Source organism: Cryptomeria japonica, chromosome 5 (genome assembly GCF_030272615.1).
Source record: "Cryptomeria japonica chromosome 5, Sugi_1.0, whole genome shotgun sequence".
Taxonomy (NCBI): Eukaryota; Viridiplantae; Streptophyta; class Pinopsida; order Cupressales; family Cupressaceae; genus Cryptomeria; species Cryptomeria japonica.
The window spans coordinates 124,707,300-124,851,478 of NC_081409.1; the positions used below are offsets into that span (position 1 = coordinate 124,707,300).

General features: G+C 38.8%; 2 protein-coding genes across 2 annotated transcripts; one reads left to right on the plus strand and one right to left on the minus strand.

Moving 5' to 3' along the window:
• The first annotated feature begins 6,784 nt into the window (after positions 1-6,784).
• On the plus strand, positions 6,785-16,707 carry LOC131875745 (uncharacterized mitochondrial protein AtMg00860-like). The gene is made up of 2 exons (XM_059220388.1): positions 6,785-6,903; positions 16,317-16,707. Exons 1-2 carry the CDS (start codon positions 6,785-6,787, stop codon positions 16,705-16,707), a joined length of 510 nt encoding a protein of 169 aa, XP_059076371.1.
• Positions 16,708-26,954: 10,247 nt separating this feature from the next.
• Positions 26,955-94,089, minus strand: LOC131068390 (N-glycosylase/DNA lyase OGG1). The gene is made up of 3 exons (XM_058003571.2): positions 92,677-94,089; positions 27,565-27,775; positions 26,955-27,438 (listed from the first exon to the last, which is right to left on the minus strand). The coding sequence occupies exons 1-3, from the start codon at positions 93,552-93,554 to the stop codon at positions 27,199-27,201; spliced, it is 1,329 nt and encodes a 442-aa protein (XP_057859554.2). The 5' UTR covers positions 93,555-94,089; the 3' UTR covers positions 26,955-27,198.
• Between the last annotated feature and the right edge of the window lie 50,090 nt (positions 94,090-144,179).

Here is a 144,179-nt window from a genome sequence, read left to right on the forward strand (position 1 = left end):
ACATGTGCATTGAATGCATGGCGGCGTTTTTGGAGTAACCGCCAATTCCCAAAAATGATTACTTGCCTTGAAATATCGGCTAGTTGACGTCACCCGAGATATGGTTCAATCTTCATCATACTTAGCAATAAATACACCATCATGTCTTTTAGTCCATGGGACCCACCTGATTTGAACACGCATGAACAATTTGAACTGACTTCATGAGGGTTCAGGTAGTTCAAAGCGTATACTGTGCCAAGAAAATTCTCTTTGAAAAGATTAACTCTGTTAAGTGTCGCTGGTCTTTTGAACTTCATTGAACATGTTGAACACCACTGAACTGTTTGAACTAGGTTCAAAGGGTTCATAGCCTGGAGAAAGAGGATATAACACATCATACGCGACCATGAAAAAGAACTGCTGCAAAACACTATGAGTGAACGTTAGCATGCAAACTTTTTTTTAGACAACTTAGAACCTCCGATACCCAAATGAACATTATCAACTCTTTTCAAAATGGTTCAAGGGATTCATGAGGTTCAAACCGACCATTGAAACTTGACGCTACAGATTAAGAGACAATTTACCAGCAAATTAAGGATTGAACCAAGGAATTTCTAGAAAGATAAGGACTCAAATAAAATTTTGGTAAGGCGACTTACTCTTGCTATGAGGGATGAATGATAGGATAACATTGGCTCTGACTGGGGATTGTATTTTGTGAAAAATGCAAAGAACTCTAAATCTCTGGTTTCACACAACAAAAATAGAAAGGGGACAAAGAGGACACACACCAAACAGACACAAAACAAACAACTAATCTACTATGTACAGGAACTCTTAACCACGGATTTCAAAGTTTATAGAGCTTGAGGTCCTGCCCATTATAGGTATAGGGCATAATCGTTCCATCAGAATAATTCAATCTGAACGCACTCGGTCCCACTACTTCATGGATCTTGAACGGACCTTTCCACAATGAGTCAAATTTTCCATGGGCACCTTTTGGTTCTTTTCTCTTGTCCCACAACAGTACTTCATCTCCTTTAAGGAAACCTCTTGGTCGGGCTCTCATATCAAAGATTTTCTTCACCCTGTTCTGATGCTCAGTAATTCTATCCACTAACATCTCTCTTTCCTCTTCGAACTTCATCAAATACATAACTCTCTTCTCCAGAGCATTTTGGAAAAAGGAGTCCTCAATTACGGTTTGAAGTCTCGCCGCTACCAATTCCAGAGGTAAAGAAACCTTCGCGCCAATCCCATATACCACTTCATAAGGTGCCATTCCAATTGATCTTTTAGGAGTAATTCTATCTACCCATAAGGCTTCATATACCTTTTTATGCCAGTTTTGGGCATTATCATCAACCAACTTCTTCATGATGGCTATCGGGTTCTTGTTGCTTGATTCCGCTAGCCCATTACATTGTGGGAAGTAATCAGAGGAATGTGAAAGAGAAATTTGATGTTCATAACAGAACATAGTCAATTCTTCAGAAGAGAAATATGATGCATTATCTGTGACAATCTTTTGAGGGACCCCAAAATGGACTAAAATGCAATCTTTGAGAAAATCACACACTACCTCTGAGTTCTCCTTCTTAGTGGGGACAACCTCCACCCACTTAGTAAAATAGTCCGTTGTTGTCAGAATATACATATGACCAGCACTGGAATGAGGATTTATTGGACCAATGAAATCAATACCCCATTGTTTGAAGGGTTCATCCACTACCATAGGCCTTAAAGGTAGAGCAGCTAAATGCGGTTTTCCAGAAAAGAGTTGACATTTTTCACATCCCTTAACATAAGTATATGCATCACAAAACATACCAGGCCAATAAAAGAAATTTCTTAAAATCTTAAAAGCGGTTACTAAGGATGAGAAATGTCCACCGCAGGCTTAACCATGATAAACTTCTAGAAGCTTTTGTTGTTGGGGCTTATCTACACACCTCAAATAGGTACCATCCAAGCCTTTTTGTACAAAATGTCTTGCCAAATAACATACTTAGCTGCTTTCAATTTGAGATTCCTTTGTTCTTTAGTTGACAAATGACTCGGGCAACTGCCATAGGTCAAATAATAAGCTATATCAGAAAACCATGTATCTTGCAACCCAATGAACAGAGTCAATGGTGGCTCTTTTTCTGTCTCTGTCTTATTTTCTGCTATTAATTTGCATAAGCCTTGTCCTTTAACTGTCTTTGTAGGACAAATATCTAGGTCATATTCCTGAATTTTGGTTACCCATGTTGCTCTTTTATTGAGTCCGACTTCTTGCTGAGTCAAGATACTTTTCACTGCAAAATCTGGAACAAACACCACAGAGTGAGAATGCAGAATGTAATACCTGAATTGTTTAATTGCTTTAACCACGACAAAGGCTTGTTTTTCTGAGAGTGAATACTTAAGCTCATGTTTTTTAAGAGGGACACTCATGAATGCTATAGGCGCTTCAGTCCCAGATTCATCTACCTGTAATAACATTCCCGACATTGTATGTTCTGAGGCATAACAGTATATGACAAAATTCTTTTTAAAATCTGGGTTGATGAGGGTTGGCGCATAGGCAACTGAACTCTTGATCTTTTCAAATGCTTCTTTGGCTTCATCGGTCCATTTAAAAGGAAACTTCTCACTCAACAAGCTGATGAGGTGCTTAGTAGTTTCTACAAATTCAGGTACAAACCTTCTCAAGAAATTTACCTGATCAAAAAATGACCTTACTCCAGTCCGGTTTGAAGGCAAGCTGAGGTGTTGGATTGCATTGACTCTTTCTGGATCAATCTTGACACCTTCTTTCGAAATGATATGCCCCAATAATTTTCCCTCAGTTACATAGAAAACTGGCTTCTTTGGATTCAAGGAGATACCATATTCTCAACAACATTGTAGAACTGCCCTCAGATCTTTGAGATGATTCTTCCTATCTTTAGAAAACACAGTCAAGTCATCTAGGTAAACAACGATAATTTTGTCGCGAAAATGCCTAAAAGAAGAATCCATAGCCCTTTGAAAAGTTGCTCCAGCATTAATCAAACCAAATGGCATATGATTATATGCAAACGTTCCCCATGAAGTGATGAATGATGTCTTGTGTTGTTCATTCTCTGCAACACTAATTTGATTGTAACCAGAGAAACCGTCTAACATTGACATCATTTCCGATCCAGCTACTGTCTACAAAATATGATCCATATTGGGTAAAGCATAGTTATCCTTAAGACTTGCCTGGTTCAGATTGCAAAAATCTACACAAATCCGAATTTCCCCATTTTTCTTCCTCATGGGCACTATGTTGGTCACGCAAGTGGAGTGATGAATAGGATATATAATCCTAGCTTTTAGCATTTTATCTACCTCCTTGAAAATCGCCTCTGCCATCATGGGATTGAAATTTCTCAGTTTTTGTCTAAAAGGAGAAACACCAGGCTTCAACAGAATTTGATGTTGAAACTGTCCATTCCTAAATTCCTTCAAATCATCATAAGACCAAGCGAACACGTCAATGTATTCTTTCAATAACTCAGTGAGCCTTCGTTTCTCTTCACAAGAACAACATTTGCCAATGGTTACCAATCTAGGGTTAGATTCCTCTCCCAGATTGATCTTTTCACAACCCACCTTACTGTCATTATCAAGAACTTTCTTTCCAGTGAACACATCATTACGGGTGAAAAACCTCTCTAGAGTCACCAAACCTTTCGGGATTTTGTTCCCTTTCAGCTGAATGAAATTCTTATCAGAATCAATACCAGGGCCTGGACAAAATTCTTTGCAACTATCTTCAGAACCTTCAAAATATGATTGGGCAAATGAACGGGTGCACTCTAGAAAATCTTTAATCTGAGCATCTGTATCAAATACTTGCCAATGATTCACGTTGTCAGGGACACTAGGCCTGTAAATCATTTCAATCCTATAAGAATCATTCTTAAAATCTAGGTGTGGTAACAAGAGAGAAGCTGAAACGGCCAATGAATCCACCCTAGTGTTTTTCTCTCTTGGTATAGCTTCAATTGAGAAAGCATCAAAAAACTCTACCTCGACCCAAACTTTGTTTCTATAATGTTTTAGTCTATCATTCTTAACCGAATAAGCATTTCTTACATGTTTAACAATCAGCTCCGCATCACCTTTTACCTTAAGCAATTTTATACCCTTATATTTAGCTTCATTCAATCCTAAAAGTAATGCCTCATATTCCACAGTGTTATTGGTATTCTTGAAATCTAACTTGAAAGAAAAAGGAAAAATGTTACCATTAGGGGAAATCAAAACTACCCCTACTCCTGAGCCAGAGTTGGCGCAACTTCCATCAAATTCCATTTGCCATAGTCCGCCTTGTTCATCGACTCCTTCTTCCAATTTTTTTTTATCAGGTGCAAGAATGAGATAATTTCCAAATTCACATTCTTGGAACAAAATCTGGGCTTTGGGATTATCAGAGGGAAAGACTGTATATTTATTTTTCGACTCAGGTTCAAGTTTGATCTTCTGTTTTCCTAGTGGGATGATAGCTTTTGACCAGTCCATCTTAATTTCACCTCCAAGCTCTTTACAGAAAGTCCTACTTAAGAGCATCCCATAACTTGCAGGAATGCCAGCAACCAAAATGGTCAGTTTTACCCTTTTATCAGGACATGCTGCTAGCACGGCCTGAGCATCCTTTAGCTGTCCAATGAGAGGGACCTGCTTCCCATCCATCGAGTAACATCTCCCAAATGTCTTAGTAAGTGTTAAACCTAAAGATCTAGCAACAGATGATGGCATTATGTTATCTGATGGGACCACACACATGATATGGTGACAAATGTACAATATGCAGTGTGTTTTTTAGTTTTTCAGTATGGTGCGAATGTTGAAAATGATTGTATTGGAGAGCAGATGACTGTAGAGGTCCTCTGATTGCGATGATCCTCTTACTATCGTACTTTGTTGGAAGATGATCGTTCAATGAATACGTTCATTGGCAGTGGTGATCATGTGCAGCAAGATCTAAACAACAAGATCCAAATAGTAGTATGCAACATGATATGATTCACTTTTCAGTGTTCCTGGTTGTGTGAATAAGTGGAAATGTCACATTGTGGTGGGAAATAATAACCAATGTTCCATTCCCATTTCGTGCCAAAATGACTAAAGTCAAGGGTAGCTTCCAGTGGCACTGGTGGTTGTCTATGTTGTTTGAGATCGAGTGACAACGATCAATAATAGTGACTACAATTAATAACATTGTGTTCTTATTCAATGTGTTTTTCCAATTTGTGATATGTATGTTGATTTCTAAATAATTTCCCTGATGTGCAAGCATAGTAGCGAACAAAATCATTAGAGTAAGTCAGTTCAGAGATCCTGGAAGGGTTTGTGGGAGGATCCAGAAAACCACACGAGATGGACAGTTGATGGGTTCTTGTTCACGTCAAGGTTTGAGGTAAGCCTGTTTAAAACCATGGAAGGAGAGAGACTTTCTTTTGTATCAAGGTCATGAGCCACAAGAATGGGCATGCCATAGGAGTGAGCATATTGCAGAGGAGTGTGTGAAATGTTTTTTCTACCATGTTCACACTAAGGGGGGAATGTTAGGAAATATGAGTTAGTGCTCCATTGTGATGAGCCTTCCTTAGGCATCTCAAAGTTTGTGGAGGTTGACCCACTATTCAGGGTTTCGTAGGTCAACAGGGTGGTTTGAGACCCAACTCGGGGTTGTGGGTTTCAGTTTGGAGCTTTACAGGCCTTTCAGTTTGGTATCTGGGAGTTGTATTTGTGATTAGAATTTAAATTATAATGTTGGCCTTATGTGAATAGTAACTGAAAAACATAAAGATGAATAGTGAAAAGTGACCCCCTACCTAGTAACTCAAGTTGTTTTTAAAAGGGGGCCAAATTGTCAAAGAGAAAATAGACCCTCAAGCTTATTTTATGTTTTTTAAAGGCCAATAGTAACTCCCAAATAGATCTAACTTCTTGGGAGAGCTTAAAAAATAACTTTATCATCTCTTGTGCTCATTATTATGACTTCAAAATTGAGAACATCAATGGGCTTGAGGGTTTGAACAGCTTGTGGCTTCCAAAAATGCAAACTTCTGGAAGAATTCAAAGATTTGGACGAAAACCCACCTCTCCCAGTGTCAGGTTTTAGCAGTTTCTAGCTTAAGGGTGAAGTTGGCAGCCTTCTTTTGAGTTTAGAGTGCAAATTTATTAGTTGGAAGGCTAATTTTCTTCAGTTATTAGCAAGGCAGACCTACTAGAGGTCAATTCCATCCATTTCCAGCTTATTCTCAGCTAGCCGCTCCATTTTGGGAAGAATGGCATCAAACCCTAGGGTGTAATTAGGCTTTCTAGCAATTATTGAAGCTGATTTCTACATTCCATCAATTGGGAATTTATATTAGACTTATGGGATCGTATTAATGGTCTATACATCACTCTTTTAAGCAAAAGAAAGTTTCATTGATTGCCCACTTTATGTGGTATGCATTATAATAGTTTATATCAGTCATAAAACATCAAAACCTAATCAGAACAAGAAAAACCAGTTAAACCCCCTTCCAACATACATTGGCCAAAGACTTATCAATAAACAAACATTGCACATAACCTCCTAATTTGGATCAGATTGGGGAAAAATTGGATTGGGGATCTTTCAGTGATATCAAATCCATGATCCTACCAGCCTGAGGGTCATGTGGCTACTTACATGCATTGTAGACAGTTTGGGTCTTATAGATACTACACTCGCAGAAGAGGACCTCGTCATTCCGGCATTAATTTTGATGTCCTAGCTGGTGCAAACATGGGTGAGCATCAAGAGGGTAGTAGGAGCCCTAATCACAGACAAAATCGTCCAGACTCCGATGAGTTACTTAGGACTCTTGCAGAGTCTCAACCTGGGATTGTGCAGGCACTTGACAGGTTATAGGATACATTGGACATATTGGACTTAGGGCCCCATAGGGACAGGCATGACAGATCGGTATCTGCAGCTGGCAGTCGTGGCAGTAGTAGAGCCCCATCATCATTTGACAGTACACGTGATTCATGTAGAGACGAGAGGGCTCACACTCAGACTATAGATAGACCCCTGGAGCCTTAGTTCCCTCCTAGAGATGAGCCACTTCCAGATGACCAACAGGAGGGCGTTGCATTTTAGGATGTGGTGATGGTAGCCAGTGATAGGTGGACCTGCCTACCTGCTCATGTGAGAGAGGCATTCCCACTTCCTCAATATTGTTCATAGCACAGAGACAACATGAGGGATGACAGACGCCCCTGTCAGCAAGGTAATGGTGACCTACAGAGTGCTACCAACAAGCTCTCCTTGTCTACTTTTGATGGCAATGGGACAATGAGTGCACGATCTTAGGTGCACAAGTTGGATATATACTTTTCACTCAAGGCTATGCTCGAGGACGAGGCCATATAGTTCGCAGTGTTGTATTTATAGGGTGTGGCCTACGATTGGTGGCACCATGGTTTGGTCACCCAAAACCATGGACTTATACTCTCCTATACTAAGTTTACCAAGCGGTTGATTGCTAGATTTGACCACAAGGATGTAGATTTATATTACAAGGATCTAGCACTATTGAGACAAACAGGCCACATTGAAACTTACATCAACGAGTTTCAAGTTAGACATGTGGTAATGTTATTTGTGGAGGGATTAGATGACAAACTACTCGGACTAGTCAAGGCCCTTAAGCCTAGTACCCTTCAGGAAGCTATATAGATTACTTTGGACCTAGACACCACACCACCACCCACTTCTTATCACTTGAATAGGAAGTTTCCCAGAGGCTCTAAGCTTAATCAACGGTCTTCTACTCAGAACAGGGGTACACCACCTCCTAGGATGGATCAGGAGACGTGAAATGAGTTGAGAAGGAAGAAGCTTTGCCTCTCATGTAAAGAACCTTGTGAGCCTAGTCACAGATGCATTGGGAAAGGCAAAGCACATCTCATAGAGGTCTACTCAGATGTAGAGGATGAGCACGCACAAGACACAACATCTGAAGGCAGCTATTGTGAGGATGAGCAAGAGGTTCCACAGGCAGAGCTTGGAGGGGATGAGACTTTGGTTACATCCAAGGTCACTATTGCCACACTTTTAGGAGTCCCTAGGATCCATCCCTTTCGGCTAAAGGGAGTGGTTAAGGGACAACATGTGATTTGCCTGGTAGACAGTGGTGCCACGCATAACTTTTTTGACAAGGGCTTAGTTGTTAAGCGTGGGCTATAGGCAAAGGATTTTCCTGGTTTTAGTGTGCTCATTGCAGATGGATTTTATATGCGTTTCACTAGGAGGGTCCCACGGCTCAGTATTCAGATGGGTGATTACACTTTAACCAATGACTTCTACGTTGTGGGTCTTGGCAAGTGTGACACAGTGCTTGGTATCTAGTGGCTTCACTCCCTTGGCATATACGTTCAAGATTTTAGGTGGATGGAATTGGAGTTCGTAGCAGATGGTAGGAAGGTTGTGTTGAAGGCCCTCTCTGATGGTGGACCTATTGTAGTTTCAGCACACCATATAGAGTCTATTTTCAGGCATGGGGATGTTGCTTAGGCGACACAATGTTTCATCTTGTCCAAGTCACCTTCTTTAGATGATAGACCAACATTGCATGGAAATATTCTAATGATATTGGACAGACACAACATAGTGTTTGGAGACCTTCCTGCGGGTAGACCTCCTGATTGTGGGTTTCAGCATGTGATAGAGCTAGAGGGCACCAAACCCGTGATTACAATTCCTTACCGTCATCTGAAGGCATTTAAGGATGAGATAGAGAAGACCATCTAGGAGTTATTGGACATGGGATTCATTAGGCCTAGTTCTAGCCCATTCGCCTCTTCTGTGGTGTTGGTGAAGAAGAAGGATGACACCATGCGCATGTGCATTGACTACCGAGCACTCAACAAGAAAACAATTAAGAATAGGTATCTAATTTTGTGCATTGATGAGTTACTTGGTGAGCTCCATGTTGGCATATGTGCAGAGTTGGATGACATGATAATATTGTATGTTGTCATTGATGTCAATACGCTGAAGTATGAACCAGTATATTGAAGTAAGCAAATTGGCAAGAGAATCGGTATGATGGTATGAAGTGAACCAGTATAATGGTATAAACCGGTTTATGTGAAAAGGTGAACCGGTATGTTGGAATGTGAACCGGTACATGCAAAGTTTTGTATCGAGGTTTCATTTGATATGACTATTGGTTGGTAGTCTCAGCTTCAGGGTTTCCGGTTGATGCATTCCAAGTCTGTGTGATTCAACTGACGACATCTTGTGATGAGTTAGCATTGAAATGAAGATCAGATTGTGGTGCCACGTCAGCCTTGTGCGGGTGAAGAATTTCCTTGAGGATCTTGCATGAAGAATATTGATTCTATCTACCTCGGGAATGTGTGAAGTCTCAGTAAATGGTGGAGAGCACGTGATGGGTTATCAACTTCCAGAAGCGGTGAAGAATGAATGATGTAGAACGTCTTGAGATTTGTTCAAGATTGTTTTACCCTATGCAATGTGATTGAACGGTCAAGATTGGACTGACTATATTGTTAACCTAGATGCTTAGGGTTTTAGGTTTTTGCCACCAACCTAATTGTTGTCTATAAGGTCGATGATGATTCTCATTTGAGATGGTTGGCAAATGTTGTGTGTGTATCCAAGTGAAGAGATACTTGATTCTTGCCAGACCGGTGCAGTGAGTAGAGATCTGTAGAGTGTGATTGCAGATGTAAATGAACTAAAGTGGATCTGCCTTGGCATTGAGTGTTGTTATCAGATCAGTGTATTACCTGTTGACTTATAACCATTTCAGCAATTGGAAAATCCCTTTACCGGGTAGCTTTAACAGGATTTTTGTAAATCCTTTAACAGGGTGACTCAAAATCATTGAGTTCTTCAAGTCCTCTGACAAGGTAACCTTTAACAGGGTTTTAACCTCTAACCGGGTATTTAGCCATCCCTTAACCAGGTGATCCCTAGCAGGATCAGTTCCTAGCAAACTTGTTGTAAAGTCCTTAACCAGACTAGGCTCCTAACAGAGTGGACTTCAGAAGAGTTCAAGAACAACTTGTGGGTATTCATCCTCATCGTGGTTTTTCCCAGTTGGGTTTCCACGTGAAAAATCAGTGTGTTATGTGCGATGCTTTTTCATGTGATGTTTTAGTGTTTTTTGTTAAGCGGTAAAGCATGTTGATCCAGTGGTCTTTATATTTCTGATGTATTACTTGTTTAAGCATATGGGTGAAGTGGAAATGAGATATTAGGTTTTGTGATGATCTAGATGTTACCAGTTTATGTCTTTCACAATATCACTGTGTTTTACCGGTAGTGCCCTGATTTAGATTGGTGATGATGTTTACCAGTTAGTGCAGTCTTTGCAGTTTAAGTTGTTAAAGAAGTTTTTGTCTATACTGATTCACTCCCCCCCCCCCAACACTGGAACTATGTTGAGAATACTTATATTGTCCCTACCGGTACTCTCACCGATGATCAAAGAAGAGAAATTCAGGAGAATGGGCAAGTCATGGAAGCTCTTATCAGCAGTCTATCTGATGTTGAGTTTATAGATGTTTAGGATAAAGGCAATCCCAAAGATGTATGGGATACTCTGGAGTCTATCTATGGCGGTGATGAGCATGTGAAGCAAGCTAAGGAAGAAAGCCTTAAAGGAAAGTTTGAAGACATGCGAATGGTTGAAGGAGAGACCATTCAACAATATGGGATAAGGATTAAAACTATTGTTGGAGACATCAAGAGTGCAGGAGGTACAATGGATGATTCCACCATTGTTAGCAAAGTTTTGAGATCCTTATTACCGGTCTATGCAATAAGGGTTGCCAATATTCAGGAGTTAAGATCTATTGACAAGACAAAGGTATCCCTTGATTCCATCATTTCTAAGTTGACCACATATGAGCTAAACAGTTATGATGGTAGTGTTCAGAAGACTGATTCAATCTTTAGAGCATCTACTGCACTATCTAGAAAGGGAAAAGAAACTAGTACCATTTGTGAACCTAGACAAAGCAGAGATATGGATGATGAGGAGATCCTGATGGAATTTGAAGCTCTTCTGGCCAAGAGACTTCCTAAGGGAACTGGAAAATACAGAGGTAAGCTCCCTTTGAAATTCTTTTCTTGCAATAGGATAGGACACATTGTTGTCAACTGTCCTAATAGTGATAATAAGGACAAACCGGAGAAGTTCAAAAAGTTCAAAGGAGGAAATAGGAGAAACTGTCTTGTTGCAGTTGATGAAAGTGTCACTGATGATGAATCAGAAGATGAAGAAAGCGAAGACATAGTGTTTGTAGCTGTTAAGGAAGATGTGTCAAACAAGAAGGCTCTTGTCTCCTGCTTTGATAATTCTAATGAGTGGATTATTGACAATGGTTGTTCTCACTACATGACTGGTGACCGGAGAAAGTTTCTGTCTCTGGAAGAGTATGATGGAGGTGTAGTCCGATTTGGTAATGATGCACCATGTATGGTAAAAGGCAAAGGGTCCATCTCTCTAAATGGAAAAAGCAATGCTGATAATGTGTACTGGGTAGAAGGTCTCAGGCATAACCTTTTGAGTGTTGCTCAGTTGAATGATAAAGGACTCACTCTGGAATTCAAAGATGGAGTGTGCAAAATAAAAGGAAAGAGTGGTGAACTGATGGCCACCGGTATGTAGACCAAAGGTAACTTATTTCAGTTAAATACAATTATCAGTCAATGTCTAATGGCTAAGTTTGATGACAGTTGGATATGGCATAGGAGACTCTGCCATGTAAATTTTGATAATATTGTGAAGGCTAGTAAAATCAAGGCAGTTAGAGGAATGCCTGTGTTGAACAAACCGGAGAATCCTTTGTGCAGAAAATGTCAACTAGAGAAAATGTCTTCCTCAACCTTCAAAGGTAAATCTTTCACATCAGATAATTTACTTGATCTTGTGCATACTGATTTGTGTGGTCCTATGAAAACTAGGAGTGTTCAGGGAGATAGGTACTTTATGATTCTTACCGATGATTGCTCAAGATGATGTGGGTCATGTTCTTGAAAGACAAGTCTGAAGCTTTTGCAAAGTTCAAAGCCTTCAGAGCACTAGTTGAAAAGGAAAGCGGTAAGAGGATCAATAAGTACTGTGAAGAGAAGGGCATCAAGAGGCAACTGTCTGCCCCTCAAACTCCACAGCAGAATGGCCTAGCAGAAAGGAACAACCGGACTGTAGTTGAAGCAGCCAAAATGATGCTTATTCAAAGGAAGGTTGCTCACACTTTTTGGAGAGAAGCAGTGAGCACTGCAGTCTACACTATGAACCGGATACTTATCAAGAAAGGTAAGGATAAAACTCCTTATGAGTATTGGACTAGTAAGACTCCTGTAGTAAGCTACTTTAGAGTGTTTGGTAGCAAGTGTTATATTAAGAGAAGTGAACACCAAAGCAAGTTTGATGCAAAATGTGATGAGGGAATATTCCTAGGGTATTCCACCAAGAGCAAAGCTCTTAAGTGTTTTAACAATAGGTCTCAGAGAATTGTTGAAAGTATCAATGTTAGAGTTGATGAAACCTCTAAGAAACCTGAGGAAACCAACAGTGAGCGAGCGGCAGGTGAACCGGATGTAACCTTATGAGAACCGGTTGCAAAATAACCAAGTACAAGTAACAATGCTCCTACACCTGTAGATGCTAATGAAGATTAGGGTGAAGAAGAAAAGCAAGAGGAATTAGTTAAGATCATTCCTAGGTATGTAAAGTTGAATCATGATCCAAAGCAAATCATAGGGGATAAGGATGCAGGAATACTAACAAGAAGAAAGGTCAGAGAGAATTGTTGTATGATTTATGAGTTTGAGCCCAAAACATTTAAAGAGGCACACAAAGATGAAGACTGGATTAAGGCTATGGAAGAGGAACTTGACCAAATAGAAAAGAATGGTACATGGCCTTTGGTACCCAGACTTGAGCACAAAAATGTTATTAGCACCAAATGGGTTTTTAGAAACAAGCTGAATGAAGATGGCATAGTGGTAAGAAACAAAGCAAGATTGGTATGTAAAGGATATGCTCAAGAAGAAGGAGAAGACTATGGAGAAACCTTTGCTCCAGTAGCTAGATTGGAAGGGGTTTGAATGCTACTTGCATATACCATCTTCAAGGGATTCAAAGTGTATCAGATGGATGTGAAATCTGCATTCCTGAATGGAATACTTGAAGAGGAAGTGTATATAGAGCAACCAGATAGGTTTGCCCTATCAGAAGACAGTGATATGGTATGTAGGCTACATAAAGCCTTGTATGGATTGAAACAGGCATCTAGAGCATGGTATGAACGTTTACATTCCCATCTTGTGAAGATTGGATTTGAAAGAACAAGTGAAGATAGCAATATCTATCTGAAGATAGAAGGAGATCAGATTCTGATCTGTGAAGTATTTGTTGATGACATAATTTTTCGTGGAGATGACAAGATGAGCCATGCATTTGCAGATGAAATGAAGAAGAAATTTGAGATGTCACTGATTGGAAAGATTAAGTTCTTCATTGGACTACGGATTCAACAAATGAAAGATGGTATCTTTATCACTCAGTCCAAGTATGTCAAAGAGGTGTTGAAGACCTTTGGCATGGAAGACAGCAAACCGGTTGGTACATTGATGGTGACCAGTTGTAAATTGTCAAAAGAAGATGACTCAGCGTTGGTGAATGAGAAGGAATATAGGTCAATGATTGGTAAGTTGCACTATGTAGTACACAACAGACCAGACATAGCACATGCAGTGGCCATTGCTGCACGTTTTTAGAAAAGTCCAAGACAATCCCACTTGGTAGCAGTCAAGCGGATTCTTAGATATCTGAAGGGAACTATAGATTATGGATTGTGGTATCCATATAGTAATGATTTCAATCTCAAAGTGTTTACTGATGCCGATTGGGCTGGTAATGTGGACAACCAGAAAAGCACAACCGGTGATGCATTATTTCTTGGTGGTAGACTAGTCTCATGGATGAGTAAGAAGCAGAGTTGTATCTCTCAGTCTACAACAGAAGCAGAATATGTTGCAGCATTTATGAACTATACTCAGACAATTTGGATGAAGAATGTATTAAGTGGTTTCAAAGTCCTTGTATATGAACCGGTGAGTATATTTTGTGATAACACAAGTGCAATTAATTTTTCCAAGAATCCGGTATTGCATACTAGAACCAAGCACTTTGAGCTCAAGTATCATTTCTTGAGGGAGAAAGTACAGAACAAAGAGGTTGTATTGGAACATGTTTCCAGTAAGGAGTAGTTAGCAGACATATTCACCAAGCCTCTACTGAAGGCTACATTTACCTATCTAAGAGGTGAATTAGGGGTGATGCCCCTTCAAGAGGTGAACTAAAGGTATGTGTTCCACATCAGTCAGGTATTACATTGTCAAATCTTTCCAGGATTGATGTGTTGAAAGATGCTACTCCTCAAAGGGAGCAGCATAGTAGATCGTGGATGTTTTTGCCTCCACTTTGGCATTGTTGTCAAAGGGGGAGAAGATGTGAAGTAGAGAAGATATCTGCAGACAAATAATATGGAAGAGATTGGGGAGAAGATGTGAAGATGTAGAGATATCTTTGTATATTGCCATCAATGCCAAAGGGGGAGATTGTTGGCATATGTGCAGAGTTGGATGACATGATAATATTGTATGTTGTCATTGATGTCAATATGCTGAAGTATGAACCGGTATATTGAAGTAAGCAAACTGACAAGAGAACCGGTATGATGGTATGAAGTGAACCGGTATAATGGTATGAACCGGTATATGTGAAAAGGTGAACCAATATGTTGGAATGTGAACCGGTATATGAAAAGTTTTGTATCAGGGTTTCATTTGATATGACTACCGGTTGGTAGTCTCAGCTTCAGGGTTTCTGGTTGATGCATTCCAAGTCTGTGTGATTCGACCGACGACATCCTGTGATGAGTTAGCATTGAAATGAAGATCAGATCGTGTTGCCACGTCAGCCTTGTGCGCGTGAAGAATTTCCTTGAGGATCTTGCATGAAGAAGATTGATTCTATCTACCTCAGGAATGTGCGAAGTCTCAGTAAACGGTGGAGAGCGCGTGATGGGTTATCAGCTTCCAGAAGCGATGAAGAACAAACGATGCAGAACGTCTTGAGATTTGTTCAAGATTGTTTTACCGTATGCAATGTGATTGAATGGTTAGGATTGGACCGACTGTATTGTTAACCTAGATGCTTAGGGTTTTAGGTTTCTGCCACCAACCTAATTGTTGTCGATAAGGTCGATGATGATTCTCATTTGAGATGATTGGCAAATGTTGTGTGTGTATCCAAGTGAAGAGATACTTGATTCTTGTCAGACAGGTGCAGTGAATAGAGATCTGTAGAGTGTGATTGCAGATGTAAAGGAACTGAAGTGGATCTGCCTCGACATTGAGTGTTTTTATCATATCAGTGTATTACCTGTTGACTTCTAACCATTTCAGTAGTTGGAAAATCCCTTTACTGGGTAGCTTTAACAAGCTTTTTGTAAATCCTTTAACAGGGTGACTCAAAATCATTAAGTTCTTTAACTCCTCTGACAAGGTAACCTTTAACAGAGTTTTAACCTCTAACCGGGTATTTAGTCATCCCTTAACCGGGTGATCCCTAGTAGGATTGGTTCCTAGCAGAACCTGTTGTAAAGTCCTTAACCAGACTAGGCTCCTAACAGAGTGAACTTCAAAAGAGTTCAAGAACAACTTGTGGGTATTCATCCCCACCGTGGTTTTTCCTAGTTGAGTTTCCACGTGAAAAATCAGTGTGTTATGTGTGATGCTTTTTCATGTGATGTTTTAGTGTTTTTTGTTAAGTGGTAAAGCATGCTGATCCAGTGGTCTTTATATTTTTGATGTATTACTTGTTTAAGCATATGGGTGAAGTGGAAATGAGATATTAGGTTTTGTGATGATCTAGATGTTACCGGTTTATGTCTTTCACAGTCTCACTGTGTTTTACCGGTAGTGCCCTGATTTAGATTGGTGATGTTGTTTACCAGTTAGTGCAGTCTTTGCAGTTTAAGTTGTTAAAGAAGTTTTTGTCTATACTGATTCACCCCCCCCCCCTCTCAGTATCTATTGAGTAGTTACTGTTCATCATTATTCATCACTCCATGGGGTAGTGTATTTTTTGAAGATTGATCTTCGATCAGGATACCATCATATCTGTATTCGTGGGGAGGACATCCATAAGACCGTATTCAGATGCCACTACAGACATTATGTTTTAGTAATGTCATTTGGTCTCACTAACGCACTTGCTACGTTTCAGTCATGCACTGAATTATGTATTCAATAAGCAATTTTGTAAGTATGTGCCTGTATCCTTTGATGACATCCTGATATACAGTAGAACCTGGGAGGAGCACATGAGACATTTGGATGAGGTTCTTGGTATTATGGAGGCTCAGTCTTTGTTTGCCAAGTTGTCCAAATGTGAATTTGGACTTACAGAGATATTATACTTGGGTCACGTGATTGGTGCAAATGGAGTGAAGGTTCACCAAGAAAAAATACAGGCAATGCTAGATTGGCCGCCATCTAGGAATGTTTCAGAGTTGCGGGGTTTCCTAGGATTATGTGCTTATTACCGGAGGTTTGTGAAGGGGTATTCACAGCTAGCAGCCCCTTTGACAAATCTTACAGGGATGTTGGACAGATGAGGCTCATAGTGTATTTGACAGGCTTAAGCAGGTTATGAACACGTCTTGTCCTAGCTCTTCCAGATTTCTCTCAGCCCTTTTTTCTAGAGAGTGATGCTTCAAGAGGTGGTATAGGGGTGGTACTTATGCAAAACCGCCATCCCATTGCATACGAGAGCAGGAAATTGAGGGGCAATGAGAGATTGTACTCCACCTATGATAAGGAAATGCTTGACATCATGCATGCTTTGGCAAAGTTTCAGCAGTATTTAGTGGGTGGGAAGTTTGTGGTGAGAACCGACCACAACAATTTGAAATACTTCCTGGAACAGAGAGAACTCAATGAGCCCCAACAGAAATGGGTCAGCAAGATTCAGGCATATGATTTCGACATTGAGTTTGTCAAAAGGAAGAAAAATGTTGTGGTTGATGCACTTTCCAGGAGACCTTCAGTTGATGCCCTTTCTTCCATAAGTGAGATGTTAGCTAATTGCAAGTCTCAACTTTCAATTGAGTATTCCAAAAATCAGTTCTCATGTGAGATTATAGATGGACAAGGCCAGGATGAAGGGTATGCGGTGATTGATGATGTGATATACTACAAGAATAGAATCTACTTAGTTCATGGATCGAAGCTGAAGGAAAAGATTTTGCATGCCATTCAGGATACTCCACTAGCAGGACATCCTAGGTACTTCAAGACATACAGGCAAGTTTGCAAGAGATTCTCATGGAAGGGTCTCAAGGATGATGTCCTACGCTATGTTCATGAGTGTGTGACTTGTCAGTAGAACAAGTCAGAGCATGCATTCCCAATTGGACTTTTGCAACCTTTGCCTATTCCAAAACAGAAGTGGGAAGGTATATCGATGGATTTCATTACGAGTCTTCCAAGACTTCAGGGGAAGGACTGCATATATGTAGTTGTGGATAGACTAACAAAATGTGCACACTTATTTCCTATTGCAACGAACTTCACAACCTCACAGGTGGCAGAGTTATTCTTTCGTGAGGTTTTTCGTCTTCATGGACTCCCCATGACCATTGTCAGTGATCAAGATAGTCGATTTATGAGCATATTCTGGCAGGAACTATTCCAACTTCCAGGGACCAAGTTGACCCCTAGTACCTGTTACCACCCTCAAACCAATGGGCAGACAAAGATTGTCAACAAGTGGGTTGAGAGATATTTACGTAACTATGTTTCAAGCCAACAGAGAGCATGGGTGCGTTGGTTATTCTTATATGAGTATTGTTATAATACTATGCATCATATGTCTATTGGTGTGACTCCCTTCCGAGCTTTATACAGTTATGATGCTTTGTCATTTGTGGATATGGCGTTGGGTGATAGCAGAGCGCCTAGAGCTCGAGAGTGGCTTCAAGACAATCAGGATATCCTTAAGCCACTTAAGGATAACATTCCGCATGCTCAAAATCCACAAAAGCTTTATGCTGACCTACACAAGATTGAGAGGACCTTTGAGGTTGGTGATATGGTTTTCTTGCGCTTACAACCCTACAGGCAAAGTACACTCAAGAAGAGTGGGGATGAAAAGCTCAAGCCTAGATTCTATGGTCCTTATAGAGTTCTCTAAAGGGTTGGAGAGGTTGCTTATGAACTTGAGTTACCTTCAAAGAGAAAGATAAATAATGCTTTGGGGCAGCACGTTACCTCATCACCAATTTTGTTGATATTGATTCCTACTGAGATTCTTGAGATGAGAGAGAGAAGGCTGAGGAACAGAGTCTTCAGGGAGTATTTGGTGCGATGGAAGGACTTACCATCAAAGGATGCCACGTGGGAAGGTGAGAGGATACTCAACATCCAACATTGCAATTGCTTGAGGGCAAGCAATCTCAGGAAGGGAGGACTGTAATGTCCCTTCCTTAGGCATCTCAGAGTTTGTGGAGGTTGACCTACTATTTAGGGTCACGTAGGTCAATAGGGTAGTTTGGGAACCAACTCGAGGTTGTGGGTTTCAGTTTGGAGCTTCACAAGCCTTTCAATTTGGTATTTTAGAGTTATATTTGTGATTAAAATTGAAATTCTAATGTTGGCCTTATGTGAATAGTAAAAAATGAATAGTAACTGAAAAACATAAAGATGAATAGTGAAAAGTGACCCCCTACCTAGTAACTCAAGTTGTTTATAAAGGGGGGTCAAATTGTCAATGAGAAAATAGACCCTCAAGCTTATTTTATATTTTTTTAAAGCCAATAGTAACTCCCAAATAGATCGAACTTCTTGGGAGAGATTTAAAAACAACTTTCTCATATCTTGTGCTCATTCTTATGACTTCAAAATTGAGAACAGCGGCAAGCTTAAGGGTTTGAGCAGCTTGTGGCTTTCATAAACGCAAACTTCTAGAAGAATTCAGAGATTTGGGCGAAAACCCAGATCTCCTAGTGTCAGGTTTTAGCAGTTTCTAGCTCCAGGGTGAAAATGTGAGCCTTCTTTTTTGTTTAGAGTGCAGATTTATCAGTTGGAAGGGAGATTTTCTTTAATTATTAGCAGGGCAAACCTATTGGAGGTCAATTCCATCCATTTCCAACTTGTTCTCAGCTAGCCGCTCCATTTTGGGAAGAATGGCATCAAACCCTAAGGTGTAATTAGGGTTTCTAGCAATTATTGGAACTGATTTCTATATTCCATCAGCTAGGAATTTATATCAGACTTATGGGATCATATTAATGGTATGTACATCACTCTTTTAAGCAAAAGAAAGTTTCCTTGATTGCCTACTTTATGTGTTATGCATTATACTAGTTTATATCAGCAATTTCTTTCATATTGCATTCAAGAATCTTTCATAAAACATCAAAACCCAATCAGAACAAGAAAAACCAGTTAAACCCCCTTCCAACATACGCTCGCCAAAGACTTATCAACAATGGCGAGCTTATCAACAAACAAACATTGCACATAACCTCCTAATTCGGGTCAAATTGCGGAAAAATTGGATTGGGGATCTTTCATCCATGTATGTGGGTAAATAATAATTATGTATAATTATGTGAGTAATTATTATCATATAAATGCAAGTATTTAGTAATATTATTGTTATATTAATAATAATATATATTATGGTTTCGAGTTGTTTTAACAACTCGTAATTTAAGTTGTGTATTGTTTTTTATATTAAAAGTAGCAAAATTTGGGTGTTGGCCCTTACAAACAACAGCCCAAAGGGCGTAAAGTCAAACATATTACCAGTAGCATCACATTGACAGCACGTTAATCGCAACTACGAAAATGAAAACAAGCCAAAATGACACTTCCACAGCAAACAAACAAAGTTGATAGGCAAAATAAAACCTATCAAGCCAGCGCCCCAAGCCCAACACAAGGAGGAGTAGAGGCACCAAGCCCTGATAAGGAGTTTGGGGAAGGGTAGAAGACTTCCCATTCCACATGCAACGAACCACAGTTCAAGCGATACTATCATTAGGACAACCAAGAGTAAGATCGTTCGGAAAGGCCTCTTCAATGTTACGATCAATGCGGTAGTAGCGTATTGTAGATCAGCAATAGGTTGCAACAAACTAACAATAGTTTGCTACAGATGAACAACCGTAGGGGCGGCATCAGCAAGACAAGGTAGTGGAGCAGGAGCAACATCTTCAATAGTATGGGGCACCTCATCCCGAGAGGAGGCATCATCCTCCTGAGAGGAGTCAACAAAATCAATTTCACCACCATTAACTGTCAAGTGATCTTTAGTAGCATCCTTCCACCAAGTGGTAGAACCTTTGCGATGAGAGAGAGAGAATAGTTTGAAGCTAAGTAGCATGTTGAGAAGCATCGCCAACATCGAAAGGGGATACCCTCATAATCCAACAGTTGAGTCCATGGCCTATCCCTAACCATAAGAACCACATCGCTTGGGAGGGGCAACGAAATGTTAATATCAATTAACAGTCAGGCGAAAGTAAAATGACCCATGGAAGTTGTGGCATCGTCAACCATCAAAAACTTGCCAATAGAGTTACGAATAGCCTCATAACAAGAAGGCTCCCAGAAATGGATGGGCAGATTAGGGAGGCGGACCCAAACCAAATGAACATTAAGGGGTTCAGTAAGGGAGTTGAAAGAAGGTGTGTAGGGCTTAATAGAGAGAGTGATTTCCCCAAGCCCACAACTTACCCAGAATCAAATCACAATCAAAAGTGGACGTAAAGGAAGCAATGAAAAAGCATTTAGCACAAGGAAAAGGCTCAATGATGTAAGCAACAAGAGGCTTCCAAAAATTGCTCACCCAACGATGAAGGTCTGGAAGAGAAGACCAAAACCCATTAAATCGGAAGACCAAAGCGTAGTGTTGGAAGAAATTCACATTTTCCACAAACTCTTGATCATAGACAACTATAGGGGAGGTCTTGGCACAGGGGAGGGGATGAATTCCTTTGGAAGGGTGAGCAACAGATCTAGCCACATGAGCAAACCTTCGCCCACCAGCAAGAGGTTTGGGGGGAGCAACATCCGCAACAGCGAAACTAGTCCCCTTACCCCTAGCAGCAACGGAATCCCCAAAACTGTTGCCCACAACCAAGGAAGAATCAGCATTTCCATTTCGGCACGGACACAACTAGGGCATTGAAATCACCACCAATCCCTACAACAAACACAGTTCCACCACCATCGTAGAAAACAACATCCACAACAGTGGGAACCAAGGGAGCAGAAGCAATTGCATGGGAAGCACTACCAGCTTCAACGCGAGGGGGAAGGGGAGGGAAAGCAGAAGGTGAGAGCATCGCAGGGGAGCCAGAGGAGAGATGCAAAGGGCCATCGCCATCCCTAGCATAGGAAACAAGCCCATTCAAATTCTGCGAGGTGGGATATCCGTTGGGGAGTGGGAGAGACATTGGGGAGATTTGAGTTGTGTATTGTTACATAAGAATCACAACTAAATAAGGATTTGTGAAGATAATCTCTCCTTGAATATATATATAGATATATATATATATATAGATATATATATATATATATATATATATATATATATATATATATATATATATATATATATATATATATATATATATATATAAAAAAGATGTATTGATTAAAAATAGTGAAGTATGTATCATTTTGTTTGTGATTTGCAGTTCTATATCTCTCCTCAAAAATTTACTTTCATATAGCGTGCAGTGCTGAATGCATGTTGGTGAAGATAAGGGGATACCTCTCCGCCATTTGGCCTCAAATCCTAATTATGTAGAAGTCTTCTGGAAGTTGAACACCTCCATCCTTTACAATCATTTCCAACACATCCTCCATTTCGCCCAAGAAATGCTTTTGACAAGTATATTGAAGAGCATCTTCACTATCTCTAACGGCTCTATGATTGTATTGAAGGTGCTTGAAAACCCAATTTCATAAATTTCTTTGTTGTTAATATCTTCTTTTGTAGTGCCACCCATGCAAAGAACCTTGCCTTAGGTAGGCATTTTTTGTTCCAACAAAAATGTGTTGGAAGATTGGTCTTTTCTACCTCCTATTCCAATGCTCTATATCCTTCTCTGACATTATACTACCCATTTTTTGACAAGTTCCAATGGATTAAATCATCCCCATCCAAAATCCATACTTGTTTGTCCTTCAATATGATTTTTAATCGTTGCACCTCCTCCATAATATCTAAATCCCCAATGCCTTTCAATGTCCATTTTGAAAAAGGGGAGTTCTCATTCTTGATAATATAATCTACCACTTTTGTTCCCCAAAGATTTGAAAGCTTTCTTTTTGTCTGTGAGAAGTGGGCATTTGATGTTATCACCAGTATCCTACCCCATGAATCATCCTGGAAAAGAGCAAATCTTTCATTCCTAATATCCCATAAGGATCCAAATTTGCGATCTAGTAGGAGCCTTACGGGTAGTGAACATTCTTGCTCTCTCTATATTGTCTAAGTATTTGTGTCTATATCTTTGCCCACTTTGCTCAAGGCTCTATACATCCTCCAAACCAAGTTAGCCTCCAATGCTTTATTTTGAGAGTCTAGTTCCTCAACCCCACCTATCCATCGCATTTATCCTTCCAAATCTTCTCCCATTCTAGTAGAGGAATTTTCTTTTGCTGAAAGGTACCTTGCCAAAAAAAATCCTCATTTTTGTATCAACTTCTAAGCCACCCCATTCAGCATAGCCAAACAAGAAATCTAGTAGATGGGTAGAGCTGAAATTACTGCTTTTAACATAATGATTCTTCCAACCCATTGCAACCATTTCCCTTTCCATGAGGCCATCTTTGCAGAGCGCAGAGCATTTTGTAAGCAATGGATCCCACAACCTAGTAGATCTTAGGCATGTGGTAATAGGAAGACCCAAATGTGTGGTGTAAAGGCCCCAATTTGAAACCTCATATTCTCAATATTTCTGCCTACTTCCCCAGGTTGGCTCCTAAGAAAACAATCTATGATTTTCTTACATTAATCATTTGTCTTGAAGTAGCAAAATAATCATACAAATATCCTTTAAGACCTGGGCTCCCAAAAAGCATTGTATCATTAACAAATTGTTAGTGGGATTATTGAGATACCTTCTAGCAACCTCATTTGCATGGCTGCATTGAAGGTTCCTTCTACAGCATCTGCCATGCTTATAAATAGAAAAGGGGAGACTAGATGCCCTTGCCTCAATCCTCTTAAAACCTCAAAAAGCCCTACACACTCCCATTGAAAATCATTAAGAATCTTAGGCTCACAAGTATCTTTTATCAAATCCAAAAGCTTTCGTGGATTTAAAAAGGAATCTTGAATCCACTCTGTCATACATCTTTTTTATGTCCAACTTGACTAGCATTGCACTCGAACCATTTGAAATTACGAAATGTATAGCTTCTTGTGCAATGATTACTCCATCTGCAATACATCTCCCAGGGCCAAAACCACTTTGTTCTTCAACAATTATTCAGGCAGAATTTGAAAAATAAATTGAATGAATGATTCAATAATCGGATGATTACATTGAACGATATACACACGTATATAGAGAGGTTACAAAACGATGTTCTATAATTAGAACATAACTTTGTAGTAAAAGATTAAAGAGTTAAACGCTAAATTAAGCGTGAAAGCCAAATTAAGCTTGAAAGCTAAATAAAGCTTAAAAGCTAATTAACTAAAAAGAAAAAGCTAAATGCTAAATAAAGCTTAAAAGCTAAATGAGTCGACAACTAAAAATAGAAGATGACCATTATAGAAGATATTAATATTATTTTAACACCCTCCCTACTGGTCATCGTACTCAATACCCTACAGAAAACATTGCAGGTGTTATGATCACAAATGCAAAGAACACTATGCTGCTACGGAGACCCTCCTAGGATCTGCAAAATGTAAATGACCAAGAGTACCAAAAGCCATCCAAGTGAATGTAGCCTTCACACGCGAATTAGAGATTTGGCACACACGAATTACTGAAGCCTGAAACAATGATTTTGAGGAAAAAATCAGCAAACCCTTTTGCAGAATAGTACCAACTCCAAAACTGACTGCAAGATACCACAGTTGCAGATGTTTGCCCTGGCAGGTGCGACCCAAACTGACTGCAACAAAGCTCGATTTTTTAGGAGAAAAATCGATCAAAACCATAGAACTTCCGGAATCACAAATCCCACGCGAACTTCGCATATTACAGATGATTTTTGAGGAAAAAATCGTAAAACCCAGCAAACAATTTTTGAAGAAAAAATCGTAAAAACCAGCAAACAATTTTTGAAGAAAAAATCGTGAAAACCTAGAAATCCTATGCAAGCTTTGCAGATGACAGATAATAATTTTTAAGGAAAAAATTCTAAACCTTGAAATAGGAACTCTCGAAAAGAGAATTTACGATTTTGAGGAGAAAATCGAAAAACCAAGAAATCTGAGGTTACAAATCATAGTTTTTGTGGAAAAAAATGGTAAAGCCCAGATAACTAAAATCTTACGCAAATATTGCGGATTACAGATGAGATAATTTTTAAGGGAAAATTATAAACCCTGCAAACAATTTTTGAGGAAAAAATTGTGAAAACCCTCCCATGATTTTTTGTGGAAAAAATCAAAAAACCGACAAACAATTTTTCAGGAAAAATTGTGAAAACCCTGGGACCTGTAAGACGAGGTCTGACCTAAATCAATCTGATCAAGGCAACGATATTCAAATGTCGTGAACGTGCACTGCTTCCAGGTGTTGCGGCAGTTGTTGAACTTTTGTCTGTGTTCCAATATGATACTGGTCAAAGATGCCATCACGGAAATCGAGGTTGATCGAGATCAATTGAGTGAAAGCAAGAGACAGAAAAATCTAATTTTTTTTAAAGTATCATAATAGAAGCTGCTGAAAAAACTGAAACCCTGGAAGACAATTTAGGCACAAATTCTGAGGCGTGAATTTCAAGGTTTGGAAGAAACCCAAAAATTAAAATTTTCTGCAAACTTAAAACTTGAAATTTTTCCTAAAAATAATAAAAAAATAATAATAATTTGCAGAAAATAAAAAAAATACCTTTGATTTTTTTTGTACAAAAAGTAGAAAAATATTGACGATTTTTTTTTTCAAAAAAACACAAAAAAAATAGGGGTAGAAACCCTAGGTCAGATGTACAACATAAACAACACCCATGAGACACCAAAATTCTCGACGTCCACAAAATTAGCAGCAATCGCTAACTGTTTTTAAATTCCAAAGCAAATATGTTGGCACAAAATTTGAGGCAAGGAAACAAGGCACACAAAAAAATATGAGACCAACCCATAAAAGCTCTCAAAAAACCCAACAAGAATCTGAAAACAGAAAGCAGATCCGACGACTCAAAAATTGAGGCATGGAAAACGATGACCCAGTTGGGGTCTCAAAAAACCCACCAAGAATCTGAAACCAAAATAAAATTTCGACTTGAACTGAAAAGTCAAAACTTTAGTCAAAAATTGCAAAAACCCTAGGAAAATTTTCAATCTGCAAAAAAAAATCTGCCCAAGAAAAGAAAAAGAATCTACTTTAAAAAAAAAAAAAAAAACAGTTTTAAAAAAATGTGTTCAATAAAAGCTTCAAAAAATTTTAATAACAAAATTTTTTGAAATTTTTAATTTCCATGCTCTAATACCATGAAAAATAAATTGAATGAATGATTCAATAATTGGATAATTACATTGAACGATATACACACGTATATATAGAGGTTACAAGACGATGTTCTATAATTAGAACATAACATTACAGTAAAAAATTAAAGAGCTAAACACTAAATTAAGCATGAAAGCTTAAAAAAAAAAAAACATGAACTGTTGCCCAACACAAAGAAATTCGTCCACGAACCGGAAACCCTTGAAACCCTCAAAAAGTCTTAAAAAAAGCAAAATCGTTTTTTTATTAAAAAACAATTAGAAAAAATTTGGAAAATATTCCAAAAAGGTCATGAATTTTTATTAAAAAATCCGCCAAACTTTAAAGAATCTCATTGACCTGCTCTGATACCATGAAAAATGAATTGAATGAATGATTCAATAATCGGATGATTACATTGAACAATATACACACGTATATATAGAGGTTACAAGACGATGTTCTATGATTAGAACATAACGTTGAAGTAAAAGATTAAAGAGCTAAACGCTAAATTAAGTGTGAAAGCTAAATTAAGCGTGAAAGCCAAATTAAGCTTAAAAGCTAATTAACTAAAAAGAAAAAGCTAAATGTTAAATAAAGCTTAAAAGCTAATTAACTAAAAAGCTAAATGAATCGACAACTAAAAATAGAAGATGACCATTATAGAAGATATTAATATTATTTTAACAGAATTGTCTTCAAACGGTTTGCAATTGCTTTGGCCAAGTTCTTGTAAACTGTGTTGCAAAGTGAAATTGGTTAAAAATACTCAAGGAGTAGACATGTTCTTTTTAGGAATGAGGGCAATGTATGTGTTGTTAGGTCTTTCAAAACCTTGCCTTTCTTGCGTGACTCCTCAATTGCCTCCCAAACATCATGCCGAACAATTGGCCACCATTAATGAAAATAATCCAGACCAGGGGCCTTGCCCAAGTGTAGCTGCAGGACTGCTGTTTTGACTTCTTTATGAATAGTTGTTTCAGATAATTATTTTGACTCTCTAAAACTAGCTTCGGGATATTCTTTGTGAAGCAGTCCACGGCTATCACTAAGGATCCTTCTATATTACTAAGCCAACCTTGAAAGAATCTGACCGCTTCTTTACATGACTCAATTAGAGGAAATATTCTTTAATATATATCTGACAACTATCACTTTAAAAGAATGAAAAATATCAAGGAGCAATCATTTTTCAATTGTACATATTAGTTAGTTGAATACCGACTTTCAATTTCAGCAACTTTCTTGGGGGAAAGGAAATATGCGCTAATTACTCTCCTAAGGTGTCAACAACAATTAGAAAAGCTTTAGCCATGATACAATAACAAGATATTGTGCCTGTGCCAGAATGGATAAGAAAACCAATAGATTACATCAACATGATCTGAATGGATGCACTTTGTTCTTGGCCCCTCACTAATCTCTGTCTTTGACTGAACCTTTTTTGTGTTTGGTCTTTACTTTTGGCTCCTTGACAGTACGCAGATGTTGAGGTAGGATAGCTTGCTGAGAAGATAGCTCCGAAATGAAAAGTACAGTTTGAGCCCACCCTGCATACTTACCAAACTTTGTCACAAATGCTTCAGAGACCTTCTGGGACAGCTTTGGAGTCAAGTGTTCACCTGATAGTTCAGGAGTGATATATTGCATGGCAATCTGGTGCAGTAGAGTGCAGGAAGTAAACATGCATCAATGTCTTTGGACTCGGTACTGTTATCTTTCTCAGCCAAAACATGCTAGACCTGTTACAAAATGAACTTTCTTACATAAATTAACACTCACCTGCCACACGTGTGTATCAACAGGAATGGCATGATGCTGATCTAGAGAAAAAAGAGCAATACAAGATGCTACTTTTGGGCCTACTCCTGGCAAGGTACAGAGAGCCTCCATAGACTCTTCAAGAGGTAAATTCCGCAGAGACAGGAGCCACTCATTGCCTCCAGTATTTTTGGAGTTGAGAGCTTTCACTGTTTCAACTATATACTTAGCCCTGTGTCATACCATCAGCAAGTTATTTCCAAGTGATGAGAGACAAGCTCTGATCATGCAAAAAGCTCACAGATCCATGAACACATTTATAGAAATGCAGCCAGTAGATGATGAAGCCAGACTTCAATAGATAAATTATTTAAAGGAATGTATGACAAAACTTGGCTATCAGTTACAAAGTTGAGATTGAGATATTTAGTTCTCGTTTTAGAATGTTCCATTGTACATAATTGGGAAGAATAAAGACATTAATACAAAGATATCAAGTAAGAAAAACAAATTATTATCACTGTCCACATTAACCAGAATAGGTCAATGGGTCTCAAAAGTATATTAAAGTTATAACAGTTATGACAATCGTACATGAACTTCAGTAGCCAAAAATAGAGAATATAAATCTAAAACTAAAAGGCAAAAGCAAAAAGTATGAGTGGGGCAACATGCAAACAGGTAACCCCAGACAAATCAGTATATGGCACATTGGCACCATATGCAAAATCCACAAAATGAGAAACAATTCTGTGACAGAAAGGTTCCTTGTCAAAACTGCTATCCCTGCCAAAAGAAGGGAGCTGAAGGAGAACATGACTCTAACCTGCATCAAAATTAGGAGCAGAAGGACGGAACAAGAATATGGAGAACCAAATATTTTAAATGTTGGGATTTTTAGATAAAAAATTAAGAAAAGCTTGCTGATTGTATTTTTCCCCCATGTTAAGAGTCCAATGACTATATGGTTTATGGCTTTAGGAGGCCACAAGGCGTTATGGCATCCAGGTTGACTAGGGCATATGGTTCTTCTGATTACTTTTTTTGCTACAAGTGTTTTTTAAACAAGTGACAAGCAACAGATGAAAATATGCATTGCACAGAACATGTTAACTTTATTGTATAGATGTCATGAGATTGGTCTGTAGATATTGTTAATTGTAATGTTTTATGTTCTTACTCCTGGCCTAAAGAGCCACAATGAAACTCCTCTAATGAAATAATCAACTTACACTATGCATACTTGTTGTAATGACAACAGTTCAATTATAGCAAATGTATGTCTTCATTGTAAGATACCTGAGTGTTCCAGTTGTATTCATGTCTCAGATGTCTTCATATTTTTTCCACGGCATCTTCTCTATTTGCTGAATTGTTAATTCCAACAGGCTGTCATGTCAATAAAAAAGTGCTATATACCCATAACAATGCTCAATTGTAATCATTTCTCCCATCCAAAATGTTTGCGATGCCTCTTAAGAATCTTGGTGCATACAAAATGAAAATATTAATCAATACAACTTCTGAATGCATTTTCTGGCACTATTTTGCCCATCATTCTCATGATATTCTTCAAAATGTGCAACATGCATTCTTATGCTTGCATATTCATTGCAATAGAAATGAACTTTAGCTCCATATCCAAGTGTCTCTGATGGGAAATAAGTTGAAAGCTACTATTTTCACTTTCTAATATTTTGAATCGGCTATATGGTGTCTGTTTGAATTGTGTTTGCTACAACGATAGCTTGACATTCTCACTTTGTCTTTATAGTAGGGTTTGCATTAGTGATTCTCCTGGAGGCTGTGGAGGCCTATTTTTCTCAGGGCCATAGTTACTTGACTGTATCTCGTAGAGTCTTGGTACTCTTATGTGAGATTTACTATAGTGATTTGTGCAAGTTCTCTTAAGTTGCTTTTAATTCTAAGGTTCTAAAGATCAGTGTTACTAACTTTTGATCTGTCTGGAGTACAATGTCAAATATTATTACCATGGAATCCACTAAGAATGCAGTCAATTGACTCTATTGTTGGTGGACCCTTTGTACAAACTGATCCTGATTTTATTTTTGGTAACTTGAGAAATTATGGCAGCTACAGATCATGGAATTCAATTTTAAAAAAATTTAAGTTCCCTCTACATAATTTCCTTTGTCCTTTTTCAATACACTTACCCATCCCTTATAGCATCAAGAAGCCTTCTGCTTGGATTCAAGGTGTTTCCTAGAGATTTCAGTCTTTACATGAATGCCTCTAGTGGTGAAACTAAAACTGAAATCAGCATCTTGCCATTCTAAACAACAAATATCAGACTGTCACTTACAACTGTCAACCATATTTAGCTTTCTGCTTGAAACAGCTTAGAACATTTCAAAGGTGCTAGAAGCCCTACAAAATTGCTCTTAGGAGCTCATAATAATCTATTGAATGAACTTAAGCAAATGAACGTCAACTCATCCAGAGACATAGCAAGTCTACTGACCCCATTATTATGGATTATGGGGTCAGAACATTATGAACATGGGAAATCCTCCACATTGATGACTAGAGCTGAACACTTCTTGTATTTATGGCTTTCCCTTGCATAGTTTCTAAAAAAATTGCGATGCTGAATTTCCTACTCTTTACAGTATCAACATTTAAATTTTACTGAACAAACCTTTGTTTAGCTATCAGAAACTCTTCATGACACTCACAACCAGCCTGTTATCCAAATTAAAGCAATACAATTCAGAAGACCCATAAAAAATATTTATTCAAAGGAAATACAGCATGACTGAAACAAACAAATTATGACGTATATATCTTATGTTCCAATTATATCGGGTTGTATACATCATTTTTCCCTCATGATCATGGTCATCTTTTATTTAAATGGATGCCTTCTGTTTAACAAACTCTTCTAGCTAGTAGCTGACATGTTAACGTTAATGAGTTCAATGCAGATTATTAGACCTTGGCATCTAGTTCCTTAAGTGGACTAGAATGGCAGTAAGGCACAGGCAGGATTTCCTATACTTGTTGAAAGAGAGCTTAAAGTAAGCAATAAGTTATACACAAAAAAATGAAAGCCTTTTACTACAAGCAAGAGGGAGATAACTCATACATGATCTGCACAAGGGTATGTTGCCAGTCAAAGTTTTCACATCACTAATGAGGGTAAATTGATAATGAGCAGATGAAAGGTAGTTCTATTGGATATACAACTCATCGGCAGATCTTACGTGTATGCTTCATGCCCTGCGTATTCATGTGTATACTTCATGCTTTATGCCTTACATGTATTCATATGAATGATTCATGCCTTATGTATATTCATGTGTATGATAATATGATTCATGCCTTATGTGTATTCATACATATACTTCATGCTTCATGCCTTATGTGTATTCATACATATACTTCATGCTTCATGCCTTACGTATCAATGTGTATGCCTCGTGCCTTGTGTATTTACGTATATGCGTTATGTCTTACATATATTATGTGATTGCTTCATGCCTAATGTGTTTTCAACATGTTCACTCCATGTGTGTATGTGTACAACTACCTATATAGGGATCTTGGTATCTCTAAGAAAGCATCATAGTTTGTGATTGCTTTAGGACAAGCAAATCTTGGGCAGGGTGGGCTGTAATGTCCCCATTTTAAGTAGGGTTATATATATATAATAAAATAAAAATTTGATTAAGTTTAATGAATGGTCGAAGGGAATAAAATAAAGACTTGAAAGCTATAAAAAGAGTGAATCAATGCTCAACTTAAAGGGGGGAATGGAGGAAAAATATAAGTGACTTGAGGAAATATAAAATAAATATTTATTTTCAAAAGACAGCAATTAAGGATGAATAGTTGTGACTCCTTCAAAGGGAAGAAATAGTGAAAAGGTGTGACTGCCTCCCAATGACGATATAAAAAGGAGATCAAATCATTTGGAGGGGCATCAATTCAGATCATAACAAATTAGAGCAGAATAAGAGCAGATAAGAAATTATGAAATCTGAGAATGGATTCAGCAAAGGTATCCATAATGAATCATTGAAATTGAAAGAATTCAGAAATCATTGGAGAAAGAGAAACACAACATCATACAAATTAGAGAAAGGCTTATTACAGTAGACCTATGAATATATTATTGAACAGATATGAAGAGGCATGTGATCAGTTAAGAAGAGGCAGCAATTAGTTTAGAGAAGACATCTCATTTGGGGAAAAGGTAAGGAATGTGACTATTCGTCCTCTTGAGGAATATTTATATATATGGCAGAACTTCATTTGGAGAAAGGCATGGAATGAGAGCAGAAGGTCTTATACATAAAATCTGCATTCGTGAAGGATATCGATCAGCAGCAGAAATAATAATATATGCAGCAGCCCAAGTTCTAGAATAACTTCTTCATATATTGTGGGATGAGGAGATGATTATATTATGCATGCATATGTTTTTATGTCTAACATGTGTATATATTTATACCAGATTGTATGCAGATATGAATGTCTAAATCTAACATTAATATTTATGTATTTAATAATGTGAATTCCTATTTGCAATAATCGATCATATTGGGGGAAAGGAAGGGAATGCAAGAAGGGGGGACGCCAAGGGATACCTCACTAGGCACGCCACCTCATGAGAATGGTTAACAACTGCATGAGGCCAACGGGGAAAAGGTCCACCCTTGGACCTAGGGTCGAGGGTCAATTTAGGGGCACCCTATTGCATGTCTTCCCTACAAACCCATATTGATCAATTGTTAACATGAGCTAGAAGGTACCCTCAATCATAAGAGGAGAGAAGGATGGCATGATACAAGGAGATGACGTACAAACCCCATAAGGTACACCACCTCATGACAACGGTTAAGGACCACATGAGGCCAGGGGGGATAAGGTCCACCCTTGGGCCTAGGTTGGGGGATATATGGGCACCTTATCATGTTACCCAACTCTAACCTTGTTATGGTTGAACCCTCATATAATCATTTAGATTTGTTATGTGCTATAAGGAAGACTTATCCCATCTTATTCATAAGTAAAGGTTATATCCCTAACTATATTATGTTCCTTGTTAATGTGAATTTACGGCAAATTACAAGGTAATCCAGAAAAGGGACATTACAAAGCCAAACAGATATAGCCATTACCAAATCAACAAATTCATTATAACCATAATGACCAGACTTAAGTCATAAAACATAGTACAGGTCCACCAAAAAATATGATGTGTAGACTCCACTAAAAATTCAACTGAACTGTTTTTAGGATATGGAACTCATCTCTAGCTCAGGAATATGAGAAGAACCAACTCTCCAGTCAAATGAAATGATAGTCTATGCTATTATTGGAAGTATCAGAATATTTAATTATATTTTAGTCACCTATATTTGGTTCCTTGTTTAATGGTCATTTAGCTTTTTAGTTAATTAGCTTTTAAGCTTTATTTAGCATTTAGCTTTTTCTTTTTAGTTAATTAGCTTTTAAGCTTAATTTAGCTTTTAGCTCTTTAATCTTTTACTTTAACGTTATGTTCTAATTATAGAACATCGTCTTGTAACCTCTATATATACGTGTGTATATCGTTCAATGTAATCATCCGATTATTGAATCATTCATTCAATTTATTTTTCATGGTATCAAAGCGTGGAAATTAAAAATTTCGAAATTTTTGTTATTAAAATTTTTCGAAGTTTTTATTGAAGAGATTTTTTTTAAACTATTTTTTTTTTTAAAATAGCAGATTTTTTTCAAAGTTACCCCGAGTTTCCGAGACGGGGACGACAGGGGACAGCAGGACGCGTTTCTGGGACGGCAAATTTTTTTGCCAAATTTGGGGACGGCGGGGGACGGCAAAAGGGCCGGCTATATAAAATATAGCAAAAATTTCAAATATATAGGAAAATTTCAAAATTCTAAATGTTCATATGAAAACATGGATAAAGCATGCATGCATACATACATTATATTCATATGAAAACAATAAAACATGGATATAGCATGTGTATGATACTATGAAAAGTTGAAAACATTTTAGAATGTAAATTCTGAACATACAACATTGTTAATACTCAATAGACAATATCCAATTATGCATTCATAAATCAGAATTTCAATTCATTCACATTGTCAATATGCATATCAATAGACTCGGAGGTTAAATTTTCCCTACTTCTATCAACACAGTTTCCCCCCATATTTTTCAATGGGGGTTTGGGGTAAAAATTATGAATTAAATTAATAAATTTAAAATTTAATTAAAGTTATCTTTTAATTTTTTTTATTTTTAATAACAATTTGAATTAATAAGGGGCCTATATTAGAAAATTTAAATAAAAAATTGAAAATACAACTTTTTAATTTTTTTAATATTTTTTAAGGGCCTTAGATATGGGGGATGTCCGGCTGTCCCCGGGACGGATTGGGGACGTCCCAGCCGTCCCCAACCGTCCCTGGGACGTACGGACATCCCCCAGAGCTAGGGCAGGCGTCCCCCCGTTTCGAGGACGTCCCCTCAAAATACAGGGCAATTTGGGGACGGGGGGAAACGTCCCCTGCTCGTCCCCAAGTCCCCGAAACGTCCCCGGGACAGGGACGGGGGTTTTTCGATCAGGGACGCGTCCCTAAGTAACTCTGATTTTTTTTTCTCTTCCTAGGCAGACTTTTTTTTTTTGCAGGTTGAAAATTTTCCTAAGGTTTCCGCAATTTACGACTAGGGTTTTGACCCTTCAGTTCAAGTCGAAATTTTATTCTAGTTGCAGATTCTTAGTGGGTTTTTTGAGACCTCAACTGGGTCATTGTCAGATTTTTATGGGTGCATCGTTTTTCGTGCCTTGATTTTTGAGCCGTCGGATCTGCATTCTTTTTTCAGATTCTTGGTGGGTTTTTCGATATCTTTTTTGGGTTGGTCTCAAATTTTTTTGGGTGCCTAATTTTCCGCACCTCGAATTTTGTGCCAACAAATTTGCCTTGGAATTTAAAAACAGTTCACAATTTCTGCTATTTCTGTGGACGTTGGGATTTTTGCTGTTTTTTTTGGGCACCATTTATGCTGTTTTAAGTGCAAAAATTTTGGGTTTCTTCCAAACCTCGAAATTCGTGCCTTGGAATTCGTCCAGAATTCTCCTATAGGGTTTCAGTTTTTCAACAGCTGCTTCTACTCTGATTTTTTTTTAAAATCAAATTCTTCTATCTCTTGCTTTCACTCAGTTGACCTTGATCAACCTTGATTTCCGTGATGGCATCATTAACCAACATCATGTTGGAACACAATCAAAAGTTCAACGACCGCAACTACAACACCTGGAAACAACGTATGCTTACCATCTTTGAGTATCGTTGCCTTGATCAACTTGTTTTGGGCAAGGAATCTCGTCCTACAACAGCAGGTGATGATCAAGACAAACATGATGTGAAGAATCGAGAGGCTGGCATGCTTATCAAACTCTCCATCACAAATGATCAACTCCCACAGGTGCCTTCAGGTAAAACAGCAAAAGAGATCTGGGATCTTTTGAAGGATCTTCATGAAACGTCCGACAAGAGCCGAGCTTTCTTTCTGAAGAATATGTTGTTTTCTATCATGATGGATGAGAAGTCATCTATCCAGGCACATCTTACGAAGATCAAGGACATCCGTGATCAGTTAGAAGCTATGGGCTGAACCATGGTGGAAGAGGATATGGTAGTGATCATGCTGAAAAGCCTTCCCAAATCCTACGAGCATTTCATTGATACACTCAATATCTCCTCTACTAGTGTTGATTTGAAGTTTCCTGATCTTTGCAACAAGCTGCTACAACAGGATCGATGGAAGCAGCAGTTTGGACGCAGCACTAGTTCATCCACTAAACAGGCTTTCAAAGCCTCAACTTCGCATAAGTACAAGGGTAAAGCTCCGTCCTTCCAGCAAAAAGGACAAGGTCAAGGTCAACCTCAGCAGTCTTCCAAAAAGAACAACTTACAGTGTTCCTACTGTCATATATATGGCCATTTGGTGAAAGATTGCCAGAAATTGATAGCATCCCAGCAATCCAAACAAGGAGGATCCAAGCAGAAAGCCAATTCTGCCACGCATCCTGATCAGAAGGAATCTGCCTTCTATGCGTTCATGGCCCAAACCTCCTCTAATTGTTCAATCATCAGCCTGGTACATTGACTTTGGAGCCTCTCGACATTTCACACATCGTCGGGATTGGTTTACAGAGTACATGCCTTTCACTGATTCAGTGATCTTTGGTGGAGGCGAAGAGTGTATTGTTGTGGGCAAGGGCAACATTCAGATTTCAACTGGTGGGAGGGATTTAATATTCCTCAATGTATACTTTGTACCTGGTATGAAGCTCAATCTACTGTCAGTCAGTCAGATTATGATGTTGTGACGTTTTCACACATCGCCCCATTGCAAATGGGGACCCTTGCTTTTTTTTTGCTTTTTAGGGATTGTTCTTTGGGTTCTTTTAGGGTTTTGTTAGTTAGCCTTTGCATTTTGAGTGCTGTCGGGGTGATCAATAGGGTAGCAAGTCCGGCTTGAGTGAGGTCCTGATCCTGAAATTTGGCTAAGTCTAGAATGTCCTAATCCTGAAATTTGACTAAGTCTGGAAACTGAAAAACCTCAAAAAACTAGATTTTGCAATATAACTCCTGGAGGTCTGAAACCACTCTCAAACATCCTAAAAGTATATATGGAATATAACTTAAAGTATGTCACTTATACTTAAATGTTATATTCCATTAAAATTGTCCTGATAGAGAGTTCGAAAAGTCAAATTTCGCTCCTATCCTTCTCCAAGGGTCCAGAGCGAAAAAGCGCTCCTGTCCCTCTCCAAGGGTCCAAGGCGAAGCGCTCGTGTCCCTCACCAAGGGTCCAGAGCGAAAAAGCTTAGTGGAGTCATTCCTGACCTTGTTTGGACGAATTGAGACATCAAAGGCATGGTGAAGGATGAAATGAGCATGATAGAGCATCCAGACTTGATCAAAAACAATGAAATGATGAATTTTTTGCCTAAGAAGGTCAAATTCGCTCCTGTCCCTCACTGAAGGACCGGAGCGATTTTCTTTATATGCACAATTTTAGACCTTTTTTGGACATTAACTTTTATTCATAGCATTAAGTAAGATGATATCTTCCTTAGCCAAGACTTTTTTTGATGAAAATTGTAACGATTTGGCCTAGAGAGCAAATTTCGCTCCTGTCCCTCAGTGAAGGACCGGAGCTTAAAGTCTGACATTGCTTTGTCCTCGCAGGATTTTAACGACTTGATGATTTGAAGAAGTCCAAAGAGATGCATTTTACCAAATGAATATAACTTGAAGTGCCGTCGTGAAGAAAAATGAACCAAAATGCAAAAATCGCTCCTGTCCCTCAGTCAAGGACCAGGGCGAAGTCTATTGTAGCTCCCGTCCCTCTCCCAGGGACCAGAGCAAAATTCTTCATAGGGTATGCACTGGGCAAAGATCAAGCAAGTTTTATGTTCGAAGGCAAGAAAGGAGGTGAATTGAACCCGTTGAAGATAAATTGAAGATTATAAAACGTCAACAAGGGACCCAAATGCCCAAGTTCGCTCCTGTCCCTCAGTCAGGGACCAGAGCGATTTTTACTTTTGACAAATTTCTTGCCAAGTTACAATGATTTCCAAGCCAAAGATGAATAAAATGGGGCACAACAAGACCATTGAAGATAATTTTTGAAGGTGGCAAAGTGTAGTTGAGCTTGAAAGTACAAATTCGCTCCTGTCCCTCAGCTAGGGACCAGGGCGATATCTTAGTTATGTTGCCTTTTCGCTAAGTTCAAGCCTCTCCAAGACAAGGTGAAGAGTGGTAAGGGCGTTTCGAAGCATCTCAATCAAGCACAAAGTTACGAAGACCACCAAATTGAAGGATTTGCACTAAAATACCCCAGTTCGCTCCTGTCCCTCAGGAAGGGACCAGAGCGAAATCTTCATGAGGACCTAGATTTCGAAAGTTTATCAAGTGTTAAGCAACCAAGGAGGATCAAAGGACTTCATTTTACACGATGAAAGATATTGCAAGTTGATGGAAGCAAGGACGAGTCCAAAACCTTGAAGTTCGCTCCTGTCCCTCTCCAAGGGACCAGGGCGATATCACATCTAGAGGCATTCGTTCACACAAGCAAGTCAATCAAGCTCGAATGACCCAACGAAAATGGCAATTTCAACGTAGGAATGAAGATTTTGAACGTCAAAAGTACAAGAATCAAGACCAAAATGGTAGTTCGCTCCTGTCCCTCAGTCAGGGACCAGGGCGATATCCACCATATTTGCCAATTCATTCAAAATTCATGCCAAGTCAAGATTGTACATGGTTGCACAGGGTCTAAGGCGTCTTAAGATGATGATATGCAAAGGTTTCAAACGTCAAAAGACTATCAATTTGAACAAGGAAGCTATATCGCTCCTGTCCCTCATCAAGGGACCAGGGCGATTTTCATTAAATCATTCATTTTCCTTCAAGATCACGTCAAAGTCAAGGTTCGCAAGATCAAGGATATCATTTGCAAGGTGATGAACAAGGAGTAAAGCTTGAGAGATAGCAAATGTTGGCCAGAGCATGAAGTTCGCTCCTGTCCCTCACCAAGGGACTAGGGCGATATCCACCTTAGAGGGCATTCATCCACCAAATCAAGACGATCAAGCTCGAGTTTTTTGGCAAACATGCCAGTCTCAACGTGAGGATGGAGGTTTTGAACATAAAAGGCAAGAGAATCAAGACTAAACATCAAATTCGCTCCTGTCCCTTAGTCAGGGACCAGAGCGATAGGTTTGTGTCCTTACCTCTTCCAAATTTGGCGCTAAAACATTCTTTAGATTTTGCTAGGAAAAAATCGATAAATTTGAAATCCAATTAAAGTTAGCATTTAACATTAGCGCATGGGTCTTTATTAATTAATTTTTGCCTTTTAAAAATCGAGTTTATTTAAAATTATAGGCATTAAATTAATTAATTATAAATAAAATGGGGCGCTTGATTTAAAATTTGTTTCATTTTACAAAGGTCGGCCTTTAAGTTTATTTTAAATTTGCCTTATTCACCAAAGTCGGCCTAGGGTCAATGTGAAGGTGAGCGCCTATAAAGGGAGGTGTTTATTTCATTTTCAAATCATCATTTTATCCTCTTTCATATGCGATTTTGGAGAAGACAAGGTGCAAAATTATCATCAAAGAGGAGTGCGTGTTTGTTTCAAGTAAGGCGAATTTGTTATCTTCAAGACATTGAAGACTCCTCCCCCAAGGTGGCGAATTGCTAAAGTGGACGTTCATTTGGAGAGAGATCACGTTGAAGCCATCAAATTTTGATTTGTGCCTAGGCGAATTCCTTTGTTTTGCATTTTAGAGTTAAACTCTCAAGTAAGGTATGACAAGATCCCTTGTTTTTTCGAATTTTGATCGTCATAGCCTTAAATTTTGAAATTTTGAATTCTAATAGCTCAATCGTCGTTTAGGAAATGATAACTCAAGGACTTATTATGAAGTTTCCTAAATTTAATCTCTAATCTAGTTATTCATTGCAAAATCATGTTGCTAATTTTGAAATGTTGTGTAGGCATCAAATGGAGATCTCATCAAGGAAAATCAAGCCGGATCAAGGACGGTCTTCGCCGGGACGATCAAGCCAGGACAGGGGCGACCTCTTTCAATCCAGCGTTCCAAGGCGAGGTACATCATCATCTTGCAAATCAAGGACAAAAGGAGTTAGGACAAGAGTTAATTAAAGATAGCCTCTCAACGACATCAAATTGAATATCTAGCAAGCTACAAGTGTCAGATGAGGTGGCATCCTAGTCATCACTCCTCCAGTCAGTGATGTCCACCTCAGCATGTCCAGATTCGATGTACCTAACTCATGGAAGGTGGCACAAACTCCGGTGTACCTACCCCGGCTATCCATTGGTCGATTTTTCCAGAGAGGACATGTGTCCAAGCAATACAATTATTTCATTGGTCAAGCATTAAATGTTATGTAATGGTTGTAACAAACCCTAATTAGGGTTTTCATTGTAAAATCTTGGCCATTGATCTCGAATTGATCTAAGCCATCGAATTGTATTGTGGGCACTATATAAGCCCTGGCATTTCATTTGTAAAGGCTAATTAGCAATGAATGAGAGAGAGTTGTAAATAATAGAAAGCAGTTAGTAGATAGAGAGTAGTTAGAAATTGATAGAATAGTAATTAGAGTAGAATAGGAGGACAAGGCAAGAAATTGTTGCCATTGATTGTAAACAAACTCCATTTTCATTGAAGTAATGGTGAAGTGTGTCGTTTCTTGCAATTTGCATGGTTTCTTGTTGAGTCTTCAATCCTAGATGGTAGATGATTAGATGAATGGAGGAAATGCGATTGATTAATGGTGGAATTCGTATATCCATACTACTAGCAGTTTGTTGATTGCAGACTTGCCTTGTGTAGTCAACTGGAATCATTCAGCTTAAGCTCAATTTCAATTTGTCGTTTCTTCATTGATATGCATCAACTTGATGGTGTCTATGCCTGCGGTGATGATTTGAACATCATAAAGCTTCCCTTAGAAGATCGCACTAGCCTTGTGGAGATGGTCCATTGATGTCAAAACAAGACCTAGTTAGAGTTTCATCAAAAATCAAATCATTGCTCCTACATTCTTAGTATTAGGATTAGATCTTCTCTTCGCCCTCATCCTTTTTCCATTTTTTCAAATCTAAGCCAGTAAGAGCCTGTGTTCCAGCAAAGCAGATCGGAAGTTCAATCATCAGATGTAAGTCCCCTTGTGATTCCAGCAAATCACATCACACCACGAAGAGCTTATCCACACGTAGAGACCCTACCAAAAGAACATTGGAGTCATCCTAACTGATCCTTCATGCGAATCTTCAGCAGTTAGAGACTTTATTCAAGAGAGGATAAGATGCCTTTGGGTATTTTATTCTGTGTATGATCGTGTACAAAATACACGTCAACACATCCCAGCAATCCAAACAAGGAGGATCCAAGCAGAAAGCCAATTCTGCCACGCATCCTGATCAGAAGGAATCTGCCTTCTATGCATTCATGGCCCAAACCTCCTCTGATTATGTTCAATCATCAGCCTGGTACATTGACTTTGGAGCCTCTCGACATTTCACACATCGTCGGGATTGGTTTACAGAGTACATGCCTTTCACTGATTCAGTGATCTTTGGTGGAGGCGAAGAGTGTATTGTTGTGGGCAAGGGCAACATTCAAATTTCAACTGGTGGGAGGGATTTAATATTCCTTAATGTATACTTTGTACCTGGTATGAAGCTCAATCTACTGTCAGTCAGTCAGATTATGCAGCATTCACCACAGCTGGATGTCGTCTTCGGGTTGTTGCACAAGTGCAACATTGTTCACAGGGAGACTCGCACTACAGTTGCAGTTGGTATTGAGGATCATGGTCTTTATAGACTTGTTGATTCTACTGGTTCTCAGAAGCTCACCAAGCTAGGAGTACTTCCATCAGCACTCTTTGGCATCAGCGATATGGGCATCTCAATATCCACTATCTCTCTCAGTTGGTTCGAGAGGATCTAGTCGTAGGATTACCTGAGATTCAAACTTAGAATCATGGAGTTTGCAGAGCGTGTCAAGCTGGAAAGAAGCATAGGACTCTGTTTTCAGATGGAGACGCTTGGAGAGCATCCAAGGTCTTGCAGCTCGTTCATGCAGACATCTGTGGTCCCATGAACACTTCATCCGTCACTGGATGCAGGTATTTTCTATTATTTGTTGATGATTTCAGCAGACGCATGTGGGTTTATTTTCTTAAGCAGAAATCAGAGGTGTTCACCATGTTTCAAACATTTAAGGCCTTAGTGGAAAAAGAGTCTAGCTATCAGATAGTCACTCTTCGGTCCGACAATGGAGGGGAATTTTGTTCTACAGAGTTCACCAACTTTTCTGCATCACATGGCATTAAGCATCAGCTTACCACACCTTACACCCCACAACAGAACGGTGTTGTTGAGCACAAGAACCGTACAGTCACTGAGATGGCTCGGTCTATGTTGGAGCATAGAAATGTTCCAAAACACTTTTGGGCGGAAGGTCTTCACTGCAGTCTACCTTCTGAAACGGTCTCCCACAAAGGCCGTTAAGAAGATGACTCCAGAGGAAGCTTGGTCTGGCAGGAAGCCCAAAATCAGTCATTTGAAAGTTTTTAGCTCTACAGCTTATGTTTGGATTCCAGATGCCACGCACACCAAATTGGATCGAAAGAGTCAGAAATTGATGTTCATCGGCTACAGTGACAACCACAAGGCATATCGGCTGGTTGATATAGACACTAATCACCTCATATTCAGTCAAGATGTAGTATTTGATGAAGAAAGAGGGCCTTTTCAGCCTTCCTCTCCTGATTTGAGCACTGAGGATCACCCTCCAAAGGCTGTAAGTATGGGTGTTCGTCTTCCCTTAGCTCCACCTGATGGGAGGGATTTAGTTGACTCTGAAGTTGTGGGGTCTCCCAGGCATGACATTGCACCCCCTGACTTTCCTCGGGATCTTCTCGATCCACATCCAGAGGAGCTTGCTCCAGATATTCCAGGCACTCTTCATCCTGCAGCAGATGTTGGTACTTCTACTCTCCGGCCTAAGTGGTGGGCCAAGACCATTGGTGATCTTCATGATGATGAGCTCATTGAGGGTAGATCAGTTAGAGGTAAGAGCAAGCAACACATAGTTAATTTTGCTCTTGTGGCCAAAATTCACAATATTTGTGAGCCTCAAACATATACAGAGGCTAAAGGCGTACCTGAATGGGGAAAGGCTATGGCAGCGGAGCAACATAGTCTTCTGAAAAACAACACTTGGTTATTGCCCGATCTTCCTCCAGGAAAGAAGCCCATTGGCTGCAAAGGGGTATTTAAAGTCAAGTATAAAGTTGATGGGAGCCTTGATAAGTACAAGGCTCAGTTGGTGGCAAAAGGGTTTTCACAGAAGGAGGGCATCGACTATGAGGAGACATTTGCTCCCACAGCCAAGATGAGTACCATTAGGCTTGTCCTCGCTCTCTCAGCTCAATTTGGATGGAAAGTCCATCAAATGGACGTCAAGAGTGCCTTTCTCAATGGTGATTTGCAGGAAGAAGTCTACATGACGCAGCCTCCAGGTTTCAAGTTTGCCGGTAAGGAATGCCAGGTATGTAGACTAGTCAAAGCACTCTATGGCCTCAATCAGGCTCCTCGTGCATGGTACATCAAAATTGATAAGTACTTGATTGATCAAGACTTTCAGAGGAGTCCTTCAGATCCCAATTTGTATGTCAAACATACTAGTGATGATATTCTATTTCTAGTAGTCTATGTTGATGATCTCATCATTACTGGCAATGCAATACATTTGATCATGCAGGTCAAACAGAATTTGTGTCAGCATTTTGATATGACAGATTTGGGACTTCTCCATTATTGTCTCGGTGTAGAAGTTTGGCAGACTGATAGCCACATATTCATTTCTCAGTCAAAGTATGCCAAGAGCCTACTAGATAAGTTTCGAATGCAAGATTGCAAACTTGCATCTACACCTATGGAGATAGGGCTCAAATTATCAGCCAAATCAGATTCACCTGTAGTGGATGAGTCTTCATTCAGGCAACAAGTGGGCAGCCTCATCTATCTCACCACCACTAGACCTGACATCAGTTATGCTGTGAGCTATATTTCTCGCTTCATGTCAGCCCCAAAAGTTGAACATTGGGTTGCAGCGAAGCGTGTGCTTTGATATGTGAAGGGCACTCCTGATTTTGGCATTCTGTACAACAGAAGCAAAGATCCTAGGCTGGTTTTTTTCACAAACTCAGATTGGGCAAGTTGTGTTGATGACAGAAAGTCAACTTCTGGGTATGTTTTCAGCTTGGGTACAGGTGCAGTCACATGGACCAGCAAGAAGCAACAGGCAATAGTTCTTTCCTCGACCGAAGCAGAGTATCGGGGAACTGTTAAGGCAGCATGTGAGGCAATTTGGTTACGTAGGATGCTTGCAGACATGCAAATGTCTCAACCAAGACCTACTCCCTTGTTTTGTGATAATCAAGGGGTTCTAAAATTAGCCAAAAATCCAGTCTTCCATGAGCGGACAAAGCATGTGGAGCTTCATTGTCATTTCATCCGCCAGCATGTTGAAGATGGATCAGTGATACTGTAGTACATTCCTACAGAAGATCAGACTGCAGATATCCTCACCAAGTCCTTGAGCCCGACAAAGTTTCTCAAATTTAGAGGGCAGCTTGGTGTGATAGATAGCATGACCATTAAGGGAGGGTATTAGAATATTTAATTATATTTTAGTTACCTATATTTAGTTCCTTGTTTAATGGTCATTTAGCTTTTTAGTTAATTAGCTTTTAAGCTTTATTTAGCATTTAGCTTTTTCTTTTTAGTTAATCTTTTAGCTTTTAGCTCTTTAATCTTTTACTTTAATGTTATGTTCTAATTATAGAACATCGTCTTGTAACCTCTATATATACGTGTATATCGTTCAATGTAATCATCCGATTATTGAATCATTCATTCAATTTATTTTTCAGGAAGCATAGAGGAAATGAGGATTAAAGACATGTGATGCACTATCCTATGTATGAGCAAGTAAGATGCACTCAGTAAGGAATGAAGAACTGAATAGTTTTAAAAACATATTGAGTTTTCTAACTAAATGAAGAGGGACATAAAAGTTAAATTAGGAATGTTATTAAACTTATAAAAGTTAGTATGATAGAATCATAGAACACATCATACATATGGCTTCTAGTGACAGTACAGCCAAGCTGCAAAATACGTGTGTAAATTTCATTGTAATTTTTTGTACTCGACCCCATTCATTATACAAGATTTTCCATAGGTATAAACAAAAATACTCTATTCTATTTTTTAGATCTTCACTTTCTTGAACTGAGATAAGGCATCAAGCATGAGAAAACAACTGAAAACCCAAATATAATAACATCACGTGTTAAAAAATAAGTTGGGGCAACAACCAGCAACTCAAAGTTGAGGCTCTAACTGCCTGCCTAACCAGGGCCTTGCTAGCACAATTCTTATCAATCTGGAGCCATCGTCTGAGGCTGAAGAAAAAGTATATTACAATCTAGCATAGGAAAAATTCTTAACAATTTAAAATTACATCCTAAAAAGTCTAGTACAATCTAGCATAGCAAACCTAGATGTTAGTCACATCAAATGAGTTTTGCCATTGTTTGAGCGTGACATTGGCATTCATGAGAGGTCAAAGTGAATGGTGTGGGTGCCAAGAAGATGCACCATACAAGCCAAACCATGTGCTACATGATTCAAACCTTTGCCAAGATTGATAAAATTTATATGTGCAAAATTATTGCCAAGGGATAGTACACAAGTTGCCTGAAAAGATTGTATGTATTATAGAGATTATGCTGGTGCATTATTTTGTGTTTGCATTTAATTAATTATTCCATTGCATATTATTTACCTAGTGTTGACGTGTATTTTGTACACAATCAAACACAAAATAAAATACCCAAGGGTACCTTATCCTCTCTTGAATAAAGCCTCTGATTGTTGAAGATGTCGCGAAAAAGGATCAATCAGGATGACTCCAAGGTTCTTCGATGTAGGGTCTCTACGTGTGGATAAGCACCAGTGGTCGTTGTGAATGCTGTTTCATCAAGGGGCCTTACGTTTCTGAATTGTAGGAACAGAATTTCCTAAAACCAACAAGTTCTCAAAAAGATCAAAAGGTAGAGTTTGCAAGAGATAGATTCTAATCTAATCCTAAGAATGACTCAATGTAGGCTAGACTTGGTAAGATTCTTCCAATTTCAGTATTGCCAAGGAATTACAACTTTACTGGAATTGATGCGATCTTCTAAGGTGACTAATGATTTTTCAAATCATCAAGAACTATAGACACTACCATGAAGGTACATATCAATAATTCGATAATGATTGAAGGTTCAAGCAATCCAAATATCTACAGTCGACCACACAAGGCGTCCTTACAATCAATAAGAAGCTAGTGGTTTGGAATGTGAATCTCACCAAAGATCAAGCTCAACACTTAATCCTTCAAACTTAAATACTATTTCGATTGAGAATGATTCAAGAAAGTAAACAACCATGAAGATAGCCACAAGAATTGCAATAAAACACCATAACTTCAATATTTTATTGATCTCAAAGCCAAAATAGACAACAATTGCTTGAAATTCTTTCTTCAATGCTCAATCTTGCTACAAAATAACTTTCTTCTCTCTAATTTCTAATATCTCCTCTAATATCTAATTTCTAATTTTAAAATGAAAATGAGTGAGGGTATATATAGCATCCTCAATTACAATGAACAGCCCAGATCAAAAGAAGATCAACGGCTGAGATTCTGACACCTAAACCCTAATTAGGGTTTGTTACAAAAAGTTCCCCCTTTTATTGAACAATATTAAATGCATAGCCAAATATTTAATTGGCACAAAAATCTAGGAAACATAGACCAATGATAATTAAGGTGCCACGTCATCTACAACAACCTCTCTTCTAGAACCTTATTCCCTTTCCAATGCTCTTTCTTAACATATGCAATGAATCTGGACACAATTCCTTCAATCTCAGCAATAGGAATCTCGGAAAGATTCCTCATTCGTTCTTCCAAGTGGATAACCTGATCAAAGGCCTTGAGAAGAGCAACATCCCATCCAGGTTCGAGTTCTTTGATCTTCTCAATCAGGAGCATAGTAGCGAGCATTTGATCCCATTGCTCATCTGTGATGACATTCTCATCTTTGCAAAAGATGACCTTGACTCTTTCTTCGAACTCTTGAAGATCCACATCTGTCTCAACTTCGATCCTCCTACCAAGAATGGTACATAACACTTCAAACACCTTGTCCTGAATTGGATGGATGAAGCCCTCAACTTGATTGCATTTTGTGTGGATGTCCTCGAAAAGAACTTCTTTCATCTGGAGTAGAGTTGACCACTGGAGTAAATTATGAGCTCCTCCATCCATTATCTTTTCTTGTGCTAAGATCTTCCTTGGTGTTTGCCTAATTACTTGTAGAACAGGGATGATAACATCTCTAGTGTGGGCAAAAGCGGCTACTGTTATCATTAGGTTGTGGATGATCTCAAGGACCTGGATAGCTCGGTGGATTGTCTGCATCATTCTTGTTGCAAATTCAACAGCAACTATGTGGGATTTGTCAATCCAAGAGCTCATAAGTTCAACCAAGCTCTTGACTCTCTCTGCCTCACCAACTGATTCAAGGGGAAGTGCTTGCACAGGGGACACTGCTGGATCCTGACGTCCCAAGGGCTGATTGATATGGCTAAAGTAGCCTCTCCAAGCACCGACCTCTCTCTCAAGCTTTCTATTCTTTTCCATTTCTTCTCTAAGCTTGTCTTTAAGTGCCTCAAATGAATCGGTTGCCTCATCCAGTGCCTGCTCAGTAGTGAGTGGACCAAGTTCAAATGTTTCTACATCATACTCCTCTGCCAGGATTTCACCTTCATACTTGTCCACTGCTGGTGTAGCTATCTGTAACTTCCTGGACCCTGTCTCATCTCTGATCATCTTGGACATCTTGGTGGCCTTCTTCTTCTCCGTTACTTCCTGAGAATTTCCTACAAGGCTCTCTAAGTCAATCACATTATCTTCATCCTCAATCACAATCACCCTTGTCAATCTCTCCTTCAACCAATCTGGAATGGCGGATCTTGTCTCTCTGACTTGTATTTCTTTAGGCAAAGGTTCTTCTTCTCGGAGAGGAGATGTCACTTTATCATCATTCTTGTCTTCATGTAGCTCATTGACTTGGGGAGATCGACTTGATGAATGCTGGGGTGCCTTCCCTTTTTCAGGTCTATCATTTTGTACTATTGACTCCATAGACTCATCCACCTCAGGCATCTTCATCTCTTGTCCTTCAACTTGACTTGTCCTTTTTTCATGTCGAGATGATGTACCTGATGAGCGATCTCGATTAGCCTCTTGCTTCTTCTTGGAGGGTTCCCTTTTCTCAGGTCTTTCTTTCCTCTTCGCGCCTCTAGGATGAGAATTGTCTTCACTTGCGCTTGCTCCTCCTTCTTCTGGTCTTTCCTCCAAAGTATAAGTCATTGGTATGCTCTGCTCTCTTAACTTTTGATGTTGCACATCCACCCATCTGCGAGTACATGACAAAACTGGAGCCATCAAAGCTCTCAAGTTTGTAATCTCAAGCTCGTTCCAATCTATCTTCACTGCCTTGTCTTCTCTATCATAGGATGACTGGAGATGTTTGCCACTGTCCTGAGCTTGATCGGCCACTCTGTAAACTTTGCACTTCTTGATGAAATCTAAAGGCAATCTGGAATGCATCTTTCTTTTCACTTCTAAATCACTTGAGAGATTCATCCAAAAGTCTTCTACCTGAAATTCGTGCTTGTACTTCCTACCATATGCCTCTTCTATATACCCATAAGGATCAAAATTCTCCCTTGAGGCAAAGAACGTGAATGAATATGAGGCCAACTCCCTCTCTGCATCATCCAAGGCTAGAGCATTAGGACATACCTCAATTGAATTCCCCAATATGATGGGCACGGGAGCTCCATTTCTATGTCTGTGTCTGAATGCCTTCGCATAGTCTGCCAACTGCCTAGTGACCTCGAGTAGCACTAACTTGTCTCTCGGATACCTTGGCAACATATAGGGGGGTGAAGGATATCCATGAACTCTGATATATGTAAACTTTTGAAACTGGATGAACCAAGCACCGTACCTCTTTATAAGTTCTTGTGCATCTTGAGATAGTCGGTTGTGAATCCCGCCTTGCAATATCCTGGTGATGTTCATCGTGAAGGTATCATTGACTAACTTGTAGTCACTTCCTGGTGGATGATGCAAATGAACATAAGAATCACAAACTCTGACTTCCCCGGGTCCTCTTCCGATCACTCCTCTGTGAGGTAGTCCTGCATATTTGAAACTCCTGATCAAGGCATATATGATGTACGAGCTCATGTGAAATGACTTGGTAGCCTTTAGTCTTCTCAACTGCGCATCCAAGCAATGGCTAATAATTCTAGCCCAATGAATTGTTCCTTTTCCTTGAACTATCACTTGGATGAAGTAGAACATCCACTTCTCAAAATAGAAGGCCTGAGGAGCCCCTGTAACTCGATTGAGCAAAGTTATCAAATCTCTGTACTCCTCCTAGAAGTCGATCCTATGTGGTGTGTTGGGAATCTTGCTCAGGCAAGGACGACTTTTGAGTAACCAACTCTTATTGATGATGTTCAAGCAAGAGTCTGGATCATCTTCATACATGGACCTGGCTCCTTCTAGGCTCTTGTAAATCATATCTTTATGCTTTGGAAGATGGAGAGCCTCACTTATAGCCTCCTCTGAAAGGTAAGCCAAAGTGTTCCCTTCCTTGGACACGATTGATCTCGATTGTGGGTCATAATGGTGAGCACACTCGACCATTAGCTCATGGCACTGGACTGCTAGAGGAAAACCGGCCGCCTTGATGATGCCACTTTCAATTATTCTCCTTGCGACAGGTGATGGCTTTCCAATGTAAGGGACCTCTCGAAACTTCTTCACATTGAAGTTTCCCAAGTTAGTATCTCCAATGTTGCTCCACTTTGACACGATTTTAGTCTCCAATTCTTCACTCCTCTGATCTTCCTTCATGAGAGTTGGACGACTAGTGGATGCTCCTGCCTTTGGGGTCGCCATCTTGACACCTACACAACATTTCATAATGAGTAATATATTTTGCAACATAGAAATATAGAGTAAAAAGGAAGATTTAAGATTTAATTAGGAAACTTTATGATAAATCTTTGAGTTATCATTTCCTAATTAACTACGCAATTTTCAAAAAACTTGAAGTTCAAAACTTAAAACTTCAACGTTGGGACTAGGATGATCTCGCCATACCTCCACTTGAGAATTAATTCTAAAAAATGATGCAAAAATGAGGTGAATTTTGGTTAGGCGAAATGTAGATTGGAATCCTTCCTTTAGCAAAATGCGCCTCCTTTAGTCTTTACAAGCATCAACTCCACCACCTTTAGTCTTCAACACTTGAGGAAAATTCGCTCCAAATAGGCCAGCTTTCGCACTTCCTTCCTTGCTTCTCCAAATCGCACTTGAAACAGTGAATGAATGATTTGAATAATGAAAAACACACCCCAAATATATAGAGCGCTCACCATTTCACCTCCCCATAGGCCGACTTGATGAAAATAGGCCAAAAAATAAATAAAATTAAAAAGGAAGAGGCCGACTTAGTAAAATAATGAAAATGATACCTCAAGCGCTCTCTTTTTTTAATTTTAATTTAATAAAAAATTAATTTTAAATGCCTTAATAATAATAAAAAAAATCGATTTTCTAAGGCTTAAAATTAATTATTAAATGCTATGCGCTTTTATTAAATGCCAATTTAATTAATTTTCCTTTTTCAAAAATCTCGAAGTTGGCAAATTTGGCATTTCATGTGATTTGGAGGATATCAACGTTGGGATATTGCAAAATAAAGAATGCACATGTTAAGCGCTCTGGTCCCTTGGAGAGGGACGGGAGCACTTTTTCATTTTTAGGCTAGGATTCTCAATTTTTGAAGCCAAACTTTAGAAGATTCTTCCCATCTCATACAACATTGCCTTAGCATAATCTAGGAGGGAATTAGTTGTTTTCAAAAAAAGTGGGACGGTCCTTCAGTGAGGGACGGGAGCACTTTTGAGTCCATTGCATGAATTCTTGATCATATTAATCTTCAATTTACCCTCAAGGTGTAGAATATCACATTTCACACCATCTTGAGCCTTGGTTATAAAAATATCATTTCAAAATGCAAGGTAAATGGTCATATTTGGAAAAAGTGGCACGGTCCTTCAGTGAGGGAAGGGAGCACTTTTGCCAGTTGTCATCAAAATTTGCAACTCTCGCATCTCAATTCAACTTCAAGGCATTTTAAACACTATTTCAAACTTGCGCCTTGGTCTCAATTTGTCCAAAATTGGTGAGAAAGGGAAGATAACATATTAAGTGGCATGGTCCTTCAGTGAGGGACGGGAGCACTTTTGCAATTACAAGCTTATCTGTCCTTTGCTAGCCTTCGAAATTATCTTCAATGGATGAATCTTGCCTTCTCTCATTCATTTCAATCATGCAACTTGCCTTGCCTTTGCAAGAAATTTGTATTTTTAGAAAAAGTGGGATGGTCCTTCAGTGAGGGACGGGGGCACTTTTGTCCTGGTCCCTTGGTGAGGGACGGGAGCACTTTTTGTCATTTTGGCATACTTTTTGCTCTTTAAACCTCTCAATTGCGTCCAAGGCATAAAACATCATTCGTCTTTCCCATCCAAGTCAAGTTTTATCATAAAATATCGAACAATGAAGAGAAACTTGAAAAAGTGGCACGGTCCTTTAGTGAGGGACGGGAGCACTTTTTGTCTTCTTGGCATACTTCTCTGTCTCTTAAACCTTTGATCGCGTCTAATGCATAAAACATCCTTTCTCCCTCCTATCCGAGCCAAGTTTTGCCATAAAATATCAAACAAAGAAGAGAAACTTGAAAAAGTGGCACAGTCCTTCAGTGAGGGACGGGAGTACTTTTTGTCATTTGGGTTGATTTACTCCTTTGTAGACTGCTTAAATTATATTCAATGGACAAAACATGCTTCCCTTAACCTCTTCAAATCATAAAATCACCTTAACCTTGCAAAGATAGTGCAAATTTGAAAAAAGTGGCACGGTCCTTCAGTGAGGGACGGGAGCACTTTTTGCATTCTAAGCCAAACTGTCTCACTTTTCACCTCGAAATTCCTTTGCTAGGGAAGATTTCATCTTACTTCATGCTATGAATAGAAGTTAATGTCCAATAAAGGTCTAAATTTGTGCATATAAAGAAAAGTGCTCTGGTCCTTCAGTGAGGGACGGGAGCACTTTTGACCTTCTAGGCCAAAACTTCATCATTTCATTGTTTTCAATCAAGTCTGGATGCTCTATAATGTTCATTTCGTCCTTCATCATGCCTTTGATGTCTCAATTTAACCAAACAAGGCCAGGAATGGCTCAGATAAGTCTTTTCGCCCTGGTCCCTTGGAGAGGGACAGGAGCACTTTTTCCTTTAACCTTCAAAATTCACCGTTCTTGTGCCTTCAAAATCTTCAAAAGTATCAAGTCATGTCCAATTATCATTCCGGAAGACCCTGCACAAAACAAAATGGAAAAGTCAGTGACAAATATGCATAAAATAACATTTGTGCTCTGGTCCTTCAGTGATGGATGGGAGCACTTTTGTCCTTTCTAGCTAAAATATTCAAAATTTAGGTCTCCCATTATTTCGCAAGGCAGATTTAGGTCATCTTCAAGGCCAAGAATCAGTTATCTTGAAAAAGTGGCATGGTCCTTCAGTGAGGGACGGGAGCACTTTTTGTGTTTCAGGCATCATCCTGCCTCCAAAATTTGATCAAAATTTAATTAAGCAAGAATATACAATTTCATCTTCAAAATGCTAACACTTAGACAAAATTTGAATTTTCCCAAAAAGAACCCTGACTAGACCTAACCTGAGACATATCTGATTTTCCTGACAGACTAACCTTACTTCAATAATCAATCTTCGGAAGGACGCTTAATAACTTTCAAAATTATGACTGGACTTAGCTTAAAAAATATCCAAAAGAAACCTCTAAGGCTTAGCCCTAGCCCAGACAACTCACTCACTCAAAATCCTAAAAGCAGAGAGAAGAACAAGCAAAACAGAAGCAAAAAAGAGGGGGTCCCCATTTTAATGGGGCGATGTGTGAAATGGTCACAACACCTAGATAGAATAAGCTTTCTTAGGTAGGTATTTAATTAGGTAAGTTTCTTTTGCATCGTGTGACTTGTACTTTTCTTGTTTAGCAGAGATATGCATTCATGTGACTACATCTCCTTTAACCCATTTTGGTTGTACATTGACATCTCTTGGCGGAGTATCCTATATATGCCCGCCTCTTTCTCTCATATGAACAATCCAATCAAAATCTCTCTTATGTCTCTTTTGCATATTGCGTCCTTGATTATAATAGAATTATTTTATCAATTTGGCCTTTTAATTTATTTGTGCTTGCCTTTCGCTTTCTTGATCTTGGGTGGCCATCTCCATTGATAAATTAGATGGCTTCAAAGTAGGAGAATATCTAGGGCAAGTATTTCGAAAGAACTAGAATCGAAGATCTTGTTTTCTTGAAATCTATGTATACTCTTCTCTTGTATCCAATGATACCTAAAAAATCAAAAAAGTTTGAGAGAAATTAGATATCAGGTAGTTCTTTTTGTGGCTTTGTTTTAAAGGTTGCCTTCAAAGATTCTTGGAGCAAATTTGAGCTAACCATTGAATCTAGAGCATCTAGAAAAAGTAGAAATTTCCTTTTATTTCATTTAAATCGAAATAAGAGGATAGATTTACAAAGGTTTTCATGCGAGAGTTTCCTAGGAGATTTTGTAGGTAGTTGATATTTTGGAGCACTTTGAGTCAAATTTGTCATCGCATTCAAAAGGCCTAAAAACCTATGGATCAATTATAAAATCATCGAAATTGAACAACTTTGCCCAAAAACCTAATAAAAAAATTCGTTCCCCTAGTCAAACAAATCAAAAAATATTCTTTGGGACCTTTGGATTCTATAGGAATCTGCCCAAGTGTAATTTGTCATACTGCATAAGCACAATGTGTACGCATATATAAATAATAAATTTTAAGTTTTCTTTCTTTTTTTAGCAAATTTAAGAAAGAAACAAAAAGAGGGCAGAGTCTGTAAGTAGGCTATTGTCGTACCCTACATTAAGCCCCTTGTAGGGGCTCCATGTGGCAGCTTTGCTAAAAGGTTTGTCACCAACCAACGACCCCAATAGTTGGGTAGCAATGTCAAATCTTGCCACTAGTAGCACAACCTGCAATGGCCTGCCATTGACAATGAATCCCTACCATTGTAATGTCCTTTTGGGATATACCTGAATTTGGCCCAAAAGTAACAAAACAAATAATACAATTTATTTACAAGACTAAATTACACAATAGCAATTGAATTTGAGAAAATAATTAATTACATGAAGCAAAATGATAATGAAACTCTTATTGTAAACATGCACATTATAGCTCATTCCGAAGGATCAACCATATCAGAAACTTGAGGAGAAAGCACCATAAGGTGCCTGGATAACTACCCTCCTCAACTAAGCCCAACGGCGCAGAACATCCAACCAAGACAATTCAGTCCCTTGGCCCATAGGTACCAACTCAATGGGTGGTCTACTTAATTGAGAGGACCCGTACTCCTGCATCTCCCTATTATGTTCCCTTGTGATTTCTTAATATGATTGCCTTATAAAATCAAATGCATAATTTCTTGATAAATAAATCTGTCATTAAATAAACTAAAAAACATTGGATTCAACATATAGATATTAATTATTTGAGACATAATATTTTCTGCTATATCTTGCTGCTTTAGAGATTAAGATTATTACTACTTAATAATCTAATTTCTTGCTGTCTTTCAAATAATCTATTGCTATCTTTCCAATCCAGATCAGATCTCAAATTGCTTGATCGATCTCTTGATTCCTTATTCTTTGCAGTAATTAATTATTATAATTCAAAGCTAGAACAATTCTATTTGTCTCTTAAATTTGTGTACTTCACTCATTTCATATGCTGATCTTCTTATCTGCTATTTCTGCTTTTATTCAATCAGAACTGATTCCACAATGCCTTTTTAGTTTTTACCCAATGGAAATCCTCCTTTTATATTTTCGTTTTGCGGGTGGTCGTGACCTTTTAGTTTGGAGAGATAAAACCCTACAAATAATCACTATCCCCTTCCAAGTTTGATGTTTCGCTACTTAATTGCCAACTGGGATAGATTAAGGTAATCGACTACTATTTACAAAAAAAGCTGGCCGACTAGTATTTAATAAATGAATGATCGAAAGATCATTATAGAGAGTTACAAAACAAATGTTTCTAAAAAGAAACAATCGTAAAATAGAAACATCTAATATTTACACTAAATTACATAATTGACCATTAATAACAAATAATTAAGATATTATGCTAATATTTAGGAGTCTGCAATTCAGGGAAATACCTTATTTTCCTTCTTTGTTATTTAGTTACCTTCTTACAATGGCGCGTGACACATACACTCGTAGGGGATATGACAACCATTGAATCCATGGCCTATACACATTAGCAATACTGGCTGCACGCCCCTAATAGTGGCTTTGACTTTCAAATTAGCAGTTTTTAGTGAATGAAGGTGGTTTCTGAAATTTATGGTTATGTAATTAGGATGGAACAATCTGTCAGCAAGAGCATATTTCATTAGTTGGTGGTACATGACTTCATACTAATGTCAACATCCTATCCTCCCAACCTTCCCCCTTCTCCAATGGAGTTTTGATTTTGGTACTTGAACTCTAAAAACTCTATTGTCAATCAATTTGGCTCATTTTTTTGAGCCATTGTTTGTTATTTGGGATAATTTTTCAAAAGCTTCACAATGGCACAAATAGTTCCTAATTTTGATTTCTAAATTTTCTAGAAATTGTAGATTCTCATAGGTGATGCTAAGTCATTCTAATTTTGAGAACTTTTGGAGGTCCAATTGAGCTCATCCAATAATATTTTTCAATGCATTTTTTTTAAATGCGTGATTTTTTGTGTACTTCTTGTTGTAGTCTGATTATTCCCATTTTATCTTAAAATTGCACTTCCAACTATATGGCCTAATTTAGCTTTTGTAACACATTAAGATCAAGAACATTGTCACTTTGGCAAGTGGCAACTATAATCCCACTAAGTATTAAGTGCCATCATCATATTTTGTTGGGGGCATCTCTCGATTGAGTGATCAGCATCGAATTATCTAAAGCATCTTGGTTATGCTAGGTACATAGATGGAACAAAACCTGAACCTACTAATGCTAAAGCAAAGGAGTGGAAAGCCATTCCTGATAGAGATCTTCATTATATTTGTACATTTGTGTCTCTTGATTTGCAATTTCATCTTGAATATTATAAAATACCTAAGGAAGCTCGGGACACTTGCAAATTATTATGGTAAAATTGACAAGATTAAAAGGGTTTCACATTGATAATGATTTGATAAATTTTGATCCTAATAGTTTTGACCACATGAAAGACTACATCTCCAAGGTTAAACAACTAAAAACATAGCTAAGAGATTGTAAGATTGATAAAGAGGATTTACAATCGATTTTGAATGTGTTAACTAATAAGCTTGGTCTTGAGTATTCAATTTTTATTATGGCTTTCATACCCATCAGCTTCCTATGGGAGTTGCATAAGTTGTGCCTACCTTCGATGCATTTTCCAATCTTCTAATTCAAGAAAAGTCAAGCTAATTCAAATGGGCCTCATCAAACCTTTTAAGTCACATGAATTAATGGCTAGTGAGCCTACAGGACTAAAAGAATCAAAGAGTTTTGAAGGGAAGCAAAGGAAGAACGCAATCAAATTTTGGATCCTCTCCCTCATGAGAGGAATCGTCTAAGCAAGAAAAGCCCAAATGTCCATATTGCAAGAAACCTAGGCGTGATGAATATTACTGCTATCTAAAACAAATTGATGCATTGAAGCATCTTCTACAAACCATATCATATCGCCCTCAACTATGTCAAGGGGTCCTTCTTCTTCACAATCAGGGAGATAGAAGGGCAAGACACTTGTTGCTATTGCAGATTCTAAATTGGAGAAATGGATCCTTGATTTTAAAGCTTCATGTTATAGTGTGTTTTCTTCATTTGAGACATGTTTTACAACACATATCCTTATGGATAACAACGCATATGTGCATTTGTGAGGAAGGGTCTGTTGACATGGGCAAAAAATCATTCAATGATGTCCTTTAATGTAAGTTCAAGGTCATCTAATATCCTTTCTATTGATTAGATTACACATATTGGGATAGATAAGAATGTTTAGTTCACTCAAAATTCTCTGGTCATTTGAAATTTGCACAGCAGTGACATTATGGCAATTGGGGAGGCAATTGATTAGTCTAGACTCTACACTATACACCTTCTCACATTTTGTTCTTCATGTTCACACTCAAGCATCTACTATGGACACTTTCAGGAGCTACAATATGGTCACCTAAACCTTCAAGACCTTTCATCAACTAAGATTCTAGAGACATGTGATAACATCCCATCTTCTTCATCTCCTGCTTCTACCAAGTCCAAAATTGCTTCATCCTTGGTTTCCAATGTTTAAGTTCAATAGGGCATTTATTGTCTTCCAAAGTCAATTCCTTGGGATGGGTACTTGACTAAACTTTCAGGTTTGTTTTGTGAGTCTCTTCTTGGAGATTTGGAGGACACCATTGACAAAAACCATCTCCTCTTCAATGACAATTCCATCATAGTTGTTGTCTGTCTTTGGTTCATGTTTTTCGTTTCATCGAGTTCCACGTGGTTTTTGATTGTCACTTTCTTTAGTTAGGCCTAGGACTACTGATTTGATAGTGGCACCTTTTGACACTAGCATGGTGCAATGTTCCTTTTTGCAATAGTATTTAATAATAACTAATAATAGTAAAATTAAATATAAAGGGCCCGTTAAGGGGCATGGATGGGTTCAATCTAGCTCTTCATCTCAACCTAAGGAGAAGTGGAAGAAACTTTCAGAGGGATGGTGGAAGATCAATTTTGATGGTGCATCTAAAGGAAATTCTGGACCATCTGGAGCGGGATTCATTGTTCGGGATTGGAAGGGGGAAGTGGTGACTTTAGGAGCACCAAAACTTGACCCAGGAACAAACAATATTGCAAAAGCTTCAGCTGTATTGATTGCAGTCAAATTTTGTAGGAAGTTGGGAGTTAGAAGGTTGCACCTGGAGGGGGATTCATTGATCATCATTCAGGCAATAATGAAGGGTAGTATAGAGGCATGGCATCTACAGAATTCAATTTCCAGTATTGTGGAAGAATTAAAGAATTTTCAAGACTTCAAAGTGAGTAACGTTAGAAGGTCAGGTAACTTGGAGGCGGACATTCTATCTGAATGGGCTTTAACCTTTAGCAAAATTGGTGAAATGAGGTTCGAGGACCTGTTGTGACCTAATTCACATATCACCCCATCACAGATGGGGACCCCCTATTTTTTTTTTTTTTAGGTTTTGTCCTAGCTCTGCATTTTCATAAACCTTCATTTTGAGAGAATTAAGAGTTAGAGTTTTGAGGTCATCCAGGCCAAACTAAGAATTTAAGCTCAAAATTGAATGAGTGTTGTCAAAGTGTTCAGAAGGTCTAAAGGACAAAGATCGCAATTGCTTTGGGTCATTTCTGACAACCTGCTATTTTTAGAATTTTTTGTTTTTTCTGCTTTTTTGAAACTAGCATCTGGGTTTTGTTCTTTGAGCTATTTTATTACTACCCATTTTGTCGGAATTTGAAAATCTCACCTCTAGATATAAAAAGCAGGGCTTCGAAAAAAAAAAATTCTGAGATTGGTGTTTTGTTCTTTAGGTCATTTTGATCCTGCCCATGTCTTCAGATTTGAAAATTTTTGCTCCTAAGTGTAAAAAGCAAGGGTTTTAAAAATTTTGCTTTTTTCGAGATTAGGGTTTCAATCCTCATGCCAAATTATTCCTACCCATGTTCTCAGATTTTGAAAATTATGTCTTTAAGGGTAAAAAGCAGAATGCTAACCCTAATTAGGGTTTTGTTCCAGAAGATCAACTATAATATCAGTACCCATGTTCTCAAATTTCAGAAATGAACCAGCAAAAAGCAAAATGTAAATCCAGATTGAGGTTTTCGTCCAGATGAACCAACAAGGTATGAACATAGCATGAACATTGTTGACCAAGTCAAAAGGAAGGCAAGTAAAATGGCACATTGAGAATTTCGCCCAGGTTGAAGAAATAAAAATGGAAGACAAATTCGACAAGGCTCAAGGTTAAGCAAATGGAATGGCAAATGGTCAGTCAAAATCATCCAAGAATGTCAAAGTATGGAAGATGTTTAAGCACAATCAATGTTTTCCAAGGCATTGGAGAATTGTCCAAGAAAAATTGTCCGATAGATGGCAAACTCCTATCAAGGATCAACTAACTCATGGCAAAGTTAACAAACCCCTGCTCAAGGTTAAGCAAACAAGAAACCAAGGTGTAAAAAAGGCTAAGTATATGCAATTTTCACCATGTCCAACACTTTCAAAGTCCGCCTTGTCCTAGACTTTTAAAGTCCACCTTAAAAATATGGCACAAGGAATAAAAGTTGGCTCAAGATAACATGTCCAAGATTATTCAAAGTTTGACTTGGCATAAGAAAGATGTGCAAAGTTCGCCAAAGCTTGAGAAAGAATGAAGGGCCCACTTAGGCGAAATTAAAGATGACATGGAAGTAAAAGATGACATGGCATTCCAAAAGGATTGAAGATGATGACTTGGCAAATAAAGCAATAAAACAATGTGACATGTCCTCCTCAAATTCGAGCTTCTAGAAGGAGATTTAAAAACAAATAAAACTTTCTAAAATATAATGGAATCTTCCAAAGAAGAGTTCGAACTTCTTTGAGGATGGAATAAAACATTAAAGCTTTCTAAAATTGCAAATTCTACTAGAAGAAAGCATTAAAACTTCCTAAATTTATTTCCTTGTGTGACAAGCAAGAGGATAAGATAAAGCTTCTAGAAGTCTCCAAGAAAATTATTAAACAAAGTTTTATTTCATTTAAGACTTCAGTATTTGCCTAGCAAGGAGAAGTTCGAACTTCTAGAAGAAGAAGGCAAAGCGTTTGAATTTCCTAAAGATAGAATAAAACAATAAAGCTTCTAGAAGCAACTCAAGAAGCTATAAAGACAAGGTTTTAACAGCACTTCTCTTTGCCAAATCCAAGAAGCAAGATCGAATTTCTCCAAGGGAGATCAAAGTGAGCAGCTTTCAAGCATAAAAGATTATCAGATTCATGCCAAAATCTGATCACATTATTAAATTACCTTTGCATAAGTAAAGCAAATCAAGGGTTTGAAGAAAAATTCGAATTCTTCAGAGGAAGCAGCTCCAAAATCCAATTAGATTATCAAATTTTCAGAAGAATTTGGATGAGAAATAAAGCAAATCAAGGGTTTGAAGGAAATAAGTTCAATATTCTCCTCAAATTTGCCATTGATAACAGTTTGAAGGTGTAAATTCTGCCTTGATACTCCCCAAAATTCGCCTTAAGGGATAAAAGCAAGACCGAGGGTTTGAAAGAGCATTCAAGAAGTGTAGCATATTCTCCAAATTCACCATTAACAGCAAATTGAAGGTTTGATGATAAGACAATAAAGCTCTTTATATCTTATCATACTCAGAAAGATTCACCATTGTTCATCCTTGGATCTGCTTAAGGAGAGAAAGATCAATCAAATCTGCACATGGACTTCTTAAAAATCTTCCAAATCTGCACTACGCCTTGTCCAGAAGATTATCAAATCTGCCTTTGATGAGAAAACAAGACAAATTGGACGAAGATACATATCAAAAACTCATCCAAGACCAAGACCATCCAAGACAGCAAATTGAAAGTGAACTTGCCTAAGGAAGAATAAACTCCACCCTGTCAAGAATAAACCCTGCCCTACCAAAAAGAAAGTAATCTAAACTAACAACTGCTACAATCATGATCAGTAAGGTAAAGGGTAACAAATTAAGGGTTTGCTAAATATTCTAAGTTCTTTATCATCTCCAAACTCGCCTTGGAAGAGAAAGATTGATTGATACACATGTGATGATCTTCCAAGTATGATACAAACCTGTCCAAAACTTGTAAATTCTACCAAGGAGAAGACATTCAAAGTTGAAATATGTCTCACAAAATGTGGCAAGACATGATCCAAATCCGCCTAGGGTTGGACAAATAGAGCATCACATGAAGACAAAATAAATTTTGCCAAAAGATATGATAGAATGACAAACTATCTAATCCATCTCGAAAATCACCATGGACAGCAAACACAACAATTTCCAAAATTCACTAAGTATAAGAAAAATAGTCCATGACAGAAAAGATGCATGATTATCCAAGCTCACCAAGACATGATGGATAAAGATTCACCTAAAGATGATTGTCCAAAAGTTCTTCCAAGAATCGATCCAAGACAATCCAAGACATGAATTGTCAAGATGAACAAGATCAAAAGACATGAAGAAATTGTCCAAACCGTTGCAAGTTATCAAACACAAGTTCAAATCCATTCCAGTTATCTGGGCATAAATAGAATATGTGAAGATACCTAGCCAAAGACTTGAAATTTGAGGACAGATTTGCCATGCCAGGAGGATAAGATTCCGATCACAATTCACATGAAATCAGACCAGCAAGTTAGAAAATAATTTTATTTTCCAAAATTTTCGGAAATTACAATTTTCAACACTCGTAAATTTTTCAAAATTCAAAATTTCTAGAAAGTTCTAGAAGATTCTTGGATAAAATTGAATTTTTGAGAGAAGAAATAAAACTTTCCATTTTGGAAAGATTAAAACAAAACAAAAAACAATAAAAACAATTAAAAATTATTAAAAAATTTAAAATAAACAATAAAACAAATCAAAAACTAACAACCCTAAACTCTATATATTTTCAACCAGTTCACTTTCACAATTCATTGTTCAAGTTGAAAATTTTGGAGGGCTCTAAAGAGAAGTTTTCTCTTAAAATTCAGAAGAATTGTCCAGAAGTAAAAATTTCTAAGTGTTAGAGGTCAAGAAATCAAGAACTTTCTCTGATTTTAGGACAGATTTTTAGAATTAGAGGTAAATTTCAGTCATAAAAGAGGATTCAAAACCTCAATTTGACTATATTTCCACACCCTTTTGTCTTAATTTTATCAATTTCTTGGCCAAACCCTTCACTTTCAATCTTCTTTTTAAAAAAAAATTAACCCTTTTTCAGGCTGAAATGAAAATTTTAGGAAGGAGAATTAAAAATCAGAATTAAATTTTGGAAATAATGTTAAGTTTCATGTGTTTTGCAGATAGCAATGAAGTTCGCCAACAAGGTAGTGCAGCAAGAATCTAAAATTAAATCCAAATGGAAGAATATCACTGAAACAGATCTTGAGCATGTTGATATGGAAGAGTTCAAGAGAAGGATGTATGGATATGATGGACACATTCCTACACCGATTGCTCGCAAGATGATGCAGAATGGAATTGTCCAGGCAGCTGGGTTTCCACCAGCCAAGGAATGTATTGAATTGATAGTCGAATATGCTTTGCACTATAAAGCACAGTCGAGAGAAATTATTGCACCAGATGGAAGAGTCTTGGCTAATCTTTCAGTCCATCCAAGAGACCTTTGGTATACTGAAGCACAGTAAAACCACCTATAAGTCTAAGGAGCAAGCTCAGAGGGTTTATGATAGTCAGTCCGAACTCTGCGCTGCGAATGTGAATAAGTTTTGGCTGGAGAAGAAGAGACCTCAAAGAAAAGTACCTAAGTATTTGCTACGTCCATTCTTCAAAGAAGAATATGGAGATCTCATCCTACTACTGAATCGAATAATGGGCAGCTCTAAGGGTCAATTGTTCCAAACATGGATGTATTATTTCATGGACGAGATCACTGCAGGAACCAAGTTGTTCAACTGGTCACGTATAATCAGTGACAATCTTCATGAGCAATTGATCAGCTTGGATAGGACGAAGGCATTCCACATGAGTTCATACATAATCTATCTATTGGCTGCAACCTGCAGATATTCAGGACTGATCTATAAGAGCATAGTAGGGAGTGGTGAGAATGAGTTCAAGTCATATGATTGTTATCCTTAGCTGCAGCTTAAGGATAAGAGTTTCTAAGCCCATGACGCATTCCTAATGTACGTCACCAGAACGTTGTAAGGAGGCGCTCACAAACTGACTTTCTCATGAATCCAAAAGTTTGCCAGTAGATATGGATCCTGGTTTATCCAATTTCTGAAAATCACCTATATCAGAATACAAGGTTTCACCAGCCGTCCTTACAGATTGCCAATCTACCCAACCAACAGGATGGTCTTGCTAGAAGTTCTCAGACAATTGGAGACATATCAGAGTTTTAAAAGAACAAGGCAAAAGGCAGTTGTATCATTTCCATTCTTTATTGGAAAGATGGAAGAATCTTGTTCAGGACAGGCAGCTGAAAGTGCCAGGTTAGAGATGCAGTGGTGCCCTTTTACCTTCTACCAATCCAGAGATAATTTTGATCCTCACCATGACATCAGATCAACAAAGGAAGAAAATTCAGACATATAGTGGATATAGAAGACTATTGGGCAAATGCGGAAAATGAATTTGATATCAGAAAAAGAATGTGTTCCAGGCTGTCAATAAATCTCATCAGGATGATTGGACCTTTCCTTTTGCCCGATCAGCTGGAAGATGACGGAGAACATACTCAGCCCGGCTTTGATGAGCATGCACCCCTTCCTCATATCAAGTGGTCAGAGCCAGATCATGCAGACTTAACCATCCTAATGAAACCAGTCATGAAATATACCAGGTGGTGGGTTGGTCAACAATGTCAAAGGTTGAATAAGAAAAATGTAACTTTGACTTCTAATCTGATGGGAGTAGCAGAAGGATATTCTTCAAATGAAGAAGCAACACAGAATACCAAAAGGAAGGGAAAGGCAATTGAAATTGAAGAACCTATTCAGAAAAACGCAGAGGATAGAACCATCTCATTTTGCCACATCAAGGAATGAGAAATACATATTAAATATTGATGAATCATTGGTTGAAATAGAAATTCCTTCTTCAGTTCATGAGGAAAATGTTGAATTAGTCCATCAGGAAGATGAACAGCCACCATCTCCTACTGACACAGAAATCCTAGATTTAGAGCATGACACAGATATTGAAGCAGAAGGAGAGTTCCAAGAAGGGATGATTTCTGCTCTCCGAAGAATCGCACGTGACCAAAAAACAAAAGATGACCAAGAAGTGGAAAGCGTTGAGCAGCCTACTATTCCTGAATGGCTGAAGGACAGATTGAAGATGAATACGCCAATAGTAGAAGAGCCAGAAGAAGATGACATGGCTGATTTCTTAGCCAGATTAGAACAAAATGTTGTGAAGAAGCTGGCCAAAAGATTTTCTACCATCCAAAGAGATGAAACAGGCAATCGTACAATACAAATTGCAATGCCTAAAGTAGACAAGGCAAAAGGGGATATTGGTCCACACGAGTATGAAATTACCACCTTTGACCTGGGAACAACTACAAAGGCCCAAGCAAAGGAAGATTTGGACAATTTAGTCGCATCCATAAAGGCGCAGCTGGATGAAGAAACAAAGAAGAAGCAAGAATACAAGAAAGAAGTGGATCGTAGAAGAGATTATATTCGGCACTTGACTACCAAGCCACTCAATCAAGCAAATCCAAAGACTCTCCTACTTTTGGATTCACAACAAGTGGTCAAAGGTTCTGAGGAAGATGCAGTAACGACCAGAGAAACTAGAGATTGGATAGAGATTATAAAAGAAGCAGCCAAGTTAATAGAAGGGATCACATCAACATGTGATCAAACTTCTTCTTTGCTTTCCAGGATTGAGACTTTGGCAGAAATATGGGCTGATTTCCAGGATGTCCAAGATAGAATCATTCCATCCCTTAGAGAGCTGAGAGGAATCTCATCTCAAGAGTTGGTCAATCAAGAGATAAATGAAGCAGGGGCTGCTTATGATTTCCACAGTTGGCTCTGGACACTAGTTGCACAGAATGAGGTCTTGGAGAAGGTGAAAGATGATGCTGATAAAATAGAAGAACAGATAAAGGCGATTCAAAACAAGATCTTCCTTATAGTGACAGAGATGGTTGGGAAGGATACCCTCCGAGAGAATGATATGCAATTGGAGAATTTGGAGGTCAAAGTTCAGAACATCTTCTTTGCTACCACAGGACCAATCTTGAAGGATAGTTTGGCTAAGGCGTCAAACCTCATGCCCATTAAACATGTCTTCCACAAATAGGAATTGGATTGGGAAATCACCTTTGCTTTGTGCGTCGATGACTTGGAAGGATTAGAATTCGAGGTCAACCTATTGCCACGTCTCCATGGACAAGATTGACCAGATTGTGTCGAGGTTCATCAAATATCAGAAGAAGGGAGGTGCAATCCTAAAAGATAGCATCTCGTGCCACTTGTCTCCTTTGTAATTGATCTTTGATATTATTTTGGGAAACCCTAATTAGGGTTGTGTTGTTTAGATCTTGACCGTTGATCTTACATCGATCTCGGCCACTTATTTCTCTTTCAAAACTCTATATAAACCCCTCTCATTCTCTCACTTCATTGTTGTGGAGAGTTTTAAGAGATTGTTGCACAGAGCTATTTAAGTAATAAAATATTCATAATCAGTATTGTTTTGAAATCTTTTTATTGATAAATGGTTGCATGGTTACATATTCTCTTCAACAATTAGATTAGATTTGCTTAAGTAATTTGTTTTCAAGTTATTAGATGAATGATAGATTTGATAGTATTGATTGGTGAAATCTTGCTCATACTTTTGTTAGATGGATGATTTCCTTCCAATGTGCAAAGTTAGTCTGAGCTATTTTAATATGGATGTTTAACTTCTACTTGGAATAATATTGTTCAATTGTTGGTATTCTTCCTAAGTGTGAAAACCTTAAGCATAACCTTAGAAGATTGCACCCGCTTTGCATAGTTGTCAGAGTGTGGCGAAACAGAGCGTTGTTTCCAGTTTCACCTAGTCATTACCGTCTCTTGAGTTCATAGGAATAGCTTAGTAGTATAGAATCTCTAAACCTTCATCCTTTTTTTTTGAAGTTCTAAATCGAAAATCCAAAAACATAGAGCATAAATTGTTAAATCTACCTAAGTTCAACCTGTGAACGATTTGAGTTTGCACATAAGTCCCCCTTGAGATTTTCAGCACACACTACCCAAGCAACTATCCCACTAAAGTCGCTCATTCGCACATATAGACCTTGGAGTCACCTTGTGGTCTTCTCGCAATGTTGCCACAAGTAGTGATTTTGTTCAAGAGAGGATAGGATACTCTTGTGGTATTTTATTCTAAGCGTTCGGTAGATGATAAAACGTCCACAAACAGGACCTTCAGCAAGTTTTCATTGAGGAGGTCTAATATTTTTAAGAAGTGATCGAAGATTTAGCAATATCCTTCCAGTACACTTCGAGTACAAAAATTGAAGAAGCGTTTTGGAAGTGGTGGGGGGTAATAAAGACCTGTAGGGACATTAATGAAGGAGCTTGAGTTGATAGAAATCGATTTTAATTGCCGGTCCTTTCCCTTCTACATTGTTCGAAGTCAAGAGAGAAGCGAAGGTAGAAATGCCTCTCTGCGAAAAGTTTTAGCAAAGGTGATGTTTCTGAGTGTGTCGAAGGTGGTGGTGTTGTGCGGGGTGGTGAAATGGAAGCAAATTACACCCTTCGAACAAGAAAACTGTTATGCCCTTTCTACAAGGATTTAACAGTGAGGAGGCTGCAAGGTATTTTCAATTTCTGGGATGAGCATATTGCATAGTGTATCTTTCTCATTGTAGGCAAGGCTTTCGATAGGGTGAATCACAGATACAAAACGAGGATGGACATATACTCCTTAATTATGGCATGGGGCCTAGAAGTTGGCGAGAATGTTGGAACGGTGAGGTGGGTGATGGAAGCTCTGGTTCATAAAGACTTCCTGGACAGAATGGAGTCATCTCTAGAATGGGTGGTACCTGGGGAAGGATTTGATATTGGAGAAGATGTGGAGGGTGATGGGCAGGGGGTTAAGGCAGTGATAATCCCTTTTGTGAGATGGTCGCAAGGACAGTGCAAGTTTCATTGAAGGGCAAAGGCAAGACATGGGTGGGAAGCCCTGAAACTTCAAGTGTAGATCAAAGAGCTCTACGCTATCATTGAACAAGCCAAGGCTAAGGCAGAGGGTACAGGGAGGAGAGTGTTGCGTCCGAGGAAGCCGAGAGCGATTGTAGGTAAGTGATCGGGTGGTGAAGTTGGCTATTTGAAGATGCGTTGATGATGTTTTGGTTCAGTTTCAGATTCGGTGTCTTCTGTTTTTGTCTCTGGTGGGTTCATCCACCTTTTTTGTAATTTCGTTATGTCTATTTGGTTGGGAGGTAGGTTTTGGTTTGGATGATGTAGTATCAGTGAACGATCTTTTTGAAAAAGCTCCAGTTAGGTTAGATGGGATGACTCTTTTTGGCAAATGATGAAGTTTTTGGAAAGTTGACATTTAGACTTCTTGATATTGTATATCTCCTTTTGAATATCAATAAAATATAACATTATTACCGAGCAAAAAAAAAACTAAATATAAAAAGAAAAACAATAAAGTTTAAATCAAAATATAAAAGAAAAAAATTAAAATATAATATATTTTAATTTAAATAAGTTTAATGAATGGTCAAAAAGCATGAAATGAAAAGTTGTGACTCCCTCAAACATGAGATATAAAAGGGAGAAGAGAACTTCATTTGAAAGGGGTTATGGAGGAAGAAAGAAATAATGGAACATATGAATCAGGGAAGGATTAATGGAAGAAGGAAGGAATGAGAAATAAATAAGGAGGTGACTCTTTCAAAGGACAGAAATTATGAAGGGTTGTACTCTTTCAAAGGGTGCTAAATGTGAAAGGTTGTGACTCTTTCAAAGGGCATAAATTATGAAGGGTTGTACTATTTCAAAAGTGTGGTAATTGTGAAAGGTTGTGTATCTTGCCAAGGGCAGACATGATGAAGAGATGTGACCTCTCTCTCACATTGGAAGATATAAAGGTGAGAAGGTTTCATTTGATGAAGACATCCAAGAAAGATCAATTTGGAAAATAATTTATTATTCTCAAAAGGTGGCAATGGAGGGTGGCGACTCAATTCATATGAAAGGTGGTGACCCTTTCACCAATAAACCATAAAGGAGAAATCGTTCTAAGCATTCAAGAACCACTTATCAATCATCACTCATGGATCCACAAAAGCAATCATCAGTTATCAAATCAAGCAAACAATCTATCAGCAAATCACTTTATCAAATAAGTACTCATTCAATCGTCATTCACCAATATATCAAACCCACATTCATTACATCATCACTCATCAATCATCTAATCAACAATTACTTAATCATTGCTCACCAACACCTCAAATCATACAATCAAAAATTATTCATACAAATATCAGTCCTTCAACAACAATCCATCAATCATCAAGTCTGATTTGGAGAAGAATTCAGAAATAAACCTAAATTAGAAATTAAGAAGAGCATTATATAATATAAATGAAAGTAATTGGTATGCATATATTATTGTATTAATATCCATATAAATCTGTTAGAATGATGCAGCAGTACCAGTTTTTGCCCATTTAAGTAGCCCACCCCAAGCTGGATAGCTTGTAGGCCAAGAGGTCAAATTGACTTGGTTGGTCGTTCCGCTCTCTTGGGCTTACTTGTGAGGAACCGGTATCCAAGTGCCTTCAATTAAGTAGCCCACCCCAAGAAGGTTAGCTTGTGGGCCAAGGGATCAAATTGACTTGGTTGGTTGTGTTGTGACCATTTCACACATCGCCCCATCAAGATGGGGACCCCACTTTTTTTTCAAGTTCTAGCCTCTTAGTCTAGTCTCTCCCCTTTTTATAGGTGAAATGAGTAAGTTTATAGGATCTAGATGTCATGTGAGTCAATCAGGAGCTCAGCTAAAGAGTCTAAAGAAGTTGCTAGTTAGCGACACTCCAAGGTTAAAGGTAAAACTTCAATTGCTTCTCCTAAGAAGCAAGATTCATTTTAAGTATCCTTGGCTGAAGTTGTTTCCAAGAAGCCTCATCTCGCAAGTTTGAAGGGAGAGACTGAATCAAGGTGATGAACAAGAAGGCAATATTCGATTCCAATTCACCTCATTCTCCAAGCCCCCAAAACCTTAACTTCATGTTTAAGCCTAAATGAGCGAATTTCCCTTGAGTGCCTTGTTTGAATATATGTGTAAATATGAGTTTTACTCTAAGGGTTGAGTTCATATGCAACAAAATGATTGACAAGCTCATTTGTAAGTTACTTCAACTTCCAGTCTTCTCTAGGTTCGAACTTCATGACTTAAGGATTTGGAGTGAACTTCAAGACTTGATGAGTTGGAGCGAACTTCATGAGTGAGAGATTTGGAGCGAAATTCATGTTTGAGAGATTTGGAGCGAACTTCATGACTTGATGATTTGGAGCAAACTTCATGACTTGATGATTTGGAGCGAACTTCATGTTTGAGAGATTTGGAGCGAATTTCACCATCAAGCCTTCATGAGCGAAATTATAAGTAAAGGAATGAAAAAATTTTGAAAGCACTTCATGTTCAAATACTCGAGCGAACTTCATGACTTGAGGATTTGGAGCGAACTTCATGAGTTGGGGAAATGGAGCGAATTTCACGAGTTGAGAAAGACAAGCAAACTTAATAAGCAAGGTGAGACAAATGAACTTCATGTGCACGCCACTTAGAGTGATTTTTCATGAACGACTTTCAACATCACAAATTGACCCACAAGGCAAAACTTCATGAGTTGAAGAACACGAGTGAACTTCATGAATTAAGGGAGAAGAGCGAATTTCATGTCTTGAAGTAGAAGAGCAAGCTTCATTGATTTTACAATACATTAAAATTAGCCAAGCATTATTTTAGTGCCCAAAATTTAAAATTCGAAATTGAATAAAAGAGCTAAGTCGGCTTATGTGATGTGGCAATTTGTTATTTTATCTTATTAAGATGTCGGCCTTCATAGGAAAAGACCTAACTCTTAACCTACATCACATATAAGAAGGCATTCAAACAATCATTTCAACATCACATCAAACAATTCTTCTCCCTCTTCAGCAAATTTCATCATCAGCAATCAGCGAAGTTCATTAGCAAGGTAGTTTACTCCAAAGATGCAGCAATTTCATCCTCACAAGGACGAATTTTAGCAGATTGGAGGGCGAACTTCACCCTTCAATAACAAGGAATTAAAGGGACAGCGAACCCTTGAGCATCAGCATTCATATCATTGATTAGATTTTGAAGTTAAATTTCAGAAATCAGAAGTAAGTACATCATTTGGACTGATATAAAGTCAGGAAAAGGTCTGATTTAGGTCTGATAGTGATTTTGTTAAGGCGAATTAGACCTCCCTAATTCATCTAAAGAAGCAAATCAGTCTTATTTAGCAATCGATCTCACATTTATTTAGATGCAAGATTTATTTCATACTTGAGTAAATACGCCTTAGTAGATCAATATTTCACCACTACTTTAACTTGCCTATCTCTCATAGGTGAAAGATGGCAGCTCCTAAACCAAACAAAACCATTTCACGTCAAGCACTCATCAAGGAAGACTCGAAGGGCAGTGTGCTTGAAAGTAAAGATCACATCGCATTGGAGCAAAGTAGGAGATACCAACCTCGGGAAGTTCGTCGTCAAGAAGTTTCGGCACCCATCATACACTAGTGAACCTACTGCTACAGCCAAGAAGATGACTGAAAGTGGGATCATAAATGCAGCTGGCTTTCCTCCCGCGGTGCAATGCTACGAGCTGATTGTAGAATGTGCTCAACACTATGACTCTACCTCAAGGAGAATTGTGGCGAAGGATGGAACAGTGCTCGCATATCTCTCGGAGACAGCAATCAGCGAAACTTTTCATCTACTCGAGCCTAAGGACATGGCCTACATAAGCATAGAAGGAGCTAAGTCCGCCTACAATGATGATCCAGATGCTTGTGCGAAGATCATTGATAAGTTTTGGTTGAAGAAGAGTAGAGGTGGTAGAAGCAGATGGCCCGATAGACTACATAGGATAGACTTCAATGATGAATTCAGAGACTTCATCACCTTACTCCGTCGATTGGTTGGTGCACCTGAGGCTTCATATTTCGAGGACTGGATGTTCTACTTCATTGAGACCATCACTCATGGCAAGAATGCAATCAATTGGGCAAGGCTCATTAGCAACAACATTGATCTACAGTTAAGGAGGCTAATGCGCACCAGAACATTCTATATGAGCTCCTACGTCATATACTCCCTTGCAAGAAATTATGAGTATCCAGGACTTATGTACATGGGCGTAGTTGGAAGGAGACCTGGACAGATTAAGGTATATGATTGTTATCCACAGCTTAAGCATCCACCAAAACAACACTATAGGAGGGTGAATGATGCATTCACTATGCATATCACAAGAACACTTCGAGGTGGATTACAACGAAGACTCTCTCCAAAAACACAAGCATTGGTAGAACAACATGGTGTGTGGTTCATCCAGTTCCCGAAGTGCACATATATTAGAGTTCAAGAATGTCCTGTTCCTCCCTACATGTTGTCGCGCTACCCAACGAATAGAGTGGTGTGACAGTTATTAGCATATGTCAAGGCATATAGGCATAAGCATGGAGCTGGTGTTTCTTTTCCTATCATGCTTGGAGATTCTATTGAAGTATGCACCCCCACTCATGCAGCAGAGGATGCCGAGAAAGAGTTAGCATTCCATTCACTCAAGCTATTCACTCCTAGAGATTGTTTCGACCCATATGATAATGTGAAAGCAATTCTAGGAAGGAAATATGGACACTGGTGGCATCTTGAAGACTATTGGATGAACGTTCAAAATGACATGGAGGTGAAAAAGAAGATGTATTCCAGGCTATCTCTCGATTTCATCAAGAAATGCAAGTTGTTTCATGTTGCCAATCAAGTTCAAGATAGTGGTAAATATCTCCAAGCAGCCTACGCCAAAGAAGATAAAGAGATTAAATTCAAATGGGCATATATAGAGGTTGATGACTTGAAAGAGTTAATGAAACCAATTTTAGAGTACACCCGCATATGGATAGACATACAGCACCAGAAGTTGAAAGAGTGGAATATAGCACCGACATTCCACTCAGAAGAAAGAGCGGATCATGAAGATGAAGCAAGCGCAAGTGGGAGTGCACCTCAACCATCTCATTCAAGAGGATCAAAGAGAGAAGAAGATCATGGAGAAAAGGAGACCTCAAGGAAGAAGCGTAAATTGAATTCAAGTCATCCTTCCTCCAGACATGAAGAACAAAGGGTAGAAAAGGAGTTGGTCAAGGGGGTAATGAATCAGCAGAATCCACAGTTCACAATGATAAAGGAAAAGAGAAGTTATCTCAGGAAAGGGAAGATCTCACTCCTCACACCCAAGAGATTGAAGGAAATGAGGAAGAGAACAAGGATGAGACCACCTCACCACCTAGAGATGAGCAAATGCATGAAGAAGCACAAATTCAAGAAGGAAGATCTTCTATTCTGGAGTGGCTAAAAGAAAGACTAGCTCAAGAAGTGATAGAAGTTGAGGAAGAGCAAACATATGATATAGCGAGTCTTCTAAGCCAAACTCAATAAATCACCGAGAAGAGGAAAGCTACGAAGATGTCTAAGGTGATTAGAGATGATTCGGGATCAAGGAAGTTGCAAATAGCTACTCCAAGGGTTGAGAAGTACGAAGGTGAGATCACAGCAGATGAGTATGATATGGAGACTATTGATTTGGGTCCACTCACCTCCAAACAGGCTATAAGTGATGCAACTGATTCATTGAAGGCAGTTAATGACATGTTGAGAGCTGAAATAGAAAAGAATACAAGATTAGAAAAGGAGATAAGTGCGTGGAGAAACTATGTCCAACAGTTTCAGCAACCATTGAGACATCAGAGTCCAACAGCTACACCACCACCTTTGCTTCCTCCAGAATCAATTGATCATATGGAGAAAATGAGGAACTCCGCACAGCTGATGGATGCATGGATAGAGGATTAATTTACTAGAGTGAGCAAGTTCGTGAAGGGCATCATGCAGACACTCAATACAGTCATAAAAGTCCTTGGGAGAACTCATGTCCTCATAGAAGCCTCTGAAACATTTGCTCATGCTAGAGATGTCATTATTCCAGTACTTCAAGTAATAAGGAAAACACCTAGGGAAGTCCTATCAAGAGAGAAGATAAGAAGAGAAGGAACTACACCTAGCCTTCTACGATGGAGTAGCCTACTTCGCACGAAGAAGATCATTCTTGAGGAGATTGGAAACGGATGTAGTCAAGTTCAAGATGATATACACCGAATCCATGATAAGATAGTGGAAGTAGCACAAATTGTTTTGGAAAGAAAGATTGATCCCAGAACAATTATAGAAGCTAAGGAGTTGGAGGAAAGAATAAGAGCTATCTTCCATAGGGCTGATGGAATGATCACCAAGGAACGGTTGAATGATATGCTTGAGTTTGTGGTTTTAGCAAGCAAAACTCAAGAGCTCGAACCTAAATAGGAAAACACCATCGCCAAAGCTTTCTATGAGATCATGCACATGGAGGAACGGTTGAAGTCTCTACCTGAGATCCCGATGCCAAAGAGGGTATAGTGACCAGATTCATCGAATATGCCAAAAAGGAATGTGAGAAAGGGAACCAGATTCTAGAAAACAATTTGTTATGATCCCACTTGGCGTTTCATTTGCCTATTGGAGGATGCTTCCTCGGTTTTTGTGTCAGCACATACTATTTTCTCATTGGTTGATTCCATGATGATGTTTATCTAGACATCATTTGTATCAAACCCTAATTAGGGTTTAGGTGGCAAAATCTTGGCTCTTGATCTCCATTCGATCTCGACCCTTCATTGTATTTGGGAGTATTATATAAACTCCACTCAATTCATTTGTAAAGGTTAATAGAGTAATAGAAGAGAGAATACTAATAGTGCTAGAATTTGTCTTCGGACATGTAGTGTCGCAGTTTAAACACTTCGTTGGTGAAGCGGCCATCAAGGTTCAAATCTCTACTGGGCCATTGTGCTCGCAAGGCCTTGTGCCTTCGTTGGGCCATTGTGCTCGCGGATTTGAACAAGTGATATGTGGGGATGAGGTCCCCCATTTGTGGCCTCACCGGTTCATAGCTTCGGGTCAAAAGCATTCACGTGGAGCTGGAGGGCGTGTCGTGCCAACGTCACTGGTCCTGTTAAAAAGTTTATCAGGCATAGTTTTAAAAAAAAAAAAAATAGTGCTAGAATACTAAATAGAGAGAGATTTTGATTAGAAGTCAAGAGTGTTAAGAGAAGGACTTGAAGAATTGTTGTTGTTTGGTCATTGGATTAATAAAACATTGAAGTTATGGTGTTTCTATTCAATCTTTGAAGCCTATTGCATGGTTCTTTATCTTCTCAAGTCAATCTTTGATATTAGTTTAAGTATTTAGATTGAATGATGGAATGTTGCACTTGATGTATTGTGAAACTCATTATCCATACCACTAGCCTCTTGCTGATTGCAAGTGCGCCTTGTGTGGTCAACTAGAACCTTTGAAATTATTTAAGTTCGATTGTTGCTCAATCATCGATATACATTCAAGTAATGGTGTCTACGCTTAGCAATGATTTGAATACCTCCAAATATCCTTAGAAGATTGCACTAGTTCTAGTGCAGTTGTTCTTTTATGGCGAGACTAAGACTAGTAGAGTTTCACTTATGTCATTCTTCATCCATTCATTCTTAGGATAGCTTAGAACCTCTCTAAACCCTTATCTTTTGCCATTTTTTTGACAAACATTCAGTAGCATTAGGAAAGAACCTCATTGCATATCATCTGCAAAATACTTCATGAAATCTTTCGTAACCAAAAATTCCCCTTGATGAAACAGCAATCACAACGACCAACAAAGCTTGTCCACACGTAGTGACCCTACATTCATGAACCTTGGAGTCTTCTCAAGTGATCCTTAAGCTAATCTTCAGCATTTGAGAGATTTTGTTCAAGAGAGGATAAGATACTTTAGGTATTTTATTTTGTGTTTGCATGTGCATAAAACACACATCAACAGGTTGTCCCAGCTCTTGGGCTTAACAGTGAGGACAGTCTCCAACCGTCCTACCAGGCCTTCCCACTAAATTCCTACTGCGATTGGCTGTTGGAAATATTGATAAGTAGAAGGTATTTTCCACAGCAAGTCAAACTATGATATTACTATCAGAATATTGATAAGTAGGAGGTATTTTCCACAGCAAGTCAAACTATGATATTACTATCAAGGTTCAACTGTATAGTTTTTTAGTCAAACCCATTGACCCATGTTTCATGAGTAGTGGTTCACAAGAACCCATCTCTCATGAGAATGAATGGTCCACTTAGCACTCATTGCATCTAGGTGATGCTCACAGGGGTGAAGCATTGGGACTTCCCGGGAGGTCACCCATCCCAGTACTATTCCAACTCAAGCGCGCTTAACCACGGAGTTCCCTCCAAGGTTAAACCCACTTAGCTTGCAACCCCATTTGCAAAACCTTCAGCAAGTGTTGTGCCTTATGAACCATTCATTGGTTCATAAAATGGTTCATAAGGCACAACACTTGCTTAAGGTTTTGCAAATGGGGTTGTCATTGAACCCTGATACCAATATTATAGTTTGACTTGTTGTAGAAAATACCTCCTACTTATCAATTGATGAGCTTAAGGGGCTCTATAATGAATGGTTCATAAGGCACAACACTTGCTAAAGGTTTTGCAAATGGGGTTCCAAGCTAAGTGGGTTTAACCTTGGAGGGAACTCCGTAGTTAAGCACGCTTGAGTTGGAGTAGTACTGGGATGGGTGACCTCCCAGAAAGTCCCAATACTTCACCCCTGTGAGCATCACCTAGATGCAATGAGTGCTAAGTGGACCATTCATTCTCATGAGAGATGGGTTCTTGTGAACCACTACTCATGAAACATAGGTCAATGAGTTTGACTCAAAAAACTACACAGTTGAACCCTGATAGCAATATCATAGTTTGACTTGCTGTGGAAAATACCTCCTACTTATCAATTGAAGAGCTTAAGGGGCTCTATAATGAATGGTTCATAAGGCACAACACTTGCTGAAGGTTTTGCAAATGGGGTTGCAAGCTAAGTGGGTTTGACCTTGGAGGGAACTTCGTGGTTAAGCACGCTTGAGTTGGAGTAGTACTGGGATGGGTGACCTCCTGAGAAGTCCCAATGCTTCACCCCTGTGAGCATCACCTGGATGCAATGAGTGCTAAGTGGAACATTCATTCTCATGAGAGATGGGTTCTTGTGAACCACTACTCATGAAACATGGATCAATGAGTTTGACTCAAAATCTACACAATTGAACCCTGATAGCAATATCATTTTTGGAAATATGCTAATAATTGGATTCAATGCATTAGCATACTATGTTTTTCAATAGGAATTATTTGTATATGACCATAGATCCTTGATATTCAATAGGAATTATTTGTATATGACCATAGATCCTTGATATTAATTGACTACAATTTTCACTAAATTGAATTGCAATGATGTAATAGAATACAATTTGTAAATAAATTGTATTGTGGGAAATTGTTATTTTGGGCAAATTTGGGTATATCCCCAAAAGGAGACATTACACATGGCAACATTTGAGCAGCTTCCACAGACATCATACATTCTATATTTTCTCCCCTCATATTCCTTTCAGGAATGGAAGATCTTCTACATAAACCTTATATATGAAGCGATTTTTGAAGATTGCACACAAGATGCACATAGATATATGAATTTCTATACAGAATGCACAAAGTTGCATGTGTTCAAAAGCAAAGAGCACACAAGGAAATATAATTTCCACGAACCCAGGAAGGGGCAGTTGTTTGATTTATGTGCAAAAAAATGTTTAGTATTTGCATGATTTTGTGCTTGTTATCGCCTCTTTGTCATGACCCTACCACAGAAAGGGAAAACGTCTTGAATCAAGAACTTGTGATTTTCCAATCGGAGATATACACACAGCAATTAACAAGCAAATGAGGAGATTAATGGTTGTGGGAGATTAGTCAAGGCAAAGTAATCTTAAGAGGTACGATGGATGTCGATGAGAGGATATAAAAGAAGATCAACCTCCAAGGAATGGGCATCATCAAATATACAGAAATTACTAGCAGCAAACATCAGCAAATAGAATTATTTGCCACAGTCGAACAAGAAGATAGCCTGTAGCACAGGCATAAATAGCAGCAGACTTGTAATCATTCCAGCTCTATTATACAAGCATTTAATAATCTTAATATTTATCTTTGTGGTATGTATCCGCCTTTGCATTATTGTCAATGTTTATCCCTATCTATATATGCATATATCTGTCTCTGATTGGCTATTGAATATATTTGTTTGCAATAATTCTGTGTGAAACCTCCATCATGTATGCAAGGAAGGAGGTGTAGAAAAGAGGGGAATTAGAAGGTTGTGTGATGTTCCCATATTGTCAAATAATAGTAATCTATATTTGAATATGATTATGCACCAATTATTTAATTATGAATTTATTGTTCATTTGAATTAAATATTATTATATTTGAATGCACCTCGTAATAATAAACAAGATTATTATATTACATATTTGATTAAATAACATCTTTTAAAATTCTTATCATTAATTGACAAATCCTAAAAAAGAAATGATTATCACAGAAACCATAAATAAATATTAAGGAAAAAAATGAATAATCATTCAGCATATTCAAATAATGGCAGACCAGATCTGACATATCTAACACATGTCAGATCTGTCTACCCTTTGCATCAATTAAATCATTAAAAGGCAGCAACCATATTAAGATTTGTTAAATTATATTCTAAGTCATGCGTTTACATGCTGCAATTTGATTAAGGGAATATAATAGTTTGTTGAGTGCAACAAGTAACTAAATAGAGATTAGTAAATAGACACGTCTTTTTCCAATGGGTATAACCACCGGTAAGAGACACGATTTTTCAGCAATTAGGAAGGGTATAAGAGGCTCATTGCCATGCATCTAAGAAGGCATCGAAGGCTTAAGGGAAAAAAGGCAGTTCGGTCAAACTGGGACTGGAAAGGCAGTCACCGATTCTCATTGGTAACGATTGATCACCATTGATCAGATCAAATCAGAACTTTATTAAGTTACAGGCAGTAACATTCTTGTTTTTGGTGGTATGCATGGGATGCACTCAATACGTTTGCTTAATATATGAAACCTGACAATGTTATTATGCAGAATTTAATAATACTATTAATTTAGACTGCAATAGGCAGCGGTGGTGATAATAATTTATATAGTAGGTAATTATCAAATATATTGGAAATATAATTTTATATATTTATCTATACATATATATTCAAATCAGAATAAGGATAATAGTTTTATATTTGATAATAACGTTAACAACATTTATATTGGCTTTATATATATATATACACTTGATTATATTTTCTGAGATGATTTATATATGTGTCTTATCTTGTAATCAATCAAAGGAATGAATGGAGGAAGTACGTTAGGGACTTGCAGTTTACCGGTTCTCCCAAGCTAAGTAGGCCACTCCAAGGGATGGAATTGTCATAGTGGGACGTTCCTGCCTCTTGTGGGCCAAGAGGTGAGTTGTCATGGTGGGATGCTGCACGCTCTTGGGCTTAGTTGGGTTGAGCAGTTTACAGGCGCCCTCACAAGGCCTTCCTACCAAACTAAACTATGATTGAATATGGGTAGAAAGACATGTTTATCATTCTATGTAATATATTTGCAATTAATCCCTGTATTTATTTGTCTAATCCTACATTTATTGAATGACTAGATGAAGTTACTCTTATATATTGGAAAAAATGATAAACTATATTGTGGAATTACTAATTTAGGGCAAAATCCAAGTAGGCCACCCTAGGGATGTCCATGTTGCCTGCCCCTAGGACCAAGAGGGCAAAGATCCACTCTTGGGCTTAGATAGAACAATCAAGAAACCCCCACTACAATCTTCTCTCTGACTCTACAATGATGGCTATTGGCTTTGGGGGGATGAGACAGATGGGAAAAGCAGGTGCAAGCACCCCACTAAGTAGGCCACCCCAGTGGATGTCCATATTGCCTGCCCACTGAGGCCAAGAGGGTGAGTGTCCACTCTTGGGCTTAGAGTGGAGATTGCTTCGGGCGGACCTATCATGTCTCTTCCTTCAAAACCCTCATGTGTTTGAAAATTATTATAGATATCATATGAATATTATGTGTTATTGTCTAACCCTAATAACTGGAGATATATATATATATATGTTCCCATGGTTATGGTTGCAGGATTCAAATCCAAAATCGTATTGTTTAAAGAGATCTCTTTCTTGGTAAAGATGCTATGGTTATGGACAGCTGCGGAGTATTTTTGTAGCCAATTTCAGAAGTTTGAAGCTCAGTTTAATTGGTTTTGCCAATCGTACAATTATGTCTGATTCTCAAAATTGGATCTCATTTGTCTAGGAAGAGCTACTTTTTCCGGATTGCTTATCTTTGTTGTAGCTGCATGAGTATAGTTGCTAGATTGCTCTCATGGACACGTTACAAAAAAAAAAAAATTGGGGATGTGTGCTCATCAATGCATCGAGGATATGCATGCAAGAATATGTGAGATGCATGCCAATGTACAAGGTTTTGGATTGCAACAGTGGTTCAGATTTCCTGTTGGTCGGTTTGTTTGCTTCTTATTAGATTTGCTTTCATAGCACACAATTGAGACATCGTGCAAATACACATGAAGATGCATGCAGGAGATGCACAAGAGTGGGTTTGCATGCAAGAGATGCACAAAAGTTGGCTTGGCACAAGTGATGCAAAAAAAGGAGTTAGCATGGTTGAGGTACTAAAGAAGATTGATTGTTTTGCATATTTAGTATTTCCACCCAAAAACTCGGCAGTCACAGTAGTTGATTACCCATAAGGTCCAATGAGATCATGCAGATACCATACATACGCATATCGATTTGACAGGGTTTTTGGTTCCATTGATTTGTGGATTTGACAGTGATAGATATTGAATTTTATGGATTTGATTATGATTTCTAGCAATCTTTAGGTGTATGATTATTTACATAGTTGGTTATTGGTTTTGAGTTTATCTAATGATATTCTGATCTACATTATTTCATGATTTGGATTTCAAGCAAGGATGCACCTGCACAAGACAATAAGGTCCACACAAGATGGGAGGTACACTCATTTGATGGAGTTCCAACAATCAAGGTAGTAAAGCAAGAGAATGTTGTTGGAAAGTTTAGCATTCATGGGTTATCCTTTCAGTATTCCTAAGATGCAATACATTATTTACTGGGAAGATGTTGGCACCTAAAACAGATTATTTGGATAGACATCCATCATGAAATATCCTTGCTAGAGATTATTGCCTCTAGCAAATATAAACGGACAGCCAAACAGAAAAATAATTCATTTCATGAAGTTTTTCACAAATTACAAATAGGTCGAGGATGTTGTTTATAACTAAGGGAAGATGGGTTCGGATTGCCTTAAGGCAACATCCGAACCCATTTAGGACTGGGTCCTATCTTAAAGGGGTAGCGTGCCCCCAAGACAAGTCCGGCCCCATCCTCCACGCCACAATAAAGTAAATTGGCGCCAAAAGGGTTAAGGCCGACCTAGGATATATGGGTTAAAGACCCATATAAATAAAGGTAAATTGCAAACACAATAACTCACTTGATCATCATGTAATCAGCGAACTAGCTCTGCAACTAAAGGTGCGAAATTACTAAAGAGGATTGTGCGAATTTGTCTAAGGATTGTGCGAACTTGTCCAAGAGGATATAGGGCATTTTGGTGCAGACTTGAAGTATTTAGAAGGGCAGATCTGATAATGCTGGGCTTTTCCTCCTTGGAGGTTTTCCCAGGGTATTTGTGTTTGTCTCTTGTTTCCTTGTTTCATTCTTGAATTTACTTGATTATGGTTTACCAAATTACAACAAATAATTAAATGTTACAAATCTGATTACTGAACTAGGGCACAAATTTAACAGAGGAGGTATTTATTGACATGCAACGAGGATTCTTAATACCAAGTCTATCAAGCAAAGCTTCAACCACAGACAGCATTAAATAGTGAAGTATTGAGCACAAGGCCTAAAATATTGCATCAGAATCAATTTACAATCTTTGACAAATGCTGATATGATTCAGACACTGTGAATGGCTTTTCACAGTTCGAACTACACCTGTTAATGATGACTGATCTGAATTAGCAGCGAAGGAGGGCCTATGTATTGAGCTCTGTAAACCCTTCATCCATGCAACGATACCAAACAGGCTGTGATGTCTCCAAATCACCCAGAAAATCACCTTCAGCACTAGCGATAGATATTAGAACAATTTCATGGCTTTCAAAACTGAAAAGGTGTTACTGCAGGCCTGGGGCTACATCCAGAACTGCCATGACAGGGGTTTCGCCCTGTACTTACATCTCCATTTGCAGAGAGTAAAATCAGAAGATAAAATTGATAACAATAATGAATGAGTCTCTTTCCTTCCTTCAATGTTTTTATCTCTCAAACTCAGCGACTTCAAAAGGCAACTTTTACTTTCCTTCTATCTTGAGATGGCCACTCGATGAGCATATTTCTAAATCCAACTCCATCTTGCGTTATCATGGAAACAAGCTAATCTTGGCATGAGAAGAAGATAAACATGACCACAGCCTACTAAACACAACATTGCAACTTAAAATGGCCCCATCCCAAATGACTGAAAAATAGGACTTAAGCTCCTGAGCTGAATAACATCTTATTTCCTTTATTAACTTAATACCTTAGCCTATGCGGACTTAACAAACATTAGGCTAGCATTATTATTTATTTATTAATTGAGACGCTAGGCAAGAAGGGACATTACACATCATTAAATTTTACAATTGTATTACAATTTAATAATAGTCAAATCCTATATTTATGAGATGCGTGTGCAAAAAGTTGCATGCAATGCATTGACCTATGTTTAGCATTGTGCATGTGGATGAACTTGTTGGCAAATGAAGCAAGGTGTGTTAGGGATAAGAAGGAAAGCACTTATTGTATTAATAAGAGGCACTTGTGTCTATAAAAGCAGGTCTCTAATGCATATGTGAGAGATATTCAGAGAAAATTGAGTCCATATTTTATACAGGCTTAGGCAAGCAAATGGGAGGCAAGGAGTGAGCTTCAGCTGCCCACTTGCCCTTTGGGTAGCATGAACATGTAATTTGTTATTTGTAATGTTAATGGAAGCTTCAGTATTGTTTGTGTGTCAATCATTGTTTGTGTTTAAATATGGTTTGATAATTGCTATTGCAAATATGCTTTAATCTGCAGGTTTCTATAGTGTATTTCCATAGCAAGAATCAAGCAACAAGTCCTCAAATCTAAGTGCACTTCAGGTGCGATTGTCTTTTGATATTTTGCAGTGCATTGTGATGCATCTTTAGTGAGGCATTTATCTAGGATAAAAGATGAGTGGAATAAGGCTTCCATTTTAGACAATGAAACGCACAACATATAAGAAGTAATACAAGCTAGGTTGCAGGGTTCAGGGGTCCTAGGGCCTGGTACCAGTCTGGTTTAGTCTAGGTCTGGATCCTGGTCCAGTACGCCTACAGGTCTGGCCAAGGTCCGTGCCCAGGAGAACCCGGACGCCTGAGTGTCGGAAATGCAACTTTTTTTGCAAAAATTTATAAAATTTGACATCCATAAGTAGCAAAAAAAGAGTTAAAACCCTAAAAGTCACTTTTAAAACATGAACTCACTTCATTTTTACTCATTTGTTTGGCAAAGAACTGTTTTTTCCTTGCAGGTTGAGCAAAGGTTGAGCAAAGTTTGGCTTTTAAGATTGAATAGAAGGAGCTGAAGATCGATTTTTAAAGCTTGGTCAAGTGTTGCAGTTTCATTCCTACTAATTCACAAGGTTCCATTCGCTGAAAGAGGTAAGTTTTTGTTAAAAAAATTCAACCATTTTAGTTTCACAAACATGAAACATTATTTGTTTAGTTTACCTTTTATTTCATTATTTTGTTTTTGTTTTTGAATGTGTTTATAAAATTTCTTGCCATAAGAACTAGAATGGCATCTACCTATTCCTTCATAGGCACAAATGAACAACAAAAACAGAAATCAGATCCAAATTATCTCCTATGGAAGTATGTTGGTATTATATGACCACTTCCAAGAGGTGGGAAATTCCATTGGAAATGCCAAGGATGTGATAAAGAACATAATAGTTCATATTTTCGGGTGGTAGGCCATTTGTGTGGAATACCAAAAAGAGGCATCAAAAAATGCCCTGGAAAAAATGGTGTGCCTATACTACAAGAGATGATGTTAAAATATATTAAGGAGCATGGAAAAGCAAAAGAGAGAGAAGCCCGTAGATTAAATCAAACCGTTCTGAAAAAATCAAAGGGAATGCAGACCCCATCTAATTCCAATATTATATTAGAAAACCACCCATTTTTTTCCACAACTAAGCTTGAAAGCAAAGCACCCATTGCACGCAAAAGATCAAAGGAACCTTTAGAAACTGAATTTCAAAATGAGAGTTGAGACATTGCCGACCAAGATGTGGCAAGATGCATATATGCAAATGGGTTGACTTTCAATGTTGTTCGCTCCCCATATTGGAAAAAGATGTTGAAAAATGTTAATGAAGCTCCAAGAGGGTATAAGGGCCCAGGTTATGAAAAGGTACGTTAAACCTTGTTGGAAAGAGAGGTGAAGGGGGTTGAAGATGCATTGAAGCCCATAAGGGATTTATGGACTAAGACAAATGTATCCCTTGTTTCAGATGGGTGGAAAGATTTCAAAAATCGCACCTTGATCAATGTCATAGCAGTGTCCCCTAAAGGGGCAATGTTTTTGAAATTTGTGGATTGTGAGGGCCAAGTAAAAGATGGGCAAATTATTGTAGATACTCTCATCTATGCCATTGAGACAATGGGGCCCTATAATGTTGTTCAAGTCATAACAGACAATGCAAAGAATTGTAGAGCTGTTGGTTTGTTGGTTGAGGAATGCTATCACCATATCTTTTGGACACCTTGTGCGGTCCACCCACTCAATCTTATGCTACAAAAGATTGGAAATAAAATTGATTAGATCAAATAGGTGTATGCAGAGATTGAGGACATCCAAATGTTCATCACAAACCACCACATGTCTCAAGGGATTTTTAGATCTTTTGCAAGTCTGGAGCTATTGAAGGTAAGTGAAATAGTAATTTAATTTTATATTTTCTGATTTTTTTAATTTCAATGTTCAAAATTTGATTGTGTAGCGTGTATTCTTCTTTAAAGTTTGTTTTTACTTTTTAACCGTTTTGGCTTTAATTTCTGTTATAGGTTGCTAAGACTCATTTTGCAACTAACACAATTGTCTTGAGATGACTTATGAAAGTTAAAGTGGCACTTTGTAATATGGTGATCAGCCAAAATTGGGCTATATGGAAGCAAAGCAGCACTGAGAGGGCAACAAGAATTAAGCAAAAGATATTGGATGACTCGTGGTGGGATCTTGTGAAATATCTCCTTAGTTTCACCGAGCCCATTATGAGCATGATTTTCTACACTGACATGGAAAGGCTTTGCATTGGAGAGGTTTATGATGGCATTGACTCAATGCTTGAGTAGATGAAGTGCATCACAAATGCAAAAGAGCAAGACCCCGAAGAGACTTTCTTCAAACAATTGCAAGCAATTTTTGTAGAAAGGCGGAATAAGATGACCACTCCTTTACATCTTCTTGTCTATGCCTTGACACCAAAGTACTATAGCAATCAGTTTCTTGATCAACTAGAAAGGCTTGCACCATGGAAAGATTTAGAAGTGTTTGAAAGGTACAAGGTAGCATTCCTTAGATTCTTCCCTGAAGATGATGTGTGAGATGTGATTACAAATGAATTCATAGATTTTGTGAGCACTCTTCGTCATAGATTTAAGAAGGATGCTCATAGTTGGTGGTACTTCCATGGCACATGCTTCCAAAACCTACAACCCCTACCAGTCAAAATTTTATCACAAGTTTAATTAATTTTTATTTTTATTTTATCCCAAGTAAGTTTTATTTATAGTTTACTTTGTCTTCATAGGTTGCTAGTAATTTAATAACTTTGATTGTTTAATTTGTCTTCATAGGTTGCTAGTTCATTTGCATCAGAAAGAAATTGGAACACATATTCTTTCATCCACTCAGTAAAGTACAATAGATTGCAATCAAAAAGAGCGGAGAACTTAATATATATGCATTCCAACTTGCGTCTCCTTTCACACAAGCAACATGACTACAAGCAAGGGGAGTCGAAAATGTGAGATATAGAGCCAGATTCTACTGACTTGGATGCTTCCACTTCTTAGCTTGTTGCATTTGATGACTATAATGTCCCCATTCTAGTCAAGGACAATGGTTTGAGGAGTTAGCCTATTTTTGGACCCTTGTAGACTAATAGGGTATGGATAAGGGGGTCAGAAATGCAGTATCTTGAGGAGTGGTCTGTCTATTTGTTCTAGTTCAGTGTTGAGTTCAGTTCTGGTCTTCGTTTCATCAGTTTCTGACATTATATGAGGATTTCCTAATTTTTAGGGAAAAACTACTAAAAATAAACATGGTCCTATTTTCATTGGCATGGCGAACTGTGGCCCCAACTTCTGACGGATTCAGTTTCCGAGCAATAATGAGGGAGTTATGAATTTTTAAGTGGTTCCCACAAACAATTAATATTTAAATGAAATATTAAAATAAAACCACAACGTGCATCACTTAAATTTATTTAAGTGAAAATTAATGTCTCCTAAGTTAGGCGTTGCTTTTAGGGTTAAGTTGGGAACCCTAAAAGCAAGTTATTATTTTTAAAAACCTAATTGCCAAAAATCATACTTTTGGGTATTTAGGCAGCCAAGATGGAAATTAAACCTCATTCATTGATATTGAGCATTTGACATTTCTTCTGAGCACTTGGCTATGGTGTCTAGGGTTTGGACCTATTTTGGAGAGAGTACATTCTTCAGAACTCAGTAGCTTTGAGATTGTGAAAGATCAATCGAATTGTTGCAGCTTGGTTGGCTTCATTCAGAAGTCAAATTGAATTAAATTGGGGCAGATTTGGCTTCCTACAAGGCAGATTTGTTGTAGGTTTCCTATTTACTGTTTTGTTGTTAATTTTTTTGTGGTTTGGAGGTTTCTTTTCCCAAACACACAGCTTGCTCATTTATTGGCACCATCTTCCACTATTTGGGTGTCTTAGTATTAAATAAGAGCATATCAGAATGGTTTCAGAATAAATAAAAAATTAGAACTTTGTAAGTTGCTGATTGAATTCTTTTAATTCAATAAATTGGCTAAGGACTTACGGGTATGCTTCTAAATTCTCCTGTTTATTGTTTCAGTTGATTAATTCCATGTATTCTTTCAATGTGTGTTGAGAATTAAAGAAACCCTTTTGCAACTTTTGTCTATTTCTGAAAGACCATCATCTAATATTTAAAACACACAAAAAAAATAATAAATTACAGCAAGTTGAAGGATTTAACCAGCAAGGGTTTATCACAGTGGTATCAGAGCTCTGATCCTGCCATCCTGGAGGGTTAGGGGATTTTATGTGCATCACCAACAGTTTGGGCATCACAGGTTTTATACCCGCAAGAGATTCGGTTCTCAGAGAAACCAATTTCATTTTGGTCAGAACCAAATTGAAAATATGGGTGATACGAATGAAGAAGCCACCAAAAATACTACACAGAATGATGACAACGAGGCAAGGGAGGTCATGAGAGATATAGCATCTGGACAACAACAGGTAGCAACAGTGTTGCAACAGCTGACCACCGCCATACAACAACTCTCAATACCTAAGGGTAATGATCAGAATCAAGAAGAGAATGGCAGTATTGCTGGTCATTCCAGAGGTCGTGTGACTAACACACGTACATATGACAGACCCACACGCCCCACCTTTGTCAAAGTTGAACCTGAAGAAAAGGTTGATTCCGAAGCTAGAGATGACAGGGGTTTTGGTGACAATATCATGGCAATGCATGATGAGTGAGATAGATTACCACAGAGAGTTCAGGATCACCTTATCTTTGACAGGTATATTAGCCAGAAGAGAGATCATAACAGGAATTGGAATAATCAGAAACCTTGGAACAAAACTAATGATCTCAAATATGCAATCAACAAGCTCACACTTTCAACTTTTGATGGCAGTGGTAGAGTTACAGCTAGAGCTTGGATTAGCAAGTTGGATGCCTTCTTGAACCTACGTCCTATGTCAGAAGAAGATGCTATTAAGTTTGCAACTTTGCATTGGGATGGGGTAGCCCATGATTGGTGGCACCATGGGATGGTGACTTTGCACCATGACCTTATTACTACATACCAAGAATTCACTGACAGATTGGTTGAGCGTTTTGATAAAAGAGATCCAGAGTTGTATTTCAGGGATTTAGCTCAGCTGAAACAAATGGGCAGCTTGGAATCTTATATCAGTGAATTTCAAAAGCTTTCAGTTATGGTAACTAACATCTCAGAGAGAAGGCTGGTCATTCTTTTTGTTGAAGGGCTTTATGAGCCTATGAAGGGTTGGATTAAGGCTTTTGATCCCCCTACCTTGCAAGAAGCCATGAGGAAGGCACGTAGCATGGAACTTACCGCTCCTCATAGTAAGTTCACTCCAAACAACTCCAAACCGTCCTCCTCATTTAATGACTGCAAATCTGATCCAAAGAAATCAGAAAATGTGGAGCAAGGGAAGAAGTTTGCAGCACCTTTGGACAGAGAAACACTTAATGATCTGCATAGAAGGAAGTTGTGTTTTCATTGTAAGGGCCCTTATGATCAAAACCACGATTGCCCCTCAAGCCTAAGGGTCAAAATAGGAATATGGAGTGGTTTTATGAGGGAGAAAACATGACTGATAACACAGGCCAGCAAGCTGATCAAGATGATTCAGAGACTGAAAATTCAGAGAAAGGAGTGGAAAATGAAGTGGAATTTGATCTACGGGAAGCTCATATGTCAAGCATGCAAGGAGAAGGTTCCTTTAGGTTGCGTGGACTCTTGGTTGGTCAAAGAGTTATCTCTCTACTTGATACAGGTGCAACTCATAACTTCATAGATGCACGATTGGTGGAGAAGGGTGGGATTCAAACTCAAGAGTTTGAAGGCATAAGGGTGAAAGTTGCTGATGGTAATGTGCTGACTTGTGATAGAATGTTTTCAGACTTACCCATGAAACTCAATAATTATGAATTCAAATCTGACTTTTATGTGGTTAACATGGGAAACACGGATGTGGTCCTTGGCATGACGTGGCTTCATGCCATAGGTGAATTTACACTCAACCTCAGAGATATGGAGATTAAATTCAGGGTTGATGGGACTAACCATGTTCTTAAAGCTATCAAGGCCAGCAACTTGAAATTAATCACTCTTAAAAGAATGGAGAGACTTATTAGGCATGACATGGTGGATTGGGCAGCAGAGTGTAAACTAATGCCTACTTATGAAGAGCAGCATAAAACACCTTACCATTCAGATATTCAGGAGCTTAGAGTTAAGCATACAAAGGTGTTTAGTGACATACCTCCTGGTAGGCCTCCTGATAGAGGCATAGAGCACATTATTGAGCTTGAAGAGGGCACCAAGACCATCATGATTACACCTTACCGGCATCCCAAGTAGTTGAAAGATGAAATTGAGAAAACCATCAAAGAACTTCTAGCAATGGGACACATAACACCGAGTAAGTCTCCTTTCGCTTCATCAGTTGTTTTGGTGAAGAAGAAAGATGGCACACTCAAAATGTGCATTGATTATCGTATGCTGAATAGAAGGACCATAAAGAACAGGTATCCCATTCCTCGTATCGATGAGTTGTTAGATGAGCTTCACGAAGCTTGTTATTTCTCCAAGATTGACTTGAGGACAGGCTATCATCAGATCAGTGTCAGGGAGCAGGATATTGAGAAGACTGCATTCAAATGTCATTGTGGACATTATGAGTTTTTGGTTATGCCTTTTGGGTTGACCAACGCACTAGCCACCTTTCAGTCCACTATGAACAGGGTCTTCTAGTCTCAGTTGAGGAGATTTGTTATGGTTTTCTTTGATGACATTTTGATTTACAGTAGAACTTGGGAGGAGCACCTGGTTCACTTAGATACTATTTTAGGCATACTTGGCAGGGAGTCCTTTTACGCCAAAGAGTCCAAGTGTGCATTGGGAATGGCAGAACTATTGTATTTGGGTCACATAATCAATAAAGAGGGAGTTCGCATGGATCCTGATAAGGTTCGTACCATTGTTGATTGGCCTACGCCTGAGACCTTGACTCAGCTCAGGGGATTTGTTGGTTTATGTGCCTTCTACTGTCGGTTTGTTAGTGGTTTTTCACGGCATGCCGCACCACTTACTGATTTGACCAAGAAGGGTGCATTTGTTTGGACACCTCTCGCACAGGAGTGTTTTGAGAAGTTCAAGCAATTGATGACTACATGTCCAGTTCTTGCTTTACCCGATTTCACCAAACCTTTTGAGCTTCATTGTGATGCATGTGGAGAGGTTATTGGTGCAGTAATTATGCAGGATCGTCATCCTATAGCTTATTAGAGCAGGAAGCTTCGGGGTCTGGAGAGGAGCTATAGTATTTATGATAAAGAAATGTTGGCCATCATGCATGCAATGGCCAAGTTCAGTCAATATTTAATTGGCAGCAAGTTTTGTGTCAAAACTAATCATAATAGCTTAAAGCATTTCCTTGGACAGCGGGATCTAAATGAGCATCAACAGAAGTGGGTCAGCAAGTTACAGTCTTATGATTTTGACATCCCCTATGTCAAAGGGACTCAAAACATTGTTGTTGATGCTTTATCTAGCCATCCCCATTTGAGCTCCATGGCAGCTGTTTCCGAAGATTGGAAACACTTGATTATAGCAGAGTATACCAAGAATCCATGGGCCTCTAGTATTATTGATGGGACAGTACAGGACAGCAGGTGCTCTCTTGTGAATGACCTCATCATTTACAAAGAGAGGATATTTCTAGTCCCAGGTTCTGAGGTGAAGTGCATAGTATTGAGGACTTTCCATGATTCACCTATGGCTGGACATCCCGATTACTTTAAGACCTATAGGCAGGTACAGGAGAGATTCTCTTGGAAGGGTCTCAAGTCTGATGTTCTTCAGTACGTCAGAGAGTGTTCTGTCTGCCCGCAAAACAAGCAAGAGCACAGCTTTCCTGCAGGGTTACTTCAGCCACTTCCTATTCCCGACAGGAAGTGGGAATGCGTGTCTATGGACTTTATTATGGGCTTGCCAAAAGCTCAAGGGGGAGACAACATTTATGTGGTAGTTGATCGGTTGACTAAGTATGCACATTTTTTCCCGATCACGACTACTTATTTTGCTGGACAGGTGGCTGATCTTTTCTTTCGTGAGGTATTTTGATTGCATGGTTTACCTTGGAGTATTGTCAGTGATAGGGACAGCACGTTCATGGGTCACTTCTGATAGGAGTTATTCAGACTTTGTGGAACAGAGCTCACTCCGAGTACCAATTACCACCCCCAGACTGATGGACAAATAGAGATTGTCAACAAATGGATGGAAGGATACCTACGGAACTACATCTCAAGGCAGCAGAAGGCTTGGGTGAAGTGGTTACATTTGTGCGAGTATTGTTATAATTCCACTCACCACATGACAATTCAGATGACAACTTTCAGAGCTCTGTATGGATATGATGCTCCTAGTTTTTTGGATCTATTGATGAGCAATTGCAGAGTAACGAGTGCTGGGAATCTGTTACAAGAGAACCAGGATATTATGAGAGCACTTCATGATAATATTCAGAAGGCTCAGAATCAGCAAAAGCAATATGCTGATCAGAGGAGGGTTGAGCGATCTTTTGAGATTGGGGATATGGTGTATTTGATGCTACAGCGCTATAGACAGTCCTCTCTTAGGAAGAAAGGCTCGGAGAAACTCAAGCCACGTTACTATGGTCCTGTCAAGATCTCCAGGCGAGTTGGCCAAGTGGCTTATGAGTTAGATTTACCGGCTGATAGTAAAGTTCATAATGTATTCCATGTGTCACGCCTTAAGCAGGCATTGGGACAACAGATAGTTCAATCTACAGTTTTACCACCCCTAGATGATGAGGGGAAATGAGTGCTAGTACTTGAGGCCATTCTAGAGTTTAGAGAGTGTCATTTGTGGAAAAGTGTCATCAGGGAATTTTTGATTAAATGGAAGGATCTGCCGATAGAGGATGCTACTTGGGAGTGTGATAGCATTTACAGCATCTAGCATTGAGTTTGCTTGAGGGCAAGCAAATTTTGAGAGGGCGAACTGTAATGTCCCCATCCTAGTCAAGGACAGTGGTTTGAGGGGTTAGCCTATTTTTGGACCCTTGTAGGCTAACAGGGTATGGACAAGGGGGTCAGTAATGCAATATCTAGAGGAGTGGTCTGTCTATTTGTTCTAGTTCAGTGTTGAGTTCAGTTCTGGTCTTCGTTTCATCAGTTTCTGACATTATGAGGATTTCCTGATTTTTGGGGAAAAACTGCTAAAAATAGACATGGTCCTATTTTCATTGGCATGGCGAACTATGGCCCCAACTTCTGACAGATTCAGTTTCCGAGCAATAATGAGGGAGATATGAATTTTTAAGTGGTTCCACAGGCAATTAATATTTTAATGAAATATTAAAATAAAACCACAAAGTGCATCACTTAAATTTATTTAAGTGAAAAATTAATGTCTCCTAAGTTAGGTGTTGCTTTTAGGGTTAAGTTGGGAACCCTAAAAGTAAGTTATGATTTTTAAAAACCTAATTGCCAAAAATCGTACTTTTTGGATATTTAGGCAGCCTAGATGGAAATTAAACCTCATTCATTGATATTGACAGGGTATAGCACACTTGGATGACCAAATATATGGAGCAGGTTAAGAATGAAAACAGACAATTATTCTATACAACTAAGCGGTCAGGGTATTGCACACTTGGATGACCAAATATATGGAGCAGGTTAAGAATGAAAACGGACAATTATTCTATACTCCTAAGTGATACAGTTAAAAAAAGTTGCAGATATTTTGCAGTGCTCTATGATGCCTTTTCAGTAAGGCCTTTACCTGGGATAAAATATATGAGGAATAAATCTTCAATTTTAGACAACACAATGCAAAACGTAAAAGAAGCAGTACAAAAAAAGACTGACAATAGAAAAATAAGTAGCAAGTAGAACACTATTCACGATGCATAGATATTTGGATGACCAAAAATATGGAGCAGGAGAAGAATGAAAACAGACTATAAATTTTCTGGGAAGGAAATCCTCTCGGTTTTGGAAAGGGACTGTACAAAACAAAAATTTGCTACAACCAGAACTTTTGTCACTACTCTTTCTAGAAATATCATATCACGAAGAATGGTATGCACCCAAGATTCTCCAGCCAAGGCCTTGTCACAAGCTTTTATTAGTTCCATAGCAAAAATGATGACGAGGGATGAGAGGGAAAACACTTCTTCTTAAGCTGTTTAATAGGTACTATTAGACTTCGATCTAAGGTTTTTTATAGAACCTGAAGTGAATGGATTCTAAAATCGATACTCCCTTCAGTGAGTTATAAATATATTCATAATAGTTGATGAGCATGGGCGGATCCTTTGACCCCTTAAACTTATATAGCATGATGTTCATTTTGATGTCTAAATATCATCTAGCCCATCGTTGTAATATATTCTGCTCTGAATTATTTAGATTAAGGATTTTTTTTAACCTGGCACAGTGTGCTATACCCTATATAATATCCAGCCCTGCTGACTGCTTTAATGCCACTAATTGATATAAGTGAAATAAATATAAGGACATAACTTTCATGTGCAAATCTCCTGAGTGTATTACGTAAATATTTCACAAATGCAAGAGGGAAAACAGGGAGTAGCAAAGTACAGTCAGAATGTGTCTCTAATCCGTTGCTAGAGGGACAGATGTCTTCCTCTGCAGAAGGAATCACCCCAGCCCTGTACGGAAGATCAAATTCAATCTACAAAAGTTCAAGCTGCATACAGGTCTTAGCAAATAAGGAAACAACAGAAAATTGGGAAGCAATAATCCAATGACCTCGGCTTAAATTTGATTTCTTCTTCGACTAAATAAAATGCAAAGTTGCTTATTTTTAAAAGTTTGAGCATAAGAAAAATGATTTTAATCATTGGCAAAAGGAGAGGAGGATTGTAAAAATAAAACAAAATCTAAATTTTAGTAATTCTAAGGAAATAGTAAGCAGACCTGTAACCAAATCCAGCTGCCCGAAGTTGGCCTTCTGTAACTGATGATAATTCTTTCAAAGAAGGAAATGCATGAAAATAAGTGCCATCAACGGTGCCCAAATAAGGTCCAAAACTGGAAAGATATTCCACCATCTGCGTTATCCTCTTAATATTGTTATTTGAAGAGCAAATGAACTGGAACAGACATTCCAGAGGGTCCTGTCGGAGCAAACGAGCACCACCCATATAAGGAGCCAATGCTGCAAACCTTGAATCCACTTGTACAAATTTATTCCACATGTCCTTCAATGAAATACCCAGATTCAGATAATCATTAAGCACTGCTCTTTGTTCTTCTTCTGATTGCCCTCCTCGACCGTGAATGAAATACTTAACCTCATCTCCAACCTGTCTGAGTGTGAACAAGTGAACCCCAATCACCCCTGTGTATTCTGATGGGCCACACGTAGGGCCAGTTTCCCTCCATCTGAATGTCTGTCCTGTGGGAAATGTTAGATCCAAAAATAGTTCCTTTGTGCCCACATTGAGGCTTCTCCAACATAAATCAGTTTTATTATCTGTTGCAGATATATAACTGTTATAGGTTTCTGTTGTTTTGGATTCAGTTAAGTTATCGCTCTCAGTTGGTGTTTTGTGTAATGATGATGATGCACTGCAACTGGTAGTATAATCTTTTTCAAATTCACGGATGAGGATCCTCTTAGTTTTGTGGGCATTAATGGGTTTGACAGACCTTTTTTTGGTGGTAGGGTTAAAAATAGTTGTTCTTGTAGGAGTCGAGATTACTGCCATTGTGGTTTCAACTACCTTGTTATCTATGCACATATTCCTCGTTCTCTTCATTTGTGAAATCTTGTGAAACAAGGCTCGGTGCATGAAACAATGAGGCCCGATAAATGCATCTATTCAGTGGTTTGTTTCAACCATGGATAGTGCATTGGCTTAATATTCATGTTCCAAGCAAAAAGAAAAATTGTCACCTAGAAAGTGAGAAGTAAAACGGGTGTTATTTAGAAGTAGGTTAATATAATACTGCTAGTTTAATTTCTAGGGAAGGCTAGTATTTGTTGTTTCGGGGAACCTAAATTGTTTGGACAGGGAATTATTTTCCACGGGATTGGGGAGTGTCGTGGAAGGCATAGATCACAGGCAGACAAGGGAAATCTGCAGCGACGAGGTTTGAATAATGGGCAGCTATGTGGGGTACAAGGCCGAAAAGTTGCATAAATTTAGCAAATAGGCACGAAGGAGGGAAGCACAAGCAGTAAGCAGTAGTGAGGGCCCCAGAGTTTTTTCCAGTCGTGACAGTGAGGTCGGTCGAGTAAGAGCAGGAGCTCCAACTTTTGGAGCTCCTTCTTAACAAACAGAAAGGTCTAGCTGAAGGAAGGAACGGCTTAGAGGTGGGACCTCAAACGGTCACAGCTTCGTGTTCGAGGAACTTCATATTTGAAATATTTGAAAATAGGGTTAAGGGAAGGGTATCAATAGGAGAAGAGTATCAATTATCATTCGTGTAATATTTAATTTTCTACTATTAATTTAAATAAAATCAAAAAACAAATAATTAATAGCAATTGCATTTTGGTGTGCAATGGGTACATCGAAGAAGTGTAGAAAATCAATTGAGAAAAATTATGGTGTATTTTGCATACAATTGTTTAGTGTGTAGGGTCAATTAGTAGGCTATTTAGAAAATGATGTTGTGTGTGCATCTAATGTCTAAACCTAGAAATGATAGCTTAAAATCAACTATGCATCTTATTAGAGGGATCCAGACATGACTAAAACAAAACTCTGAATCAAGAAGATAACAAGGTTTTGTTACAAACGGGGTCATGTTATGTTTGCAATAGGTGGAGAGATATAGGCAGTGAGGGAGGGAGAGGAAAGGAGAGAAATAGAGACGATAGAGAAGTAGAGAGATATAAAAGGAGGGAGTGAGAGCAAAAGAGGGAGAGAAGGAGAAATAGGGTAAAGAGAGGGGGAGATAGGGATAGAAAGGAGAGATAGAGAAATAAATATAACTTGAAAAAAGATTAAGGGTGAGAGAGAAATATATAGAAAGGGAGATATGGATGGAGAAAGGAAGAGGGAGAGGGAGAAATAGAGATAGAAAGAGGGAGACAATGAGAGTGGGAGATAGAGGGAAGGAGAGGAAAAGAGAGAAATAGTGAGGAGAGATAAGTAGAGAGATACAAAAGGAGGAGTGATAGCAAGAGAAGGAAAAATAGGGATAAAGAGGGGGAGAGATAAGGATAGAAAGGATATATAAAGAAATAAATATAAGTTGAAAAAGATTAAGAGTGAGAGAGAGGGGGGGAGATAAATATATAGAAAGGGAGAGATGGAAGGGGAGAGGGAGAGGGAGAGGGAGAAATAAAGATAGAAAGAGGGAGACAATGAGAGGGGGAGATGGATATGTAGAAAGATAAATATACTAGAAGTGTTATAGAGAGAGAGAGAGAGAGAGAGAGAGAGATGGGAAGATATATCTAGAGGGAACAAGAGAGAGATAAAGGAGGTAATAGAGAGAAGAAGAGAGAGATAGAGATAGGGAGGGAGAAAAAAGGAGTGTGTGAAAATGTGAGGCACGTTGAGATAGAGGCGGGGAGGAGTAACAAGGAGTGTGTGAGTGAGAAAGAGAGAGATAGACAGATGATAGATGGAATAAAGAGATATAGAAAGAGGGAGTGACATAGATGGAGAGAGAAGGAGAGAGGAAGAGATAGAGAGAGATAAAGATAGAAAGTGGGAGTGATAGAGAGAGAGAGAGATGTGGAGATGGAGAGGAAGAGAGGGGAATACAGAGAGATGGAGAGATAAATTAAATGTATTATATAGATTAAAATAAGAATTCAAAATATAACAGTTCTACAATAAATAAAAATTTTGATAAGATAAATAATTATTAATTAATTTTATTCAATAACTTTTAATTGTTATTTGCAATTTTATAAAAAGACATAAATAATTTTTTTTTAAATTAAACTTGCACCTAAACTAAAAATTAAAATAGAATAAACTGAAAACAAAGTCAAAATATATGAAAATACAAATATTTTTTTGTTTTGTTTTGTTTTTTTTATCGATAAAAGGCCAAGGCCAAAGAATTTTATTAATTTAAAAAATAGATAGATTTACATTTACACCTCCATTCGGTGTCGGCACCGGTAGGAAAGAATGGAGGGAAGAAAACCTCCGGTCTAGCCCAGATCCCTCAAGGATAAAAAAAAATTAAGAGTGCGATACAAAATGGAGATACAAGATCACAAAGGGAACTTGTCCAAAATAATGAAGATTGTATGTAGAAATCCTCTGTGTAAAGTTGAGCAGCAGATTGCCCATTTCTTGGGGTGATGCTGCCATTTGTGGGTGACAGTTCTTTGCTATTCCTAAAACACAGGGTTAAGCATGCTCTGCTCCTTATGCTACACAAAATCTTGAGAAAATCTCTCACCGGAATGTTAGGAAAAGGAAAATCGAACGATCAACTTATACAATAAATCATACCTGCCTGGATGGTCACCCTGTTAGGATACACAGCTCAAATATCAGTCTCAAAAAATCTCCAGAAACATAATGCGAGAGTGATTACCCATCGGAGAGCATAAACTCAATAAATAATAACAAGGCAAATTCCATAAGTATTCCTACAAAGAGATCACGGGGAGCTACTATCTTAAAGAATATGGTTCGAGAGCCTTCCAGACCCTAATTGAGTGTCATGGGAAAGCTTTAAGTGAGAAAAAATTTTATCAGGTCGACCCTTAATCTAATAATATGATGCTGGGGATTACTGGGAAGAGAGAGGAAAATTGACATATGCATCTGAGACTGATTTAACTTAAAACTGAGAGAACAGGCAGGAAAATAGGAAGCTATATATGAATATGATAATATAGACGTGAGTCTAAACAAAATCCTAATATATAATGTGAATGATGATATATATATATATATATATATATATATTGCGACCATGGAAGGCTTAGAAAACCTGGAGGTGGCTGGGGCCAATCATACACAGGGAAGAGGATGATGCAAAGCATATACACAACTTAACAAGATTATGAAGCTAAGTTAAAGCAACCTAGAGACATTAAAGCCTAAAAGCTTCTTTAGAACAAAACAAGAGACAAAACATTAAGAATAAAGGGAACCGAAAAGGTAAAATAGAGATGAGGATAGCTAGGTAAGTGTTAGTCCTAAAAGAAGGCAATATCTATATAAATAATAATACCTATATATCCATGATCACATATATCTGGGAGCAAGATATGCCAACACATTTATATACCTATGCTCATTAATGTAAGGTATTGCCTCCTTCTAGTCTTAAAGCTTATCCTAGCAGAGCGGCGATGAACTTCAGAAAGACTCATCGAAGATAGTAATTCCATCAACAAAAGATATCAAGGAAAGCTGAGATGGTTTTCATTGATGGGAAAAGCTCTTCGAGGAGATAATACCATCGGTGTAACATAAAAAGGACTCACTGAAAGGAATGTTCTCATAGAAAGAATAATGTCGATCAGACAAAAGGAAGCTACATCGATTAAAGGTATCGATGAGGAAATAGGTTTTGAGGAAGCTAAAAGGCATGCCTCTGATACGCATGGTTTCACCGACGCGACTTTATCGATGGAAGATGATAAGGGAGGATAAAGAAAGGCTTCGGTGAGACAATAGATCCATTCACCGACAGGGCTTGATGATTTCGATGGAAGAAGTGTTTCGATGGAAAAAATAAAGGAGGTCACTGAAGCCCAAGGTTTCTTCGACATAAAAACCCAATGGATATCAGATAGGTACTGGTGAGGAAACAACCATAGCGACCGAATACAGTATTTCGATGAAAGAAGGATTATCTATGGAGTTAAATTATAAAAGCCCCCTATTGTTAAAAGAAATAATCATTTTCATTAATACCATGGTAGCCCACAAGTCATCAAGCGGGTGTAATAGCATCCTATTAAGATATTCGGGTTCAAATAATATCGATGAGACCCAACGATGTCTCATCGATATAGAAGGGCCATTGAAAAAAGGAAGCGCCGATGAACTTCAGAAAAGGCTCATCGAAGACAGTAATTCCATCAACAAAAGATATCGAGGAAAGTGGAGATGGTTTTCATCGATAGGAAAAGGTCTTCAAAGAGATAATACCATCGGTGTAACATAAAGGGACTCACCGAAAGGAATGTTCTCATCGAAAGAATGATGTCGATTAGATAGAAGGAAGCTACATCGATAAAAGATATTGATGAGGAAATAGGTTATGAGGAAGCTAAAAGGCATGCCTTTGATACGCATGGTTTCACCAATGCGACTTTATCGGTGGAAGATGATAAGGGAGGATAAAGAAAGGCTTCGATGAGACAATAGATCCAAACACTGACAGGGCATGATGATTTCAATGGAAGAAGTGTTTCGGTGGAAAAAATAAAGGAGGTCACCGAAGCCTGCGGTTTCTGTTAGAGTAAAGTAATTAATTAACTTTGCTCTCCTCTTAAGATTTCTCTTTATGCATACATTAGTCATTTAATAATTAATATTTAATTATTAAATGCTCGCACCTTAGGGTTAGGTTTTCCTTTTGGTGTTGATCTCCTTTATAAGGATTGATCTCTTGTATTATTCATATTCTTGATTTATTTTTCTTTGATAATACATCTTTTCTCTTTGTCAGAGCCAAAACCCTTGTATTCGTTCTCTCTCTTTCTCTGTGACAGGTTTCTTGCATGCAGGTTTCTTTTGGGTTCTGTGGATTTGTATTTCTCAAATCCTACATGGTATCAGAGCTGGATCTGCTGCAGCTTGTTCAGAATTTTGAAAGATTTTGAGATCCAGGTTTTGGTTGCATCAGATCTGTGTTTGTCTTCTGTTTTTTTATTTTGGAATAGGGGGTATTTTTTTTTTCGATGCACTTTGAGCCCAAACGGACCTCACCGTTGAGCTTGTAGCACCCAAAAACCCCTATTTCCATATAAAATTCGTCCGATTTGGACACAGTTGCACCAGGAGGCAAAAAAATTTTGGCCCCAAGGCCGTACGGCCCTAGGGCACGAAAACCGAGGCGGATTTTCAAAAAAAAATAAAAAAAAAAATAAAAAAATGCAAATTTTTTGTTTGAAAAAAGCGCAGCCAGTTTTATTAAAAAGGGCGCAGCCCTTTGGAGTCCAGCGCCGCCGGTGCGCAGCCCGGCGGTAACCCCCGTCGTGCCGCCTGCGCGCCGCCAGCCGCCTGCTGCCAGCCTGCGCGCCGCCCGCGCCCAGCCAGTGCGCCGCCCGCCACCACAGCGCCGCCCCCGCGTCGCCGCCCCCTGCGCCAGCCCCTGGTCGCCCAGAGGACCAGGGGCTTATTTTTTTTAAGCCCTTGAGGGCTTAAAGGGCCTATTTGGGCTTTTTTGGAGCAGTTTTACTAAATCGGGTATAACTTGGGCATTTTAGCTCGGATTTTTGAATGAAAATAGGCGTTGGAAAGCTGGTTCCGAGCCCAATCTAAAAGATTAAGATCTTTTTTTCTGATTTTTCCGTTTTGTAGTGTTTTTTGCCAGTCGAAGTCAGAACAAGTTTTTTGCACTCCAGGAGCCATATCTTTTGCATACGGACTCCGTTTTTCGAAAGCGAATAGGCGTCGAAAAGGTGGTTCTGTGCTCTTTTCAGATCTACAGTCTATTTCATCAGAAAAATCTTCAGGTGCTCCAAATTTTGTCTCAACCCGTTATTGCTTTCTATCATTTTCTGGCTTTCAGTTTGTACTGGGGATTAGTTTTTTGCATTGTGGGGGGGTGTTTTCTCTTGCTTTCTGTTATTTACATCAGAAAACTAGAATTTACAAACACCAATACAAAAAAAAAATCAAACCCCCTTCTGCATCTTCTGTCTAGTTCTGAAAGACCACTTAATAATAATTAAAAATTCAGAGCAGTTGAGGCACAGTTTACAGGATGGCAGACAGACCTATTGAATCTCTCACACTGCATAATTACCACACTTGGAAGGGTCGCATGATGACTCTTCTCCAGTCAAAAGGGTTATGGTCCTGTTTGGATGAGGTTCAGCCTCAGTTGACACGTCCTTTTGAGATTATGCAGCACAGGAACAATATGGATCAGGCTATGGGATTGATGGCTTTACACATTTCTGACAGTCTCCAGTTTCATCTTGAGGGTTGTATCACTCCTCGAGCCATTTGGACCAAGTTTGAGGGACTTTTTGGTACTGTCAACGAGTTCAGAGCTTTGCAGCTTGAGGCAGAGTTAACTTCCTTGGTACCTGATTCATTTCCTTCTATTGAGGACTTTCTGATGAAGTTCAAACAGCAAAGATCTATCTTGCAGGGTTGTGGTAAGACTAAGACTGATACAGAGTGCATTTTCCTGATTCTCTCCAAGCTTCGGGGTCCATTTCAGATCTTCTCTTCGACCTTCTATTCCACCATGGATGCCTTGGGTGCTTGACATGTCATGCCTTCTTTTGAGGTCTTTTGTGATCGTCTGACTCGTGAGCAAGCTAAGCTTAAGTAGTTGGATTCACTTTCAGGTTCACAGAACCAAGCATTGGTAGCCCAGTCCTCCAAAGGAAAACAGAAGCAGAAACCGAAGCCTAAGAAAGATTCAAAGGCTAGTGAGAATCCCTCCAAGCCACCACCTAAGTCTGATTCAAAAACACAATTCAATTCTAAACAGGGCAAATCTTCAAAGTCTGGTGAGTCTTCCTCCAAGACTAAGAAGAAATCAGGTGATCCTTGCAGTTTTTGTGGCAAGGAAGGACATCCCGTTTCCAGGTGTTGGAAACGTTTAGAGGCTTTGGAGGAAGCCATGCAGCAACATAATATCAGTGCACCACAGCCTCCTTCACAGCCCACAGGGAAAGGTCATGCTCTTTCTGCACGAGCATTGTCCTCAGCGTCCACTTGGATTCTAGATTCTGGTGCCTCTCACCATATGACACACACACAAGATTTGGTCACCGCTCTTGCTCCTACAGGCACTCGACATATTGCAGTTGGTGACTCAGCACAACTTTCCGTTCAGGGTTCTGGTACTGTTTCATTGGATGGTGGTTGTCTTCAGGATGTGCTTTTGGTTCCTGACATTTCGACAAACCTTCTATCTGTTTATCAGATTTGCCACTCTGGCTCTGGTAAGACAGTTGAGTTCTCTCCACATGATGTGGTTATTCGAGATCTTCATGATCCTGACTTGGTTGTGGCTACTGGGAGTGTGGATTCTGCATCTCACTTATATAGTTTTGATGGCTTTGAGAGTTCAGACACTGTTGGTTCCTCTCTTATAGCACATGCAAATTCAGTGAGCAGGCTTTGGCATGAGCGTTTTGGTCATGTCAATTACAGATATCTACAGCAGATGAGTACACAGGCACTTGTGATTGGGCTTCCACATATTTCTTGTACAGATGGTGTATGTCATGGTTGTGTCCTTGGCAAACATCATCGAGATCCTTTTCCTAAGGGTCGAGCCTCTCGTGCTAGGGCAGCCCTAGAGTTGGTACACAGTGATCTTATGTCCTTTCCGACTCCTTCTTTTTCAGGGGCCCGTTATGTACTCACTTTTATTGATGACTTCTCCAGACGTACATGGGTGTACTTTCTTAAGTACAAGTCTGATGTCTTTGACTCTTTCAGGAAGTTTAAGACATTTGTGGAGAAGCAATCTGGACTTTCTATCAGGAGGATACGCACAGATAATGGGGGGGAGTATGTAAATCGGGCTTTCAGAGATTTTTGCACTGAGCATGGTTTACAGCATCAGTTTACAGTTCCTTATACCCCTCAACAGAATGGTGTTGCTGAGAGAAAGAACAGAACCTTACGGGAGATGGCAAATTGTATGATACAGTCTCGAGCTACGAGTTCTTCATTTTGGGCTGAGGCAGTCAATTGTGCCAATTATATTCAGAACCGGATGCCCCATAAGGCATTACGACATATGACTCCTGAGGAGGCTTGGACCCATGTCAAGCCTGATGTTTCTACATTCCGAGTTTTTGGTAGTGAGGCTTGGGCATTTATTCCTGATGCTCAGCGGATAGCCATGGAGAGGAAGAGCCGACCACTCATATTTGTTGGCTACTGTGAGGATGTTAAGGCATACAGGTTGTTTGATCCTGATTCCAGAGAGGTCTTGTTTCGGCGGGATGTCCAGTTTGATGAGTGCTATCCTCAGATGGATTCTCCATCACCAGCTTCTCCCTCATTGCCTACTCCTTCCTCTTCATCTCTTGAGGATTACTTATCTCTTGAGGATGATGTAGATCATGATCCACCATCTCCACCACCACCAGTTGCTCCGTCTTTGCCGAAGTGGGCCCATGATACTGTTGATGCAGCTGGTTCTTTGGCAGGTGATCCTTCAGATACTCGTCGCACTCGTGCTCAGACATCTGGTTCTAGTCTTTTGAGTCATAGCCTTTCAGATGATCCTCAAAAGTTTTCAGAGGCGACAGGACACCCAGAGTGGGATAGGGCCATGGATGAGGAGTATTCTTCTTTGATGAAGAATCATACTTGGGATCTTTGTCCTCTTCCTAAGGGAAGAAAGTTGGTTCGGTGCAAGTGGGTGTATCGTACCAAGTATGCTGCAGATGGTTCTATTGATAAGTATAAGGCCCGTCTTGTTGCGAAGGGGTTTTCTCAGGTAGAGGGTATTGACTACTCTGAGACCTTTGCTCCTGTCGCCAAGATGAATTCTATACGCCTGGTACCTTCACTTGCAGCTTCACAGGGATGGACAGTGTTTCAGATGGATGTGAAGAGTGCCTTCTTGCATGGAGACCTACATGAGGAGATCTATATGGAGCAGCCTCAGGGTTTTGTGCAGGACACTTCTTTGGTTTGCAGACTTCGACGTTCATTGTATGGTCTCAAACAAGCCCCCAGGGCTTGGTATGAGAAGATGGACTCCTTCTTGCTTTCCTCGCACTTCACACGCTGTCATTCCGATCACACAGTCTATATTCAGCGTCAGGAGGGTGATCTTTTGATTCTAGTGCTATATGTAGATGACCTCATCATTACAGGTAGCTCATCCTCCATGATTCAGAGTGTTCAGAGAGCTTTGATGGAGCAGTTTGAGATGACCGATCTTGGTCTCTTGCACTTCTTTCTGGGTCTACAGGTTATTCAGTCTTCGGATGGGATTTCCATTTTTCAAGAGAAGTATGCTCTTGATATGCTTCAGCGATTTGGCATGCTTGATTGCAAGTCTGCCCCCACTCCATTTCAGTCAGGTGTTGTTTTGTCTTCCACTTGCTCTACTCCTTCAGTAGACCCCACTTTATACAGGCAGTTGGTTGGCAGTCTGTTGTACCTGACACATTCTCGTCCTGATCTTTCCTTTGCGGTTGGCCTTGTCTCTCGGTTCTCCCATGATCCTCATGAGAGCCATTGGCAAGCAGCCAAACGTATTTTGAGATATATTCGGGGCACCACACATTATGGCATTCACTACTCTTCAGGATCCCCTCATATCATTGGCTTCACTGACTCCGATTGGGCTGGTGATGTCAATGATCGGAAGTCTACTTCTGGCTTCGTTTTTTGCCTTGGTTCTGGTCCTATCACATGGTCTTGCAAAAAGCAATCTGCTATTGCATTATCATCTACAGAGGCTGAGTACCGAGCAGCAGTGTTAGCCAGTCAGGAGGTTTTATGGCTTCAGCAGTCGATGACAGAGTTTGGGTTTCCTCCAGATTGTCCCACTATTCTTTGGTGTGACAACCAGAGTGCCATTCACATTTCACGCAACCCAGTGGAGCATCAGCAAACAAAGCACATTGAAATCCACATGCACTTCATCAGACAGTTGATTCAGGATGGTTCTCTCATCTTGGAGTATATTCCTACAGAGGAGCAGGTTGCTGACATCTTCACTAAACCTTTGGCATCTCCGCGCTATCTTCAGTTGCACTCAATGCTTGGGGTGAAGGAAGTTGTCCTTGGGGGGTCTCAGTGAGGCCTTCCTTCCTTCATGTTTTCTTTTCAGCATGATTCTTTATCTCTTTTTGGAGAGGAGGTTTTTCCCACTGGGTTTTCTCCTTTACTCCACTTTATAGAGATTTTCTTGTATTTGGGTACCTCATCAGGCCTTGTTGTCGGGACCCTCTTTTGCATTGTAGTTCCTTTGCTTTCTTCTGCATTGTTTGTAGCTGCATTGTAGCTCATCTTAAGGGGGGGTGTTAGAGTAAAGTAATTAATTAACTTTGCTCTCCTCTTAAGATTTCTCTTTATGCATACATTAGTCATTTAATAATTAATATTTAATTATTAAATGCTCACACCTTAGGGTTAGGTTTTCCTTTTGGTGTTGATCTCCTTTATAAGGATTGATCTCTTGTATTATTCATATTCTTGATTTATTTTTCTCTGATAATACATCTTTTCTCTTTGTCAGAGCCAAAACCCTTGTATTCGTTCTCTCTCTTTCTCTGTGACAGGTTTCTTGCATGCAGGTTTCTTTTGGGTTCTGTGGATTTGTATTTCTCAAATCCTACAGTTTCTTCGACATAAAAGCCCAATGGATATCAGATAGGTATCGGTGAGGAAACAACCATAGTGACTGAATACAGTATTTCGATGAAAGAAGGATTATCTGTGGAGTTAAATTATAAAATCCCCCTATTGTTAAAAGAAATCATCATTTTCATTAATACCATGGTGGCCCACAAGTCATCAAGCAGGTGTAATAGCATCGTATTAAGATATCCGGTTTCAAATAATATTGATGAGACCCAACGATGTCTCATCGATATAGAAGGGCCATCGAAGAAAGGAAGCGTCAATGAACTTCAGAAAAGACTCATCGAAGACAATAATTCCATCAACAAAAGATATTGAGGAAAGCGGAGATGGTTTTCTTCGACGGGAAAAGGTCTTTGAGGAGATACTACCATCGGTGTAACATATCACCGAAAGGAATGTTCCCATCGAAAGAATAATGTCGATCAAACAAAAGGAAGCTACATCGATAAAAGATATTGATGAGGAAATAGGTTTCGAGGAAAATAAAAGGCATGCCTCCGATACGTATGGTTTCATCGATGTGACTTTATCGGTGGAAGATGATAAGGGAGGATAAAGAAAGGCTTCGGTGAGACAATAGATCCATCACCGACAGGGAATGATGATTTCGATGGAAGAAGTGTTTTGGTGGAAAAAATAAAGGAGGTCATCGAAGCCTGCAGTTTCTTCGACATAAAAACCCAATGGATATCAGATAGGTATCGGTGAGGAAACAACCATAGTGACCGAATACAGTATTTCGATGAAAGAAGGATTATCTGTGGAGTTAAATTATAAAAGCCCCCTATTTAAAAGAAATCATCATTTTCATTAATACCATGGTAGCCCACAAGTCATCAAGCAGTTGTAATAACATCCTATTAAGATATCCGGGTTCAAACAATATCGATGAGACCCAACGATGTCTCATCGATATAGAAGGGCCATCGAAGAAAGGAAGCGTCGATGAACTTCAGAAAAGACTCAACGAAGTCAATAATTCCATCGACAAAAGACATCGAGAAAAGCGGAGATGGTTTTCATCGACGGGAAAGGTCTCCGAGGAGATAATACCATAGATGTAACATAAAAAGGACTCATCGAAAGGAATGTTCTCATCGAAAGAATAATGTCGATCTGACAAAAGGAAGCTACATCGATAAAAGATATCAATGAGGAAATAGGTTTCGAGGAAGCTAAAAGGCATGCCTCCGATACGTATGGTTTCACCGATGCGACTTTATCGGTGGAAGATGATAAGGGAGGATAGAGAAAGGCTTCGATGAGACAATAGATCCATTCACCGACAGGGCATGATGATTTCGATGGAAGAAGTGTTTCGGTGGAAAAAATAAAGGAGGTCACTGAAGCTCACAGTTTCTTCAACATAGAACCCAATGGATATCAGATAGGTATCGATGAGGAAACAGCCATAGTGACCGAATACAGTATTTCGATGAAAGAAGGAAACATGTGTTGAGAGTGCTTATCCATCCCAGATAATTCATGAGAGGGTCCTGGGCCGCAAGAATGTGAGATAAAACCTTCATGTGTGTGTGTGTGTGTCGATGAGAGGCTGAATATGAGGATGGATAACTGAATCAAGGTGAGGGTCTGATAATGAAAGTTCCCATATAAGTATATACAAAAATATTAGACGAGGGGCCTCTCCTTGGGCTAAAGGAAGGAAGACTAAATGGGTATGAAGGAGAGGAATAAAATCTATGATTGAGATTTGTGTTTTAATGATTATATCCGACCATGGATTGAGCCTAACTACCTGAGTTAAAGTTTGGGAGAACAGATATATGGGCATATTTAAACTGAATGTTTGTCTGAGTATCTATACATAAATACAGGGGGCGGGAAGAGGAATAAATAAGGGGTTAAAATAGAGTCTGGGCAAGAGAAACATAAGGGGAAACATGCTAATGGCCACTAAGGACACGAAAACAAAAGAGGGGGTTGCCTTAAGGTGGCACCGATAGGAGATTGATGCCATTAGCTCCCAAGTTGGCCAACTCATCCACTCTTTTATTGCCCTCCCTATAAATATGATTGACTATGAACCTATCAAAATCTCTGCATAAGTCGAGTTTTTGACAGCAAAGTATTTAGTCTCCAATTAGGCATACTACCTTTCCTCAGAGCATTGAGAATTATAGCCGAATCTCCTTCAATTTCCAAGTTCTTAACTCCTAGTTTCCTACATAAATGCAGACCCTCCACCAGGGCCATAAGTTTCATCCAATTGTTGGTATTGATGCCAACCAGAGAGGCAAGGGTTGCTAGTTCCTTGCCTTCCCAATTATGAACAACACATCCTATCCATGCTTGCCCTGGGTTGCCACGAGATGCCCCATCAAAGTTTAGCTTCACCTAACCTTCACCTGGGGACTGCCATCTACATGCATCCCTTAATTGAAGACATGCAATAGGACCATCTCCTACAAAGAGAGGAAAGGATAAGCCTTCCCAATGTTTAATCATATTTTCATCCCAATAAGTGATAGAGGCATTCTTCAAAGTGCTTGATGACAGTCGGTTGTTCATGAGCTCAGTGATAGCTGACTCTATCCTGTTAATGATTCTGGGAACCTCTAGTTTTTCATTCTTAAAGAGACGTCTATTTCTCTCCTTCCATAGTTCCCACATAATAGAAGAAGGAAGAGTTGTCCATAAACCTTCAAAGAGACAGCCGCACCTGAGGAGAGGTCATGCCTTGAGCATTCCAAAGATGGTGTGGGAGAAGGCTGCAGACCATTCAAGTTTGTTGGTGAACCAGATCCAACATTTGTGAGTAAAGGGGCAGTTAAGGAGGATATGATTTGTGTCTTCCTCGTCTGCCTCGCAAAGAGGACATCTACTAGGGCCCTCGTACCCCATTCTTCTAAATTTGTCCACAATTAGGAGCTTGTTTTGAACCGCAAGCCAGGAGAAGATACTTGCCTTAGGCAGACAGTATTTATCCCAGCAAAGTTTCAAGGGAAGCTCAGTCATAGGTCTTAAAAATGATTTGGAGATGAGAGAGTACCCATCCTTGGAGTTGTATTCTCCTCTTAGGGAGCCATCCCAAATGAACTTGTCCTCATTCTGACCTAAGGCAATGTTCCTTGATTTAAGAATTGCCATAAGTTTTTGTTTATCCCTTACCGGGATATCCTCATCTTTCTTCTCGATCCACTGCCAACCAACCCCATCCTCTGAAGGGGAGATATAGTTGTTTGACATGGGTCCTCTATGAGATTCAAGAAGGATACGAGTGGCATCAAAGTCATGGATATTATCAATAGCCTTATATCCACCCCATGAATCCGACCAGAAAAGAGCTTTATCCCTGGACCCCAGGTTCCAAGTAAGTCTATCAGAGATAATCCTCCTGCAGTCTAACATAAAATTCCATAGGTAGGACCCTCTAGGAGGGTTGGTTTCTCTGAAGATTTGGATAGGATTCCCTCCATTAAGGTATTTGTGGTGCAGCAAGCGAGCCCATTTGAGGTGGGGGTTCTGAACATCCTCCAGACCAACTTGGCACCCAAGGCTTTGCCCTGATCACAAAGGTTTTTAATACCAATTCCTCCTTCTTCTTTAGGTTTGCATATCTTATCCCAAGATATGAGTGATATTTTACGATTGTCATTAGCACCTTGCCAAAAGAAAGTCTTGAGATGCTTGTTGAGCTCTACAAGTTTAGAAGAAGATAAATGTTGACAGGAGAGCTGGTAAATGGGCATAGCCGACAAGACCGATCTAACCAAGGTTGCTCTACCTGCAGATGAGAGCCATTTTCCTTTCCAAGTGTTAATCCTAGACTTTATTTTATCCACCAAGTTATCCCATAATTTTGAGGGTCTTCTACACTTGTCAAGGGGAATGCCTAGGTATTTGCAAGGAAGAGTTCCTTCACTAATCTCCAGGACATTGCTGATCACTTTCCCTAAGGAGGGGTCTATGTTGAACATAAAAACTACAGACTTGGCTAGATTCACCTCTTGACCCGAGGCTAGCATATAGGAATTAAGGATGCCTTTGAAGGCGCTCGCTTTCGTTACACTTCCCTGCCCAAAAAGCATCGTGTCGTCGACAAATTGCTGGTGGGTAAACGGAGGGAGGGCGCTGGTAATGGGGATTCCTTGGATCCCACCTTCCTCTTTGGCCTTAGAGATCGATCTACCTAGGGCTTCAGCCATGATGATGAAGAGGAAGGGGGACATAGGATCTCCTTGCCTGAGCCCTCTTGAGCTGCGGAAGAAACCTTTTGAGGAACCATTAACCAAGACTGAGAATTTGGGGGTGGATATACATTCAAAGATTACGTTGATCCAGGATTTGGAAAATCCAAAGGCCTCCAAGCATTTGCATAGGAAGCGCCAATCAACTTTGTCCTAAGCTTTGCTTATGTCTAATTTGACTAGCATACATGGGGCCCTATTGAGCTAGACTGAACGAATGGCCTCTTGGGCTATAATAACCCCATCATAGATTGATCTATCAGCTATGAAGCCGATTTGTTCTTCACTAATAATAATGGGGAGAAGATTCTAGAGTCTAGCTGCTAGGGTTTTGGTTAAAAGTTTGTACAGAGTGTTGCAAAGGGCTATTGGTCTGAAGTCATTAAAGCTTTCAGGATTCTCTTTTTTGGGGATGAGAGCTAAGAAGGTATTGTTGATTTCTTTGAGAATCTTACCAGAGTTCCTAATACCTTCTAAGGCGTTCGTGATCTCTATCCCCATAAAACCCCAACATTTTTGGAAAAAGCTAGTGGGGAAGCCATCTAGGCCCAGGGCCTTATCGGGATTCATCTTCATAAGGACAGATTTAACCTCCTCCTCAGAGAATTTCTTAGACAGGATTTTGTTGTTGTCATCATTAATGAGTTTTGGAAGATTCTTGATAATATTGAGTTCGCCTCCAAGGTTGGAGCCTTCAATATTGTTTAAGATTTTATCATAAAACCTTGTTGCATCGGAGGCAACATCATCTGGTTCAGACAAGATGGAACCCTGACAATTCTTAATTTTAGAAATTCGATTGACCCATTGCCTCTGCTTAGTACTATTGTGGAAAAACTTAGTATTTCGGTCCCCATCACTCAACCAAGTCTCCTTCGATTTTTGTTTCCAAAAGATCTCTTCATTTGAGAGTGTCTTTTCATATTCAGAGAGTAGAGCCTTTTCTTTAAGGAAGAGATGTTCATCCATCCCCTTCTCAAGAACCTCAATGTTAACATTCTTAAGATCATTTTCTATTAGGAGTTTTTTTATCGAAAATATTTCCAAAATTAGTCCTGTTCCATTCTAAGAGCTTCCTTTTGATAAGATTTAACTTGCTTGTGATAATAAACATCTTCGAACCAGAGAAAACAGAGCTTCTCCACTAGTTCCCAATTAAGTTTAAAAAGTTATCATCTCTGAACCACATGCTCTCAAATTTGAAGGGACATTTTTTAGGGGAGTGGTCAGATAATAAGATTAGTTGGAGTGGGAAATGGTCAAATCCTGCTAAAGGGAGGGGTTCTGCATTCAGGGTAAAGTTAAGCTCTGAGAGCCCTCCATGGATAAAGAACCTATCTAGTTTCTCAGCAATGTTACAGAAACCAAGCCTTCTGTTGTTCCAGGTGAAGGCTTTATCTATCGTCTGGATTTCCAACAGGGAGTTCCTATTGATCCAATGATTGAAATCTACAACCACTGGAGGAAGTTTGTTGTTGCCTCCTCTTTTGTCTGCTATCTTAGTGATAGCATTGAAATCTCCCCCAATGATGCATACATCATTGGGGAAACTTATGAGGAAAGACTCCAGTTCAACCCACACCCTACCCTTATCCCTATTTTGGATAGGACCGTAAATGTTAATCAATTTGAAACTTAAGTTATTTTTATAACTTACTACTTCTCCTCCCATCCAATTTTGCTTAATCTCTAAAGGTGTAAACGAGATGAATCTAGAGCCCCAAATGATGGCTAAGCCCCCTGAGGCCCCTGTAGTAGGGGAGTGCTTTAGTTGTCTAACGCTTAGTTTTTTCTCAAAAAGGGCTATCTCAGAGGAGTTCATTTTGGTTTCTTGGATTAACATTATATATGGTTTAGAATCAGAGATGCAGCGCTTTAAGATGCGCTATTTGTTAGGGGCATTTAGACCCCTAACATTCAAAGTTATGATTTTCATGGCTCTGTGGGGAGGAACTTCCCCTCCCCTACATTAAAAAGAGTAGATATTTTAGACTGGCCCTTGGCTTCTCCATCCTTTGATCTTAGTTCAACAAGGGATCTCCTACCTCTTCTCTTACTGTGTTTAGCACAGTCAAGAGAGTCTTTGCTTCTATCAGAGCTGAGAATGCCTAGAGTATTTGGGTTATCATTTTCTAAGTTATCTAATGCTACAAAGAGTTCATCTGTTTCTAAGTTGACTCTGGTAACATCCACTAGATTTTTGACAAAGAGATCCCTTTGTCTTTCCAACTCCTCATCATCACAGATTTCATCAACCAATAGGTCCATGAGGTCATTTACTACTTCCCCTACAAAATTGGCAATGATTTTAACTTCCCTAGCCACTCGATCATTCTCAAATTCTACAATTGGATCAGAGACAACCATCAGAAATAGAGAGCAAACCTCTGCCTCCTCAAAGCCATCCATACTTGAGACGAGAGAGATTGGTTGATCATGTAAGGATGCCAATCTTGGATCCGGGGAAAGCCTATCCAGCTCTGCTAATTGCTCAGAGGCAATCAGTTCCATTAAAGGGGAAGACCCCAAGGGACTCAGCCTCTCTGGTGGAATGAGAGAGCTAGATGATGACATATTTGTTAGGCCGAGCTTCTCTTTCTGGGGATAACCTCATTGATTTCACCATCTTCCAGATCTCGATCCCCCAAAAGAGAGTTAGCTATAGGTGAATTTATAGTTAGTAGTGAAGGAAGAGGGGAATGAGAGGGCTTAATAGGGGAGATATGAGGATATAGGTTCGAGGTAAGATGATTAGGGTTGATATCAATCTTATAGCCCTCTTGGGTAAAACCCCCTCCTTCCACAAATCTGAATGGAACGCCATTAGACTTGAGCAACAATACAGGGAAAGGTTTCTTGGAGGGGATCTTCCTTGGCATAGAATCTTCGAAAGGACCATTATAAAAGGGTAATTCTAGGGTTAAACAAGATTTATCACATTTCAGAGTTATAGGCTCTAAAGATTTTATGTTAATATTCATATTAACGATTAAGAGTTGGTTAAAGAAGCTTAGGGCTGATTTTTTGACTTCTACAAATTTACCTATTATGTTGCCTATTATTCTTAAAAAGTCATTATTGCGCAATTCTACAGGGAATTTATCAAGTGAAATTGCTCTATTAACCATGCAGGAATTGAATTGAGATGGGAGAAAGAGAGGTTGCCATTCCTAACAATCAAACCCTAGACCTTTAAATTTTAATATATCCGACATAGGGTGCTTGATTTCCATAGAATTGTGAGGGCCAGAGGTTTCCATATCCTCTAATAATTTGCCCATAGATTTTCATGGAGGAATGTAGCAAGCAGAGGAACTCTTTGACTGGTTAGGTTTTACAAAACCCTCCTCTCGACAATGACTGGAATTCTGTTTGGGGCCATTTGGTAGCCCTAAAGCCCTGTTATTTATGCGGCTCACCAAATGCCAATCCCAATCCCAGCCCTTGTAAAGAGGGGGAGAGCCCTAACCATATTAACCAAAGAGTATTTTGTTTTTGCAAAGAAGGCCTCTTGATCGCAGGTCCGTGATATGACCCTTCCAAGATCCTCAGTCCCGGAGTTATTAGCCAAAACAGTGAAACAATTTGCAGAGCCTCTGTAATTTCCCCGCGACGGATAATAACACTCAAAAAAAGATGTTGATGCATTGCATCACTTTTTTGCACATAGAGGCATTTTCACACTGTATATATTATTTTGTTAAAACTAATTCCTTTTTATGAAAATACAAATATTAATAAATAATAATAATTTTAAAAAATTATATAATCAATAATAAATATTTTAAATTGAAAATTAATTAAATAAAATATTAAACTAATTTTTTTTATTTATTAAAATTGAAATATTTATAAAATGTGTACCTAAAAAATATATATTTTAATGGATTACAAACAACATTAACATTATTTGAATCACAATCCAATTCCTAACCCTAAGATTTATCATATCTTGAATGATGTATTATGTAGTTAGTTAGGGTATGTTCTCGCATTATTTAGATCATATATTTGCATATTGTATCGTGTCTAAGAACTTAACCATAATTGTGTTTTTTCTTTTCCAATTGATACTTCCATTTCTTGTGGAACTTCTTGCGTGCACCTTGGGTTAGAATTAAACCATAGTTAAGTATTATAAGGGTTATGGCTAGAATTATTAATATTTTAATATCAATTTATAAGTTTGACATTAATAATAAATATGTTTTTTAAGCTAATTAGGATTAGGAATAAAATTGGAATATTTCGGGTTTGGATATGTGTGAGTGATGGCGCGAACCAACGAGATTTTGAACCAAACGCAGGCGCGGTCGAACGACAACGATGTGGAGCTCGGCATTCGACAGGATCCGGTAGGCAAAGGAGCAGAATTGTGGGCACAAGAGGCAAAAGAGGCCATTTCAATGGAGGATATTTGAGACCACGCAACCAAGCAGAAGTGGCGGATCCAAAATTTTGAAGGACAACAATTTCCTGTGTCGAGCATGGGAGGTGTCCAGCATGATCAAAACCCTAACTACTTCCACTAGGCATCACATATCTTGCAATGGAGTTTTGAAGGTGGTAGGTGGGTCGAAAAATGCCTACCCCATTATAAAAATTGGCAGTGAGTGAATCTTCAGATGGGAAATGGGCAATTTAAACCACCACAATTGAAGAAGTGATCGGGTCCCCCATGGATCCGGTAGTGGGTCAAATCACATCGCAGACCCTAGATGGAAGGAAAGCTCCCCATGATAAGTGTTGCAAAGAATCTTCAAAAACATGGATTAAAAAAAGGAAGGAATGGGTGGTTCAGGCAAACAGAAATACCTAGAGCAGATCTAGTCAGCAATTGATGATCCAATAGTCCCGAACACCCTTCCCGATCCAGTAAAGAATGGAAAAGAAAGCAAGTATCATGGAGGTTGGCAAGGAGTCAAAAATATCCATAGGGCTCCAAAATGAGGTATGTGATACACCCCACTTCAGTTCATTTGGAAGATGATAAAATAAAAAAGGTTAGGGATAGTCTTCAAAGTAAAGGAGTATTTGTCAAATGGGTCAGGGGTTCATGGAGTAGAGGAAGTTTTGCGAATTGGTGCATAGAGCAACGGGGATATGGAATTAAGATAAATTCCCTCCCAAATAGCTATTACTTGATTGAATTTCCCAATGAAAAAGATCAGTGGAGAGCCATAAACAGTGGTCCTTATATTTTGGATGGAATCAAAGTCCATTTAATCAATTGGAGCCCTAACTTCAACCCACAAACTCACACTTTGCCTGAGAGTCTGACATGGGTAAGGATGTACAATATTCCAACAGAATATTGGAACAAAGACATGCTCAAAGAAATTAGCAAAAGCCTTGGATCCTTCATCTCTGCAGATGACATTTTGGAAGACTGAATCTAGGGAAGTTTTGCAAGAGTTTACATCAATGTACACCAAGTTTCAACTATGCCAACCAAGGTTAAGATACATGGAGCAGGGGGGGTCTGGACATAGAGGATCGATAGAGAGGACCAAATGTTTTATACCCTAAATGTTTCTCTAGAGAACACATAGGTCTGGAGTGTGAGCTAACTACAAAAGTGTCAAGGGCATATGAATGCACACAAAGCAAGATTCCAAACCATGTGGATCCTACAAAAGACTCAAGTGTGGTCGATCAGGTCAAATATCTATTTATTGAATCTGTGGAATCAATAGGGAGGGATGAGGTTGGGATTTCATTTGATTCATAGAGAGGATTAACTCTAGATGAAATTATGGGGGGGGGGGACTTGGAATCACTAGATCTAATGGTCACAGAGAAAGTAAGTAGAGGAGAAAGATTATGGGATAATGCAGTCGACCTACAAATCTTGTCAAGGGAAGCAGAGACTTTGTAGTCAGAGATGGAAATGCAGATCAAGTACCTCCCACAGAGAGCAGGAATGAGAGCCATGGCTAAGGAGGAACATGATGGGTCTGTTAACAAAGGGGAATTTATGCAGGCAGATAACATGATTACAAGTGTAGAACAAAACCAATCAGATAAGTACCCTCTGGAGGCATGTGTGGAGGACCATGACATTGTTGTGAATATGATGGAAGCAACCGAGGAGGTGCCTACCTTTTTAATGGAAACTGATGAGAAGAAGCTGATGAGAGTGAGGCTGAAGAGTTTGGAGATCACAACACAAAAGGATTTGAAGTATCTGCTTCTAGAATATGCAAGCCTAATATCAAACCAAAGGGGAGGAGAGGGCGAAAGTCGAACAAAGTCAAACTAGCTGATGTCATGGAAATGGGGAAAAGGCAACAACAAAGTTCAATGTTAATAAGTTAGTTTCAACAATAAAACCACAACAAAGAACTAAAAACCATTCCAAACATATCAAAAGAGATTTCAAAAAGCATGAAAGAAGTTTAACAAAACAAAAGAAAGGGGAAGAGCCTCCCTAAGATGCTTCCATGATGCTTTTTGATGCTTCTCCCTTGTTTCTCCCCTCTCCAAGTCTCAAATGAATGTAGCTCTCAGCTTTTAGCACTAGCCATGGATGCCATATGGAGATTCAAGATGGTTGGATGTGATAAACAAATGCTATGCAAGTGTAGATAGTGATGCTATGAAAAACCTCTATTGTAATACCAGTATAGCAACAATGCTCTAATGCTTCCTCCTTTGCTTGAGGATAAGTGTTCTATTTATAGAAGAAATGGGGAAATGAAGGGTTAAGATTGAGAAATCTTAACAAGGGTTAGGATTGAAAGATATTCAATCCATGTGAGACTTTCAACCCAATCCCACGTTGACAAGTGTCACCATGAGGAGGCTTGAGAGGAGAGATAAGGAGCATTAAATGCTTGAGGGGACATGATGGTTACCCTAGGGGGTTGGGTTAGGGTTAGGTTAATGGATATTCCTTTTATGCAAGGGATAAATGAATGTGCAAGGGTTAAATAGTTACCTTAGTCAAAGAAATAAATGCTTTAAAGAGACCCATGAGTCAAAAGGATGGTTAAGTTAGAGGAAAGTCTCTAACCAAAGGTAAAAGGTGAGTTAACCATAAATGGTTATGTAAGAGCCTTTAGTGGTTTGGAAGACTTTAGAGGTTAACCATTTGAAGTCATAAAGCCTTTAATGATTATTGAAAACTTTGGAGGTTTTTGAGAAGTGACTTCCTTTTATTTAGGAATGTGACAATGATTAGGATAGGATTAGGCTAATTAGAAGGAGTTAGAAGAATCTAAAAGGGATTTAGGCATGCAAGTGGATTTTGTAGGAGAATGCAAGTGGGAGGAATTTTGGGATTTTCAATTGAAGTAAAATCATTTATTTCAATTAAATGATGTAATTTGCATTTGAATAGATATTTAAATAAATATTATTTTATTTAAATGTGAATATGAATTTTGGATTTTATTTAAATAAATCTTAATTTATTTACATGAGAAAAAGGAAGATAAAACATTAAATGCTTGAAGACTTTGAGGGAAACCATTAAAGGCTTAAGAAGACTCTAGAAGGAAGCCATTAAGTTTGAAGACTTAAAGGGAAACCATTAAAGGCTTGAGAAGACTCTAGAAGGAAGCCATTAAGTTTGAAGACTTTAAGGGAAGCCATTAAAGGTTTCAAGTGGGTGAGGATAAATAGGATTTTAAATAAATAATTTATTTATTTAAAATAGTTGTGCAACTTGCATTTGTAAGAAAATGCAAGTGGGTGGAAGATAAAGGTGATTTAAATAAATGTTAATTTATTTAAATGTGAGAGATGGTATTTTGGGGGATTTAAATAAATATTAATTTATTTAAATGCGAGAGAAGATGTAATTAAACAAATATGATTTATTTATTTAATTAATGGTCTGAATTTGGTTAAGTGAATTAAATCAAATAAATTGAATAATTTATTTAATTAATAGGAGAAAAGGGTTAAGATGAATTGATTAAATATTGATTGATGGTTAAATAATCAAATAAATACTAAATATTCATTTAATTAAGTGGACAAATTTATGTGTCTACATTTGCCCCTGTTTGAGACAGTGCAGTTTTATCGCGTCATTTCAAAGAAAGAAAGATAGGTATGAGAAATATGCCCCAGAAATGTTAATTTAGTGGGTGGTATGCCCCCTCGAGAGATGGGCCGAAAAAATTCAAAAAATCAGGCGAACTCTCGAAAAAAGAGAAAGAAGTTAGGGAGAGACGAAGTGACCACGGGGAAATGGCAAGCCTCGAAAGTACACGGGGTCACAGTGCAAATGTAGTGTTTGTGCTTTTGATTGATACTGTACAATTGATCAAAATTGGTTGGACAATCTGGTGCAATTGGTTTAATTGCCCCAATCGAGTCAAAGCGTGACAGTTGATGTCAGTTGTTCGCTTGGACAAGATAAAGTCTGAGTAAGTGGGTCAAAATGACTTGTTGTGACTTAGACAATTGATGTTATTGCCCGATGAAGTCAAGGTATCTGACGCAAAATACTCATTGAGACTTAGACAATTGATGTAATTATCCATTGGATTGTGTTTGATTGGTTGATCAATTGATAGTGTTTACGTTGTAGGTTGGTTGTGGTGAATCATAGCAGCCCCGTTGAGACTAGGTCATTATGAGAAATGCTTGTTGTAGTCTAGGTGTGCCATGATCAATTACCTGTTGAGACCCAAAGATACTTGATAAGAGTATCTATTGATAGTCTAGGTGTGCGTGAGTTGATGTACCTGTGCAGATAGAGTAACTTGCTTGATTGGGTTGATGGGAAATGATGTAGGGTATGTGATGTTGATTGTTGAGATGGGGAGGGTGAGGAGGGGTTCGATGTTAGATAGAAGAAATGGAGGACCTATGACTCATTCCTATGGAAGAAGAGGAAAATAGAGTATCCATTGTCATTACTATGTATGCATGATATGCATATATTATGAATGTATGGATGGATGGAATTCAATGAAATGCAATATATACAGATGAGATGGAATGACGATCCATAGTGCTTTTATTTTTCATCATTGAGCAATGGTAATATCAATCTTGGACAAGGCAGTAGGAACCAAGTTTGGAGCATTGTACCTGTAAGCAAGCAGTATAGATAAAGAATATGGACCCTCCATAATGGTTCATGCTCATATGGTTGAGGTATACACTGTAGTCAGCAAGCCATAGTGATCCATGACTAGATTTTTGCATATGATCATGTAGCTTAGTGAACTTCCCACGTAGACACCATTAGTACATGCCCTAGAACTTCATTGGAATAAATCGTAGAAAATAAACAAGACAATACTTAGGAACCATCTCGGCTACTCTAATCACTTGTGGATATCCCGGAGTAGCGTAGGAACCTGATATAAATGAATAAATAATTTATCAAACTGACCAAGTACTTGATAGCTTAAACAAAATTTTCTTGTCAAAGAAAATATTATTTTTTTGTCTTTGTTTTGGTAAGGAAGGATGCATCAGTGTTAAGATAGTTGTGTGTCGATGTTGATTGGTTGGTTGATTTGATAAGTGGTCATCATTTGAGTATTTCAAAATGTTTGTTTGGTATCTGCTTGGATGCGTATGTACAAGGCTTTGCCATGTTTTTGATTGATTTTTGATGTTTTATGATGTTTTTGGATTTTGTGAGTGTTTTTTAATGTTTTTGGAATTTTGTGAGACAGTTTTCCGAATGTTTTTATATTTTATGAGACAGTTTTGAATGAAGAACTCAATGAATCACCAGTAATGTAGAATCCACTTCCCTCAATAGGTTAAGGGCATTGCCCCCAATTTAGACATGACTATGAAAAAGCGGGATGCAAGATGCATGAAGTACTATCCTTGATTGCAGATTCATAACAAGCCATGGTTTTGACTGATGGATGAGTGGGTGCAATGAATGTGATCGCAACAAGTCTGAAAGATAATGGAGCCATAGCCTTTACGAGTGGTGCCTGTTTGCCAGGTTTTCACCATCACACTTATCCAAGGTGTCACCAGAGTGGTTGTTCACTGTTTGGATGCATGAGTTTTCTTTACTATTTTGATTTTTTTGTATTTTCTTCGGGACATTTATCTGAATGATTTTGGTTTTTTTCGGATATGTATTGGAGCCTGATGCTTTGTACAACTTATGTATGAAATTGTTTGAGGTGCATGTTGTTGATCAGATCTGTTAGCGGTTCTCGTTCTGAAGTGGCCAACTAATATGCTCCGGACCCAAAGACTGCAGTGATAACATATTGACCCAGCCAGTTAGATTCAAACTTTCCTTGATGTTCTTTGTTTGGTTGGTTACGAGGATTCTCTGTAAGAACAAGATCACCTACCTCAAATGTACGAGCTCTAACTCGATGATTATAGCTTCTGCTCATACGCTGCTGATAGGCCTTGACGTGGTTGTATGCAACTTGTCGTCTTTCATCAAGTAGCTCCAAGTCTTGAAGACATGATACTCTATATGCTTCATCATCTATGAGATTATGCAAGGAAACCCGTAGAGATGGTATCTCAACCTCAATAGGTAAGATAGCTTCTACACCATAGACTAGTGAGTAAGGAGTTGCGCCTGTAGGGGTTTGAATGCTAGTTCGATACACCCATAGTGTTGGATTTAATTAAACATGCCAATCATGATCGACATCATTGACTGTCCTCTTTAGAATTTGCAACATGTTTTTGTTTGATGCTTTAGCCTGACCATTTCTTTATGGGTAATAGGGAGTGGAAAAGTGGTGTTGGATGTGAAACTTCTCACAGAGCTCACGGGCATCCTGATTTTTGAAAGGAAGCCCATTATCTATGATGATGGACATGGGTACACCATACTGGCAGATGATGTAATTAAGGATGAATGAGATGATCTACTTGTCGGTGACTTGGGTAAGTGGAACAACTTCAATCCACTTTGTAAAGTATTCGGTGGCGGTAATAATGAATTTGTGGCCGTTGGATGAAGATGGATGAATTTTACCCACAAGGTCAACTCCCCATTGACAAAAGGGCTATGGTGTTGTGATTGGTTGCAATTCTTGTGCTGGTGCATGTATCAGGTCTCCATGAGCTTGGCATTTCTTGCATTTTCTGACAAAACAGTATGAGTCTTTTTCCATGGATGCCCAATAGTATCCAATGCACATGATCTTCTTTGCTAGTGAAGGACCACTTGAGTGAGTCCCACAAATTCCTTCATGTAACTCTTCCAAGGTCTTTGTTATCTCATCCTATTCCAGACATCGAAGGAGAGTACCATCAAGACTGCGTCGGTATAGGGTTTCAGCAATGATGGTATATCGAGCGGTTTGGCGAATGAAGGTTTTGCATTGGTTATTCGATTGGTTAGGAGGAAGTGTGTGATCGCGTAGATAGGTGTAGAACTCACCGTACCACGGGGATTCAAAATCGGTAAGGTGACATATCATCTCGGATTTGGGGATATCATAAGCGGGAATCCAAAGTTGTTCTACCAAGAACTCGTAACGTGTTGAATTCTATGGAAGATCTAGGAGAGATGCAATGGTAGCCATAGCGTCAGCAACTCGATTTTGATCTCTAGGTATCTGCTCAAAGGTGATAGTAGTAAATGATGCCTTTAAATTGTCTACCATTTGCTTGTACGACATGAGTTTATCATCCTTGGTCTAATATTAGTCTGTGACTTGTCGGATGACTTGTTGGTAGTTGTCATATAGTTGTAGCTCTTTTAACTTCCATTGTACGGCTAGTTGGAGTCTTGTGATCAAGGCCTCATACTCAGCTATGTTGTTTGTGCATGAAAAAGTTAGCCTGTAAGACTTTGGGATGTTGTCACCTTGAGGTGTGATAAACAAAATGCCTGCCCCCAAGCCATGCCTAGTATATGAACCATCAAAGTATAGTTTCCATAATTGTGTTGTTGTGATCATGAAGATCTCTTCATCTGGAAAATTGGAAACAAGAGGATGATCGCCTATGAGGGATGCATCGGCCAACTGATCTGCAATAACTTGCCCCTTGATAGCCTTACGGTCCACATACTCAATGTCAAATTCAATCAGAATCATCACCCATTTGGCCAAGCGACCTGTCAATGTTGCTTTGTTGAGTAAGTACTTTAGTGGATTGATCTTTGCAATGAATTGTACTTTATGTGTTAACCGATAGTGCCTCAGTTTAGTGGTTGCCAAGATTACTGCTAGGCAAGCTCGCTCAATAGGTGTGTAATTGAGTTCATAGACGACCAATGTGCGAGAAATGTAGTAAACAACACACTCTTTCCCTTTTGCATTATGTTGAGCCAACAGTACTCCCAATGTTGTATTAGTTGCTGAAATATAGAGCAATAGAGGTCTACTGGGATCTAGTGTGATCAACAATGGTGTATTCATGAGATAATCTTTAAGCATCTAGAATGCTTGCTAGCATTTGGCATCCCATTGAAAGCGGATGTTTTTATGTAACAGGTGTGTAAAGGGGTGACACTTATCTGCCAGTTGTGCAATGAATCTTCAGATTGATTGAAGCCGCCCTTGTCATGTCCTTAGCTGACTGATGTTCCTTGGAGGTGGCATGTCCATGATTGCTTTAACCTTTGCAGGATCGACCTCAATGCCTTTGCTTGAGACAATGTATCCTAGAAGCTTCCCAGAGGTTACTCCAAAGACACATTTCTTTGGATTGAGTCGAACATGATATTGTTCCAATCTGTCAAAGATTTTCTCTAATATTTCTAGATGACCTTCTCTTGTTAATGATTTTGCCAGTAAGTCATCAACATAATCCTCCATTATGGTATGCGTCATATCATGAAAGATGGTGGTCATTGCTCTTTGATAGGTCGCCCCTACATTCTTTAGACCAAAAGGCATTACATTCCAACAGTATGTTCCCCATGGACATGTGAAGGTCGTCTTATGTTGATCCTCTAGCGTGATCTTTATTTGGTTGTACCCTCAAAAGCCATCCATGAGAGAAAGAATGGCGTGTCTTGTTGTTAGGTCCACGATCATGTCAATGTTTGGTAGGGGGAAGTCATCTTTAGGACAAGCCTTGTTCAGATCTTTGAAGTTAGTATAGATACAGATGCCCCCATTTGGTTTGCCGGCAGGTACAATGTTGGAGATCCAATCTGCATAATCAATTGGTCTAATAAAACCAACATCTAGGAGTTTCTTAAGTTCTGCTTTGACTAGTACCGCAATCTAGGGGTGCATCTTGTGAAGCTTCTGTTTGACAGGCTTAGGTCCTTCTACTACGGTGAGATGATGCATGACTAAATCAAGATCAAGACCAAGCATGTCTGCATATGACAATGCAAAGTTGATTTGATGCTTCTGGAAGAAGTCTACAACTTAGGTTGTTCCTCTAGAGTTAAAAGAGATGCCAGATGTATGTGGTGAGGAGTCTTAAGGGTCCCCACGTTGAATTATTTTGTTTCCTCAATAAGGATCATTGATCATTCTTGATTTGTACTAGAGGGGAGGTTGTCAAACCTTTCATCCTCAGGTGCCTCAGAGAGGTTTTCACCATTGGATAAACTCTTTCTTTTTATTTTTTTGGGATCAAACAGTGCCACAGTGTGGTTTTTACTAGAAGATCCATGTTTTATTGTAATATTTTGCAGTTGAAAGGTTTGGCATCCGCCCTAATGTATGTTGTGCTATTAAGTTCAATGGTGAATCCAACTTTGTGATCCCTGCTTGGTATGTTATCCCGTAGTTCAAAAAAGTCAATGATCACCTCATCATTTTGGAATTGGTCAAGGCATGGGGGATTAGATTGGTTCCATTCGATGTGTTCAGGATGGATAATAGGCATTACCTCATCAATCAGGTTAAGTTCATAAGATGTATCAGTAAGGGTTAAGACGTTATGGTGAAGGGTGTTGATGGTACTCTCTGTGTCAGAATCAGGCGTAGGATGTGACGTAGGGTTTGTGGAAGGTGTTTCCAGTTCAGGAACCTAAGAGGTTTTAATCTGTGCTTCTCCGTAAACAGGGATTTCTTTGTGAGGTGGAGGTGGTGATGCGTCTTCCTCATCTGAAGTATTGAGCTATACGAAATCAAATTCCCACTCATGTGAGTTGGTCTCTAAGTCACTTTCCAACATCCGATTACTATACCATATCGGGATATCCTTTGAGTTAAATATCGCATGTGTGATCGGTTGATGTACCTTTGGAGATGGAATGGTTGGTGCTATGGGGAGGATTATTGGTATTAGTGAATCCAATACTGGGAGTATCGACGTTGTTGAATTTGCTACCTCTGATGGAATTGTCAGTGTTGTCAATACTGCTGGGGGTTCTGATACTGCTAATGGTATTATTGATGTAGTTGTTGTTGCAGATGAGGTTGTTGGTTTGATTGGTGGGATGATTAGTGTTGTGGATGGTATTGTTGGGATTCTCAGCCGCATTGGGGTAGTTGGTGCGGTTTTTGGTGCTGCTAATATAATCAAGGGTGGCCTCTTTAGAGTATTAGGCTGATATAGAGGTTTGTAGGGTTTCCCTTTGAATCTGAGCTTAGGAAGAATATCCTTTTGAAAGCCTAATCTGGTGTTATCTTTAGGCTTTAATTCCGACTACAACGACTCATGTCGTCCTTGCTTGCAAGGTCCCAATGCACTCTAACCATCATAGCCCATTCTTTGCATAACGAGAAGGCCTTTTCCATATTGATCTGTGGGAAGCTTAGCTTGTGGGATTTCCGTGGTGATAGGGTCTTTATAGATCCATTATGCTAAGCCCTCATCTTTGGTCTCCTCTTCTTGAGTGTATGTTGGATTGATCAGTGGTGCTTGAAGTAAATTTTAAGGTTTACCATGAGTTCTAGGGGAAGTGGGTAGTTGCCCAACACAAAAGAGTTGGTGTAGATTGTAGTCCCTAGGACCTTCCTCTGCCATTTTCATCTTTAGCTTCTCTTGTTTGGGTATAGTGGTGTTTGAACCGGAAAGAGAGGTTGGACTTATATATGATGTGGATGAGATAGCTTCTCTATTGTTGGGAATGGTAATCTTTGGTTGATGGTTGATATTGTGACAATATGCAAATGGATTTGCATCGCCTAGGATTGTAATTTCTACATCGTTATGAGGAAACTTGATACACTGGTGGTAGGTGGATGGAACAACTTGCATGGCATGTATCCAAGGTCTTCCTAACAACAAATTATACGGCCGAGGAAGGTCCAGAAATTGACATATGATGTGCTTCACCACTGGGCCCACTCGGATTTGTAACACAATTGCTCCTTTGGATGAACGCTCTGCATCATCATAGGCTTTTATGGTTATCTTTTTGCAGGGATCCACTAATTCAACTGCATATCCCAATGTTGTGATCAATTGTAATGTACAAATGTTTAGGCCTACTCCATTGTCGATCAAGACTCGCTTGATTCTGTTTTGGTTGATAAATCCTTCAATATGGAGTGAGGCATTATGAGGTTGTTGGAAAGATGTATTGTCACTTTTAGAGAAAGTGAGACATGGTGATGACCTTAGACTACCAACCATAGCTTGAAATTGATCTGTATTTAGATTGGCAGGGACTGATGCCTCTTGGAGAGCTTGATCCAAAATTGTTTTATGAGATGGGGATAGGCGCAAAAGCTCTAAGATGGATATAAGTGCAAGCATCTTATCTAACTGTTCCACAAGGTTATATTGTTTCAGGATGGAGGTCGTGCTTTGTGGAGCTGCTTTAATGGTGATCTTGCCACGACGCGTAACAACATTGCTGGTAGAGCTTGGATCTTTGATGGTAATGGTTGCAATTTGTTCATTGGCATCATATAGGTGATTCATAGTGTAATTATAGGCGGCTCACGTATAATCAGTTGTATCTGTGTTTCACCCTGAAGTGGAAGGGCCCCTTTGATCTTGTGATGGAAGCAAATTCTTGAACATGAGATGATCATTATTTGAGGTCTTTGGGTTGTGTCCTTCAATTTCAATCTCTCCTTGGTCAATAAGATCTTGAACAAGATCTTTCAATCTATGATAGTTACTTGTTTTATGCTCTTTCCATTGATGGAATTCACAATGTTTGTTATCTCTCCACCATGGAGGTTTGACTTGAGGCTCATAATTAGATGTCTTTGGTAAGGTCACAAGATTTGAAGAGACAAATTGATGTAATACTGTTTCAATAGGTTCCCCTAAGGGTGTGTATTGACGTTTTGGTTTATAATTTTGTTGTCTTTGCCTTGGTTCCTCTTGTGGTGCATTGCGCCCTTGATTTGGCAGGGGGGGGCAATCGTGTTGTTCTTAGGAGGGGGTTTTGCCCCGCAAATCGGACCACAGGTTGTGCACTCTTGATAGTCCTTGCATCTACAACCCCGTCATTGAAAATGTTTTTGTTTTTATTCTAGAAGTTAGGTTTATCATTGTTGAAGCGCAAGCGAGGGCCATCTTTTGGTTCATTGTATATCTTGATAAGCCCCTTTTTGATGAGGGCCCGTTCACATTTTAATCCCTGAGTGATCATGTCATTAAAAGATTTTGTGCCTTTCATGTCTAGATGGAATTCCATTTCTTCATTCAAGTTGGAAATAAATATTTCCACTAGCTCTCGTTTAGGTAACTGAAGAGAACGTCTGCTAGACATTTGTCGCCAACGTTGCAGGGAAGCGAAAAATAGTTCCCTTGGTTTTTGCTTGGTGTTACACAAATCTGCCATGGCGACATCGCGTTCTATGTTGTGTGAATAATGCGCAATGAATTTTTGGACCAGTTCTTCAAATGTCCTAATGTTGCTTGTTAGTCGGGAAAACCATTGCATGTTTGTCCCTCCCAAACTCTGAGGAAATAGGCGCATTAGATATGTCTCTTCATATGCCACTTCTAGGCAAGCAGAGTGAAATTACCTAACATGATCTCGAGGGTCTCCTTTTCCCTGATACTTTTTGAACTTAGGTGTTTCAAACCCTCATGGAAAAGGTGGCATATGTAGATTCCTATCGAAGGGATAGAGACAAATATCATTAAGTGAAAACTATGTAGTTTTCACACCACTGTGTAGTTGTTGGGCTAGATTCTCGACTTGTTGCCTCAACATGTCGATGTCATTAGGAGGAGGAGGAGGTGGGGGATTTCCTTGATGAAGGTCATATCTAAAGTTATCTCGACCTCTTCCAACCTCATTATGACTATGGTGTTCTAATGCTTGCCGTAATTGTGTAGTATCAAAATCAGAGGGTAGTTTGGCTCCCTCTTGGGCAAGTCTTAAAAAGTGAGCATCAGTGTTGTTCTTGAGGATTTCAACAAAAAGTCAATTGAAGAGTGGGTTGTGTTGTGCCCTTTATATTGCTTCAGGAGTGGGAGTACTAGGATTTTCCTCATTTGCATTTCCTCCAAGGGCTTCTTGGAATTTATTGAGATTTTCCTCCTCTTCCTCTTCGATCTCGAGTTGTCTAGTCCTTGATCTGGTTTGAGCCATTTTGTTTGAAAGTTGTTGTTGAAGTTTGGTGAAAATAATTATGAGTTGATGATGGAATGAGAGATAAATGTTTGGTGAAGTGTTTAGCATATGGATCTCTAACACTAAAGGTTGATGTTACCAAAGTCCTTCTAAGAATTGCTTGTTGTGTGTGTTGACAATGTTTGATATGATAAGGTATAGAGAGGTATGAGATGTGTTACAGACCAAGCTATCTAGTAATGAGAGGATGCAATCATAGACTAGTTTTAACCTGTGTGGAAATGCCTCTTAGGATGAGTTTATCCTAGATATAGAGACAACCTAAAAAGTGATGTGTTTGTTTTGATTCAAGCAATATCTAAAAAGAACTTAGGACAAGACCTCTTTATGTTTCGAGAGTTGAAATGGGTTGATTATGTATGAATTTGAGAATGGATGGAATGTTTAAACTTCAATAAAAACTCTGTGTTACATATTGGACAAATTCTTCCTCTTCTCTTTCGGGGGTTGGTGGTTCTTCTCGAGCTATTTTATATGTGATGCAAATGTCTGGAAAGAAGGCAGGATTGATTTTGCCTCCCTTGTTTTTATGATAACTCAAAGCTCTATATTGAGTAAAAGCTCTGCGGTTCAAAGACTCTTGATCAAACTCGTTGGATTTTCCTTGAAGATATAAATGCATGTGATGTAAGAAGGCTCTATGTGAGACAAAGATTTGTCTATTGAGATAGAAAAATTTCCTTCTTTTGATGAAAGCTGTTGTTCACCAAAAGTGATAACCCAAGAACACCTGCAATTGATCTATGAAGTAGCCAACTCAATCTATGAAGAACCTCAGGGCTTGGACAACATAACAAGGATATGAATCCTTCTACTCTCAGGCTCTGCAAAACCTAGGCGGGTATACCTTTGATGATTAGAATTAAACCTATTACACACCTATGACAACATCAACATAAACAAATAGATCTCATCAGGGCTCTAAAACAAGTAGTTTATTGCAGATGGGCTAGATCTACACATAAAACTCAACTATGCTCGAGCATGAGATAGATGAAACATTTCAAAACATAACATAAACTAAAGATATTCTGATTGGATTTTAAATTGGTGTTCTGACAACCCTTCAATGTTACAAAAAACCAGTGCCTTATCCAGGCCACAGAGTCATGCATAAAGAGAAATCTCAGATGCAAGTTCTTTTCAACATTAAATTTTCATGTATCAATGCCTTGCATTAATACAATCCTCTGCTCTGTCACAAAACCATACTTATATATATATATATATATATATATATATATATATATATATATATATATATATATATATATATATATATATATATATATATATATATATATATATATATATATATATACATCCATCCAATATGCATTCAAAATCATTAATGCTGGGTTTTAAGATTTAAATCCTTTCTTGAAGAATACCCAAAAGACAAACATTACACTCTTAGAGGAATCTAAAAGAGACAACTCAGATTATCCTTGATAATATGAAATCATATAAATCTGAGTAAATTTTGGAGACAATTTCATGGAAACTCACACATGCCTTGCATATGTGTGAACCCGCAAACTGAAACTAAACCTACAGTAAAGACAACACTGAAAACATAGAAGAACACACTGTCATTTGCACAAATAAAAAGATGTCATCATTGAAACTTGCAATTTCAGATTTCTCCCTTGGAGAAAATCTCTCAAAAATTAGAACCCCTACAATTGAGAATTGATGCTCTGCAAAAAGGATTAGAAAATCTGTTTGATGGCAACACACACAAGAGCACAAGAAACAAACGTTAGTGTTAGCAACAAAAGATTATCCTAAACAGGCATATCAAGAGAGATATTAAGCATGAAATAGAAAGCATATAAACATAGAATGAAATAGCTAATCAAGATGCTCATAGTTGCTCCTCCCTTGTTCCTCTCCTCTCCAAGTCCCAAATGAGTGTAGCTCTCAGCAGCTTTTTGCACTATGGATGCTTATGGAGGATTGAGATTTAATATTAAGCTTCAAATATGAAATGAAAAGCTAAATACTATTTTATTGATGCTAAAATGATTGATTTTACCAAAAAGACAAGATTTTAGTTATGCTATGCTAAATGCTCTCTAAAAATGTCTATAGCCTAAATGCATACAAGTTTTCAGGATCTGGATTATGAAGGAATGGGCTCTATTTATAGGAAAAATGGAGCAATGGATGGCCAGGATTGAAAGGTTTAATCAAGGGTCAAGCTTGAAAGTTGGGGATCCATGTGCACAATTTGCACCAATGAAATGGTGACAAGTGTCAACATAAGATTGGGTTGAGAGAAGAGGTTGGAGGCATTAAATGCCTGAGGAGACCTCATGGTTATCTAGAAGGTAAGGGTCAAGCCTAAATTAGGATTACCCACTGGATTAGGAGTTAATGCAAGGATAAACCTTTGTGCAAATGATTAAGAAATAATCATGTTCAAAGCATTAAAGGCTTGATGAGACCCTTGGGTTGGGTAGAGGTTGAGTCAAAACAAATGTTTTAACCATGTGGGAGGGTTTGAGGTAACCATTAATGGTTATTGGAGACTTTGGGGATTAAGTGGTTGAAGGTTGAAAGCCTTCAATGGTTATCAAAGACTTTGAGCCATTTAGTAGTTGAAGGTTGGAAGCTTTCAAAGGTTATCCAAGACTTTGAGACATTTAGTGGTTGAAGGTTGAAAGCCTTTAATGGTTATCAAAGACTTTTAGGCTTTGAGAAGTGACTCCATTTTGCTTAGGAATGTGACAATAATTAGGGGATGGATTAAGTTAATTAGGAAGGGGTTAGAAGAATCTAGAAGGGGATTAGATTTTGCAAGTGGATTTGGTGGGTGAGGGAAAATAGGATTTTATTAAAATAAAAATTCATTTATTTCAATAAATGTGTGCAAGTTGTATTTGGATAAATATTCAAATAAATATTAATTTATTTAAATGAGAAAAAGGAAGATAAAGCATTAAAATGCTTGAAGACTTTGAGGGGAACCATTAAAGGCTTGAAGACTTTAAGGAAAACCATTAAAGTCTTAAGAAGACTATAGAAGGAAGCCATCAAGTTTGAAGAATTTAAAGCCATCAAGTTTGAATACTTTAAGGGAAACCATTAAAGGTTTCAAGTGGGTGAGGATAAATAGGATTTTAAATAAATAATTTATTTAAAATAGTTGTGCAACTTGCTTTTGTAGGAAAATACAAGTGGGTGGAGGATAAAGGTGATTTAAATAAATTATTTATTTAAAATAATTGTGCAACTTGCTTTTGTAGGAAAATACAAGTGGGTGGAGGATAAAGGTGATTTAAATAAATGATTTATTTATTTAAATGTGAGAGGTGGGATTTTGGGGGATTTAAATAAATATTAATTTATTTAAATGTGAGAGGTGGGATTTTGGGGGATTTAAATAAATATTAATTTATTTAAATGTGAGAGAAGATTTAATTAAACAAATATGATTTATTTATTTAATTAATGGTATGAATTTGGTTAAGTGAATTAAATCAAATAAATTGAATAATTTATTTAATTAATAGGAGAAGAGGGTTAAGATGAATTAATTAAATATTAATTTAATTAATTATTAATTGATGGTTAAATAATCAAATAAATACTAAGTATTCATTTAATTAAGTGGACAGATTTATGTGACTACATTTGCCCCTCTTTGAGACGGTGCGGTTTATCGCGTCGTTTCAAAGAAAGAAAAATAGGTGTGAAGAAATGCCCCATAAAATGTAAATTTAATGGGTGGTATGCCCCCTCGAGAGATCTGCCGAATTTTTTTGAAAAATCGGGCGATCTCTCGAAAAAGAACGAGAAGTGGAGGGGAGGTAGAATAGAAGAAATTAGCAACAACAGTGAAAGAATGGAAGAAAAATAGAGTGAATACAGAGAAATAACAAGCCGACGAGTACCCTGAGGTCATGCAAGAGATACATAGCAGATGTAGTGTGGGGTTTGGATTGATGCTATACAATTGATCAAAATTGGTTGGACAATTTGGTGCAATCCGTTTAATTGCCCCGGTCAAGTCAATGCGTGACAGTTGATGTTAGTTGGTCGCTTGGACATGATAAAGTCTAAGGAAGTGAATCAAAGTGACCTAATGTGACTTAGACAATTGATGTAATTGTCCAATGAAGTCAAGGTATATGAAGCAAAATACTCGTTGAGACGTAGACAATTGATGTAATTGTCCATTGGATTGTGTTTGATTGGTTGATCAATTGATAGTGTGTGCGTGGGATGGATGATTGTGGTGAATCATGGCAGCCCCGTTGAGACTAGGTCATTATGATAAATGCCTGTTGTAGTCTAGGTTTGCCATAATCGATTACCTGTTGAGACCCGAAGATACTTGATCAGAGTATCTGTTGATAGTCTAGGTGTGTGGGAGTCGATGTATCTGTGTAGACAGAGTAACTGGCTTAATTTTGTGGATGAGTGAGGATGGAAAGCGATGAAGGGATTAGGATGATGTTGATGATCAAGAAAGGGAGGGTGAGGGGGGATTCGATGTTAGATAGAAGATATGGAGGACTAGGACCGAGTCCTATGGAAGAAGAGGAGTAAAATAGAGTATGCATTATTATGACTATGTATGCATGATATGCAGCTATTATGAATGTATGGATGGGTGGAATGCAACGAAATGCAATATATATAGATAAGATGAGATGATGATCCATAGTGCTTTATTTTTCATCATTGAGCTTTAAAATGTTGGAAGAGAATACAAGCATCTTGACATAATGATTCAAGATGACCAGAGTATTTCTTACATGGATTTGATATAGCAAGTTAATACAAGCAACTTGATATAATGGATCAAGTTGACCTGAGTATTGCTTGTGGAACAGACAAGGATTATCTCCGTTCATGCATGACTTGGATCGTCCTCCTTGATCTTAGGCTGATCATATCCTGAGACAAGTGCATACCGTACTAAGAAATAAAAACCTTTATCCAAATTGGATGAGGAGGAACCAAAGAATGAGCATTGTACCTGTAAACAAATAGTATATACATAAAGAATAAAAGAATATGGATCCTTGGTAATGGTTCATGCTCATATGGTCGAGGTATACGCTGTAGTCAGCAAGCCGTAATGATCTATGACTGTATTTGGCATAAGATTACGTAGCTTAGTGAACTTCCCACATAGACACCATTAGTACATGCCCTAGAACTTCATCAGAAATAATGCGCAAACGATACAAAACAATGCTGAAAGATCCCGATACAGATAAACAAATAAATTACTCACGAATCAACCAAGCATTTGATAGTGTAAACAGAATTTTCTTGTCAAAGAAAATGTCATCTTGTCTTTGTTTTTGTAAGGAAGGATGCATCCTTGTTGAAGACAATTTTGAGTGTTGATGTTGTTTGGTTTGATTGATAAATGGTCATTTTGTTAAGTATGTCGCAATGTTTGATTGGTATCTGCATGGACGAGTATGTACAATGTGTTGCCATGTTTTTGTTGGATTTTTCAATGGTTTGTCGATGTTTTTGGATTTTGAATTGTTTTGAATGTTTTTGGTATTTTTGTTGAGACATTTTTGAATGTTTTTGGATTTTTGCGAGATATATATATATTTTTTTGAAATGTTTTTGGTATTTTCTGGTATGGAGGGGAGCTTGATGCTCTGTACAGCTTAGGTATAAAACCGTTTGAGGTGCATGCTATTGATTGGATCTGCAAGCGGTTCTCCTTCTGATGTAGCCAACTGATATGCCCCGGACCCGAACACAGTAGTGACAACATATGGGCCCACCAAGTTTGATTCAAACTTGCCCTGATGTTCTCAGTTTGGTTGGTTGCGAGGATTCTCTCGTAGAACAAGATCACCTACCTCAAATGTATGAGGTCTAACTCGGTGATTGTAGTTTCTGCTCATGCGCCGCTGATAGGCTTTGAGATGGTTGTATGCAGCTTGTCGCTTCTCATCTAGTAACTCCAAGTCCTGAAGACGGGATACTCTGTATGCTTCATCATCTATCAGATTATGCAAGGAAACCTGTAATGATGGTATCTCAACCTCAATAGGTAAGATAGCTTCTGCACCATAGACCAATGAATAAGGAGTTGCGCCTGTAGGGGTCTGAATGCTAGTTCAATATGCCCATAGTGTTGGATTCAATTGAACATGCCAATCATGGCCGGCATCATTAACTGTCTTCTTTAGGATTCTTAATATGTTTTTATTGGATGCTTCAGCCTGACCATTGCCTTGTGGGTAATAGGGAGTGGAAAAGCGGTGTTGGATATGAAATTTCTCACAAAGTTCACGGACATCCTAATTTTTGAAAGGAAGACCGTTATCTGTGATGATGGACATGGGCACACCATACCGACAGATGATGTAGTTGAGGATGAATGAGGCGATCTGCTTGCCGGTGACTTGGGTAAGTGGAATAGCTTCGATCCACTTTGTGAAATATTCGGTGGCGGTAATAATGAATTTATGGCCATTGGATGAAGATGGATGAATCTTACCCACAAGGTCAAGGTCCCATTGACAAAAAGGCCATGGTGTTGTGATGGGTTGTAGTTCCTGGGCTGGTGCATGTATCAGGTCACCGTGAACTTGACATTTCTTGCATTTTTTGACAAAGTAGTAGGAATCCTTTTCCATATATGGCCAATAGTATCCAGCTCGCATGATCTTCTTGGCTAGTGATGGACCACTTGAGTGAGTCCCGCAAATTCCTTCATGTACCTCTTCCAAAACCTTTGTTATCTCATCCTGTTCCAGACATCGAAGGAGAGTACCATCAAGACCACGTCGGTATAGGGTTTCGGCAATAATGGTATATCGAGCAGTTTGGCGAATGAAGGTTTTTCGTTGGTTATTTGATTGGTTGGGAGGAAGGGTATGATCACGGAGATAGGTGTAGAACTCACCGTACCATGGGGATTCGGAACTAACAAGGCGACATATCATTTCAGATTCGGGGATATCATAAGCGGGGATCCAAAGCTATTCTACCAAGAACTCGTAGCGTGTTGAATTCTGTGGAAGATCTAGTAGAGATGCGATGGTAGCCATAGCGTCAGCAGCTCGATTCTGATCTCTTGGTATCTGCTCAAAAGTGATAGTAGTAAATGATGTCTTTAGAGTGTCCACCATTTGCTTATATGGCATGAGTTTATCATCTTTGGTCTGATATTCATCTGTTGCTTGTCGAATGACTAGTTGGGAATTGCCATATACTTGTAGTTCTTGTAATTTCCATTGTACGGCTAACCTGAGTCCTGTGATCAAGGCCTCATACTCTGCTATGTTGTTTGTGCATGGAAATGTGAGCCTGTAAGACTTCGGGATATTATCACCTTGGGGTGTGATAAACAGAATGCCTGCCCCCGAGCCATGCCTAGTGTACGAGCCATCAAAGTATAGTTTCCATGGTTGTGCTGCTGTGATCATGAATATCTCCTCATCTGGAAAATTGGAAATGAGGGGATGATCGCCTATGAGTGGTGCATTGGCCAACTGATCTGCAATGACCTGCCCTTTGATAGCTTTACGGTCCACATACTCGATGTCAAATTCACTTAGAATCATTACCCATTTGGCCAAGCAACCTGTCAATGCTGCTTTGCTGAGTAAATACTTGAGTGGATCAATCTTTGCGATGAGTTGTACCTTGTGTGTCAACAGATAGTGTCGCAATTTAGTGGCTACTAAGATTACTGCTAGGCAAGCTTGCTCAATAGGTGTGTAATTGAGTTCATAGCCAACCAATGTGCGAGAGATGTAGTAAACAACACACTCTTTGCCTTCTGCATTATGTTGTGCCAATAATACACCTAATGCTATACTTGTCGCTGAGATATAAAGTAACAACGGTCTACTTGGATCTGGTGGCATCAACAATGGTGGATTCATGAGATAGTCTTTAAGCGTCTGAAATGCTTGTTGGCATCTGGCATCCCACTGAAAGCGGATGTTCTTGTGTAGCAAGTGTGTGAATGGGTGACACTTATCAGCCAATTGTGCAATGAATCTTCGGATGGATTGAAGCCGCCCTTGTAATGTCCTTAGCTGACTGATATTCTTTGGAGGTGGCATGTCCATGATTGCCTTAACCTTTGCTGGATCGACCTCAATGCCTTTGCTTGAGACAATGTATCCTAGAAGCTTCCCGGAGGTCACTCCAAAGACACATTTCTTTGGGTTGAGTTGAACATGATATTGTTCCAGTCTATCAAAGATTTGATCTAAGATGTGGAGATGTCCTTCTCTAGTAAGTGATTTTGCTAGTAAGTCATCCACATAATCTTCCATCATAGTATGCATCATGTTATGGAAGATGGTGGTCATTGCTCTTTGATAGGTCGCTCCTGCATTCTTTAGACCAAAAGGCATTACATTCCAGCAGTATGTGCCCCATGGACATGTGAAGGCTGTCTTATGTTGATCTTCGGGTGCGATCTTTATCTGATTGTAGCCGAAAAAGCCATCCATGAGTGAAAGCATCGCATGCCCTGCTGTTAGATCCACTATGATGTCGATATTTGGTAGGGGAAAGTCATCCTTAGGACATGCCTTATTCAGATCTCTGAAGTCAGTACAAATGCGGATGCCCCCTTTTGGTTTGCCGACAGGCACAATGTTGGAGATCCATTCTGCATAATCAATTGGCCTAATGAAACCAACATCTAGGAGTTTCTTGAGTTCTGTTTTAACTAGCACTGCAATCTGGGGATGCATCTTACGAAGCTTCTGCTTGATAGGTTTGGCTCCTTCTGCTACGGTGAGGTGATGCATGACTAAATCAGGATCAAGCCCAGGCATGTCTGCATATGACCATGCGAAGTTGATCTGACGCTTCTGGAAGAACTCTATAAATTTAGGCTGTTCCTCTGGAGTGAGAAGAGATGCCAGATGTATGATATGAGGATTTTCAGGAGTCCCCACATTGTATTCTTTGGTTTCCTCGATGAGAATCGTTGATCGTTCCTGTTGTGCATTAGCAGGGAGAATGTCAAACCCTTCATCCTCAGGTGCCTCAAAGAGGTTTTCACCGTTGGATACGCTCTTTCTTTTTACTTTTGTGGGATCAAACAGTGCCACAGTGTGGTTTTCACTGGAAGATCCATGTTTCATTGTTATATTTTTGCAGTTGAAAGGTTTGGCATCCGCCCCGAAGTATGCTGCGCTATTAAGTTCAATGGCAAATCCAACTTTGTGATCCCCGCTTGGTAGATTATCCCGTAATTCCAAAAAGTCAATGATAGCCTCATCGTTTTGGAAGAAATCAAGACATGGGGAATTTGGTTGGTTCCATTCGATGAGTTCAGGGTGGATAATGGGCATTACTTCATCGATTAGGTTAAGTTCGTTGGACGTATCAGTGAGGGTTAAGACAGTGTGGTGAAGGTCGTTGATGGTACTCTCCTTGTCAGAATCAGGCGTAGGATGAGACGTAGGGTCTGTGGAAGATGTTTCCAGCTCAGGTACCCAAGTGGTCTTTTTCTGTGCTTCTCTGTAAACAGGGATGTCTTTGCGTGGTGGAGGTGGTGATGTGTCTTCCTCATCTGAAGTGTTAAGTTGTACAGAATCAAATTCCCACTCATGTGAGTCAGTCTCTGAATCACTCTCCAGCATCCGATTGCTATACCATACTGGGATGTCTTTGGAGTTAAACACGGTAGGTGTGATTGGTTTATGTATCTTTGTAGTGATCGGTGCTACAGGAACTGTGATGGGGATTAAAAGATTTGTTACTGGAAGTATCGACAGTGTTGATTTAGTGGCTTCTGTTGGAATGGCTGGTGCCATAGATGTTGCTGTAGGTTTCCATACAGTTGTTGCTACAAATGGTGTTGCTGATGGGATTACTGGTTCGTTTGGTGGGATGAATGATATTGATGATGGGTGCGGTGGGGTTGTGAGCCTCGATGGGGCAGTGGGGATAGTGCTTGATGGTGCTTTGATTATGAAAGGTGTCCTCTTTGCAGTAGGTGGGCAAAATGGTTTGCTGGGTTTTCCTTTGAATTTGAGTTTAGGAAGGATCTCTTTTTCAAAGCCTAGGCCTGTATTACCTTTGGGCTTGAATTCTGGTAGCAGAGGTTCATGTCGTCCTTGTTTGCAGTATCCCAAAGCACTCTGACCATCATATCCCATTCTTTGCATAATGAGGAGGCCTTTGCCATACTGTTCTGTAGGAAGTGTAACTCGCGGTTTATCAGTGGTGATGGGATCTTTATAGATCCAGTCTACTAGGTCCTCATCTTGTGTCTCTTCCTCTTGACTCTTTCCAAGGACGAATGGCGTCAAGGCACATGCTGGTATGATTAGTGGTTGCTGGAGTAACTGCTGTGGCTTACCATGTGTTCTAGGAGAAGTGGGCATTTGTCCCACACAAAAGAGCTGACTCAAGTTGTATTCTCCAGGACCTTCCTCTGCTACTTTCATCTTAAGCTTTTCTTCCTTGGGTATAGGGGTGTTCGAACTGGCAAGAGAGGCGGGACTTACATATGATGTGGAGGAAATGGCTTCCCTATTATTAGGAACAGTAATTTCTGGTTGATGGCGGATATTATGGCAAAATGCAAAGGGATTTGCATCGCCCAGGATTGTGAGCTCTGTACCATTATGTGGGAACTTGATACATTGATGGTAGGTAGATGGAACAGCTTGCATGGCATGTATCCAAGGTCTCCCTAATAATAGATTATATGGCAGAGGAAGGTCCAGAACCTGACAGATGATGTGCTTTACCAAAGGGCCCACTCGGATTGGTAGTACCATAGCTCCTTTGGATGAACGCTCTGCATCATCATAGGCCTTGATGGTGATCTTCTTGCGAGGATCCACTGATTCTATTGCATATCCCAATGTTGTGACCAACTGTAGTGTACAAATGTTTAGGTCTGCTCCATTATCTATCAAGACTCGCTTGATCCTGTGTTGGTTGATAAAGCCTTCAATGTGTAGCGAAGCATTATGAGGTTGTTGGAAAGAAGAGTTGTCACTTTCGGAAAAAGTGAGACAAGGTGATGACTTTAGATTTCCAACCATGGCTTGAAACTGGTCCGTATTCAGGTTTGCAGGGACTGACGCCTCTTGGAGTGCTTGATCCAAGATTGTTTTATGAGATGGCGATAGGCGCAATAGCTCTAAAATGGATATAAGCACAGGCGTTTTGTCTAATTGTTCCACAAGATTGTACTGCTTTGGGATGGAGGTGGTGCCTTGTGGAGCTGCCTTGATGGTGACCTTGCCACGACGTGTAACAACATTGCAATTTGAGGTGGGATTTTTGAAGGTCATGGTTGCAATTTGTTCACTGGCATCATACAGGTGATTTACAGTATAATTATACGCAGCCTGCGTATAATCAGTGGTATCAGTGCCTCGCCTAGAAGTGGAAGGACTCCTTTGATCTTGTGATGGAAGTGGATTCTTGAACATCTGATGATCATTATTGGTTGTTTTTGGGTCATGTCCTTCAATTTCAATTTCTCCTCGATCAATAAGATCTTGAATGAGATCTTTCAATCGGTGACAATTACTTGTCTTGTGTCCTCTTCCTTGATGGAATTCACAATGTTCAGTATCTCTCCACCATGCCGGTTTGACCTGAGGCTCGTAGTTGGATAGTTTAGGTAGAGTGACCAAATTTTGAGAAATGAGTTGTCGCAACACTGTTTCAATGGGTTCCCCTAAGGGAGTATATGCGCGTTTTTGTTTTTGTGGACGAGGTCTTGGTTCATCATGAGATGTGATGCGACCTTGATTGGAAGGAACATTTGTGTTATTCTGAGGTGGAGGATTTTGTCCTGCAAATCGAACCACAAGTTGTGCATTTTGGATAGTCCGGGCATCCATCACGTTGGGTTCACCAAATGATGCTCTGCAAAAAGGATTAGAAAATCTGTTTGATGGCAACACACACAAGAGCACAAGAAACAAACGTTAGTGTTAGCAACAAAAGATTATCCTAAACAAGCATATCAAGAGAGATATTAAGCATGAAATAGAAAGCATATAAACATAGAATGAAATAGCTAATCAAGATGCTCATAGTTGCTCCTCCCTTGTTCCTCTCCTCTCCAAGTCCCAAATGAGTGTAGCTCTCAGCAGCTTTTTGCACTATGGATGCTTATGGAGGATTGAGATTTAATATTAAGCTTCAAATATGAAATGAAAAGCTAAATACTATTCTATTGATGCTAAAATGATTGATTTTACCAAAAAGACAAGATTTTAGTTATGCTATGCTAAATGCTCTCTAAAAATGTCTATAGCCTAAATGCATACAAGTTTTCAGGATCTGGATTATGAAGGAATGGGCTCTATTTATAGAAAAAATGGAGCAATGGATGGCCAAGATTGAAAGGTTTAATCAAGGGTCAAGCTTAGAAGTTGGGGATCCATGTGCACAATTTGCACCAATGAAATGGTGACAAGTGTCAACATAAGATTGGGTTGAGAGAAGAGGTTGGAGACATTAAATGCCTGAGGAGACCTCATGGTTATCTAGAAGGTAAGGGTCAAGCCTAAATTAGGATTACCCACTGGATTAGGAGTTAATGCAAGGATAAACCTTTGTGCAAATGATTAAGAGATAATCATGTTCAAAGCATTAAAGGCTTGATGAGACCCTTGGGTTGGGTAGAGGTTGAGTCAAAACAAATGTTTTAACCATGTGGGAGGGTTTGAGGTAACCATTAATGGTTATTGGAGACTTTGGGGATTAAGTGGTTGAAGGTTGAAAGCCTTCAATGGTTATCAAAGACTTTGAGCCATTTAGTAGTTGAAGGTTGGAAGCTTTCAAAGGTTATCCAAGACTTTGAGACATTTAGTGGTTGAAGGTTGAAAGCCTTTAATGGTTATCAAAGACTTTTAGGCTTTGAGAAGTGACTCCATTTTGCTTAGGAATGTGACAATAATTAGGGGATGGATTAAGTTAATTAGGAAGGGGTTAGAAGAATCTAGAAGGGGATTAGATTTTGCAAGTGGATTTGGTGGGTGAGGGAAAATAGGATTTTATTAAAATAAAAATTCATTTATTTCAATAAATGTGTGCAAGTTGTATTTGGATAAATATTCAAATAAATATTAATTTATTTAAATGAGAAAAAGGAAGATAAAACATTAAAATGCTTGAAGACTTTGAGGGGAACCATTAAAGGCTTGAAAACTTTAAGGAAAACCATTAAAGGCTTAAGAAGACTATAGAAGGAAGCCATCAAGTTTGAAGAATTTAAAGCCATCAAGTTTGAATACTTTAAGGGAAACCATTAAAGGTTTCAAGTGGGTGAGGATAAATAGGATTTTAAATAAATAATTTATATAAAATAGTTGTGCAACTTGCTTTTGTAGGAAAATACAAGTGGGTGGAGGATAAAGGTGATTTAAATAAATTATTTATTTAAAATAATTGTGCAACTTGCTTTTGTAGGAAAATACAAGTGGGTGGAGGATAAAGGTGATTTAAATAAATGATTTATTTATTTAAATGTGAGAGGTGGGATTTTGGGGGATTTAAATAAATATTAATTTATTTAAATGTGAGAGGTGGGATTTTGGGGGATTTAAATAAATATTAATTTATTTAAATGTGAGAGAAGATTTAATTAAACAAATATGATTTATTTATTTAATTAATGGTATGAATTTGGTTAAGTGAATTAAATCAAATAAATTGAATAATTTATTTAATTAATAGGAGAAGAGGGTTAAGATGAATTAATTAAATATTAATTTAATTAATTATTAATTGATGGTTAAATAATCAAATAAATACTAAGTATTCATTTAATTAAGTGGACAGATTTATGTGACTACAAGAATAATTGGGAATAAGAAGGAGAGGGAAAAAAATCAGAATCCATCAGAACATGCCATGTGTCCCCTTTCTCCAACTGAAATCATTATCTTCTTCTTTCCTGTGGAAACTGCTTCCAAAATATCCCACATTTGTTGAAATCAACTCCATAACTGAATTCCTCATCTCGATAGCTTTCCGAAAACATATAATACTTCATATTTTGGCCAAAAATATAGCCCTGGACGAATTAATCCTTCAAATGTGCACAATCATTTAAATTTTTCACTTTTTAATAAAGTTGAAACTATATCATTAATCTGATTTTAATTTTGATTTTTGCCTCCCTTTTGGCCTGACGCCTTGCCACATGGCGGGACCTGATTAGCTGATGGGGTTGACTGGACACCACTTGGGATGACACCTCATCACCGCCATGTCATCCGCTTTGTCACTGCCACTTGGTCGCCGCGTGTACGCCACCTCAACTCCACGTCATCGCCACCTAAGTGCCACCGGGATGAGACCTACCTGCTGGACATCTGACTGTACCTGCCACCTAAGCGCCACCTGGCTTTCACCATTTCACAACATCTAACGTTCGTGCATCTTCAAGCTCTGAAATCGTGCAAGTCGTCAGATCCTCCGAACTTGCTCACTCTTTAACTCTTCGCGATCTGCTTCAGCTTTTCGCCATTTCGCAGGACTTAACTCGTGTACATCTCACCTTCGCGAAGTCACGCCGACCATCGATCTGCTCCAAACCTGCTCGCTGGTTAAGTCGACCTTTCTTTGCAAAATTTCGCATGTCTACCTCGAGAAGCGTGCCTGCGTGGGGTCCACCTGTCACCGCCCAGTCAGCCTCCTCGATCACCTCGAGAAGCGCACCCACGTGCGTGGGGTTCACTTGGGCGCCCATGAGCACCATTCATCAAAAGCTTTTTATGGCTTTGACATTATATTTGTGTGGAGCCTTGCTTTTAAACATTAAAATTTTCCATTCCCCAACCAATGCGGGATATTGCACTTATGCCTGGGACTGTATTTTGGAGCCTTTCCTGAGTGTTAATGGCTGCCAATGGTGTTCGCTTTGTTATTGCTCAAACATCGTTCACTGCTGCTACTCCACATGCCATTTGTATTTGTTTTAAAATTTAAATGGCTTCCTTTTAAAAACCCACCACGCAAAGGATGATTCACGTTTTTATTTGCCCTTGCTGTTGGAGGTTTCATTATGCTCCCCAAAACCATACAGGAGGAGCTGCTAATGCACTTGGTTAATGCTTTATATTGTCTGTTGTTAATGCTACGTGAGAGGGGAGAATGGAATGGTATTTACTTTGCTACTTGCAAATTTATTGAAAACTAAACGCTACCCTGCAGACTACCACATGCAGGGGCCGCTACTTCATTGCTTTAAGGTTTCATTTCATTCAGCTCAATCACGTGAGAGGGGGGAGGACTTGTTGTTTTCATTGCCTTTCACAACACTACACTTCATCCTCAACGTAGCCCCATAAAACTTCATTTATTGGCTGCTAAGTTTGGTTTAATGGTTGTCAATTACATTGCTGAAAGTTCTATGCATCCCTCATATTCTCCACAATTGCTGAAGAATTCATTTGCTACTATTTATTCAATCCCCTTTTAAACACCATGAACAACAAATAGGAGATTAGCTTGCTTGCTAAATATGCCAATGGCATTTGCTGAAAGCTTTACAAAGAGTGCCATTCCATTCATTACACCACACTCCAAATACATTTACATTTTTAAAATCTCTTCTCTGTCGCTGAAGGAGGATTTGACATTAAAATCGCCAATCTAAAATTGCCTAGAGGTCTACAGTCTTTTCAACTCTCATGACATGTCTCATAATCACAATCTGCATTTAGATATTCTGAAAATCCTTTATTAAACAAAGTCGCCAATAAAATAATACGACACAGGCATGAGCCAGGTCAGGCCCCAAAGTGGGTCCAACTAAATTTTTTTTCGTTTTCATGCAACTGACCTCTGAAATACCTGATTAACCTTTAAAATACCTTTGGAATCGATCGGCACCATTTCCGAATCATAAAATTGAATTTTGCAACCTTCAGGCAATTACGCCACATTTTCGCATTTAATTGCGAAGAGGTATTTTTCAAAGTGGTCAAAACACCTTTCTGGAGCTCGCCATCTGACAGGTGTGTACTCTGATATACAAGCATGAACACTGCCAAGTGGTTTCTGAAGATGAATCTCGAGCAAAGAGATATTAATTACCGAAAATGACCAACTGGCTTTGTCGACACTGCGGACTTGACGAAGTCAATGTTCTGGCAACACATGATGCCTTTCTTAAAAATATCAAATGACCTCCATAGACCCTCAAATTTAAAACATAGGTACCTTGAAGTACATATTAAATCCTTGAATTCTCAATTCGACCAAAATTCTGACTGGGTGCAAATGGCACCCTCATGAAAATGACTACTTTAATTGATATTGCACTGAAAGTATGGATAATTGAACCAGACGACTCAAGGAAACCTTTTGAAAACCGATCGAACGGATTAGAAGAGGCTTGAAATTTGAAACATGACTTGTCTTTTATATCAACAATAGCCTGGAATAAACATTTTGATATGACATTCATCAGGGCATTTTTACACTTGTGCAAACCACACAAACTACAAACGGATTGATCTTCAAAAACTAAGCAAATGGATTCATTAAGACTTGAAATTTTGCAAGATCACTCACATTTATGCATACAATTCAATCCATTTTGAATTTCTTCATGACGATCAATAGGGAAAAAGATGTAAACACCCAAAGTAGGCTACTTAATAAAATTTGCATTTGTGCCTAAAATGCACTTTCAACTCACCCCTTGAAATGGGTACCTGGTAAAATGATCCAAACTGAATTCTGAAAGTTGCACATCACTGAATAGGCCAAATTAAATTTGTAGGATAAGTTTCCCGAGCCTTACCCTTTGAAAACCAACTGACTCCATTTTGCACTCAAACTGACTCATTTGGAAATGCAAAGCAAAAATTTGAATTGGGCCTCAAAACTTGACTCAATTTTTAATGAGTCCCAACAAAAGCCTTTGAGCTTAATGGTATTTTCTTCAAATTGATATGTTGATGAAGATTCTTCTTTCTCAAAATGTGGAGGATGGTCATATAATTTGATATCTGATTTTTTGCACTTTGTTTTGATTTTTTCCAAATGTTGGTGTTGAAAATTTGTGTTGGATGAATACTTGTTTTTGAATTGGTTTTGATTTTCTTTGACAAGAAAACAGAGCAAGCACACAAACACAATAATGTTGCCTCCAAAAGCACAAATAAGTGTGGGTCTAAATCAACCCAATCTTTGGACTTTTTGACCCCTTTTCCAAATGTTTTTGAGTATGTTTTTCCAAAAGCCTGAAGTCGGCTCAATTTATCACTATTCTGACACAAAACGAAGACACTTCAAACACACTTTATCCCTAAGGTCAAATGGTCAGTTGCGATAATTTCAGCCCACATCTTGATATTTCTTCAACTTTGGTACTACATACCTTATGAATCCCGTCGTAGTAGGTAAGGATGTGATATACTAAGTCTTGCGCGAGCATAATAGATAAATGATCCCTATGATGGGAGAGTCACCACTTTTATCAAGCTACAAGTAGCCTTTCAAAAAGCCCTATTTCTACTAAAGGAAATATGTATGGTGAGTATCTTGGGAGCAAAACCATCTATGCTCTTGCACTAAATTTATCACAAATATCCTCAATCAATAGAACGGGTGGGTTTCTATATAAAAAGGTGTCTAGTAATGTTCAATGTTTTTGGACATAAGTTCATTCTGCAATGACTCACTTAAAAGCCTTGTAACTTGTGGTGGGGCCCATTTGTCCTTTCGGCAAGTTACACTGTAGGAACAGCTATACCCAAGGCTATAGTTATCGCTCACACCTGATTTCTATAGCGGCTCAGAGGATTTACTGCGCGAGGTCGCTCCCAAGAGTGATGTGTCTCTTGCCAGGCCTCTCTTAAAAAGATAAAATTTTGAGTGTTACTAACACTTTTCTCTTGCACCTAGGACCACGAAAGCCAAGGGATAGGATAGTGTGTGTTAGAAGTAGGACCACTCGACAAACTTTGCACAAGTGTGCCAATCACTGAAAACACTTGTTCTTTTTAATTGATTTTCATTGCAATGTGATCTAACTATTTAGAGATGTTGCTCCAACAGAAATGGTATTCTTTTTAACCAAGATATCAAAATGTTTGACACTTGACAAACTTTTGGAAAGAAAACCTGGTCAACAAAAATAAAGTCATGTATCCTTTGTAGCAAAAAGGTAAATGTGAGGTTCTTTTTATGCACCAAATGAAAAGTTGAGTTTGTTTTAGTTGCACCAAATAGAAAATGTGAAGTTCTTTTTATCCATTGGTGAAAAACAAGAAAGATGAAGTTTTTTGTTATGCACCAAATGAAAAAGTTGAGTTTGTTTTAATTGCACCAAATAGAAAATGTGAAGTTCTTTTTATCCCTTTGTGAAAAATA

What these genes read in the sequence shown, in the direction of transcription:
- LOC131875745 (XM_059220388.1), top strand. Translation starts at nt 6,785, where the DNA reads ATGGGTGAGCATCAAGAGGGTAGTAGGAGCCCTAATCACAGACAAAAT. An exon ending in ATTGTGCAGGCACTTGACAG is followed by an intron (nt 6,904 to 16,316) that starts GTTATAGGATAC and finishes GCTACGTTTCAG; the next exon opens with TCATGCACTGAATTATGTAT.
- LOC131068390 (XM_058003571.2), bottom strand. Translation starts at nt 93,554, where the DNA reads ATGCACCGAGCCTTGTTTCACAAGATTTCACAAATGAAGAGAACGAGG. An exon ending in GCAGCTGGATTTGGTTACAG is followed by an intron (nt 27,776 to 92,676) that starts GTCTGCTTACTA and finishes GGTATGACACAG; the next exon opens with GGCTAAGTATATAGTTGAAA. An exon ending in TTGATACACACGTGTGGCAG is followed by an intron (nt 27,439 to 27,564) that starts GTGAGTGTTAAT and finishes CTACTGCACCAG; the next exon opens with ATTGCCATGCAATATATCAC.